Source organism: Megalobrama amblycephala, linkage group LG6 (genome assembly GCF_018812025.1).
Source record: "Megalobrama amblycephala isolate DHTTF-2021 linkage group LG6, ASM1881202v1, whole genome shotgun sequence".
Lineage (NCBI taxonomy): Eukaryota > Metazoa > Chordata > Actinopteri > Cypriniformes > Xenocyprididae > Megalobrama > Megalobrama amblycephala.
This window is the reverse complement of record NC_063049.1, coordinates 29,161,852-29,290,900: the sequence shown is the minus strand read 5'-3', so window position 1 is coordinate 29,290,900 and position 129,049 is coordinate 29,161,852. Positions and strand designations below refer to the sequence as shown.

At 36.8% G+C, this 129,049-nt stretch overlaps 7 protein-coding genes and 1 long non-coding RNA gene across 16 annotated transcripts; 2 read left to right on the top strand and 6 right to left on the bottom strand.

Moving 5' to 3' along the window:
* The first annotated feature begins 15,105 nt into the window (after nucleotides 1-15,105).
* LOC125270311 (target of Nesh-SH3) lies at nucleotides 15,106-39,236 on the top strand. Of its 3 annotated transcripts, XM_048193749.1 has the most exons (22): nucleotides 15,106-15,381; nucleotides 21,393-21,572; nucleotides 21,645-21,713; nucleotides 22,915-23,047; nucleotides 23,939-24,120; nucleotides 24,602-24,648; nucleotides 24,725-24,770; nucleotides 24,857-24,934; nucleotides 26,088-27,995; nucleotides 28,480-28,554; nucleotides 29,038-29,187; nucleotides 31,703-31,762; nucleotides 33,311-33,352; nucleotides 33,443-33,568; nucleotides 33,772-33,861; nucleotides 33,966-34,175; nucleotides 35,146-35,251; nucleotides 35,535-35,614; nucleotides 37,301-37,330; nucleotides 37,447-37,605; nucleotides 37,687-37,809; nucleotides 37,890-39,236. In XM_048193749.1, the coding sequence occupies exons 1-22, from the start codon at nucleotides 15,309-15,311 to the stop codon at nucleotides 38,003-38,005; spliced, it is 4,083 nt and encodes a 1,360-aa protein (XP_048049706.1). In that variant the 5' UTR covers nucleotides 15,106-15,308; the 3' UTR covers nucleotides 38,006-39,236. The 3 variants fall into 3 exon arrangements, with proteins under 3 accessions (XP_048049706.1, XP_048049708.1, XP_048049707.1); XM_048193751.1 differs by lacking the exon at nucleotides 28,480-28,554 and having other exon boundaries at nucleotides 15,109-15,381; nucleotides 26,088-26,603; XM_048193750.1 differs by lacking the exon at nucleotides 28,480-28,554 and having other exon boundaries at nucleotides 15,109-15,381; nucleotides 26,088-26,645.
* Nucleotides 24,028-30,011, bottom strand: LOC125270315. Of its 2 annotated transcripts, none has more exons than XR_007185323.1 (4): nucleotides 29,951-30,011; nucleotides 27,945-28,007; nucleotides 24,680-24,791; nucleotides 24,028-24,164 (listed from the first exon to the last, which is right to left on the bottom strand). It is a non-coding gene; the product is annotated as an uncharacterized LOC125270315 (long non-coding RNA). The 2 variants fall into 2 exon arrangements; XR_007185324.1 differs by lacking the exon at nucleotides 29,951-30,011 and adding an exon at nucleotides 29,657-29,854.
* tfg (trafficking from ER to golgi regulator) lies at nucleotides 39,233-51,142 on the bottom strand. Of its 4 annotated transcripts, none has more exons than XM_048193756.1 (8): nucleotides 50,985-51,142; nucleotides 49,086-49,273; nucleotides 48,362-48,445; nucleotides 45,838-45,984; nucleotides 45,197-45,346; nucleotides 43,139-43,294; nucleotides 41,606-41,689; nucleotides 39,233-40,111 (listed from the first exon to the last, which is right to left on the bottom strand). In XM_048193756.1, the coding sequence occupies exons 2-8, from the start codon at nucleotides 49,267-49,269 to the stop codon at nucleotides 39,726-39,728; spliced, it is 1,191 nt and encodes a 396-aa protein (XP_048049713.1). In that variant the 5' UTR covers nucleotides 49,270-49,273; nucleotides 50,985-51,142; the 3' UTR covers nucleotides 39,233-39,725. The 4 variants fall into 4 exon arrangements, with proteins under 4 accessions (XP_048049713.1, XP_048049714.1, XP_048049715.1 ...); XM_048193757.1 differs by having other exon boundaries at nucleotides 49,086-49,270; nucleotides 50,985-51,139; XM_048193758.1 differs by having other exon boundaries at nucleotides 49,086-49,282; nucleotides 50,985-51,123.
* col8a1a (collagen, type VIII, alpha 1a) lies at nucleotides 39,233-74,680 on the bottom strand. 3 transcript variants are annotated; one of them, XM_048193752.1, is made up of 6 exons: nucleotides 74,406-74,680; nucleotides 71,704-71,815; nucleotides 65,510-65,575; nucleotides 57,209-57,440; nucleotides 54,357-56,916; nucleotides 39,233-39,517 (listed from the first exon to the last, which is right to left on the bottom strand). In XM_048193752.1, exons 4-5 carry the CDS (start codon nucleotides 57,435-57,437, stop codon nucleotides 54,992-54,994), a joined length of 2,154 nt encoding a protein of 717 aa, XP_048049709.1. In that variant the 5' UTR covers nucleotides 57,438-57,440; nucleotides 65,510-65,575; nucleotides 71,704-71,815; nucleotides 74,406-74,680; the 3' UTR covers nucleotides 39,233-39,517; nucleotides 54,357-54,991. The 3 variants fall into 3 exon arrangements, with proteins under 3 accessions (XP_048049709.1, XP_048049711.1, XP_048049710.1); XM_048193754.1 differs by having other exon boundaries at nucleotides 54,361-56,916; XM_048193753.1 differs by lacking the exon at nucleotides 65,510-65,575.
* Nucleotides 51,446-53,464, bottom strand: jagn1a (jagunal homolog 1a). Its single transcript, XM_048193760.1, has 3 exons — nucleotides 53,047-53,464; nucleotides 52,371-52,476; nucleotides 51,446-52,275 (listed from the first exon to the last, which is right to left on the bottom strand). Exons 2-3 carry the CDS (start codon nucleotides 52,457-52,459, stop codon nucleotides 51,813-51,815), a joined length of 552 nt encoding a protein of 183 aa, XP_048049717.1. The 5' UTR covers nucleotides 52,460-52,476; nucleotides 53,047-53,464; the 3' UTR covers nucleotides 51,446-51,812.
* A 9,394-nt stretch (nucleotides 74,681-84,074) lies between the features above and the next one.
* Nucleotides 84,075-104,963, top strand: dcbld2 (discoidin, CUB and LCCL domain containing 2). Its single transcript, XM_048193745.1, is given in 16 exon segments — nucleotides 84,075-84,427; nucleotides 87,247-87,471; nucleotides 88,054-88,191; nucleotides 90,800-90,851; nucleotides 90,938-91,010; nucleotides 96,676-96,809; nucleotides 97,830-97,870; nucleotides 98,080-98,295; nucleotides 98,384-98,508; nucleotides 99,542-99,689; nucleotides 99,771-99,826; nucleotides 99,828-99,900; nucleotides 101,487-101,580; nucleotides 101,772-101,818; nucleotides 101,899-102,012; nucleotides 102,102-104,963. Coding segments are annotated over 16 exon segments (2,016 nt in total). The 5' UTR covers nucleotides 84,075-84,321; the 3' UTR covers nucleotides 102,476-104,963.
* Nucleotides 104,964-105,208: 245 nt separating this feature from the next.
* On the bottom strand, nucleotides 105,209-115,166 carry tmem30c (transmembrane protein 30C). The gene is made up of 7 exons (XM_048193747.1): nucleotides 114,655-115,166; nucleotides 113,761-113,877; nucleotides 109,919-110,026; nucleotides 109,659-109,749; nucleotides 109,438-109,587; nucleotides 109,150-109,362; nucleotides 105,209-106,626 (listed from the first exon to the last, which is right to left on the bottom strand). Exons 1-7 carry the CDS (start codon nucleotides 114,850-114,852, stop codon nucleotides 106,439-106,441), a joined length of 1,065 nt encoding a protein of 354 aa, XP_048049704.1. The 5' UTR covers nucleotides 114,853-115,166; the 3' UTR covers nucleotides 105,209-106,438.
* A 122-nt stretch (nucleotides 115,167-115,288) lies between these two features.
* On the bottom strand, nucleotides 115,289-122,627 carry cmss1 (cms1 ribosomal small subunit homolog). The gene is made up of 9 exons (XM_048193748.1): nucleotides 122,473-122,627; nucleotides 121,864-121,997; nucleotides 120,063-120,140; nucleotides 118,763-118,898; nucleotides 118,610-118,669; nucleotides 117,676-117,778; nucleotides 117,445-117,593; nucleotides 117,243-117,331; nucleotides 115,289-115,508 (listed from the first exon to the last, which is right to left on the bottom strand). The coding sequence occupies exons 1-9, from the start codon at nucleotides 122,519-122,521 to the stop codon at nucleotides 115,425-115,427; spliced, it is 882 nt and encodes a 293-aa protein (XP_048049705.1). The 5' UTR covers nucleotides 122,522-122,627; the 3' UTR covers nucleotides 115,289-115,424.
* Nucleotides 122,628-129,049: the final 6,422 nt, after the last annotated feature.

Below are 129,049 nucleotides of genomic sequence, written 5' to 3'. Positions count from 1 at the left end.
CAATAATGGCTGTCGCAATAATTGACATTTGTATGTATTTTTTATTTATTTAAATTTGTGTCAGTAGGGATAGTTCACATAATAAAAATACTGTCATCTTTTAAATACACCATTACTCATGTGAGTAAATGATTTGACAGAATTGTCATATTTGTGTGAATTATGCCTTTAAGATTTTTTGTGAGAAATAAAATGTTATACTAAAGACTTTTTTATTTACAAGTTTTATTACAGGTGCTAAGGTACTGGTGCTGTTTACAGTATATGGTTTATTGCAGTTATGTCTGTGTGTGTTAATTTAGTGTGTGTTGTGTGAATGATATGATGTCTTTTCCTGAGTTGGGCTGCTGGTCTTCCATGTATCACAGCTAATTTAGGAGTACAGAGAGCGCACTACAATTAGTCAAAGCTGAGATTACAGCCCAGATTACAGGGAATTACTGTACCTGCAGCCTATGCTGAAAGCAGGGAGATGTGACTATGTGTGTTTGTCTTTTATACCATGAAAATGCTTACATGTAAATGGCCAATATAGTAGTACTACATAGTGAGGTACAGTCTGAGACAGACTGTGTATGTGTAATAATACATCATGTGGGTTTTGACGGCATGAGGTTGAGTAAACTATGTTTTCATATTTGGGTGAATTGATCATTTAATGGCAATGAAAAGATCTCCTAAGTCACATACGTCATTTTGTTGATTTTATGAGAACCAAATGGAGACCAATGTGGAGATGTGTGTCATGAAAGACATAATTATGCATTATTTGTTTGCTAGTGTTATAACCAGAAAGGGCAACAATCAGAACCAGACTGGGTGCTTGAGCCACAAAGAAATGGGTGTTTTTCTCTCTCTACAATATCAGTAGTGAAAGAGAACTGATGGTCCAGTGATTTTGTCAACATGTCAAGTTTAATTGAATAACTTAAAGTTACACCTCACAATTTAACCTCTAGAGGGCGTTGTTTGTGTTTTTACTAGGCCTATTTCAAAGTGTGCTCAATGCATCACACAATACTTGCCCAAGTGGCTGGTGTAAAATTCCTATGCTTTTCTATTTTAGGTTCTGCATTGGCTATGAAACAGTTTACACTCTCTGTTGATGTTGCTACAGTTCTTTTAAGTAAGGATGGGATAAACAAAGCTTTTCCAATCTCCTAATTCAATTGAACCAATAGAGTGGTGCAGGGATGATGTATTTTTATTTTTGTAGGCCAACAACCTGGAAGTTAGCATCACCCTGGTTCTGGAACCCAATAGGATTTTTCCATTGGCTTTTGGATTAGTGCAGAAAATAAGTTCTGTGCCAAACAAAAGCTTATGATTCTTACACGTTTTGTTCATCCAGTTAATCTTCACAAATTAATACAACTTTTATGATTTTTGAAGTGTAAATACAATTGTCAGAAGTCAAAAGCATGACTTCAACAAGCATCAACAAGCTTCCAAACTAAGCTTTTTCAGTTTTTGTTTAAAATATTTTCCCTGAAAGATTGAGTTATAATAGTTTGCAAGAGAATAATTATAGTGACTAGATAAATTTACCTGTTCAGCTGATGATGTTTAAAGGGATAGTTCAGTCAAAAATGAAAATTATTATAGCTTCTGCCAGACGACCATACGCATACTGCGCAAGTCGACTTGTGCCAAATGAGTAACCCCCTGAAGCAGGACATAGGAGTATTGTAAACTTGGACGCCTCTCGTGGTTTAAACAAATAGGGTTGTGCAAAAAACTCAAGCTCCTCTTCTCTTATATCAAAATCCTGAGACATTTCTCTTTACAGTTTCTCATTTTAGACTTCTAATACGTGACCGGTGTTTTGTTTTGCTCTGTCCTCTGCACGTTGGCGTACATCATTGCGCATGCATCAGGTTAGAGTTCACTCTTCTTCACTGGCTGTCTGTCGGAAGCTAGTTATTTTACTTTATAAAGTTTTAAATATGGAGACCATAAAGAGACCAGTATGCTCAATGACGACCAGGAGTCAAAGTTGTAGTTAAATCAGTTGTAAGAGAGTTTTTATTGAAGACAAATTTCTCCACACATCCAGAGGCTGTAGAAAATGAGTAAGAGGATCCAGCCTCGAATTAACTTTGGATACAGAAACACTATTACTTATAGTCTTATGGATAATCAGTTGACGTCATTTCTACAGGTTCTAACAGTACAGATCATTATAGCAGCATCCAAACATATTCTGTTCTTTACGCAAATGAGGTCATTATCTTTCACAAACTTTGTCCAATATTTGTAAGAAACTTTGATGAGGGTCATAGGTTAGTCATAAATTCTGGAAAAACTCATCTGGGATGCTGTTGAACTCCCCTAGAGACTATTTCTTTTGGCATGGTCACATGCCTCTAATAATAAACAACCCCTGCAAGCACAATTAGATAAGACATAAGCGATATCTTTTATCTTCAAGGTTTGTTAGCACTTCACTGGAACAGAATTAAAACTACATCCACACTGAGCACAGAACTGATACACATTTCAACACATAATTCATATTTTAACATATAGTGACCAATGGTGCTATAAATCCTAAAAAAGAATTACATGCTAAGTATGCATATGTGTTAGTGGATACAGTGCGTTATTGACCTTCATGACCTTAGACAGTTTTCTTTACATGTCTCATACAGACATCATGAGAACAGCAGAATAAAATGAATACAAATAAAGATAAATTAATTAATTACAAAACAATATATATACTTTGGAAGCTGGGCTAAATGAGTAAACACTGTTATTTCATTTCTGACATTGGTCAGACCCTCAAAGACATTGCCTGTAACTATAATAGATACACCGGTTTTAAGAAAACTATCGCTGCATCCGAAATTGAATACTGCCCTACAATATAGTATGCAAAAAAACAGTACACCTAAAAAAAGATTAGTATGTCTGAATACATAGTATTTAAACAACAGTAGCTGAAAAGTCCCCAGATGACCTACTATTACCACCGAGATTCTGAAGTGTGCATTCTATGAACACTTTACTATCCCGTGAGGCCACTGAAGGGGATTTATGAATGGAAATTAAGCGACGCAACTGATGCTGGTAGGTCACGTGACAGTAACAAGATGGCGGATGTAGTATGTCTGAATTTCATTTATACTACCTATATTCATACTATATAGAGCTTACTTTTTTAATGGTAGCGAAGTAAATTCAAATTCAAATGAAGTACCTACTCAGTAAGCGATTTCGGATGTAGTGTATGATTTCCAATTCAATATATAATACAAGACGAGGAATTGTAAATCCTCCTCCACTACTTTAATGGATTTGTTTAATAAAATAATGGTAAAACATAATAAGAATACATTAGGTCCAGGACAGAATGTGAAAGTATAGTATGCTAGACTATAAGACAGTCTTTCATACTATATGCTTGAGAGAAGTGTCAGAGACAGGCACAGAAAAAGATGCTTCCAGTTATTGGAGTGCATCTAGTGATAAATTTGATAAACGTCCTGCTGCAGGGCATGCTTGTACAATATTTGTCAGTGTTACAGTTCTAATGATTCTGTGTGCTTTGACTTTTCTGGCATTGTTAATAATTAATCATCCTCCTGAGTAGAATTTATCAGTCCTCCAAACACATGTGCTGCCAACAGCTGCATTTAGTCAATTTTTCTTCCCCTGAAAAAACCCAAACACATGCACATAAAAATTTTCACATCATTTAACAACACTGATCAAGGTGATGTCAAGGGCCACCAATGCCCAAACTTTATAGTAAATTTCATCTCTTGTGTGGGCCGATAAGCACTTGTAATTTTAGTGTTTTATGCAAACACATTTTGTCCACACCTTTGTTTGTTGATTGGTTTGCCATGTGTGTCTGTTTATATTTGTTGTTTTGTGTCGTGACCAAAATTTGTTCTACAGGAACATGTGCATGAAGTTCATTTGGTTCAACATGGCTCTCCCTTTGAGCCAATCACAGCTGCAGAGCAAAGCACACAGAGTCATCTGCACCAAACCATCACACACGCAAGAGGCTTGATAATCCATTGTTTCCCAACCTGTTTTGTCTTTTGTACCACCATTATCCCTTCAGTAGGTCTCTTAAGCACCCCTTCATTGACACTAAACTAGAAATGTCCCTAAATAATTCATATTATACTACTTATCCTTTATCATTATTATGAATATTATTTAAACATACTGATATTCAGACCAACAGCACATTTTAGACACAAAATTGCCACTTCATCTATTTTTTGCTCTGTTAACGAAAATAGTTGCAAATGACATCAAAGTCAATGACAGACAGTTTCAGTACAGACAGTTTCGTTCTGAAATGAATTAGTGTTGGTTTCATTAAAAATTGCATACTTTCTGAGTAGGTATTTCTTTTGAATAAGTAATTATTTCAATGACTCACTCATAAAGACAGTGACTAGTTATGTTCCTGAATGAATCGTTTGAGTGAATGATTCAGTGATTCATTCATGAAAATGATGAAAACTGTAGAATGTGAAATTTAAAGGGGGTCATGACAAGAGAAATCAAATTCGCCTTGATCTTGTGACATATAAGAGGTCTTTTTTTTACCATTAAAACATGTTGTCTTCATTATAAACAAAGCATTTATTTAATCAGGCTCCAAAAACAGTTTGTTTGGATATTGGGAGACTTACGACGTCCCGCGGGCAAATGAATTTGCCTCCAGAGCAAGACATTGATGAATAGTTTTACATCATCGCACCATATAGGCCTTGCCTACTGGCGTTCAGTCTCTTAACTTGACTTGGCTACACCGGATGCAAGCATCGCATCAAAAGCAAAAAGAACCCATTATAATCACTGACGATGTCTACACTGGATACAGTATACATATGCCCGTTCACTTTACTCCAATATTGTAATTGAGAAAGTGGTGGATTAGTGGTTGGTGGTTCTTTAGAAAATAATATATTATTTTTTATTAACTTTAGTACTTATTTACTTAGAGATTCACAAAAATTATGTTTTTTAATTATACAGTTTTGGTTGATTTTTTTTTTTTTTTTTTTAATTTATGCATATTTTATGTACTTTAACACATACACACACACACACACACACACACACACACACACACACATATATATGTGTGTATTGTATATATATAACACTGATAATCTCTTCATCACGGCACTTGTTAGTGGATGGGGTATTTTAGGCAGCAGGTGAACATTTTGTCCTCAAATTCGAAGTATTAGAAGCAGGAAAAATGGGCAAGCGTAAGAATTTGAGCGACTTTGACAAGGGACAGTATCTATCAAAAGTGGCCCAAGAAATGAACAGTGGTAAACCGGCGACAGGGTCATGGGAGGCCAAGGCTCATTGATGCACGTGGGGAGGGAAGGCTGTCCCGTGTGGTCCGATCTAACAGATGAGCTGCTGTAGCTCAAATTGCTCAAGTAGTTAATGCTGGTTCTGATAGAAAGGTGTCAGAATACATAGCACATCGCAGTTTGTTGCGTATGGGGCTGCATAGCCACAGACCAGTCAGGGTTCCCATGCTGACTCCTGTCCACCACCGAAAATGCCAACAGTGGACACGTGGGCATCAGAACTGGACCACGGAGCAATGGAAGAAGGTCTGATCTGATGAATCATGTTTTCTTTTACATCACATGGATGGCTGGGTGTGTGTGCATCACTTACCTGGGGAACACACGGTACTAGGATGCACTATGGGAAGAAGGCAAGCCGGCGGAGGCAGCGTCAAAGACTATAGAATAACACAAGACGAGTCACTCGTATTGTTTTGAATGGGAGAAAGTGTAACGCGCAATATGGCGGAATAAGTCCCGCTTTCTAAATAAGAGCCAATCGCCGACTGGTAAAGTCATCGCGTCACTTCAGCGGCCGCTAGAATCACCGGTTTCTATAGAAACAGTCAGACGCGCCTCCGAAGAGACGCGCATTTAGGTCTGCGCATGTGCATTAACTTGATCCAGCCTGAAAAATACAGGGTTTTTTTGGTCAAGATTCGAGCGTTTAGAAACTAAATTTATGAGCCGGTTGTTGTTAGATTTCATTGGTGATTTCAAATATGAAATTTAATGGTAAGGTTGGCGAACAGTTTTGGAGAATTTGATGTTTCCCCATTCAAAGAGATAGGAGCTGCATGATGCCCAGGATGCCCGAGAGGCGTTTCAAAGATGGCCGCCGAGTGAAATGACTTCTTAAAGGGACTTGGCAGCGTGATGCTTTGGGCAATGTTCTGCTGGGAAACCTTGGGTCCTGCCACCTCCATCTGTTGCCCCCCTCTGTTTATCTGCCAAGTCTCCACCATGGCTTCTCCCTCTCTCGACTCTACTGTGGGCCTTCATCCTGGCTGCCGCCCTGGTCTCTTCCGCAGTTATCTCCTCCTGTTTCCTGCCCTACGCCAGACCCTTGTCCTCCTCCAGAGCCCCTCTCTCCTCAATTGGACTTCTTGTGTAGTTACTCATGGGATGGGGATGTAATGTCATGGTTATATTTAGTGTTTTAGTTTGGTTCTGTTTTGTTCCCATTTGCTTTTGTTTCCTTTGCTTGTTAGTTTCTATGGTTGCATCTATGAGTTTCTCCTTGGATTTATTATTGAATACTGTTTGTTTCTCTGAATCTCCTGCATCACATGTGTTACTGCCAAATGTTACACCTGTTTGCAATATTAAACAAAATAACAGACTATTTTTTGTATAGCTAATATAGCTAGAAGTGGATGATACCAGAAGCCTCATGGATGGAAGCTCAGCAAGTATGAAATATCACCCAAGAGAGAATACATCATATATTTTTACCAATTTGAATGTCACATTAAGACTGGTAGACAGACTTAACATTTAGCAAAAATCAAAATCTTTCCAAGAATCCCCAGGTTGGGAATCACTGGCCAAATCTATATCTCATATGATAATGCCACATCTCACCTGCTAGAGCTCTGATTTATACTGGCAGTGCAGTTTTATTGGCACAGAAATCCAACTAAGTACCTGGAAATTTATATATGACTAATCTTAATTCATCTCTTAGACACCTCTTGGCACATTGCTGTGCCCAAGGAAAAACAGGCATCTGCAGTATGATTAATTACCAGAAAGTTTTGTCCAGCTGTCAGGGGTCCCATGATTGGATCCTCTCTGCCCAAAATGGATAAATGCATTCAGTTTCCATCATGAATGCAACTTCCTCTTGATTGAAGTCTAAAATATGCAGTCCTGTACATCTGCCATAGACAATGGCACATCAAACAAACGACAGAGATCTGATAGAAAACAGACAGAGAGTAGAAGAGATGTGATCCCTGTTTCCCTGACATCTCAAAACACGACTCTTAAACATGTGACCACTGCCAACAGCAGAAACACGCCAGTCCTGAAAACAATGTGGAAAGACTGATCCGTTCATATTAGGCGATTTGTCACACATACGATTCAGCAACTGAAAAGTCTCTGGCCCCCTGTTATTGTGTATATATCAGTTTAATTCATGAATATATCATTCATGTTCATATTTAGATGACTGGTCCTCTGTTGCTGATGGCTGGGGTTTTGTGTCTGTTTGCGATGTAGTTGGCATTTTTATAATGAGACATCTGTGCTGAATTTTCAATTATTTATCCTGAAACACCTCCAAGAGTGAGAAGTGGAAAAAATCAACTTGGTCACTACAGAGAGAAATGGCAATAACTAAAATGCTGTCATGTAGTTCAAGTAGCACTGTTTATTCATACCTGATATAACATACCATACAAATCTGTTATGAAACCCATAAAAACACTTTTAATGCTGCCAAATATAGCTGTAGATTTGTTTTGAGTATTTTATTTGACAATAATTTTGATAAATGTGACCAAAATCTGTGTATGTTTGACAACATAAAAATGAAATCAGACAAGATAAATGCTGTTTTAATAATATAGCAAGTAAGCATTGAGCTGATCATTTTAACCAGAACTAAATAAAATTCATGTTGTTTGTATAAATTAATAGTGTGTCAGCACCATAACCACCATCATACACTATTACAAAAGTTTTTTTTTTTTTTTTAAAGTAATTAAAAATTATTCAGCAATGATACAGAAGACTGATCCAAAATTACAGACTTTTACATTGTTTTTTTTTTTTAAAAACCCTGAACTTTATATTGTTACGTCCTGAGACGTATTGTGTATGTGTTTTGCTGGTTCTTTCTTTCTTTCTCTCTTTCTCTCCCTTTCTCTTGTCCTTTCTTTAGGATTGCATTCTACCAAAGTGATCTCCAGATCTGGGGTGAGTTTCCCGAAAGCATCGTTGGTGAACCATGGTCGCAAGTCCCATTGAACTCTATTGGTAACGACGGAACTTGCGACCATAGTTCGCTTTGGGAAACGCACCCCTGATTGGTGCTAATGGGACCAGGGAGCAGCTATAAAAGGATCTGGAAGGCCTGAAGAGGGTGCTCTGCTCAACTTGTGATTCCCTGTTGTTTAATTGCACATGTGCTATTGTGTGTTCGCTACAGCGTGTTGTTGCTGTTAGCTTGCTTGTTGATCTGCCTGTTGTGTGCAGTGTTATTTTTGGGTTTGAGTTGATAAGTTGTTGTCAATCTCATTTCCCTTTTGTATATTTTTTGTAAAATAATACCTTTTCCACACCAGGAAGCTGTAGGGGGTGAGTGCCATTTCCTTTGTAAATACTGTTTTCTCCTGTTTTTCATTAGATATGGAGTTAGGATAATTTATTGTATTTTCTTTTCTTTTCTTTTGTTAGGGAATTTAGTTTTTTCTGTTAGGAGTTTGTGTGCTGTTTGTTTGTTGTTTTGGCCTTTGCTCACCCCTGAAATTGTGCTTTCATTTGTGGTTTTGTAAATAAGTGTACAAAGGATCTTTGATTTCAATTCCAGTTTATGTTGTGGCCTCACCCTAGACAGGGCCTAACAAGTGGGGGCTCGTCCGGGATCCTGTAAAATTAGATCAGGCCTGAGTCATTGTGTTTGATTAAATATTTTCATTTGGTGTGGATGTAGGTTAGTAAAGGAGTTTGCTCTATCTTCATTTACTCAAAATCCAACTGTGGAAATATTTAATAAGTGCAGGAAAGATGACTTGTTAAACATTGCATATTTCTTTCACGTTGTTGTGTCTCCTAATGCTTCTAAACACCTATTAAAGGCTGAGTTGTACAGTAGATTGGTGAACATGCCAGCCAAGCCAGTGGACAGTGGTGTTGAAGAGGTGGCCGTTTCATCAGTGGTGACCAATGTAAACTCTTCCTCTGACTTGAGTCCTGCTCATTGTGATCCCTTGTTGGCAATCAGGTTAAAAGAACTTGAATTGCAGATAAAAAGGCAAGAGCATGAGAACCAGCTGTTGCGTTTGCGGGAGATAGAGCTAAAGAATGCAAAATTGAATGGTCATGAAAAACCAAGCTCCTCTACTCCTGTTCAGCCCATAGTAGATCTTACTTCTACCCTCTCTGGAGTTTCCACACCAATGCATGGTACTGGGTACCAGAACGCAGGTTATGTGACATACCTGGGTATGTTTAAGAGTAAGTAAGCGGATAACCTCAACTTTCGGTTCCAAAAACAGAGGTAACTTTTAGGGTATGTAAGTAACCATAGCAACTTCCTCTCTGAACATAACCTGCTCTGGAGCAGGTTATGTTAAAGGGTTAGTTAGTTTAAGAGGAATTCAGATGCATGTTATATTATCAATATGGTTATATGAATGTATCTAAATTTGTTATATAGTTACAGTTATATACACAATGTTATATTATACAATGTATAACTGTTTATTCAATTCTAATATATGAATGTATCTTATTGTCATCTCACACATTGATCTGCTTTTTATCCTTTATAACAGGACACTTTCTATGCTATAATTTCTATAATAAAATGCATATCATATATGTGATATCTTATTTAATAATTCGCATCAAACAATATTAAGAATAAAAAATGATTGCATAACCACCCAATAGGTGGTGATGTGCACCAAGTAGGTTATGTAAATCGCCATTTAACAGAAGAAGAATGAAGTAGAATGGCGCGCTTTTTCTTAGCGTCTGTTTCCATGGTGAATCATCAATTCGTCACTCTGTTGAGAATGTCTTGTGTGTTAACCGGGAACATACTCTGGGTTGGCTGAACTTACTCCCGGACGCATTTTTGGAACCAGCATACCATGAGTAAGCAAGGTTTGGGTTAATCAACCGAGAGTTCAGGGTATATGTGACAGTAAGTTAGCCCTGCTTTCTGGAATACACCCCAGTCCTCCATCTGTATTTGATGTTTGTAAGCATATTAAGTTGGTGCCTCTTTTCAGGGAAGCTGAGGTGGATACGTTTTTCCACTGCTTTCGAGCAGGTGGCAGCTACCCTCAGATGGCCCAAAGAGATGTGGGCATTGCTACTGTGATGCAGGTTGGTAGGTAAGGCCCTGGAAGTGTGTTCCACTTTACCAATGAACAGAGTTTGGATTATGAAATTATGAAGACTGCTGTGTTAAGGGTTTATGAATTGGTACCTGAGACTTACAGACATCAATTTAGAGCTCATGTGAAATCAGCTAATCAAACCTTTGTGGAGTTTGCCCTGGGGAGGAAGCTTTGTTTCAGAAGTGGTGTGTAGCAAGCAAAGTCTCCAATTTTGCACAACTGTGAGTAGTTTTTGTTGGATGACTTTAAAAGTTGTCTGCCAGAAAAAGTTGTTTCATCTAAATGAACAAAAAGTCTCTTCTCTTACGGAAGCTGCGGCGTTAGCCGATGAGTTCTGACACCCAAGAACGATTTCCCCTTAGAGATTCAGCAAAACAACATCTATTTAGATGGAGCTTCAAAAGAAGAACATACCCATGTTTTCTCTAACAAAACCCACCCAAAGAAAAAAACATAAGCCTGTCCACAAATACAGTGGGAAAATGCGTGTTTGTTTCTAATGTTGTGAGCCAGATCATCTTATAGCTAACTGTGAGGCCTGGAAACAGAGGAATCCGTCTGCTCAATCCAGATGTGTTGGTGTTGCATCTGTTCACCCAGTCTTGGATTCCTCCTCTTTCTCAACTCTGTCTTCTGTCTACAAGCCTTTCATGTTGTCTGGATCCGTAGCATTCACTAAGAATTCAAAACCTAGGCTGATCACCATATTGAGAGACACCGGAGCAAGCCAGACCAAGACGTTTGCACGGAATAAAGTGTCTGTTCGTGGTCTTTGGTTAGGCCATTTTGAGGTTCCATTTGCATGATGTCTTTATGAAATCTAAACTGGTTACTGGACAAGTGCGAATTGGTGTATGCTCCAAACTTCCTGTTGATGGTGTTGACCTTATTTTAGGTAATGATTTGGCTGGACATAAGGTGTTTCCCCAAAAGACTGTAGCAAATCCTGGGTGAGGTGTAGATGTGCTACTGTGTCAAACCCTTGAAATCTGTAAATTGAATCTTAGGGTGTGTCTCAATCAGTTCCCTAGCTCCCGAGCTCGTGAATCAGTATATCGTGTACACGAATTCGGGCACTGGTAAGGATGCTATAAAAGATGCTGGTTCACTACACATTGGGACACTTATGACTCTATTTCCGGCGACGTGACAACGTCCTCATTGTACAACATCACTACTGGTATTTATGAACAACAACAGAGCTGATATTTTCTGACATTACTTGTAATGTTATTTAAAGTACATTATGATTAATTATTTGCTTACGTGCAACATTTCAGTCGTGAATACATTATAAGTGTTAGCTAGCTTATGTTCATTACCTGTCTAGCGATGTATGTTTATGCTGAAATATAATAAAATAATGGTTTGTATTTTCAAAAACATCTATCACGTATCGTTATGTGTAGTGAGTTGGCTCACGTGATTCAAGTTTCGCGCTTCAGAACTTCCGTTAAGGGAGCATAGTGAGCATCGACGCTCCCTGGTTTTCACGGTGCATTGTGGGACTTTTCAGGGAGCGAATGTTTCAGTGCCCTGGAAGGATTCTGCGATTGAGACAGCCCTTAAAATGGCCGACTCCCTGGTCAGTGCCCTGACTACTGAACTAGGGAGCTGATTGAGACACAGGGTTAGTGTTGCATAACTTTGTCAAAACGTGGTTTGACATTTATGGGTGGGGGTGTTGCGTCCTGAGACATATTGTGTATGTGTTTTGCTGGTTTTTTCTTTCTCTCTTTCTCTCTCCTTCTCTTGTCCTTTCTTTAGGATTGCATTCTACCAAAGTGATCTCCAGATCTGATTGGTGCTAATGGTACCAGCTATAAAAGGATCTGGAAGGCCTGAAGAGGGAGCTCTGCTCAACTTGTGATTCCCTGTTGTTTAATTGCACATGTGCTATTGTGTTCGCTACAGCGTGTTGCTGTTAGCTTGCTTGTTGATCTGCCTGTTGTGTGCAGTGTTATTTTTGGGTTTGAGATAAGTTGTTGTCAATCTCATTTCCCTTTCGTATATATTTTTTTTTTTGTAAAATATTGTAAATACCTTTTCCACACCAGGAAGTTGTGCTTTCATTTGTGGTTTTGTAAATAAAAGTGTACAAAGGATCTTTGATTTCAATTGCAGTTTATGTTGCGGCCTCACCCTAGATGGGGTCGTAACAATATTCATCAAAGAATTATTTACAGCCAGCACATTGTTTTCTGAAGGATCTTGGTACACTGAAGAATGGCTGTTAAAAAAAAAACTTTGCAATCATAAGAATAAATTACATTTTAAAATATATTAAAATACAAAAGTTATTTTAAATTGTAGTAATATTTCACAATATTATTGTTTTACTGTATGTTTTGATGATTTAAAAAAATAAATAAATAAATAAAATCTTTCCGACCCCAAACATTTGAACTGTAGTGTAGACCAATATTTATACAATTCTTAAACTATTAAATTTGGTAAATAAGCTACTGGGCTTGAAGGGCTTGAAGGGCTTGAACTTATACCCTGGTTTCACCACAACTCATATCCTTTTGCCAAACTGACCACCAAGACATCAGCAGCAAGACCCGTCGAACTGAACAAACTCCAGCAGTTTATAATAATGTGTTTGGTCAATTATTTGCCAACAGTACATTTTTAAAGATGACTTACTGTTTGTTTGACTGATAATTTATTATTAATTGGAGACAGGAGACAGTGCTGAGACAGTATGACATGTTCAAAGCCTTCTAGACACTTGACTGTAAGTACAAATATATCAAATAATTTTCCGGTAATCAACTGGAAACAATTATTGTTATATACTGTGAATCATTAGAAGCCTGGAACACTCTTACATAGATGCTATAAATAACATGATTTTGTACATTTTGAACATGTTCATTTTATTAATGAATGAATTCCACTCAGTCTTCAAACATTTCTTCATGTTTTTCTCCTTTAGCTGTGGTTAAATAGATTTAGTCTGAGAAATGGGTAACATATGGTAGGGCTTTTACATTATATTTTGAACAGCCACACTTTAAAAAAAGAAAAAATGAAAAAGGAATTGCTGGGAAAAGCAGTACTTTTTGAGAATTTGAATTTCTTAATTTTTGACTTCCAGATTTCTTTTTCAGCAAATTGCCATGATTGTATTCTTACATAGGGTTATGTATTTCTAATAAGAATTATACCCATGTGTTTTTAGTCAAAGTAATTCACATTTCTTAGTATTTGTGACTGAGGAATTTCCTATTGAGAAAACCATGTATCATTCTGTTAACAATTATGTTCAGTATCTTGGTTAAATTCTTACATCCGTATTATGTAATCTGATTTATTAGTTTGTTTTTTTGTTTGTTTGTTTTTGTTTTTTTACAATTGCTAACAAATGTTTTCCTATACCAGGGGTGGCGAACGTCAGTCCTAAAGAGCCACATGCAGGCTGCATCCGAAAACTCAGCCAGCTGACTTGTTTTCTCACTGCCCTATCAGGCAATAACTTTCCAGGCAGCGTTTGCACACAAAGGCACCTTACTAAACTGATTTTGGACAGACTTCTGAGGCAGTGTAACGGTTTAATGATCTACAGCAAAATAGCGCAAGCTTTGATGATAACTAAGCGAATAATTACTACAATAGTAATTTCTCGCTAGAAATGACATTTTAAAAAAAAAAACATCTCATGAAACAGGATGTGAAGCTAACTTTGGATTCAGACATGCATTGATACCTATACCTTGGAATGCGTCCACTGAAGGCAGCATTTTTAAGTTTTCGGATGCAGCCACAGTCCTGCAGAGTTTTGCTTCAACTCTAATCAAACCTGAACAAGCTAATCAAGGTCTGAAGGGTTACTAGGAAGCTACAGGCAGGTGAATTTATATCAGGGTTGGATCTGAACTCTGCAGGACTGTGGATCTCTAGGACCTAGTTCACCACCCCTGACCTATACCTAAAGTACATCACACAATTAGCCAAATAGTTAATTATCTTCCCCAAACTGCATTTTTCTAATTAAATACCAACTATACATTTCAAGAAAAATCCTTGATTGTGGTATTGTTTAAGCTTGTATGTAAAGAAAGAACATTTTAGAAACGTGTTAATTGACAGCATATTGTGTGAAAACAACATGAACATGAATGGATGTTGTGCTAATTGTGTTTATAGTTTTGAAAATGTGACTACAAATTGGACAAAAGGCTGTTAGCAATTGTAAAAAATAAAATAAAAAAAAAACTAATAAAACTACTACAGTTTATATAGGTTTTTGAAAACCCCTTTGTTATGTGACACTAAAAATATCAGAATGCATTTTTATTCGGTTCGGAATTTTGGAATTTAGTAGTAATACATTTATTTATCATAGACTGAGTTGCTTTATTCTGTAAGAATAAAGGTAAATAATCACACAAAAATATTTGGGAACCCCACAAATGCATTTCTTTCTAACGAGGGTCCCAAATCCTGCTTGGTAATTTCTTACAGCACTTAATGATTTTTAAATAAAGTTGATCAAACACACAACGAAGTGAAGCAGAGGAAAAGATGCAGCTTAGGAAGAAAAACTAAGGGTTATGGTGTATAGAAAGAGAGAGAGAGAGAGATAAGTTAAAGGTTTAGCAACAACAGTGTGACATCATAAGGTCCCTCCCTCTTGTTAATAATCCAGTATAGATGATGCAGTCGCACAATCACACACACCCATTTCAAAACTCACAAAATCATAGTTTCACACAGTTTCTCGCACAGAGTGTCCATTGACACCTGATCTGAGGTCCCTTTAAAAGGACAAAGAGAAAACATATGATTCAAGAAAGAACAACTGTAGAAGTTTAGAGAGAAGAGGTTTGAGTGGACTATATGAGCTCTGTTTTGTGTTTTCTCTGAGGAAAAACAGGACAACATGAAAGCCTTCCTCCTCCTCTTCCTCAGCGAGATCTTGCTGCTGAGACAGACCTCCGCAACCACACAGAGAGGTACCAAAACAAAGCAATTCAACTTTCTAGACAAGTTCATCATAAATATTCAGACAGTAATCATTTTAACAATATCAATATTCAATTAAAATAATCATGAATATTTATGAATAATTTGTTTATATCAAATGCTCAGCCATGCAACTTTTAAAATGAATTGCATGCAGAAGGAAAATACTGCATATGCCTAATGTAATTCAATATTATTGAATTCTTAAGTCATCTGGTAATTCATAAGTCATTTGCAATGCAAGCTCAGCTGTTGTCAATATAGCTGAATGTTTTCTATTTGTGTTTGGGATAATGGAATAGTTTGCTGCAATTGTGACTATTTTATAACACTGAAAGTATTCATTAATAATGTTTATGTTTGCTCAGTAAATAATTTGAATTATATTAACAATGACTTTTTCGAAAGTCTACTTGAAGGTTCATTAGAATGAATTTTTATTGGCCGCCAGTAATGGATTCTGTTGAAATCGCAAAACAAATATTGTGTGTTTATATCTTTTATTGGCAGCAAGTACAAGATCACATCAGGAGGTCTGTTTGTATGCTTTATCTGTTTCCTGTTAATCTGTGCAGTTGTTTAAAAAAATTAATGAAAGCTGAATGCATGGGCGTTGGTTGAATGTGGATTAATTTAGTTTACTTTTAGTTTCCTTTAGTGTGCAATATTAAAAATGACCTCACACACTGAGTCTGTACTTGGTGTGCCTGTGCCTGAATTTGTTTTGGCCTCATCGCTCTCCTGTCACGTGTAGGTGCGTGTAAAGCGTGCATGTAGACCCTTGACTATTGCAAGTTGTGCAGACAGACATAAAGCATAATATACTAAAATAGTAAAGCATCAACTGTAATGCCATTAAGCATTGAGCTGTTCATCATGTGGCGGGGGCATATTGTAAAGCCAAGGTCACACTAGACTTTGAGGATGCAAAAACTTCTACAAACACTGCAATGGTCAATCTTTTTACAAGACATAATTCAAATTATAATACATAAAAATGTAAAAAATGTGCAGTCTACTCCACTTAACTGCAACACTGCAATCCTACAGATTTAAAGCTTGCATTTTTTAGTTCAGCTAAAAGGTCACTGAGGTTCGCTAAACCAAAAAAATTATCTAGTTGCCATGGAAATCCCTGTTCAATTCATTGTTGTCGTGTTATACACACGTTCTGTTTCTTTTGGCGAGGATGCTTCTTCATAGCTCAGGAAATTTAGTTCTCAAGGAAGCTCAGGAAGTAGTCCTCAAATACTAGTTCAGTGCAAACTTCGCCCCGCAGACAAGATTTCATTGGTCATGTCAATCACAGTGCTGATTGCCATGCTGCAACAAGTACTAAACCCTAACCCTACCCCACCCCACACCCTAACCTTACCCAATGAAATTTCAAATGAATGTGAATTCAAACTTTGACACTATTTACTTACAACCCCAAATCAGAAAAAAGTTGGGACAGTATGGAAAACACAAATAAAAAAAGAAAGTAGTGATTTCTAAATTTACTTTGACTTTAATTTACTTTGCAGACAATACAACAGCACATTATTTAATGTGTTCCTCATGATTTTTATTGTTTTTTTTTGTTTGTTTGTTTTTTTTTTTCAAAAAAACAAAATTCCTATTTTGGTTCTTGCAACACATTTCAAAAAAAGTTGGAACAGTAAAGCATTTACCACTTTGTAATGTTGCCATTCCTTTTCACAACACTTAAAAGACGTTTAGGGACTGAAGACGCCAAGTGATGAAGTGTTTCAGGTGTAATTTTGTCCCATTCTTGCTGCAAACAAGTCTTAAAGGATTAGTCCACTTTTAAATAAACTTTTCCTGATAATTTACTCACCCCTATGTCATCCAAGATGTCCATGTCTTTCTTTCTTCAGTCGAAAAGAAATTAAAGTTTTTGATGAAAACATTCCAGGATTTTTCTCCTTATAGTAGACTTCAATGGGCACCAAACAGTTGAAAGTCAAAATTAGTTTCAGTGCAGCTTCAAATAGTTCAACACGATCCCAGATGTGAAATAAGGGTCTTATCTAGTGAAACCATCGCTCATTTTCTGAAAAAAATTGAAAATTATATAAGTTTTAACAATAAATGCTCATCTTGAACTAGCTCTCTTCTTCTTCTCCTCTATTAGAATTCCAGCAGTGTAAACACTGCTAAGTGTATTACTGCCCTCCACAGGTCAAAGTTTGAACTAATTTTTATATGCAATATGCTAGTTCAATAGTATAATTTCAAATTTTCAATTTTTTTCAGAAAATGAGTGATGGTTTCTCTAGATAAGACCCTTATTTGCTGGGATCGTGTTGAAAAATTTGAAGCTGCAGTGAAACTAATTTTGACCTTCAACCGTTTGGTGCCCATTGAAGTCTACTATAAGGAGAATAATCCTGGAATGTTTTCATCAAAAACTTTAATTTCTTTTCAACTGAAGAAAGAAAGACATGGACATCTTGGATGACATGGTGGTGAGTAAATTATCAGGAAAAGTTTATTTAAAAGTGGACTAATCCTTTAAGGTGGGCAACAGTACGGGGTCTTCGTTGTCGCATTTTGCGCTTCAAAATGCGCCACACATTCTCTATTGGAGACAGGTCGGGACTGCAGGCAGGCCAGTCAAGTACCTGTATCCTCTTCCTCCGCAGACAGGACTGTGCAGAATGTGGTTTTGCATTATCTTGTTGAAATATGCATGGACGTCCCTGGAAAAGATGTCTTCTTGAAGGCAGCATATTGTGCTCCAAAATCTCTATGTACTTTTCAGCATTAATGGTGCCATCACAGAAGTGCAAGTTACCTTTGCCAAGGGCACTGACACAACCCCATCCCATGACAGACCCTGGCTTTTGGACTTGTTGCTGGTAACAGTCTGGATGATCCTTTTCTTCTTTGGTCCGGAGCACACGGCGTCCATTTCTCCCCAAAAATACCTGAAATACTGATTCATCTGACCACAGTACACGTTTCCACTGTGTGATGGTCCATCCCAGAAGTCGATGGCGCTTCTGGACACTGTTAACATAGGGCTTCCTTTTGGCACAGTACAGTTTTAATTGGCATTTGTGGATGTAACTACGTATTGTGGTACTTGACAAAGGTTTGCCAAAGTAGTCCTGAGCCCATGTGGTGATATCGCTTAGAGATGAATGACGATTCTTGATGCAGTGCCGCCTGAGGGATCGGAGATCACGGTTGTTCAGCTTGGGCTTGCGCCCTTGTCCTTTACGCACTGAAATTCCTCCACATTCCTAGTGATGGCCGATTTCGAAACACTGCTTCATGAAGCTCCGAAGCTATCCGAAGCTGTATCAAACTGCTAAAGTCACGTGATTTTAGTAAACGAGGCTTCATTACGTCATTACTGTTTCGAAACATTTCAAAACAGTTTGAAATTTCAATGGTTCACCGGTAGAGGGCGATGATAAAGTGAACCCATGAATCATGTAGATTCACTGAGAACTATTGAACAAGCGTCTATTGGCTTTACCCTATGGTTTTACCTGATCTCCGATCAGTTGTATACATGTAGATGTTTTAATTATACATTAGAATAATTAAAATTAATAATGGTAGTTATTAATCTCTTATTGGCCTGTTTAGCTTGAGCCATGGAACAGAGAAACACGCATTGAAAATTGATAAAAGAACATATATTATACAGACACGCTATATTTAATCTTATTAGATGATTAGTTAATTCCATTTGATTGATTTTACTTTAAATAAAACTTTTGCAATACATTTGTTAAAGGGTATTTTTAATGCATGTTTGTTGTTGCATTTGCACTGTTCTGACCACTAGGGGTCACCGTGGAGACGGGTGTCAGATTGTTTCGAAGCCTCGAATCATTACGGCACATTTGATTCAACTGCTTCAGTGTTTCATGAAGCCTCGATCTGTCCATCACTACACATTCCTTGAATCTTTTAATTATGTTATGCACTGTTGAAGGTGAAATAAGCAAATGTCTTCCTATCTTTCTTTGAGGAACATTGTTTTTAAACATTTCAATAATTTTCTCACGTATTTGTTGGCAAACTGGCGATCCTCGGCCCATCTTTGCTCCTAAAGGACTAGGCCTTTCTTGGATGCTGCTTTTGTACCAAATCATAATTACAATCACCTGTTGACATCACCTGTTCCAAATCACATCATTATTTAACCAATTTACCTAATTACTAGCCCTAAATTGCTCCTGTCCCAACCTTTTTTGGAATGTGTTGCAGGTCTGAATGACAGGAAAGGATGTATATTTACAAATTAAATTAAGTTGACCAGACAAAACATGAAATATTTTGTGTTCACATTGTCTGCAATGAAATACAAGTCAAAGTAAATTTAGAAATCACTACTTTCTTTTTTTATTTGTGTTTTCCATACTGTCCCAACTTTTTCTGATTTGGGGTTGTATTAATACACGTTCCTTGACAAGTAGGCCATGTAGGCTATTGTTAAGGTTACTATTATAGGTACTATACCCTTTCTCAAATCTTATTGCTGTTATTTAATGCCATTTATTGGTAATACAATAATAATTATGACAAAAAAGCTTTAATAATTATAATATTGTGACATAGCAGGGTTCCCACTACCAACATTACCATGTCAAGGTGCTCTTGAAGGTGAACTTGAAGAAATAGGTTCAGGATTGGCTAAGTTCTCCAAATTGACCATGAACTTTGATTTATATTTGGCTCCATTGTTGTGTGGAATGCTAAAATGTTGACAGTAAGACTTTTACATTGTTACAAAAAATTATATTTCAAATAAATGCTCATCAAAGAATCGTGAAAAATGTAATTAACAAAAATATTAAGCAGCACAAGTGTTTTCAAAACTGATAATAATAAGAAATGTTTCTTAGACACCAAATCAGCATATTATAATGATCTCTGAAGGATCATGTGACACTGAAGACTGGACTAATGGTTGCTGGAAAAATTGTTATAAATAAATTACATTTTCATATATTATAATATATATATATATATATTATAATTTTCACAATATTATTATTTGTTTTATTTATTTAGTTTTGATCAAATAAATGCAGCCTTGGTAAGCATGAGAAACTTTTCAAAAACATAAAAAATATGATCAACTCCAAAATTTTGAATGGAAGTGTAGCTCTAATAAATTGGTTTTGGAAGAATTTGATGAGAAATGTTTAAGCTTATGCTGACATCTCAGACTTTTGATTGCACTTTTTTGACGTTGGGGTCTTGGCAAATCTATGACAATTATGCGATCTCTTCTGAAACTCCAAAGAAGAAATATGCAAGAAGCAAGAGGAGTCTTAATTTGTTTTCCATTTATTCTCACAGCTGTCTAGGAGAAATCAGTCTTCAGTTTCATATTCTATGGATTACTAGGTTTAACAGTAAACGAACATGCATCCAACAAGTGTTTTCTCACGTTACACCCCCACATGATTTCTGACATATCTCTGCAACATTGCAGTTTATCTGCTGATTCCTCTGGGAGTGATACAGAAACCAGCTCTGATGTAATAAATGGGCCGTTTGTGTGATCTGGAGCTCTGGAGCTCTGTGCTCAATGCCAGGGGTTTCCCTCACAGCAGTAAGCCACTTTCTCTGACATAGGACACTGTTTCATCATTCATTCTTCAAAAACGCTCCACACGTTTATGAGAAACTAACCACAGGGGTGTTGCACTGGGATTCTTTTACACGTTTGTGTTTTGTTGTCATAGTTCGCAAAACTAGGTAATTATAATGGCAGAACATGATGTTTGTGTGGGAGGCATTGCTGCTGGCAAGAGTTTGGGTGCACGACCAAAACACTTTCAGTTTGACTGTAGTGAAGCTTTCGGGAAGAGGAAAATCTGACACTGGACTAATTGTTATTCCAAATCTCTTGGCAGAAACGTTGTAGATACAGTCACATGACTTCTAATATCCCTAGCTGAAGTCATTAAGTAAATGTAAGAGAATGAACTGAATCTGACATCACTTTTCCTGTGTATTTGAATCCAAGTGCAAAGACAAAACATGAGGGTGCGTATCAGAGCTGCTGGAGACACCATTGTATTTAAGTTCATTCAGCCCCATGTGGACACCGAATTGGAGGGATATATCCTGGGCTATGGCAGTAGCATGTTCTCCAAACAATTTATTCATCTACCTGAGGATGGACAACCCTATGAGACCGAGATAGGTACCATCTTTCTCTTTAGTTCTCTTTCATAGAGTTTGTTGTTTACTTTACTGATTCTCCTTTATTTTCTAGATGCTGAGCCCAAATATCTGATTGCGGTACAGTCAAAGAAACCTGAGGAGCCTAAGAAACAATGCACAGGTAAGAAACACGGTACAACAAATGAAATTTGAGAACAATTTACAAACAACTTCTGTGCATACACTGGCCCCAAAAAGTATTTGGACACATACACCACACTTAAAAAGAATGTCATTGCATTAGATTTGCTTTTATACAACAGTTCGAGAAGTTAATATTGAGTAACTTTGTCTATTTTTTCTTCACCAATGAAAATTGTTCCAAATGAAGTCAAAGCTGTTGTGTGTCTTGTTCCTGAATGAATCAGGCATTTGAACAAATCGACAGAGTAAATGACATACTAATAAAAACATTCGCCTACTTATACTACGCCCTAAAAGTATGTACTCTTTTGTGAAGAAAAAGTACAAACTTTTGAGTGTGTAGCAGAAGAGTATACTAGCTTTGGGACATACTATCAGGTCATAAAATTGCATCTTTAACAGACAGTTAAGTGCATCCGGTCACCATAATCTGGCCTGTTAATCATGCTGTCACAGTTAACATCCTCCACATTTCATTTAATTTCATTTCCTACTGTATTAGAGAGAAAAGAATTAGCACGTTGATCTGCCAGTCGTGAGTCTTTCATGCGGAGAACTCATATTTTTTCATAATAATGCATTTAAAAGTTAATGGCCAAACAGATCTTTATAAAAGTTCACACTGTTGTTGCAGATGTAATAAAACATGGATAACATTAAATAAATATTTTTTATGCTGATTATTATCTAAACCTCCGTCGGTCGCGCACATCCACCATGTTTGTAGTTTTTAAACACTTTTTATTTGTGTTAGTAGTTCTGAACTGAAGCGCAATAGGTTGTGGGCAACATTAGCCAGTGCACGGACCCACACTTCGAAAATCTATCGGAAATAGATTCGGGGACTTTTGGCATACTCTTTTCAACATACTATGCTTTGGGACACTTTTATTCTAATCTTACATACTATTTAGGATGGATAGTATGCACATTGGGATGCAGAGTTTCACTTGAATGTTTCCTGAATGAATGAGTGTTTTCAAATGAATCAGTTGAGAAAATGATTCACTCATAAAGACTGTAGCTGGGTCTAAAAATCGCATACTGAGTAGGTACTACATTTGAATAAGAACTTACTTCACAACCATTAAAAAAACTACATTAAGTGTGACTTAAGTGTCCAAATGTTTAGGCCGTTAGTATGCAATGAATTTTAGGCGATTGCTTGTGACCTCCAGGGAAAGTGGATCTAGAGAAACCATTACATGTTGTGATTGGCTCGGTGACACAGTCGTCGGTGCTGCTGTCCTGGGGGACACTACTGACCGGCCCCTTCATGGATTCTGTTGTGGATGACTGTATTGATGAGGGGTATGTGTCCTAATGTGTCTATGTGTGTGTATCCATGAACCGTGTGGGTGTTATCTGGATTTAATCAGATTTAATGTTGTTGACCTTCTCTCAAGATGTGTAATTATTTTACTGTCAGAAGACACAGACCAGGTACAGGACCATGTGTGCAGATGCCCATATGGTCTACAATCAACCAGACACTCTGATCACAAACATCAAGGGGCAAAACAACAGACTTTATTAAACTAAACAGTACCAAAAACAGTAAAAAAATAAAACTTAAGTAAAAACACAGTAATAAAATTAACAGATGTTCGGGTGGAAAAAAAAAGAAGAATTTGGGTGTATATGCATGCACAGACAAATACAAAATTTATTATTCTACCATCGTGGAGACTCTTTTGTTTTTGTACTAAACTAATGATGTTTTCTTTATCCATTTAGTATGCTTATTAAGACATTTTGCTCATAGATACTGTTGGCTAACAGCTGCAATGCAGCTGATTTCAGTTTTACTGTCCTTGTGGGGACATATGGTGCGCACAATGTAGGCACACACACACACACACTCTCCTTGGACAAGTTAGTGGAAAGCTTGACCTCAGCTCTCTACAAAACAACCAATTTGATCTCCAACCCCATAAAAGCCTACAAGAAGGAGAGTGAGATATTCATTAAAAAAACTGAAAAAGCGTAAGCAGGGGCATTGCTTACCCTTTTTCAGTTTTTTTTTATTTTTTATGAATACCTCACTCTATACATAAATAACATCTGGGTTTTGCCAATTAGTGCCATATTATAATGCAAAGTGTAAATTATTCAAACCAGAGGCCTAGTTTTTCATAATTGGACAGTTAATGCTGCCAATTTAGTTTCTAGAGTCTGTTTTTCTTTTTTGTCACCACTCAGACAGTTCACGGTGCGCTACAGAGAGAAAGAACCCAGCGATACCTGGAACTACCAGACCTGTCCATCCACCAGCACAGTCATCGACAACCTCAAACCAGATGCTCTGTATGAGTTTGCGGTCCGAGCAGACACTGACAGCGACAGTGGAGCCTGGAGCCAACCAGTCATCCATAACACAGCTGGTATGTTCCATTACAGATCATCCATTGTATCTCACTCTATATGGCTGTAAAAAAATACAACAAAAACAAAAAAACACTTTTACAAGATTCACAATTTTATACTAAGAATACTAAAGGGAAAAAAAAACAACAACTCAATTGTTTGTTCATCAATATTAAATAGAGAGACATGGATACTTTTGCTTAAGTCTTGTGTTTCTCAATATTTTTCTCCTGAGAAAAAAGACTTTAAGAATCTCATGTGTTTCTCATGTGCCTCATGTGAGTCATGACTCTTAATAGCCTATATGATACGTTTCTCACCAGATTATGAGCTGTGCTGGCTACAACTAAATCTATCTACATTCATTTTATAGTTATAAACCCTTATTGAGTTAACAATTGTCTCATATGTTTCAATTTTAGTAGAATTATCTGGCACAAAACTGATACTTAAATGAAATGTACTGTAACTGAAAGCAATTATTTTTTCCTCTCACAGATCAAATAATTGAGCCATTTAAGGAACTGAACCAGGCAAAGCCTAAAGTAAGTGTATAGCTGTGCTGTAAGGACAAACCTTTTGTTCTCCTTTTGTTAACCTTGGATGTTTCTTTCTAAACAGACACCAGTCTTGGCAGGCCAACCATCATTCTTGCCTCCAGTGCCAGGTTAAAGACTTCTTGTACCTTCTTAAACACAGTCACTGATATGAGTAAAGAATAAATACGTAATGACTTTTACTGCCACTTTCTAGTCTTAAACAACATTACCCAGACCAGAGCAGCTCCTCTCCTCAAACACACTGGCCTTCCAAAACAATGGAAAACTTCAGGTAAATGACACTCTTTCACTTTTGAAGCCAAGCATAATGATACATTAGCAGAATGGAATACAGGCATAATCCACACACCGTACTGCACAGTATTTACTGTATACTGCCCACTGTTTTTTATTGTTTGTAATCAGTATGCAACATTTGAAAAGGTTGTATGATGCTTTGTTGCCACATCACATCACTACGTAGCATGTATAGACCTCCAGTTATAATCTCTATGAAATTAATGTGATTATTGTGCATTCTTACCCAAAAAAGGGAGATATTGACAGTATACATATAAATTGCAAAAATAGTATGCTACAATAATTTGCTATTCTGAGCATACCCATTGTCTCTTGCTGTGTAAAGTCTTTTAACTATTTACTCTCATATATTTTCAAAACTGTCCAATGTCTTGTTTTCAATAGCTAATTTTTTGCCTCCATGATAAGAAGTTATTATTTATATAACTATCCTCTTCTTGCATGTGAAAGTTACATTTACCTCTCTTCAGATACAAAAAAAGAAGTTTTTACACACCTGGTTTTCCTTATAAAACATTCATTAAAATTACAAACATTTTTTTCCTCACTTTTTCCAGCTTCAAATATTTAGATGTTTAAACGTTTAACAAATACACCTGCTTTGACTCATATTAATTATCCATCTATGTAAAACAAATGAAACTAAATACCTCTGTTTTATGTCTGTGACCTGAATTATGCTTTAATTGGACCGCTTGTACTATATACTATGTAGTGGGTCTCCATCACAGTAGTTTTCTATAAATTCCAAATAAATGTCCTTCACGTGTATCAAAGTTCCATGTGCCAGATGAGAGAGGGACAAGCTGAAGAAAATGTTTCAGCCTTGAATTGCCCTTCATTTTATTGGCATTATGCCGTAAAAAAAAAACAACAACAACAACAACCAAAAAAAAAACATGCATTTATGAAAACAAAATTCAACTAACTATAATAACTTTTCTTCTATACAAAAATTCATTGAAATGAAAATATAAAAATGTCCTTTTATCTTCTGTAATAGGAGATCTACATGTATCATTATCAAAAAATGGAAATCAGTGCCTTCTTATTTCTGTTTTTGTACCTGAACTGTGCTATTTTCTTTGAATACTTTGTCATATATATTGTTTCTGTTTCTCCAGTGTCGCCAATAGAGGCAGAAAATCCCACGACAACTCCTGATGATCAACCTGCCTTCACTGAGGCCCTTAGTTTCACCGACACACCGATCATTCTGCCCATGCCAAAAACCACAAACACAGTTCAACCTCAAAACCCCACCAGTCATCCTAGCACTACCCAACCAGATCCTCACACAGAGCAACATACTAGTTTAACCCCAAAACAACTTACGACAACTCAGCCACAACCTTCCACAACCCAACAACAAACCAGCACAACGCAACCACCACCCACTACAAACCAAAAATATACCACCAAAACACAGGTCTCAGTTAAAGTTCAACCATATACAGCCAAACAGCTGCCGAATACAGCCCAACAACAGTTTAGTGAAACAACATCTTCCCCTAGTTCATCTACAGCCAAACCACCAACCCAACAACACAACACAAGGACTGTCCAGGAACATCCCCACCCATCTAAGAAACAAGACACCATAACTCAACACAGTCTCCATACAAGAAAAATTCAGCCAGGTACCAAGCTGCATCGGTTGAGCACAACCCAGCGTTTACAAGGCACGTCCAAACACCAAACCATTCACGCTTATGATTTCTCAAAATCCACTTCCCATTACCAGTCAAGCACAATCACACATTCAACAACATTCACACAACCAAACAACAAACCAGCAGCCACACTTTCTGAACAGCCAAACTACAAACCAGCAGCCACACTTTCTGAACAGCCAAACAACAAACCAGCAGCCACACTTTCTGAACAGCCAAACAACAAACCAGCAGCCACACTTTCTGAACAGCCAAACTACAAACCAGCAGCCACACTTTCTGAACAGCCAAACTACAAACCAGCAGCCACACTTTCTGAACAGCCAAACAACAAACCAACAGCCACACTTTCTGAACAGCCAAACTACAAACCAGCAGCCACACTTTCTGAACAGCCAAACTACAAACCAGCAGCCACACTTTCTGAACAGCCAAACTACAAACCAACAGTCCCACTTTCTGAACAGCCAAACTACAAACCAGCAGCCACACATTCTGAACAGCCAAACTACACACCAATAGCCACACTTTTTGAACAGCCAAACTACACACCAATAGCCACACTTTTTGAACAGCCAAACTACACACCAATAGCCACACTTTTTGAACAGCCAAACTACACACCAATAGCCACACTTTTTGAACAGCCAAACTACACACCAATAGCCACACATTCTGAACAGCCAAACTACACACCAATAGCCACACTTTTTGAACAGCCAAACTACAAACCAGCAGCCACACTTTCTGAACAGCCAAACTACAAACCAACAGCCACACTTTCTGAACAGCTAAACTACAAACCAACAGCCACACTTTCTGAACAGCCAAACAACAAACCAACGACTACACAGAATTGGTCCACAAATGACAATTCTCCAACAAACACAGCTTTGAATTCACCCACAACTTTAGCAAACATTCGGGATGGATTAGTGTCATGGCAGACAACTGATTTCATCAACCAACCAGTATTTAGCACTAAACCATCCATTCTTGAAGAATATTCGACACCCCATATTCTCACAACTGAAGATTTGCCCCTTACCGAGAACGTACAGGAACTGACTCCACAACCAATATATCCACCCATACGTTTTTGGTACCAGCCCCAACCCAGCACCACAACACAACATTCCAGCACTACTAAACACCAAGCTAACACTGCTAAACACAACCCAAAAACATTTTCCCATGCTGAAAACCAACCACCTAACCCTGATGAACAGTTGCCAGGTACCCAAAAAACCCCACTAAACCTGACACCTAAAACTGCTTTCATCAAATCCGATGCTATTCAAAACTCACCCGTGGCGGAGAAGGTAACAGTGAGGACGCGTCAACCAGGTCAACCAGAGGGTAACTTCTCCCCTAGACATAGTGTATAGAAAAATATTAGTTTTAGTAACTGAATTGTAGCGATCTGGCAACCTAAAATGTTTTTTAAATGTCGTTTAAGACAGGGGTGTCCAGTCCTGCAACTGGAGGGTCACTGTCCTGCAGAGTTTAGTTTCAATCCAAATTAAATTACCTCGATCAACTAATTAAGGTCTTCAGGATTATAGAAACTTCAAGGCAAGCATGTTGGGGCAAGTTGGAGGTAAATTTTGCGGGACATTGGCCTTCCAGGAGCAGGATTGGACACCCATTGTTTAAGAGGTTCTTTGATGTTTTTCATTCATTGTTATTCATTGTTGTTTTTTTTAAACAATTGGTACCAGAAATTCAGCATGGATAATCTAGACAGGTTAAAAGCTATTGCTCAGGGATCTTCTGAGAACATTATTATTACAATATGTTTAACGTTGTATGAGACTTACGCAAGTCTGCCTCTGTATGTCAGCTAGTTCCCAGCCAAAGGACGAACAACTACTGTCACTGCCAACACTTACAAATGAGGTGGCCAGTAGGAACAATGGTAATGTCAGCTCCAGTTTACTCCTTCTAACTGTGCTGTTTGTCACCTGTCCGTATTAACCGCATAAATCTTCATTGTACACAGCATCGTCGTGACTGTTGACCAAACATCACCACCACTTCCAAACGCCATCCTGCTGGGCAATGCTATTACCACCTCACTAGAGCTGAAACAGCCCCACCACTTCCCCTCAATCCTTTTTAAACCATCACCTACGGCACCAACTCTCACATTATGCCATGCGTTCAACTCAAATGCCTGACTACTTCATTCACTCTTGAAAACACTGCCACTGTCATAATGCTGCGCACACCATTTCACACCATCTTTGCTTTTAGATCTGTTGGCTTCTGTTTTTTGGATAGCTGGTGCTCTTTTGTGAGCTTCCCAGACTCATCCCCATTCAGTCAGTCAACTGATCTGTTGTCATAATCTTTAATCATGTTCTCTTCCCCATCGCTGACTGTGTTTGTGTTTATTTAGGCAGAGGTATCTTCCGCAACTCTTCTTCTTTGTCCCGCCCATTGGCACGAAACGTTACGCAGAGACTGAGGCCTCATGGTCGCGTCCCTCCTACAAAGCCTTTCAGGCCACCCCCTGTGTATCGTAACTCAACTTTCAACAGGAAAAGGGGTATAAAACTTTGGCAGTCTTCGCACTGACTCAAACACAGTTTTTCTTTTAAGTGGGGCCTTTAACTATTCATTCTTTTCTTTCATGCTTCCAATCCTTACTTTCATTTATTCATTTATTTTGTCATTCATTTTGTCTAACTGTTTTATTAGACATTTAAATGTCATGTAGTGTGCAAATTCAGAAATCTGTAGCACTAGGGCTGTTTCACACCACATACATACACAGCAGCATGAAAGTGTAGCTGATGAGTACACCGCAATGTTTCTAAACAGAAAATAATGGGATTTTAGGTTACAGCACTGTGTATTTATTTTAATTATAGGCATAAATTGTCTATTATGCACGTGAAGAGTGGCCACATTTACATTTAAAGGGTAATTAAAGGCACAATGTGTACGATTTTTGCAGTAAAATACCCAAAAACCACTAGCCCAGTGTTATATATTTTGTTCAGTTGAGTACTTACAATATCCCAAATGTTTCTAACTATGTTAATCCTAAAAAAATTGCGATTTTAACCGAGGATCTGGGACGTGTCCAGGAGTCGCCTGTCAATGGCGTCACATCCGCGTTACTCTTGGTTATTTTGTAGAAACCATGGGAACACCAAAGACGCTTTAAATTACGTTTTATTCGACAAGGGAACAACTGTTTGGTTACATTTATAGACCGAAAATTAATTATTGTTATATAGATCAAAACATTTAGTCTTATTGTTTAAATCTAGTTTTCTTGATTTTCCGAGAGTACCATGTTTTACCTTGCCTGGAAAATCCAGCCTCACCACTGTACCAGCGAGTCTGGTCGGCCATTGAATCAATTCGATTTCTAGGGCGGAGCAAATCCAAGCAAACAGGAAGCGGAGTAAACAAATCAGAGAAGGGCGGATATGTTAGCAAAGCGACAAGAGAGTCAACAGCGAAAAGTAAATAATTAATGTGTTTTTGGTCATTTAAAACTGACTTCACGGCTGAATAGAACAAACTCTCGGGTCTCGCGTGCGCAATCTTTGTTGATATTGAAGGGACTTTCGCCGCACTAGAGTGACGCTGTTTGCGTCACTGAAATAAATGAATCTGATTGCACGGTACGGTTTGGAGTTGACTCGAGGCCATAGACTGTAGCTCGAGGCGCGACGGAGGGCGGACTGACCAGACTGATATAAATTGTAGATGTAGAAGATATATCATTCTGGACTTGCCAGGCAAGCTTTTACCATGCCTCAGAGAAAAACACTATTTTGTCAAGTAGCTAATACAGCATTTTCTCCATCATACAATATGTTTTAAAATTAATTGCATGCCATTTATCAACACAAGCCACCCAGCATTTATTAATATGATATTCTAAAATTAATCTAGCTTCCTGTATTGTGCAACAAGTGTATCACAGCAGCCGCCGAGCGAACGCATACAGGAACGTTATAACAATTTTCAACACAGTCAAATATATCTAATATGATAAACAGTGCTGTGTTACCTCATACGCTTGACTGGAAGAAGCGGAAGCGGCGACTGTGGCATAATAAAAGTTCCACTGCTTCGTTCAGCTCCAACAGCCCTCGGTCCTGCTCTGCTTCATACTACAGTAATGTTGATGAATAATAACATCCATGAACATGATTTCTGCTCGAGTCCCGTCCCGATTCTTTCCCACTGGCTGTGAAGCGAAGACGACATCTCCCAAGATAACTCGGCGTCACCTTCTTTGTTTTGAATAGGCGACCTCTAGCAGCGAAACGTTATATAAAGTTATATTTAAAAATTTACTTACATGGTTTTATATAAATTAATTTATTTAAATATTATTCTCTCCATTATTTTATGTTGTTTCATAAAAGTCTAAATTAAAAAAAAAGTCTGAATTCTGAATATGTCCACTTATGGACTGCTTATATATGTGAGGTGAAACAGGCCTTAGTCTTATTGTTAAGAAGGGTCAAAAATTAATACTTGCCAAGCACTGACTCCACAAGTCACCTTAAGTTTTAAGTTAGGTTTTACCTCAGTGCATACTGTATATGTATGTATGTATACAGTATATATAATTAATTATGTCTGTTAAAAATTCTCAGTTGATTGAATAGGATTATGTATATATCTGTACATTCTTCTTTGCACATGGTTTCTCTGGTGTGTTTTAAATTCATTTCTTTAAGGGACTCTTAGGACCTGTTGACAAGATTCATGTTATCTGCAGGGACAACACACTCACACACACTTTCTGCCAGAAGTCTGTTTCTCATTCTGTTCTCTTCACACTGCCATTTAATTCTGCACTACAGCTGATTACTCCTGTGACACCTGATATTACAGCTGAAACTGAACAGTTCAACATTTTAGTTTTTCTTCACATCTTAATTTTCCTTCACATCTGGTCTCTTACTATAATATCAAATATTATCAACTGTAAACACTCCCGTACTCATATTGTTGTATGCTTTTAACACTTTTCTTTATCATATCCTTGAATGAAATGGGTTTGATTATAACAGTCTTTTCTATTCTGACAGTGCCTCATGGTGAGCGCCATATAGGCCTTTGGGCGCCCAAACTTCCCGGAAAGAAACCTGGTAAACTCCTTCATAGATTTTGAATACTAATATTCAAGATTACTTTAGTATTATCTCATAAGGGCGTTGCAATATATTTCCATTCCGGTCCATGTGATGTAACTGTAGTTTCAAAGCCTGTTGTTGTGTTCTTTAGTTTTGAGTGATTTTGTAGTCCCTGTCCCAGAAAACTGTGAATCCAATTGTGCATAGTGCTAGATTGGATACAGTTTTAACATATTGTTTGAGATATTGTTTGGTAGAAAACATTTCTTGTCTAAAGAATGATTCCCTTGCAGCTGGATTTCATGACAATTCCAGGCCAAAGAAAATATTTATGTGCTGTTAATGTCATGATGGATTTTCAGAGCTTATGATTCTTTGGAAAAGCATGACAGATCAGACATTGATAAACTTAGTCGACTGCTGGTGAGAACACAGCACCCTCTCTCACTTTCTCCATCACCCTCTCCCAACCAAATATAACATTGAATAATGGAGAATCAAATCCCCGACATCTCCCAAGATAACTCTCCCAAGATAATGAACCTTCTTTGTTTTGAATAGGCGACCTCTAGCGCCGAAAAATCTACATATTGTAGCTTTAAGTTATATTTAAATATATGTGCTGTTAATGTCATGATGGATTTTCAGAGCTTATGATTCTTTGGAAAAGCATGACAGATCAGACATTGATAAACTTATCCGACTGCTGGTGAGAACACAGCACCCTCTCTCACTTTCTCCATCACCCTCTCCCAACCAAATATAACATTGAATAATGGAGAATCAAATCCCTCTGTCCTTACCAAATTCATCTCATCCCATGCTCATCCCATCCATCCAATCTGACTTTTATTCGAAGTCTACTGCCCTGAACACATTTGGCAGATATATGATTACTTGAGGAAAATATGAAACTGTGAAACTTTTCTTAAAAACCTTCTGTTCATCCTAAATTAGATTCCTGCTGAAAATGATCTCCAATGTTTTGTGAATCACATATTGGAATAATAGACCATTAAAGTTGGCTGTTGGAAAAATTATGTTTTGAGGTTGATTAATTGACAGGCTTTGGTCAATATTATCCTGAACTTCTATTTTGAGTGAATATCCAGAATTGTAGCTGTATAGTTCTGCACTCCATCATAGCATTGGTCCCGTAGAGCTGTTCTTGGAGAAGTTGCAGTCCTGAGAGTCTGGACAGCATTAAAGGATTCCATTTGGCTCTAACAATACCCCGACTGTGCGGACATTAGCCTGATGTCATGCAGTATTTTTTTCTTTATTCCAACCATGTGAATGTTATGTAGAACATTTTTTTTATTTACTTCTAAATTATAGTCAGTGCAGTGTTTTCTGACCTTGGACACTTATAATAATGTGAAATAGCTGTTGTATTTTTATGCTGAAATTATTTTTAACCAAACCCAATGAAAAAAGCCTTAGCTCTCTTTTTTGTTTAGACTAATCTCAGCCACAACATAACTTTATGGGTTTTTAATGTTTTCACTGACCCCTTGATTAACCAAAAACAATTTCCATGTATCTCCTTTTCTTCTTTTACAGATAAGACAAAGCTGAACCAGGCTTCAGACACTAATGAAAAGGGTGAGGACACTGACAGATAAAGATATCTAAGTCTTGATGTGCATATATTTCGTTGCCAATTAATGAAAAATGTTCCATGTTAACTTTTAGAAAAGATTATTGATCTGAAGCAGATGGACCCAATACCAGATCTGAAACCTCTAGCTCCACCCACTACTGAAAAAACAACCAATCAAGAGCTTTCACAGACAACAACACCACAATCTGCTTTTGAAGGTATGGTCCAATGCATGATTTGTTCAATTAAGTTATAGAAACCATCTGGTGAAGACACTGGATGCTGAAATTAGAGTGTTTTTGTGCCAATTATACTGAAAAAATGCAAGATCTACTGAGAATAGGAGGCGTAGTGTGTCTCACAGAGCTGGAGTCTTGATCTTGTGGTCTTTTGATGTTTCATGTATGTCTTTGAATCTTAGGCAGTCGTTTTGACACCGGTGACAACTCCTCTGTATTCAGTCCTCATCCCCTATCTGAGGTGGATGCAACGGGGAAGAAACGTTTTGTAGGTAGGTATATGGGTTAAAATCATTTATTGCAACTGTAGCACTGCAAGAGGTCTATTTTACAATTCACAGTGTTTTGACGAGTCGTCGTCGGTCATCTTTTTCAGCACCTCACGTGATCTATAGAACCGACAAACGTCCGGAGGAGCCCTGCTCTGTCACTCACTCTCTCAGCTTCTTTCCTGATGAGGAGGTGGGATACATAAATGTCACTGGCCCGCCCAAGACCCCTCCATCCAACCTTACTGTAGTCACAGTGGAGGGATGCCCCTCCTTCGTTATCCTTGACTGGGACAAAACAGACAATGAGACCACAGGTACACTTAAACTAAATAGAGTATAGAAATTAATAGGAAAAGTTGCAATGCCCAATATGGCAGCTGTAGGAATGAAAGTTAAAAGAGCCAGCAGCCTTTTTTGATGAATGCAATGTCTGTTTTTCAACTCTGGAATGTGCGTTAGCTGGGCAAGCCTGAAAGAAATCAGCTTTTAGCATCGGTTTGAGCTTAGGAAGTAAATTTATGATACCATTGTTGTCAGATTATATTGTTGATTTGAAATATTTCTTTGAACAGTACCCATGAAAAATCTTGACAGATTTTTACTCTTTCTCCAGTTCATCAGATAGATAGGAGCTGGAGTTTTATGCCCATTACCTATGTTTAAAAAAAAAAAAAAAACTGCCCAAGGGGTGTTGCCAAGATGGCAGTGAAGTGAACTGGCTTGCATTGAGGCTTTCCTTAAATCTATTTACTTGGATTTAACAAGATATATGAGAGATAAAAATGAAAATTTTGTTATTATATACTCATTCCAAAATAAGTAATTCCAAACCTATATTACTTCCATGAAAGAAAGGAGATACACTGCCGTTCAAAATTTTGTGGTTGGTAAGATTGTTTTGAAAGAAGTCTCTCCTTCAGAAATAATTTAAATATGCATATTTGGTGCTCAAGAAACATTTCTTATTATAATCACAGTTGAAAACAGTTTTTTTCTGGGATTCTTTGATTACCGGTAATATAAAAAATATTTGAAATAGAAATATTTTGTAATTGTCACTTTTGAATAATTAAGCACATCCTTGCGGGTTAAAAGTTACTTTCTTTAAAAAAAAAATCTTACTGACCCTAAACTTTTGAACAATGTTTTCCAAAAAGTACAAAAAAAAAAACCCACCATTAAAGTATATTGAACATAATAAAACAGCTCAGACATTCTGGAAAATATCTTCTGTGTTCCATTAATGATATGAAACAACAAATTATGTTTTTGTGGTCTCAATAGAATATGACGTAGTTTCCTCAACCAAGGGTCCACATGGAGAAGAGGTGTCCATCCAGACAACAAATCAAACACATACAGCAGTGGAGAACCTGAAACCAGAGAGCAGGTTTGAACACATACCATGTTCTGTGTCATGGACTTCTTGAATTAAGCTAATTGTAATTACTACACATTACACACTAACCCAAAGATCTAAAGATGTATTTGAAATGGCAGATTTGAAATGAGGCCATCATTTAGTCCCTTCATGAAGCTGTTTTCACCGTGAGGCCTTTAAGATCCCCATATTATTTGTTACAATAACATATATAAAAAAATAATAATAACTGGTTGTCTGATGATCAACATAGTATTGGTTCAGAATTGTTAACTCCATTTTTTTCTTGCAGTTATGAATTCAAAGTTGTACCCAAGAACGAGCTGGGTTCAGGCCCAACCAGTGATCCAGTCAGCTTCAGTACTGAGTCAGGTAATCGGAGGAGAAATGTTAAAGGCCTAAGACATGAATTCATTGAGAATATGTTGTGAGCTCTTGAGCTCAAACCACAGTCATTTCTGAGGTCATTGTGAAATCATCTGGCTCATCCATTGAATCTGAGCTCTATTTGTTCCAGAAGTGTCACTGAGCCAATTGTATCAACAAGAGAAGCTTAAATTATTTTCACCTTCAGAGTCACTCTTTTCCATAACAAAAATCAATGGCATGTCAAGTTCTAAAAAAGAAAACAAGCACCTTATATGCAGTCTGCACGACTTTTGTGCTATGTTTCAAGACATTTGAAGCCATACGAGAGAAAAACAGACCCTAATGTAAATCATTATTCACTTAAAATCTCATTTAAATCTCATTCTCACTTTACACAAACATTCGAAAGCATCGCGATGAATCAAGTTGCGTGAGAGCCGATTATGTTTGATGTCATTGAACAATTTAAAGAAACTGGCATGCATAATAGAGTCAGGCAGGCCAAGGTAACTTAAGAACAAAAGATCAATCTCACAGGTGTGTAAAATTGGCAGTGAACTATTGCTGTAATGTATATGTATAATTAGCATATAAGCATTACTGTCAGCAGTGGGAGTAATGTGCATAATAGTTCCAATGTGTTCACTCTTCTGTGTATATTGAAGTAATTTAGGTATAAATACAGTACTGGGGCTCTGATAAACTGCCAGAAAATAACAATAACCATGAGGATATCTGACACAAGCTCTGGAAAATTGTACATCATGAAGGACGACTCAGGGGAATTTCTTGGGGCTTTGGATTTTTAGTAACTTTGTTAGAAATAAGTCCAAAAACATGCTGTTTTGATATATTCAAACCTTGAGTGGAGTTATTTACCCGATGGCATATCGTCTGGCTTATGTTTAAGGAAGGTATTCTTGACAATGTGTTTGGCTCAACCTAATTCCATGTATAGTTTCATAGTAGGTATGGACCAGAAAAAAGGTTAATTTCATTAACTTTAGACATACACTTGCATTTACAGTAGGCTACACAACCAAGATGTTTGGGGTTTGAAAGAAATTAATATTTTTATTCAGCAAGGATGCATTAAATTGATCAAAAGTGACAGTAAATACATTCATATTGTTAGAAGAAATTTCTATTTAAAATAAATGTTGTTTTTTAATGTTCTGTTTATTAAAAGAAACGTGAAAAAAAAAATCCGTTCTCTCAAAAATATTAAGCAGCACAAACTTTTTTAACTTTGATAATAATAATAATAATAATAATAATAATAATAAAAAATCTTAAGCACCAAAGTCAGCATATTAGAATGATTTCTGAAGGATCATGTGACACTGAAGACTGGAGTAACAATGCTGATAATTCAGTTTTTTTCATCCAAGAATAGGCCTAAATTACATTTTGAAAAATATTCAAATAGAAAAGTTATTTTAAATTGTAATGATATTTGTTATTTTAAAATGTTATTTTAAATTGTAACAATATTACTGTTATTACTGTATTTTTGACCAAGTAAATTTAGCTTTGGTGAGCATTAGAGACTTCTTTTTTAAAAACAATCAACAACAAAAATCCTACTGACCTCATGAAGCTAATAGACATTAATGAAAACCAAGTGGGTGTTTTTTACACAGTTTATGCATTAAGTTGCAGTGACATCATGTTTCTTCTGTATTGCAGCTGATCCTCGCGTAAGTGAGATGCCCACTGGTAAGTGTTTCAATCGGAGTAGCCTATACAATATTAATATTAAAATAAAAAATAGAAAGATGCAATATGTCTATACAAAATGTACACTCTTATCTAATCTATATTGGCTCTCTTAGGTAAAAATGCCATCTGGTCATCGTTTCCATTCAGAGCAGACTCATACTCTGAATGCAACGGGCGGCAATTCATAAAGCGAACCTGGTACCGCAAGTTTGTGGGTATCCAGTTGTGCAACTCTCTCAGATACAAGATCTACCTGAGCGACTCACTTAAAGGTCAGTATCAACCATTTACAGACTCAACAGATATTTCTGCTAAAAGTCACTTACTTAGCTCTAAACGTTATATTTTTTTAGGGAAGTTCTACAGCATAGGAGATCAAACAGGGTATGGGGAGGACCACTGCCAATTTGTTGACTCGTTCCTGGATGGACGAACTGGTGGTCCTCTTCCGCCAGACCAATTACCACCTAGACAAGGTTTCTAATAAAACTTTTTTTTTTTTTAAAGCACAATAATCTCACACAAAAGGTATGATGATTTCTCCTCCCTTATCTAGGCTTTTTCCGGGCCATGCGTCAAGAGCCTGTCAAGTTTGGGGAGATTGGAGGAAATTCCATGATCAATTACGTGGCCTGGTACGAATGCGGGATACCCATTCCTGGGAAGTGGTAGGACCTCAAGGAGCAGATGGAAGACATGACGGATAAGAAACAGTAGTTCCCAAGGGAGAACTAGTGTTTTTATGTGATGACTGTGTATAGAGAATGATTTCTTTAGAGTATGTATCTCTGTTTTTGGGTTATCGGGCACATATAAAATTATTTATAAGCTCAAACAGTGCAGCAAATGTACAGAGAGCTGAATAAATGTTACCATTGAGATTAAGAAGTTAGGCCTAAACTTTTAATAATAAAGGGAAGCAGGCTCCCTTAAAGACTAAATGAAGGTGTATATTATTTATCAAAATGTTGAATATTCCACAAAAAAAGACAAGTCACATATTTAAGTGAATATTTTTAAAGATCATGTTCTATTCTTCCATACAGTTTTTGTTAGCTCAACTATTTAGCTGTGGGACTGTTTTGGGGTGAACCTCTGCTTATGAGTTTCCAAGGTAATTCCTAAAGGTGGATTTTTCTCTCAGTAAACAGTCCTTTTTTGGACCTTGCAAGTATTGTGCAAAATTTACCAGGTTTACTGGCTTTATATGGTCATGGCAGGAGTTGAAAAATTGGATATATCTGTACAGTGTTTCAGTTACACTGGTCTCATGTGAATAGTCTCATTAAGTCTTTTTTGGCTTTGCTTATAAAATACTGTGTATTTTACCATTTATCTGGGTGCAATGCTTTGTCCCATAGACTTTCAATGTAAGTGTAAGTTTTTCTCTATTATTGTTAGTGAAACATGCTGTTAATAATATACTGAATGTACTGAACCCAGAACATTCCATTAACAGCTTAAGCACCAGTTAAACAAGGAATTTAATGAGTATCCAAGTATAAAGTATCCAAGCCATGCTGCTTTTCAATTAATTGTTGTAATTATACTATGTTTGAATGTGAGGAATGCAATATCACTTTAACAAGGAAGTCTATTGTTTTGTACAGAAGTTCAATGACTCATGATTTCCAGAGAAAGATTTTAAATGCCAGATTTTATGTTAAAGTTATAGATTTTTTATGAGGTTTATCTGCTTTACTAATAAGAGCACAAGCAGTTTTTGTTTTATGATGTTTTTCGTGGCTGCCGTTTTTAAAAATAAAATAAAATGGTTTCTGAATCTGATATGAAAAAAGATATGGTGTGTTTTAATATTGTTTTATATGCAATCCTCAAAAAACTGAAAAATAAAGACCTAAAAAAAGAAAGACCATAAATGAATAAAGCTCCCATCACTTCAGTCTCAAAGTCTTTATTCGCCTTCTGAAAACAATGTTACAGTTTATACAGAAATGACAAGCTTCACTGCAGAGGCCAGTCAGGGGTTAGTAAAAACCAGGACATTTGAAAAAGTAAAGAAAACAAGTAAAGAAAACTAAACAAAATATCACTTACTTTGATTATGATCATTTTCTAGTGTTTAAACAGACTCATTGTTTATGACAAAATAACACCAATGAGGAGGCCGGTGATAAAATAAACTGCACACACACACACACACACACACACACACACACACAGCTGTCCACTCCCACACCATTTGGTCTCCCATGTGTGCAAACGCACACATACAACCTCACTAGCTCATTGTCACATGCATTCATACATACACCCAAAGCACAAACAAACACAAACACAATATTAGGATGTCAAACACAGATTTCGGGGGCTGATGTGATGGAGACAGAGAAAACTTGTAGCGATGTGCTACGGGGACATTAAAGGGCTTTTACCGATACCCAGGGCCCGGCTGGGTGTAGCCCTGGCCATAAGGGGGGCGGTTCCGGGCATAGGGGTTGGCACCCCCTGGAGGAGGGGTGGCGCCAGGTGGCGGGGTGTATCCAGGACGGGGCTGATAACCCCCTGTGGCCTGGGAGGTTGGAGGCAGGCTGTAGTTAGCTGGCTGCTGAGAGGCCTGGGATGTGTAATTCTGAGCTGGAAATGCTCCAGGTGGGTACTGGGTGGGTCCTTGGGGAGCAGGAGGCTGTGATTGGTTGGAAAACCCAGGAGCGGAGCCAGGAGCACCAGCTGCCTGAGAGGTAGGGGTGGGGTAATTCTGAAACTGTTGTTGAGGAGGCGGAGCCTGAGGAACACCGGACTGAGGAGTATAACCAGCTGAAAAGGAGTGTTAAATTAATAATTCAAACTAAACAACATTAAAGCTTGGTAATATATATGCTTTGGAGTAAACAAATGTTTTTGCTACAAGGCACTACTGAAAATTACATATACATAATATATATACATTATTTGATTATTATTATTTGTACTTAATTTAGGTTATTAGCATATTTGTTTGTCTAAAGAGACAAATTTTAAGTAGCTAGATTGATTCAAGCGCAAAAAACAAAGTGCAGTTTAAACCAATTAAAGCTACAATATGTAGTTTTTTTGCTGCTAGAGGTCACCTATTCAAAACAAAGGTGTAGCTTGATGATGCAGAGTTTGAGCGCGGAATCTTGGGAAATGTTGTCTTCACCTCACAGTCGGTGGAAAAGAATCGGGACGGGACTCGAGCAGAAATCATGTTCATGGATGTTATTATTAACATTACTGTAGTATGAAGCAGAGCAGGACCGAGGGCTGTTGGAGCGGAACGAAGCCGCTGGAGCGACTGCTAATGAGAGTCGAACACGCCTCGCAAGCAGCGGAACTTTGATTATGCCACAGTCACTGCTTCTGCTTCTTCCAGTCAAGTGTATGAGGTAACACAGTGCTGTTTATCATATTAGATACATTTGACTGTGTTGAAAATGATTTTATGACGATAGTTTGGCGGCTGCTGTGAGACACTTGTTGCACACTGCAGTAAACTAGATCGATTTTAGAATATCATATTAATAAATGCTGGGTGGCTTGTGTTGATAAATGGCAAATGGCATGCAATTTGTTTTAAAACGTATTGTATGATGGAGAAAATGTTGTATTACTTAGCTACTTGACAAAATAGTGTTTTTCCCTGAGGCTTGGTAAAAGCATGGTACTCTCAGAAAATCAAGAGAACTATAAAGATTTAAACAATAAGACTAAATGTGTTGAGCTACATCATAATTCGTTTTCTGTTTATAAATGTAACCAAACTGTTCCATCGTCTAATAAAACATGTAATATATTAAAGCGTCTTTGGTGTTTCCATGGTTTCAACAAAATAAAACCAGAAACCGAGGGTAACGCGGATATAACGCCATTGACAGGCGACTCCCAAACACGTCCCAGATCCTTGGATACAAATAGCCATTTACAAATAGTTGGAAACATCTGGGGTATTTTAAGTACTCAACTGAACAAAATATATAACACTGGCCTAGTGGTTTTTGGATATTTTACTGCAAAATTCTTACATATTGTGCCTTTAATGAAACAGATGAAACTATCTAAACTTCACATGCAAAATGTTTTTCTGGGATGATTTATACATTTTTTTTTTTTTATTTCATTTTGGAATCACAGGCGAGGCTAGTTTTTAAATTATTTACTTGTTTGCCATCCAATTTTGTCCAAACTTTTCAAAGAAAATTAAGCAAAAGACTATCAGATTTGTTATGAACAGGGCTTAAAGCTCAGCTGTAATTTAAGAAGGCATCATTGGTATGCGTTTTAAATAATTACCAGGATACTGCATTCCATACTGTTGCTGGGGTCCAGCTGGCGGAGGATATCCACCTGGAGCCTGATACTGCTGATACATCTGACCTGTTCAATCACAGAAAATTTGTTTATTGGTTTAAGACAACATAAGTTTAATTTTTTAAGGATTAAGATTCACAGTGCTAAGGGAGGGAATTCCCATAAAAAACAAGCACGCAGCTTGTGGATCCTAGCGAGGATATCCCACTGTTACTTAGTTTCATCATCAAAAGTTTGAGAAACATTTGGGACACCAGAGGGCCATAAATATTAGGAACTGATCTCTCTCACTCTGAGTTGGAATACATTTTAATGTGGGATATCTGGCATGTTACTCTGGAACATCAACTAATAAAAGCGCCAATACAGAGGAGCTTATTGGAAACATACAAATAGGAAAGCCATATAAAACTGAGCCATCAATGGATCGCCCAAATGATGGCAGTCGGTGACAGTCTGACCATCTGTGTAGGACACAGCTCCTGATCTTGACCAACACATTTTAAATCCTTTATTTGGATTCCAAATTAAAATAGACCTTAAACAGCAAGAGAATCTTGCAAAATCAACAGACCTCACATATCACGATGGGTAGAGATAAAAGCGGCTTCACTGACACAAAGCACACAGACAGATTATCCAAAGTTCATAAATGTTTGTGTGCATTGCACCAAGAAACTAATGAGAAAAGGCTGTGTGTGTGTAAGTGTCCCAGTGATGGTAACAATAAAGCAGAGAAAAGCATCACAACTCCATGCAACCATGGAAACCATCCCCCAAACCTGCCAAATCTAGAACAGTTCTGCACAATTTCTCATGTGCACTGCATTTATGTGGAAGAACTTCCATGGAAGAGGAGAGGGGTGGGATCAAATCCAATGGACGGGCGGAGAATAACATTATGCTCTTTACTTGAAGGACATTTGATTTGTGGTTTGTTTTTCTTCCGCTTGACAGCTTCCCAAGGGCCTCAGTTAGAAGACAACATCTGTAAGGTGCTTTTATGCTGCAAACAAATAAGTTTTGTGTGTGTTCTTGTATGAGTGTGAGAGAACATGTGTAAGTACAGGTGTGTGACCTTCCTGCCAAAGCAGCGTGACCTGCCAAAACCAGAATCGGCCTGCATTTCTCAAGTGGACTGGAGTGATGTGGAAGTTTTTTGCAATGGCAAAGTGGAGAATAACATCATGCTCTGAATCCACTACAAAGACTTTGTAGCCATATGATTCCTTGTTCATTTTTCTTTCGCTGGACTCTCTCCCATAAGCATCAGAAGAAAACATCTGTAATGGGGATGTGCAAAACTACATTCTCAAAATCGACTGGCCAGTCTTAAGGAAGCCCTGAACAATTAGATTGATTTCAGGTTGTATAATTAGACAGGGTCACCTGACACAGATCATACAGGCTTCTTAGAGGGCTTTTACACAAGACTAAGCTGCTGACTTTTACATGCTGACAGAGCACTTTCTACAAGTGTACTTTGGGTACAATTTGTAAAAGTGGTGCATTTACCATCCATAGTACTAGAGGGAGGTTGTTGGACCCCTGAGTAAGGTGGGGGAGCCTGGGGAGCCACAGCAGAAGGGGGCGCTGCAGAGGATGAAGAGGCAATACTGTCTGGAGTAGCAGAGCGCTCCTCTGCAGCAGCGGTGGCGGCTACAGCTGGAACTGGAACACAAGGAACAGATAAGTAAAATGTGATTCATTGTAAATCAGGTGAAGAAGAAGAAAAAGAAGTAGTTGTTTTATTTATATAGCACCTTTCCACGAGCCCAAGGTCGCTTAAAGGTAGTTGACAGTTTACAAACAACACAAAAATAATGACAAAAACAAAGAAAATTATTTGAAAATATATTTCAAACAAATTTGTTTTGAGTTGAAACTTAAAGGCAGATAGAGAGGAGTTACTGCGAAGAGAGGGGGGTAGTGAGTTCCAGAGCTTGGAGGAGTTAACACAAAGAGATCGTTCACCTAGTAGATCTAGGAACTGACAATGGGCCAAGTTCAGATGATCTAAGAGACCGGGTGGGCAGGTATGGGTGGACTAGGTCTGATAGATAGAGGTGCAAGACCATTTAGAGCCTTAAAGGTTAACAGAAGTACCTTAAAATGAATATGTGATGCAACTGGTAACCTGGTAAAGAAGATCATGGAGAAAGGGTGTTATGTGAGAACTACGTTTAGTCGAGGTGAGCATTCTCGCAGCTGCATTTTGTACATACTGTAGCCTTTTAATGTGTTTTTTTTCTGGTAAGCCAATTAATAAGGCATTACAGTAGTCCAAAAGAGAAGTTATTAGTGGATGAACGAGGGTTTCTGCATCATTCAGATTGAGGGAGGAGCAGAGACGTGCAGTATTACACAGATGATAAAGAGTTAACAACTGAAGCAATATGAGAAACAAATGAAAGAGGAATAAAATAAAACGCCAAGATTAAATACAGGGGAGGTCAAAGGACAGGTCCATTCTATTTACAGGTTTGGTGGAGCCAATCACCATCATTTCTGTTTTGCTGTCATTTCATTTAAGAAAGATCAGAGACATCCAGGCCTGGTTTCACAAGACAGGACTTTCATTAAGCCAGGATTAGGCCTTAGTTAAATTAGGAAATTTAAGTAGCTTTTTTAAATGTGCCTTAGAAAAAACATCAATGGTGTGCATCTTGAGACAAAACAAGGGCACTGACATGTCTTAAGATATGTCAGTGCAAGTTGCTTTCAGTTAAAACAGCTCAAACATACATTTCAGTCTGGAAATAGGCTTAAGCCTTGTCTGTGAAACTGGGCACCAGTGTTTGAATTCTCTAACACATGCGGTGAGTGTGTCTGGCAAAGATGAAATATCAGAAAATGTGGTAAGGTAGATTTGGACGTCATCAGAATAACATTGAAAACGAAGTCCAAACTTGCATAGTATATCACCAAGTAGCTGCATGTAGATGATAAAAAGTAAAGGACCAAGAACTGAGCCCTGTGGAACACCCTGTGTTAATGAAGTTGTGGTGGACCTATACCCTTGCATAGTGATATAGTACTTTCTATAGTGAGAGAAGAAATGAAGCAGGAAAGAGCAGAACCACTGATTCCAATATCAGAAAGACGGAAAATGAGAACATCATGACAGATAGTTATCAAACGCTGAACTTAGATCAAGGAGAATTAGGATGTTTGTAAAACCAGAATCCATAGAAAGGAGGATATCATTAACCACATGAATAAGAGTCATATCAGTACTGTGATCCAGATATACAATCTGAATGAACGAGCCACACTAGAAGCCGTAAAATCAGCAGAAAAACACACCTATGAGAGCTCACCAATTGAAACCTACATTAATTCAGCGAGTGGCTATAATAAACCACTGAAAAGTATTATCTATGAATATATATAAAGTGCTATAGCTGAAAAAATATATATACAATTACTAAGCCATCTATTCAAGAATATTAAGCTTCTTTTAAAATATTTTAGATTTTTAACTCAGGGCAAAAGTTACAACAAACAAATGACAAAATCCACAATTAATCAGCCACAAATAAGTGCTATGAAATCTGTAAATGTATAAGGTACCTGGGGCAGGGTCCTCAGACAGGCCAAATGCAGAAATGACATTCTTGTTAACCTCTTCCTGGTTCTTCAGGGGGTCAAATGCAGACATGCTAGCAGCACTAACCGGTGGGGCATGCTTCATTGTTGAATCTACTGCCTCGTTCACACATTCTGTCACACAGAGACATCAGAACAAGACACCTTTAGTACTGCCTGTCTGCACTTCTTTAGGCACATTTATGAGGTTCAATTTTAAAGAGAAATTTCAGCTAAAAAATTAAATTCTGTCATCATCCTCATTCTGTTCCTAACCCATATGATAAACTTGTTTGAATACATTCAAATGCATCATATGAAGACATAATTTGCATACTTAAAATGCCTTTACTTAAAAATCTCATTTGGTTTAAGATGACTTGGAATGAGATACACAGGCTATTTTTGAGTTGCTTTTTGGGATTTGTTCCAAGGTAGTAATAAAGTCTTATGGGTTGGGAATGACACGAGGGTGTGTAAATGTTTCAGTGAACTAACCCTTTATGTTGTCCAACTTATATAATCTAAGTTAGCTTCTAGAGTGATTTTACATGCTTCAAATGCTTTAGTTACAGTATTGGATATGAAAAACAAGAGAATCACTCCAGGAGAGTTCACGTGTATACCGGTTTCTGGGTTGGTGCTCTCTGGGACAGACTCTGAGGGGGGCTCCAGGCTGTCCAGCAGGCTGTTAACTTTATTCCTCAAATGGATCAGTTCTCTACGCAGGTGCTTCACCTGAGATGACTCCAGTGGCCGAGGCTGCCCATTCACTGTAAAAAAAAAAAAAACAAAGCATTATTTTTGACAGCACTGTCTAACACTTTGTTCTAACTATTCCCATAAAACTCTTGTTCTAATCCATGTTAGTTTGCATTTTAACCAGCTGCCAGACATTTCATCGATATTTCTATTTTTGTCATGTCTTTCCTTTATCCAAAATCCTTTCCTAAAGTATTAAACATCAAAAATGTTCTGATATGTTGTGATTTGTCATTTCATGCAGCTCTTTGCTTTCAGTGAGGACAGACAAAATTACTTCACACTGGACCCTCATCCCATTTAGTCTAGATAGCCAGACTATGTCTATACGATGAGGTAATCCAGAGTTTTGGCGTTGTGTGTGAGCCTGGAATGCTCTTTCCTGAATCCATATGTGTGAGACCGGCTGCCGCTTGAACTGTTCCAGACTCTTCAGAGATCACACGAGCTCTAGCAGAAGTCTAACCCAGCCCTGGGGCACCAGTCACACGTTTGGGATGCATACACACACGTGACATTATACAACCATGAACCAGCACATTCGAACTCTTAAAATCTTCCCAAAATTTTCTTTAACTAGTTCAACCATCCAACAATGGGCAGGGCTACATTTGCAAATAAGGTCAAGACATGACTTCATCTGGCTGGAGCACAGAGGCTTTGGATAGTGCCCAGTGCAGACTTGACTAAAGTTATTAATTTTTATTTTCATTAGGAAGAGAAGCATATATTATGAGTTGGTACTTAAATCAGTTCTTTCAGATCACATTGTCTACAATAAGAGCATAAATACTGGCTTTTGTTACACCCACGCAGACTGCAACCTTTGATTTTGGCTAGACGTGCCAAATAAATCAGTGTAAAATAGTGCATGAATCAAGCTGCCCAAATCTACAGCTTTGCTTCGGCAGCGTTTACGATGACACATTTGAGGAATAGTCGGCACATGCTGAGAACTGGCACTGAAACTGCAGTGCAGATGTACCTGTGTGAGCCAAACAATGCTAGAACAGAGAGAGAATGACGTCATTTAATTGGGCAAGTAACCGGGTCTGATTTTCCTCTCTTAAGAATATTTGTTTGTGCCACCGAACAGATAAAAAGAAGAGTTGCTTTTCAGCACAGCTCATGAAATTGAGAGCAGGTTTAGAGCCTATAAAATGGCCCTGACCCTTTACATTGATGACATGTATAGAGAAGTTTGTTAGCTTTAGGGCTCCCATTCTTTTTAACAAATCAATTTACATGACTGTTCCAGTCAATCATGATATACTAGATGTGGGTTTTTAAAATCATTTTTAACTCACAATTTCTAACTGAAAATATTTTAGAAGTTGGTATAACTAGAAAAATGTATATTCTTTATAAAAAATACTCATGATGTTTTAGGACTTTATTAATTTACATGTGTTAAACCATCTCAGTGTACAACAAGTATTTAGACACTCAAGTCACACTTAAAGTGGTTACCATCAGATTTTAAGGTTCCATTGTGTCCTTGCTAATAACATTAAATGGTCAGACATAGATTCATTATCAGTTCAAATCTTGTTCTATTGCGCCCTCTGCTGGACACAAAAAGCTCCAGCTGTGCTATCATTCAAAGAGGGAAAAAAACGACATCACCTGGTTGGATGAAATACTACCAAGTTCAGCATTTTTAAGATTAAAAGAGCTTAACTCCGCAATATTACACCATCCATGCCGATGTGGGATTATGTGCTTAACAGAGAGCCCATTTTAAACCAAAGGTTACAGCTCAGTATAAACTGTTTTCTGGGTCACAAAGACACAATGTGGAATTGAGAAGCTTTAACTTGATATGCTTCTTTTTTTGTATGAAAAACACCATCCAAAAAGCATAAAAACAACTATGGGCTGCACATGAGCTACTTGGTACTTAATAATGTTGTACACCTATTCTGTCAAGGGACACCATGGTCACTGGAGCGTTTCTGGAATATGATCTTCCTGCAGGTAAGATAAACCTACACATGCTCACTGACCTTAACTCTGTGCATGATTAGCACTGATGAGAACAGTGTTGTTGTGCCTGTATCTGTGGCCTGTTGTCGTTATAAGAATATAACTTGCCCCTCAGTTTGTAAAATGAACAAATAACACATTTACAGATATAAACTTACAATGGAAGCCTAGCAGGTGGGCTGGAAGATTGAGCAAAAATACAAGCCTCACATTTCAGCTTCTACAGCACAAAAAAAAGAAATGATTTGGTAAGCAATTCCATCACACCAGTCACCAGTCAGTTTTATACAGACACCCTAGGCTTCCACTGTAGGTGTGTAACTGTAAATGTTTTTCATTCATTCTAGAATATTCCTTAATGTCAGGTTGAGCAAAAAACCCTAAGCATTTCTGGTTTCTTACCAAAAAGAGTGAGCTTCAATATTCTACTGCACTGGATGGCAAAGGACAAATCAGAACTGTCAAAGATGGTGATAAGGTCATCATCTGGAAGAGAACAGACAAACGATACAAAAGATAACAAAAAATGAATGTAGTACTTGTAGTTAAACCTCAAATAAAACTGTACCACATGTGAAAACAATACAGAGTTTGAGATCTAGACTTAAGTCTATAGTGCAAAACTACTGAGAGATTTGATTAAGAAAATCTATAGGTTTATTTATCTTATAGTATTATACAACATGACTTAAGCAAATGGAGATATATATATATATATATATATATATATATATATATATATATATATATATATATATATATATATATATATATATATATATATATATATATATGCATGTTTTGAAGCTTAAAGTAGGCATAAAACAGAAGTCGCTGTAGTGTTTTTTTCTCCCAGTTGTGACGTATATATGAGTGAAACAGCTTATAGAATGAGAAAAATGTAGGGCGGGATTTTGATTGGATCAGAGGTAGTTGGGCATTGCTAACCACTTAAATGCTAGTTTGCAGTCAGTTTTGAAGGATATTTAGTCCCTAATTAATGTTTTTGATTAAAGATTACAAGGACATATGAATAAAAAAAAAATCAGGATTATAATAAGCACTTTAACATTCTATAAAAAATGAGACTAATCATTTTTGCTTTCATGGTGACTTTAAGACTGACCTTCATCCTTATATTTGATGGCAACTTCATCGCTGCTCTGTAGCTGCCCACGAAAGACTCGCTGCATCATCAGCAGGAGCTCGTCGTAGGTGATGTCTTCATTGTGGATGGGGATACGACGAATATCATCCCCCAACTGAGCTTTAATGATCAGCTTTCCACTCAGGTCCAGCTGGCCATTCATACTGCTGGAAAAACTTTTTTAATGTAAATACTGTATTTTATATATATATCTGTATTTATATATATATATATATATATATATATATATATATATATATATATATATATATATATATATATATATTTCATTGACCAATGCCATTAGATGATAGAGGTATTCAAATTAATACAATGGCAAACGAGGCACAGAATTACTGAAATTACATGAATCCAGTGCAGAATAAATACAAATTATTGTCCAAATATCCAATTGTCAAAATGGCCACTTATGCTAGCCATTAGAGCACTCTTACTATTACTGCACTATTACTTGTGCAGTTAAGCAGTTTATTAAAGCAGGCCATTTATCACTAATGCATCACATGCACATCAGACGTCATCTGATAGTACAACAACAGACTGCATTGAAACCAAACACACTATCAGAGCTGCAGCAGAGAGTGCTACATTAAATGTATGCATAAACAGACTTACAGAGCTAATAACCTCTGACACGATCTATGAAGACACAATGTTCTTCTATCAGAAGCACAGAATTCCACTCACAACACAACAGTTAACTATGAAATGTGATAGTTGTAACGCAATGAGTGTCTTCACACACTACTAACTTTCCTGCTTTGTTATGGATATAAAAAACGTTAGGGAATCACTTGTCTTACTCAAACCCACAATCTTATGACTCATCTATGAGGTTTTATCTGAGCAAGTGCTACTGTACGTTACTGGGACATACTATAACTTCAAAAAAGTCTAAGGGTCATGAGATATAAGATGATTTGGCACATGTAACGTTAGATGGTCTACAATCTTTCCCAGTACAGACTTTGGCCTCAGACAAAATGATAGGGAGACACATTTTGGGTTTTAGATCACAATACAAACGATTTGAGTGAATGTGATCAATCAAGGACAATCTTAACTATCTTACCCTGATTAGTTTAGCTACCATTCAGCCTAGTACTCTGGAGCATGTAGGCACACCTGTATTAAACTCGTATATAATTCAACAAAAACCATGATTGAAACACTGACATTTCTTTAAAAAAAAAAAAAAAAAAAGTGACAAAACCCAAATGGCAAACTGTCAATCAAATGCAGATTAACTTGGATGTTACATTACTTTTTGTATGAATTTGTCAGGGTTTTTCTGGCTGGTCATGTTAAATAGGCCAGATGACAGTTTCCAATAACAACAGCCCATCAGCTATCCAAGCTAACTGAAGATCGTTTAGACGAGAGGATGATGTGGTTTTAGGGCCACACCACACATCAGGCCATTTTTCTTCATCGCACTAGCATGACGTTTAAATGTCTTGCAAAAGAATGATCCATTTAAAACATCTCATCAGGCCTCATTCACCTGATGATACAGCAACTTCCTGCCAAATAAAGGTCTGAGCGTGACAATTCTCCCGGCGTAAAAAGGATAAAACACTGTAAACAAACCTCAAATGAATGATTACAACAATTATTCATGTGTTTTAAATACTACTATTTAACTACCCCATGCTGTGGTTTAAAAATACTGCTTTTTAGACAAAACGTCTGTTTTTTTAGCTTGCCCTAGTTTCACACAGGCTAAGCTATGCTAATGCTAGTTTACTTGACAACCGGCTAACTGCTAATGGTTCTTTTCCAAAAGTGCCCTAAAAACCTGTAAAGTGACCATATAAACGTATGTACATGTTTGTAAGAGAAGCCCCGCGTCTCTACCTGGTTGTTTGGACGTGTCAATCCCAGCACCAGCCTGTGTGTCCCGGACTTCAGCTGAACGACGTCTGACTGACTAATCGGAAACGCCTCACAGCGACCTGTACGTGGCAAAACCACAAACGCGCATGCGCGCTATCCGCACACTGGTCACACTACTGCTTTGTAAATTTAATTACTAGGCCTACTGATGAGGTGGCCTATATGGCGTCTGAATTTTGTTACTAAACCGAAAAATAATAAAAATATATTTTATATTAAAAGTATCTGTTCATTTAAATAGCCTAAATAAAACTGACTGGAATTGAACTGATTTATATTATTTAAAGCTGACAGAAATAGATGCCTTATTTAAGTCACATAGTTGAATTTTATGATGTTTTATGATGTGATGTGACTATATACTATGTTAGACCTTGTTAAATTAAAAAGAAAACATCAGTAATAAATACATTACAATGAAATATTTAAAGAAATATTTTATTTATAAAGTATTAAAAATGATGTGAATTGCTCTGTATTCTTGGACATAGACCAGACCTCCTGAAGAAACATTTTTTAATTAAACAGAATTCTAGATTTTAAATAACATGTTTTAACGACATTTATATTGCAAAGTAAACATAATTTAAATATATGTGAGTAAATGTAAAATGCAGATAGGCCTAATATTAAGTAAGCTTTGTTGGCTTACAAATATATATATATATATATATATATATATATATATATATATATATATATATATATAACATTAAAAATAATTGCATGCATTGTACAGTAACAACTAAGAGGAAAAGACTGTGGATAAATTAAAGTGCAATAGTGTTTTTATTTCTTCTTTTTCTCTTGTGTTGAGTTGAACCAGGCATCTAGAAGCTTCTTGCTGTAGTAGATTTGCCATGCGTGCACCTGAACAGCAATCACCATGAGTAGATACATCACAGAGACAGCGGAGAAGCCAAAGATAAACCGGTAGGCCTTCCCGTGTCGGTACAGCTGCTGGGCCAGTGGAAACATTTCCATTGCACCAAAAATCAAGGGTGCCACAGAGAACAAACCAGCACTGATCATGGAGATCACCAGGTAGCTGATGTTGTTCTTCGGCATGGCCAGGGCTCCAATAAACGAGGGCAGGAGACTCAAAAGATAGGGATACTCCCACTGATAGGGCATGGCCACCAAGTCATGTGACACCAGATTGAGGTGACTAACAGCCACCTGAGCCGCCACCAGTATCCATATGAAGAAATGCACTACGGTGAGCTTCTTTATCTCTGATTTCAATGAAGCACTGAAAGACATTTTCAAAATTCAAATACATATTCTGATATATACAACTTTATTGGTAAAGTTATATTTCTGTGACAGTTTGAGAGTTATAGTTACCTCATCTGATAGTGAGATGCCACTTTCTCTCTGTGTTTAAAATCACTCCCATCAGTCCCTGCAGCTCTTGGGCCAGCACGCGATGCCATTGTCAATTTTAAGATGTCTGTAACACCATGCAAATATGTTATTCAGGCCCCAATACATGACATAACAGTTTAGCAATTTACGATTATTATACAGACTGAGCATCTTTGAATTAAATATCCCAAAATGCTAAAATTAGGCTAAGTGTTCAGAATGTAATATATCAAGACAAATAATAGCTAACTGAAAAGGACAAAATTGCATTAACATTTAGGGGCCTGTATAAACAGCATAGCCCTGTAATATCTCAACATCTGAGCAATCTATCGGACAATTTACATTAAAGCACTCTAGCACTTAAATAAAAAAAAAAAAATAAAAAACCTACATTAACCCTATAGCATATAAGCTACGTTTATGAATTTCAGTATAGGCCACATAAGCATACAAGACGAAGCATAACAAATATACGCCTATTTGTTACAGAAATTAAATGAAGGCATCAAATAACTGATCTAGCCTATTTAAGGCACATCTTGCCGGCCGGCTTCCGGATGCAGGATAAATTGACCGTTTCAAATGACATACGGATCACTGTAAACAGAAATCGGTTATTTCATGTGATGCGCCATTTAATAAGACAACTTACCGTAAGGATTGATGAAATGCGGCCGAAAGCAACAGTGACAGGATTAGATGAGGAAATGTTAACACAAAGGATTTTTATCAATGAAGGCAATAATATGTTGCTCATGCGCACAAACAGGGCAGAAAAGAATCTCTCCGCCCCTCCGTGTGATGTGATTTGACAGCGCAGCATCACGGTCTGCGCATCCTCAGCATCACCGAGTACTGAGCAGGATGCGGTTGCTTGGCTCATGAATATTAATTAGGGGCTTTGACGTCCATTCTGATTTCCTAAAGAAAGAGGAAGCAACAGCTGGCATGCTACTATTATGCCGGACTGAGCTAATGAATATGAATTAGGTCATGTTGACTAGATATGTCCAGGGAGGATATCATGGAACATGAGCATGATAAAATGATCCAAGCTTGACATGAGCCAAGCTTTGGCCATAACCAGAATCGTTATTTATTTATTTGCACAAACATCATTTAGCCGTTTAATATGGTTTGTCATTCACGAATAGTTAAGTAAAAGAATAGCCTAATAATAATTTGGGATCTCCTTTACATCATTTAAGAATATTTTACAATCTTTGTATCTCTTGATGACACTCGTGACAAAGACCAAGTTGGAACAGTTGTATTCTATAGAATAGGCTACTGCATTAATAATTGTTAGATTGAATAGTATTATTGACAATCATTGTGTAGCCCAACTGTGCCATTTTTGTGTAAACTATAAACACATCACATTGGAACTATAATCTTTATAGTGTCTTTTCAAAATTGATACTAAATTTAATACTTTAAATTTAAGACATTTTAGTTTTAGTATCTTTTCTTATATGGGTTAGCAAATTCCCAACATGATCATAGTCAGGTGATGTTTTTTAGAAGAGATATATTATTACATCTGGTACAGTATGGATGTAAATCACCTTTATTAAAAAATTCAAAGAAAAAGTCACCAACAAAGTGAGGGGAGGGGGTCACTGGATTTGACAATTTTAGCACCATTGTTTGAAGTGACCAACATATAAAAACAAAGGTTATTACACAATCAGTAGTCAAAAAAACAAACAAAAAAAACCAGGTAAATTTCAGGTAAAAAGCCAGCAGTTGAATTCAGAGTTGAGTGAAAACAAAAGAAGTGATATGAAATATGATTCATGATAGTGAGACTTAAATTATTGTAAGAAAAACGGTCATTTTTATGACAGTTAACTATGGGAACAGAAGTGGTTTTCAGACAAGTTAGTATTTATAGTTTAAAAATAATCCTTTTTGGGTGGGGGGCATAAAATAAAATCTAGCACACATTATCTCTCGTACACACACACACACACACACACACACACACACACACAGACAACACACACATTCATACAAACAAATTTGTAATTTGGTTGCATTTCACACAGCGCATGTGTTACAATATTAGAAGTGTGCAAAAACTTTAACGTTTTTTTTTAAATCATTGATGAATAAAGACAAATATGATGTGATATTTTTGAAAAACTGAATGGCTTCTCATCTCATTTAAAGTGAATACATTACTTATCATGCAAATGTCACAATGACATAAAAATAGTGTTCTAAACATTTTAAAGCATGTATACTCATGTTGGATACCATCAATTACACAAATACATAAATACATTACAAAAAAACAATCTTTTAAAAAATCTGTTTAAATGTGGTGTTGAATTAAAGTTTCTTATTACAATCTGTGAGAGTCTTTGTGCAGGTTGTATCTTTACAGACACAGTACTCTGTAATTTAACATTGCATATACTCATACAGTCTGTAGATTGATATTGTTGGGTTGAGTTTATAAGGGCTGTTTCTGAGTCTTCTTTATTCCCTGTGAGAATGTACCTAAAAATATTGACATTTTTAAGTCAAACATTTTAATGTCAGTTCTTTCTTCCCTCTCTCCTTCAAATTCTCTCACTTATTCTTGTGATCTACATTGGGTACAGTAAAAAGCCAGAGAAGGAGGAATGGACATACTGTCCTGCATAAAATCCAGCTGCCTGGTCAGATGGTAACTGTAAATAAACTGTGTCTCCTGGTTGTAATGGAATCACAGCACTCCCAGATGCTTGATCCAGGAATCCCTTCTTGTATTCATCATATGTATACATAAGTGGCTGCCCATTCCTGTAGAGCCCAACCCATACATTGGCACCCTTGCAGTGCACATGATAGGCAAAGTAGTAGATGCCTGGGAGGTCACAGGTGAACACACCGGTCTGAGGGTTGTAATTCTGACGCCCATTATATAGTAGTTTGTCAAGCACTATTGGCGTGCCAACTGGAGGGAATGGTGTGGTAAGCTGAGCAGTGAAAGCAGGCATCTCAAGACCATTGGCACCCATCATATCACCCCCACCAGCATACTTCCCTTTCTTGTACCCACCAGTTTTCATACCATCTAGGGCAGGGCCCATCTCAGGAAGAACACCCATCAGGTCAGGGGAAGGAGGGGGGCCTGGGGGTCCAGGAGGTCCCGGTGGACCTGGGATTCCTGGCTGACCTGGATTTCCATTTGGGCCAGGTGGACCTGCAGGACCAACAGGACCAGGGATTCCGGGGCTCCCTTCACCGGGTGGGCCAGCTTGACCTGGTGGACCAACTTCTCCCTTTGGCCCGGGAAGTCCAGAAGGCCCAATTGGTCCTCCTGGCCCTGCAAGTCCTGGAATGCCTTTAGGACCCTGTGGTCCTTCTGGGCCAGGCTGGCCAAGTTCTCCTTTAAGACCAGGCAGGCCAGATGGACCTGGGGAACCAGGTAGACCATTGATTCCTGCTTCTCCTTTGGGACCTGTGGGTCCTGGTGGTCCTCTTGGCCCAGGTTCTCCATCTTCACCTTGGAGGCCCGGTTGGCCAGGAAATCCTGGAGGACCTGGTTGCCCCATAGGCCCTGGATCTCCCTTGGCTCCTTCTGCACCTCCTTCTCCTTTTAGCCCTGGGGAACCAATTCCACCTGGTGCCCCCATTGGTCCAGGAGGGCCTGGAGGACCAGTTTGACCAGGTGGACCCGTCATGCCTGGTTGACCACCATAACCTTTGTCTCCTTTTGGTCCTTGAGGACCAGGAAGCCCTCCCATCCCTTTGTCACCCTTTGGGCCAGGGTATCCAGGTTTGCCAAATCCAGGTAATCCAGGTTTCCCAGGTAACCCTGGTGGTCCTTGTAATCCTTTGTGGCCAGGTGCCCCTGGCTGGCCTGGTAATCCCCTTTCTCCTGGACTTCCAATACCAGGGGCCCCTTGTGGTCCTTGTAGGCCCTGTCCACCAGGTGGACCCTCTGGACCTGGCTCCCCAGGCTGTCCAGGTTTCCCTGGAATACCAGGTGGACCTTGTATACCAGGAAGACCAGGCTTACCCACACCAGGTAATCCTGCCTGCCCTGGGAGTCCAGGTGGCCCAGCTGGCCCTTTGGGCCCTAGTGGGCCAGGTTGTCCAATTCCTCTGTCGCCTTTAGGCCCAGGTAAACCTGGGAGACCAGGAAAACCTTTATGTCCTGGATCTCCTTTACCCCCTGGCTGTCCTGGTAATCCTTGTCCACCAGGCTTTCCTATTCCTGGCAGTCCTGGGGGTCCAGGGGGGCCGGGTGGCCCAGTCATTCCTGGTTGTCCCTCTTCACCTCTGGGTCCCTGTTCACCTTGCTGTCCAGGCTGCCCAATACCTCCTGGCTTCCCAGGCATACCTGGCATTCCTGGCTTACCAACTCCAGGAAATCCTGGAGGACCAGGAGGTCCTGGCTTTCCAGGAGGGCCTTGCATACCATTACCTTGAGGCCCAGGAGGACCTTGGGGCCCAGGTGGACCAGGGGGCCCTTGGGGTCCAGTCTCTCCCTGAACACCCTGCTCACCTCTGGGAATGGTCTCACCTTTGTAAGAGAAAAGCAGGGACAAGTTTAGATAACAGTGACCATAAGAATGTATGTAAGCACAAGTAACAAGTAAAATACAAATAAAGTAACCAAATTTAAAAAAAATAAATTAACCAGTGAATAAATGGACTTCATAAGTAATGAAAAATGTATATTATATACTTTATCAACTAATTATAACAAACCTTGTTGTCTAATTTGAAATAAGAACAAACAAACACTAAAAATGTATACCATGGATACCATATACAATGTGACCATAAGTGCTTAGAGTGCTAATTGTCCATACCTTTGTTCATAGCTTTGGTATCTTTGCCTTTGTTTAGGTGCATTGGTAAGTCTTTTCTGTAGTGTGGATATGGCATGTGTGGCATATCCTTTCCCATGCCCATGTGAGGCATCTGTGGTAAGGGTTGGTGCTGTTGAGGATGTGGCTTATGTCCATAATATGCACCCCCAAAAGCTGATGGCAGTAGAGCCAATTGCACAAAAACTATTAGGAAAGCAGCCATGGCCATGGCCTGTGGAGAAGAAAAATATAAGAATTAATCAGTCAATCAATCATTAGTAAGATAATCAATTAATAAATTCATGTTTAAATAATTAATAAATGTATCTCTATAATTAACAAATGTGTCTCTATCCATCAACAATTAATTAAAATAAGTAATGAATTAAAATGAAATAACCAGTAACAAGTAACAGGTACCTAATAATGTAAATTACATATATTGCTAACAGTATCAACTCATTTTATAATCTCTGCAGCAAACAGTTGTCTACTGTTAAAAACAAGCTAAAAACAAAAGAACCAGACCATTTAGTTTAAAATGTCAAGAGAAAATGTCTGAGAACATAAGAGGCTTCTTTCAAAATCATTAAAAATTTTACCAACACCAAACTTTTGAAAGGCAGTGAATATAATTAATAATATAATAATCAATATCAATGTTAACATCACCCTCCATAATTATACAATCTTTTCATACCTTCTTTTAACTTGATTTGAGATTGGATAACATGACTTTCTTAGGCATCTAAATTTAGTTTATACTCTTAAACGTGACCATAAAGCTGACTTTTAAACTGTAAAATCAAAGGGCAGGAAGCAAACCCTTTATTGGAATTTCTCACTTCTAAGAATCTCTAGGGAAGTTCTCAGTAACTACAAAGAAATTTCCAGCAATTCACCTTTCACACTGCAGGAATCCCAAACTGTAAACAGTGGATGTTCATGTATGTGCTTGACATTTCCACATTTTTCTTTAAGTTTTTGCTTGTCTCTTGTTAAATGACCAAATAATTTTTCATACCACGTTACTTTGATGCTTTCATTTTTATGTTTTAAATTTTTTTATGCTTTAATTTTAAAAACAGTACCAGCTTAGATGTGAATGAAAAAAAGATTGTATCAAGATGATGGGAGAGACAGAGTTGACCTTTGGCTTTTTCTCAGGCTGCTGAGAATCACACAGATATGCCACAGGCCCTCTAGGTTTTCTGCTCTTTGGGAGAGATATAGTTTTTGGCCAAAGACCTAAAGACCAATTAGAATGCGCCATACACTATCATTTTTCAGTTGTTTTAGCATCATGTAATGCTGATAATAACATCCAGTACAAAAGTAGTTAGAAAACCATTAATATTTATATGTGCAATTAAATAATTAATTAAAGGTAATGTATGATATCAGAAGATTTGACAGTGTTTATCAAATGGTTTGGAATAAGACATATAGTTTCATCCAACCAAGCAAATTTATTTTTGGCTACAACGTGGTTTAGAGCATAATAATCAAATCACACTCTAAAATGTGTATTTGCACATGTAACATTAAGTGAAATTATGAATGTCAGGTCTGCAGGGATGCCATTTTGTGTTGAGGAATGTTAATTCTAGTGATCATGCCAATTGCATAAGAATTATCTGAAACACTAATGTACCTAACATCCTTTTCCATGTCCAAGTGAAAGAGAGATAAGGTGCAGAAGAGAACAAAAAATAAACATAGGAATGTAAGCTCAGCTGATGAAAAACAATAGAGCAAAGTCTATAGCTGCAGACACTGAATCACTGATGTAGACCTTTTAAAGGGTTAGTTCACCCAAAAATGAAAATTCTGTCATTTATTACTTACCCTCATGCCGTTCCACACCCGTAAGACCTTCGTTGATCTTTGGAACACAAATTAAGATATTTTAGTTGAAATCCGATCGCTCCATGAGGCCTCCATAGGGAGCAATGACACTTCCTCTCTCAAGATCCATAAAGGTACTAAAAACACATCTAAATCAGTTCATGTTCGTTCATTGGTTCAATATTAATATTATAAAGCGACAAGAATATTTTTGGTGCGCCAAAAAAACTAAATAATGACGTATTTATTATTTATTTATTTAGTGATGGCCAATTTCAAATGCTGTTTCAGGAAGCATCGGATCATAAATGAATCAGTGTGTCGAATCTGCTGATCAGAGCGCCAAAGTCACGTGATTTCAGCCGTTGGCAGTTTGACACACAATCCGAATCATGATTCAACACACGGATTCATTTATGATCCGATGCTTTCTGAAGCAATGTTTTGAAATCGGCCATCACTAAATAAGTCATTATTTTGTTTTTTGGCGCACCAAAAATATTCTCGTCGCTTTTTAATATTAATATTGAACCACTGAACGAACATGAACTGATTTAGATGTGTTTTAGTACCTTTATGGATCTTGAGAGAGGAAGTGTCATTGCTCCCTATGGAGGCCTCACGAAGCCATTGGATTTCAACAAAAATATCCTAATTTGTGTTCCGAAGATCAACGAAGGTCTTACAGGGGTATAACGGCATGAGGGTAAGTAATAAATGACAGAATTTTCATTTTGAACTAACCCTTTTCCCTCCTTCTTTCCATGAACTATTTTTACCAAGGTCAGAAACAGAGTCCCATTCACCCACTAAAAAGCAGAGCAATTAAGTAAACAAGTACAATGTTACAAGGAGGAAAGGCACTTATTAACATAAGCACTAACATTAGCAATGTGATTAGTTGGGTATCACTGCAATGACTATAACAATATACACTCTACCAGTGATCATTATAACAACATATTGTCATGATTATATTGGAAAACAAAATTACAAAGAAATAAACACTCTCTGTTTACACTATGGCCCCAATCCTGCCAATAAGTTAAAAGATAAGAGAGTGCCAGTGTCCTGAAACCACTTTGACACATAATAAAAAATTCACAGGAATTTTAGAGATGTGTATGTCAATGTCCATATATATATTAAATTATCAGCAAAAGGTAATATTAGATATTTCTGTGATAATTTAAAGTCAGCATGAAACCAAATTAGACTATTGGAATATTGCAGTAAATGATTTATCCATGCACATCAATAATTTTAATTAGAATTTTAAAATTCATGCCCTCCTAAACTTTAATCAAAATCACTTCCCCTTTCTCTTGCAACAACATCTCTTCTCTTCTATGATGACGTGTTTACTGGCACAAGAACAACCTGTCACTCACATGGATATCACAGCAAAACACAACCATCTATTCAATTCCCAATGGATAAAATCAAGCTCCGCCCTACATTTTTCTTGTTCAAGAAAACAATGCTTCACAATAGGAAAGAAATTATAGCAACTTCCATTTCAGGCTAATTAATTCACTTATGGCATATAATCTGTGAATATCATTACTCTTGCTTTTGCCATGTACTGCCCTTTTTTAGGGTTTAGTATGATTTTTGGGGGGGGATGATATTTTATTCAGCCAGGGCACATTAAATTGATAAAAAGTGACAGTTTATAAAGACATTTAAGGGTGAGGTGGATCACAACCTAACATGGGGCTAGTTGTAACACACATGGTTTAAAAGTTTCCACACATGCCAGCATGACAAAAACTTGTATTTACTAGCTGCCATATCAACACTATATAGTGAAAAAATTGGAAAAAATCTTTAGAAGATATCACTGAACATTTATTTAACCATAGCAAAAGTAAAGTTAATTTTAAAGAATAAAGTTAATTTTTCATCTCAGTTTTTAGTGTTTATATAAAATTAGACAAATATGCTATTATTTTAATCTCCAATCATTTAGATAGTTCTTTAATGCTTATCTAACCAGCAGAAATGGAAGTGCCACGCAATTTGAACTGTGCTAGTCTATGATGTTAGTGATATAATTCACATTATGAATTCAAAAGATGAATAAAGACTGAGAGTCAATGTTCAGAAATTATTAATTATTATTATGTTTTGAGCTATGCTGTATTTTGCTGAGTGTTCGTTGTCAAACTCATTTTTTATTTTTAATAATTAAAAAATGCCATTATTTATATGAAAAAGTTAATAATTGTATTTTATTGACAAAATATTTTAATTTGTCTTGTATATTTTTTTGATTAGATCAGATGACATTTTAAGCTGTCATATGGTCGTTACATTGTGCCCCTTACATGTTACATCGTGCCCCACCTATGGGGTATGTTGTCACATTTCACATCCATTCTTTCAGGGTAAATTAAAAAAAAATGAATTAATGAAACAAAACCACATAATTGTACAAGACGTGTGTGAAATTAACGTAGAAAGAAAATACTCTGAACCCCAAGTGCATTTACACAAACAGAGAAAGTCAAAAAGTGTTAGGTTGTGCCCCACTCGCCTCTATTATGTTAGTGCGGCAAGCAGGGCGGGGCCGAGAGCCATGGGAACGGAGTGAGGCTAGTGGAGCAAGTGTTGATGAACGTCACCTGCGCGCCACACCGTGCTCAAGTCTCACGGAGGAGCTAGAGAAGGATAAAAGGAGGAGTGACGACAGTGAAGGAGGAGAGAGGACCAGGCCTGGACTTTATGTTGTGTTTTATTTTAGTTAAAGTGGCAGCCCCTTAACAGACGAATGTCAATGAAGAAAGCACCCGCGCCACTGGCCTCACTCCGTTCCTATGGCCCTTGGCCCCGCCCTGCTTGCCACAGTTACAAAAGATTTTCTTAAGGTTTTCTCAAAAATATTAAGCAGCTGTTCTTTTGAACTTTCCATTCATCAAAGAATAAAGGAAAAAAATGTATCAACACTTTCCTGATCAACACTGCAAATCAGCAGATTAGAATGATTTCAGAGGGATCATGTGACACTGAAGAAAATTCAGCTTTGCCATCACAGGAATAAATTACATTTTAAAATATTTTAAAATAGAAAACAGTTATTTTAAATTGTAATATTTTACAATATTACTGTTTTTACTGTATTTTTGATCAGATAAAATGCAGCTTTTGTGAGTGTAAGAGACTTTGTATAAAAACATTCAAAAATCGTTTTTATTTTTAACAACAGTGTATATTAAAGCAGAACTCAGTAAGATTTGCTAAGCTCCCCCTACAGTTTCCTTCAGTGAATCACACTGTCGTAAATACTCCAAGCGCAGCTCTGGACGACAACGACTACAACGCTCACCATCACAGTAGTTTTGCAACTACAGTACAAGAAAGAGGAGGTGGGTATACAGTACACTCGATGGAGGTGGGTAATTTTCAAAATTGTCTTATAAAGTCATAATATATACATTGTTTTTGAATTACCGTAAAGCATTTTGTCACTCTCGCGTGAACATGAGGCGAGATTGTTTCGGGTCGGTGCAGCTCAACTTGCAAGTGCTGTATTGTGGCGTAGACGTGTCAGATGGGGTTAGTGCTCGCCTCAAACACACCACTACAAGTCAATTAACCATCGTAAGGACTTAGAAAACTATGTATGAAGGTAAAAAAAGTTACTTAGTTCTGCTTTAAATTTTAATGTAAACATCGCAAACATTTTCATACTATTTTCAAACTTTAGATCTCAGGTGCCTAAATTTAGCCTAGACATTAAAACATGACCTCTGACCCTAGTAAAACAGAGTTCTCCATGCTATTTGTGAAATGTTCTTCAAGAATCCCATTGCTTTAGTAAATGAACGCATGAACACCTCAGCAAATAAGTCTAGTTAAATACATTCGGCCTCTTACTGAGACACAGATGGCCAACAGTGTTTACAGAAATCCCTTCCTTGCTCTTGTCCGCCTAGTCCCTCATTCTTCACTTCTGTTTTTTATTTCATTCAGTCTCTCACACCCTTTCCCCCATCTTTACAGAGCAGTGCATTCACAAAGAAACACATAAATCATCAGTGACAACACTTTTATTCTGGCTCTCTATGGTAGAGAAGGGGGTGGGAGGGGGTGATTCTTACTGCAAAGCAAGGGAGGACTTTAAGAGGATGTGATCCAGTAAGACATTATATTCCTGACGAGTTTGTTAACATCTACTATATTTAGATTTTTCTTCAATAGAAATGTTCAAACATGAAATATTGATTTAAGTTTATTTTAATATCTGAGAATAGGACTGTGGAATAAGTACTTTAGCTAAACTGTATATTTGCGTTAATTGTCAGTGGGTGCTCAAAGAATTCATATGCCAGTCAACCTACAGAATATGACCTTCTGATGTAACACTCAATGTCTTCTTTTATCTACTGTATGATGCAGCAGACGGACTATATTGTGCATTGGGATTCACAGCTCCTAGCCCAGCTGTTGAACAAAAACAGGCCTTTTTGAGGTACAACAAGGTCCTCATTCTCTCTGAGCATCTGTTGGGTTACTTAGAAGCATTTTAACAGCTGAGCGTTAATAAGAGTGAGAAACACGGCAAGGTTCTGCTAGCCTCAAAGTGCATGTGTGGGGAGAGAGAAGAAAGTCTGTAGGAAAGAATCAATCTATCTATCAGTCTATCTATCTATGTAGCCTATATTTAGTTCTGAATTATCTATTTACTGATAATAAAAATACTCTCCAGACACATTAAAATTTTCAATATAATTAATGAGGTGTTATAATCTCTCTAATCACCAAAGCAACTGTCAATATAGTAAACGGAACAAATCACTCAGTTCCATATTACACATACATATACAATGATTGTTATAAACATTTAGGATTGAATGGAGAGCTACACTGCATCTGTCATCCAAATAATTAATTTATGTCTCTGTCTTTCAGTTTGGCTTGTTATGAGATCCTTCATTAATCTGGATTGTATCGATATCGTAGATATATTTGAAAGTTTCTTTTTACCTGTTGTCCCACGAGCAGGTTTGATGGCGCGCTAAAGTGATACTGATGCTTACCTCTGACAATGATTGGTTATAAAACAGCAAAAGATGGAGAGTGCTACACGGATGTCTTTATAGCCACTGCATGGTGCTCATTGGATAAACTGGAGGTAAAAAATCAAATTATAGAGATGAAATACTACAAGGCATACTTAAATACTTAAAGGCTTTTTACTTTCACCACATGGATGCCTTGGTGTATTTCGTCTTTATAAAATGATTGGTAATATTTGCAGAAAGAGGCAAATTTAGAAGTGGCAGGATTTAAAAAAATATATATTGGAGAATATTTTTGAAGTGATGTTAATAGTGAACATAAATCCAAGCAAGTACTTTGCAATTAGTTTGTAAGGAGGCAAATTTAATTTCAGCCACATTTGGTTGGAATAAAGCGACGTTTCGTTATTTGAATATAGGCCTACATTTTGATTGGTCAGTTTACTAATGAGAAGAGACTTTATGCTGCCAATTCGTGTAGCGATTAAATCAGAAAGATTTCTAACACTAAAAAATAGACCAAGTAGGCTACTTATGGCCATATATCAGATTAATCTGCCTATTGAACCTCAAAAGTTTCACTAATAGAACTTTATAGAAGTGGCATTAGTTACTAACAGCACATGTATGCTGAAACAGTTATGCAAATGTATTATTTCAGGCTGAGGCTGGCCTTCACAAGTCACATCCCATTGTGCCTCTAATGGATGTCTGCTTTGTATTCCTCTCCCAGCTGAGAGTTAAACTAACAGTCCACTATCAGGAACACACTATCACAATCACACATGCATGCAAACTTGCAAAGACACCACATGGCTGCCACCAGGAGGGGGAGCTAACACATTATCCTACCTAGAAACTGTCCACTGAACTTGTTAAAGCAACATGATGTTTCTGATGTTTCTATTTCTGTAATAAAATTGAACAGAAAATAAAATATGGCTATCAAGTCGACTGTACAGTACAAGTGTACACTGTATACACATTTATGAGTGGTTTATACACTTTATAAACCACCCATACATGATTAAACAAGCCTAAAGTGAGTTTGCTTTACATTCATCATATTCATCAGCTTCATTTGTCAGACAGATAAGAGATGAGATAATAGCCCAAAGATAAACAGTGTTTTACATCCTAATATGAAACACAAATTCACATCTTTGCCTGTTACAATCAATGCAGTAGGGCAGCTTTATAATAAGGTTTCATTTTGGTTTTCAACACACACTACCTCAAAACACTGATACAGAATTGTGCTAAATATGGGGAAAACTATTTACCTGTGTTATCTATACTCATTAAACAACCATTTCCATTACTTGTCTATCATTTTTTTTTTTTATCAGGTTTTCACATTAGTTTTCACAGGGCACAGCAATAAGAATCAAGACAAGCAGTTACAAACAAATGAAATGTATTTTCTTACCTTTCCTTTGAACGGCCGTAGAAGGAGATAATCTCAAGGATTCTCAGGCTCACACTCAGAAAGTCCCTGAAACACACACCTTGACCAAATGACCAATGCAAACTGGACTTAAACAAGAAACAGTCTGCAGACGACCACCTTTTATTCACAGCAGGGTGGAGTCAGAGAGCAGGGGAGGGAGAAGAGAGGCAGAGACAGATTGCTACAGTATGGATGAACATGTGACAGTATAAAGGTGCAGTGTTTTCAGGATAGACACTGAGATTTGTTTGATTTTCCAAAATCACTGTCTAGTGATGGCAGCTACACCCTTACTGTGGTGCAAAATGTCTATAGCCTTTCCCGTTCACTGATTAGTCACCACATTCTCAATTGAGGTAGGCCTGCACTGTTAGGGTTATAATTGGAAACTTATAAGATTCCTCTTTTGATAAATTAGGATGAGTTAAATATTGAGTTTGGTGTAGTAATCCATATATTTAAGTAATAATTAAACTTGAATATTTTAATTTAATATAATATAATATAATATAATGCATTTATCAAAAATACAGTAAAAGCAGCAATATTGTGATATTATTACAATTTATTTATTGGATGGAAAAACTCGCCAGTCTTCAGTGTCACATGATCCTTCAGAAATCATTCTAATATGCTGATTTTTTAAAAAAAAAAATTTTTATTATTATTATTTGATGAATGGAAAGAACAACATTCAAATAAACAGCATTTAACTGAAATAGAAATATACTGACCCACAACTTTTAAACAGTTTTGTGTGTGTATATATAAAAACGTTGCTGCTTTTTAAATCATTTCAACTAAAACTACATCGACCTGAATTAAAAAAAAAATTAGTTGAATCTTGTATAACAAAAAAAGAGTTGAAAACTGTTAGAGTTAAGGTAATGTAAAAACATATGTTGTCATAACTTATTGATCATATTTTTTTCCAGTGTATGTATGTACAGTGCTCAGCATAAATGAGTACACCCCCTTTGAAAAGTAACATTTTAAACAATATCTCAATGAACACAAAAACTATTTCCAAAATGTTGACAAGATCTGTTTAACTTATAACATGAAAGTAAGGTTAATAATATAACTTAGAGAACAAAATTTTCAGTTTTACTCAAATTAGGGTGATGCAAAAATGAGTACACCCCACTGAAAGTCTCTGGAGCAAAGCTAAATTTTAGACTACAAATGTCTAATTTAACAAGTATTCAACCACAGGTGAGTCTAATTATTCATTACACATGTGTCCAGCAGACAGTTAACTATAAAAGGGTGTTAAAACCCCTTCCCATTTCATGCTGTCAGCAATGGCACCACATGGAAGAGAAATGTCACAAGACCTGAGAAAGAAAATATATTTTTTTTTACTCCAGAAAGGTGAAGGCTACAAGAAGATCAGCAAAGCTTTACTTATCAGTCAGAATACTGTAGCAAAAGTGGTACAAAAATTAAAAAAAGATGGAACTGCATCCATCTCACAGAGATGTCCAGGTCGTCCACGGAAGTTAACACCTTGACAGGAGCCAAAGTGGGGTGACTGTTTCCCGTGACACAATACGGCATACACTGCAGAGGAATGGCATGCATGGGTGCCGTCCACGAAAGAAGCCTCTCCTAAAGCCCAGGCACAAAAAAACCTGCCAAGAGTTTGCCAGGGCCCATGCTGACAAAGATGAAGACTATTGGGACTCTATACTCTGGAGTGATGAGACCAAGATAAATGTTTTTGGAACTGATGGCTTCAAAACTGTATGGCGTTGCAAAGGGGAGGAATACAAAGAAAGACATGGTGGTGGCAGTGTCCTTATGTGGGGCATGAGTGCTGCTGGTATCGGGGAGCTGCATTTCATTGATGGCATCATGAATTCACAGATGTACTGCTCTATACTGAAAGAGAAGATACTACCATCACTCCGTGTCCTTGGTCGTTGTGCACTTTTCCAACATCCTAATCACACATCTAAGGCCACTGTTGGATTTTTGAAGAACAGGATGAAAGTGATTCAGTGGCCAAGTATGTCTCCTGATCTGAACCCAATCGAACACCTATGGGGAAGAGACAAGTTGAGCATCACTCTCCATCCAGCATCCAGTCTCTAAAAGAGGTCGTTCTTGAAGAATGCAAAAAGATAGATGTTGCAAAATTTCGACAACTTGTTCATTCAATGTCTAGAAGACTTGGTGCTGTCATTAAAAATCATGGAGGCCATACAAAGTACTAGATGTAGTAGTTTTTGTTGTGGGGTGTACTCATTTTTGCATCACCCTAATTTGAGTGAAACTGAAAAATGTGTAATCTAAGTTATATTATTAACCTTACTTTCATGTTATAAGTTAAACAGATGTTATATAAAACTTATTCTTGTCAACATTTTGGAAATTGTTTTTGTGTTCATTGAGATATTGTTTAAAATGTATGTATTTATTATTCTTATTATTCTTACATATTATTATGTGTAAATGGCTACACAGCATTTGATTTTATTGTATTGTGCTGTAATAGAGAAGATAAGGAAAGTGGTTTCACATTATTGCGATTCATTATTAAAAATTAATATTGGACCTAAGCCATATGCAAGCTCAACTGAACAAAGCTCATTAGTGGAGATATGAGATCTGAAAGTTTGGGACATTGGAACATAACACCCCAAGCATATTAGTTGGAGAAGAGGCATAGGGTCGCCATGGGGACAGGTACACTCAGTGTACTTAGCCTTTGGTAATCATTGTGGGAAACAGGCTGATATTGCCCTCAGCCCTGTGTTAATGAACAGTCAATTACAGTGCAGTGTGGATTGAAGTGGGGGTGGAGTGTGTCCACTGTGACGCCACCATGTGAACCTAAATGGTTTTCTAAGCCTTCGCTTATTGTACCAAATCGACTGTAATTACTTAGTATTTCATTCATGCCTGCTTTCCCATTCATTCAGTGCCGAGAATGTGTTTGACCAACACATCATTAACCTTTGCAATGACAGCTGCATGAAGCAAACCCACGGGAAAATGTGTTACGAAGTGCTGAATTTGTGCACGTGCAGTAGATCAGAAATATCATACTGAGCATTTAGAACCCTTGCAGATATGGCGCATTCTGTTCAAGTGGATAACTTTGAAATTTGTTACAAATTCGTTAACCCTAGCTAATGATCTGGTTTCACAGATAGGGAAGGCCTTAGTTAAGCTAGGACATTTTAGTAGCTGTTGCCTTAGAAAACATCATTACTGTTGTGCATCTAGAGACAAAACGACAGCACTGACATATTTTAAGATATTAAGCAAGTTGCTTTAAGTTAAGACAGCTCAAGCATGCACTGTAATCTAGGACTATAGGCTTAAGCCTTTTCTGTGAAACCGGGAATAAAAGTTTTATCACAATCACTTATATAAAATAGCACCCTAAGGATAGGACTCTCCCCAGTACTGTGCACATTCGCACACTTTTTCACAAAGGAACAAACTCAATTAGCTGTGAGCATGTTTGCTAATCACACACACTGTCCTGGCATCTGTTTCACGGTTTGCCCACAGGAAAGAAAAAGATTTGAGAAATAGAAGCAAGGTAATGAATATTGACATGAACAAGATTAAAAGTCTCTGAGATGTGAAGTCTTTAAATGTGCTTGTTAGCACTATCCCTTATTGCTATCGCTGTAGCCTTTAATGCATCATAATTGAATTAAGTACATAGTTTTCTGGCAAGAGTACAGGTTATCTGTCACATCTCTCATGTAATGTCCCAAGTCAAGTCAGATGCCTGTAATATACCCATTGTATTGTTTTGCATCATGTTTTGTTTATGCTGTATTCTGCATCATGTACTGTATCTCTGCAGCAGCACTAAAACTATTGAAAACCATTTTTTGTTAAATTAAGCTAAAATAAAATATTATATGAAAAACTAACTAAATGAAATTAGTTTAAGGTGAAGCACTAAAATTAATAAGTAAATTAAAACTAAAACTGAAATAAAATTTAATCTAAATAGTAATATTAAAACTATAATAGTATAGCACTGCTCTGAAGTGACAAATAATTAAATGAGATATATTTATGAATAGATTAGGAAAAGTATTCCTTCTAACAGCATCCAATAAGCATATTGTTCAAACTTTAAAATGTCTTTAGCTAATTCATGTGAAATAATCTTTGACTTTCCTAAAAAGTGTAGCTTGCCAATGCAGCTGGTTAGCATCATACATATCTGTAAATATTTGTACTGTTTACTGTTTATTAGCTATGTTAAATGTGTTGTAAGCCTGGTTGCTAGGTGACAGGGTCTTCGAAGATTGTATAGTCAACAATGGCAGTAAAATTGCTACATTCCCACAGCGGCCTCGGAATGCAGAAAGCATGCAATGATTACCACGGAAACCTATAATGGGACGCCAACCCACAGAGGGCAAATCAAAAGTTGCTCAAATCATTCTTGTAAAATGTACCCGACACCACACACATCATCAAAATCACTCCAGCACAGGTGGTTCAGGCCCTTTTTTTACTGGACAAAAATATAATGAACTACTAATCATGCATTGGCACATTTTCAGTGTGTACATGGAAGTGTGTGTGAATGAGTGTGTGTGAGGTCTGAACCCCCCTTGGTTCAAAGATGCTGACCTGACCGGAATCTGTTCTTGCTGTGAAAACCTGCGGCTGATTGGCTGCTCCTTCTGGGACTTGTAAAGCCATCGCCATAGAGACCTAAACCTGTCACCGGTAAGATTTAGGGGTCCCAGTGCTTGTTTTAAAAGTTTCAGTCTGACAGCAGGCAGCAAAAGTTTGTTTCTCTGAAACAACACACTACTGTATGTCCTCATTAGACTACATTGAGAAGAAGGTACTATTGTTTATGGGTACAGCTACAAAAACAATACATTTTATGCTTCTGAAGATCCACTTACAGACTTTGAATGCTGTTCAATAGAACACTTCTTACCAAAATGATTTTACTTTATTGTTTATTGCAAAGTGCATGTCCTAAATCTAGAATCACAGCAACTTCAGATGCAGACTTTCATAAAAATGAAAATAGCAAGTGTAAAATGGGTGAAAGTTGAAAATGGCAAAATATTTATTCTGTCATCCAAAAAAACAAACAAAAAACAATTCCCTTTCCAATAAAGATATATTATACACTATTGTTCAAAAGAAATTAAAGTGTTTAAAGTGACATATTTTGTACATTGTTACAAAATATATATATATTTTAAATAAATGCTGTTCTTTTGAACTTTTCTATCCATCAAAGAATCCTGAAAAAACATCACAGTTTCAACAAAAGATTTAAGCATAAACTGTTAAGTATAAACTGTTTTCAACACTGATAATAATAAGAAATGTTTCTTGTGTATGAAATCAGCCTATTACAACTCTTTCAGAAGGATCATAAAATATGTTACAATAATAAAAAAAATGTTTCACGATATTAATGTTTTTAACTCTATTTTGGATAAAAAACTACAGCATTGGTGAGCTTTAGAAACTTCTTTCAGAAGAAAAAAACAAGCAAAAGAAGAAGAAAAGGGGAAAACACAATTAGTTCAAATTCTGCACTGGTGTATGGAAGCCAATATTAAATAAAATATGGACAAAATGTATCTGTTATCTCCTTAGATTATACATAATTTATACTTTAAATTATCACCACAGAGAATATTTTGTAAATGTTTCAAATCCAAACAAATTGTTTCAATTTTTCCAACACCAATAGTTTATTGGATTAAAATGTTTATCATTTGTTACTCTATATGAACCCAAGAATTTGAAATTTTATTTACAATACTAAAACTAAGGAGCTGTGTGTGTGTTGTGTCTGATAAGAGAGGGTCGCTGTAGAGGATTAATGTTATAATAATGTGTCTGTGTGACTGTGTGTATTTTTGCATGTGTGCTGTGTACTTCACATTACTGTGTTACTGTCTTCCACCACATACACACTCACTGTCAGTCCATCTCGCAGTGGACATACAGTTAGGTTAGTAACAGCATACCTCCTTGTCAGTAAGTTACCGCACAACTATCTGACTCGGTGTGTGAACTTGTCTAAATGTCATGCTTACATTATTGCTGGTGCCATCATGTTTGACCTACAGATTGTGAGTGTGTGTGCAGTGGGTGGGTGGGTTGTGTGTTTAGCTGTAGGAGTTTACTGTGAGTGTGTGAGGCAGATGGCTCACCCCTTACACCTCCATGTTCCTCCGTACACACTACCCAGAATCCTTTGTCTCAGTCAACAGCCTGTAACATTCCAGCACCGTGAACGGTCGTGGGGAAGGTGACATCATCATTCTGCAAAAGTCAGATTGCATTGTGACTGAAAAAAAACTAAAAAAAAAAAGCAAACATAGTGCCCTAAAGTGGTCCAAAAATAAACCACCCATAGCGGTCAGTTAGCTGACATGTCTCTCATTGTAGTCTGTCACCTTTGCCTCTGTGAGACATCACTGTCTATGTGTCTGTGCTCACACATGTGTGAAAACCTATTACTAATAGTGCTGGAGCCATATTGCTCGACACGTGATAAATGACAAAGTCATCAGAATATATTTTGACAAATTCAGAAAGGCAAATAACATGTTCATGTTTAAAGCAACACACACTTCCTAAGCTTGTGACTTTGTGTTTGCATGCGCGTGTGTGTGGCCTGCCGGTTCTCAGGGAACCGTGGAAATGGCTGCCAAGCTTCATTTAGGGTGGACAGGCAAAGCCCTCTCCCTAAAGGCCCCGACCCCACATGCCTGCCTGAGTGCTTTTACACATACGGACAAAAATTGGGACATGTCAAGTTGCAATACTGCCAGATGTTGTGTAACGAAGTCACAACCTCAGTATCAACATGTGAATATAGAATAACAACAAGAAAGATTACAAATATCACTATTTTAAAAGACCGAATGGAAATCATTTAAATATTATGTTGTAGGGATTATATAAGTGTGGGGTCAGTTTTGTTTTGAAAGATATTAATAATTTTATTCAGCAAGGATGCATTAAACTGATCAAAAGTAATAGTAAAGACATTTATAACATTACAAAATATTTCTATTCCAAATAATGTTCTTTTGAACTTTTTATTCATCAAAAATGCCTGAAAAAAAATATCATGGTTTTCTCAAAAATATTAAGCAGCACAACTGTTTTCAACATTGCTAATAATAATAATTGTTTATCGAGCACCAAATCAGCATTAGAATGATTTCTGAAGGATCATGTGACACTGAAGACTGGAATAATGATGCTGAAAATTCAGCTTTGCCTTCAGAGGAATAAATTATATTTTAAAAATATTAAAATAAAAAGCTATATTTAAAATTGTAATAGTATTTCATAATACTAATACTTAATTAAAAAACGTTTAAAAAAACTTAGTGACCCTAAACTTTTGAACAGTATATATAACTTTAGTATCAAAATTTATATGTTAATTATAATCTATAGTATATGGTATATTTATATTATACAACATTAAAATAATAAGTATTAAACTATATTCCCTGCTGAAAAAGGAAAACAGCTTAAAAATCATTAAAAAAAACATATACTGCAAAAAAAGAATTTAAGTTAAAAAAAAAAGTAAGTTACCTGGTTGACTTAAAATTTTGAGTTCATTGAAATTAAAAATTTGAGTTAATACAATAAAGGTGATTGGTTTAATCAACAGAAACTCAAAATAGTATGTTATCTGAACCACATTAATTATTGAAGTTGATTTGACAAAAGAAAAAATGTTGCAATAACAAATCATGAAAAATATTTTCTACAGTGTAGATCTCATTATTTTACAGGATAGATCCAAGAATATATAATTTAGCTGCTCCCGATGTTCATTGACTTTGCAAAACATTGGTATTGATGCCTTTTCACTTATGTGAAGAATAAGTTAAAAAACTAGTGTTACCTTTTGGCCTTCTCACCTCAGATTGGGCTTGAGTCAATGTTAAATATCACTCAGAGTCAGAACTACAGCTAGCACACCCTGCTGTAGTTTCACACCCTACAGTCAATTGTGATAACATGAATGACCTCTCCCACACAGAACTATACCTGTACACTTTGGGCTTCTTGTCGTCTGTCTAGTCGTACATGTGTATATTATGTCTGTACAGGAGAGTGTTATGCTATGGCTCTGAGTACATGGTTGATGTCAGATTTAGAATGATGTTTGCTCAGCTCTTCTGATTCAGTGTTTTAGTAAACATGTGACAGATCTGGCATTTTGACGTGATGTGGGAGTTTTACCTTCACGAAGTCTTGCACTTCATTCTTCATTTTCATGTTTTTCTTTTTCTTGGGGCAAGTGAAACTCACATAATGTGTTTCACACTATACATTCCCATTACATGCTTAAAAATAAATGTTCCAAAATGGGGTTTTAAAACCTTTTAAAGTTTAAGGCATTTACTTCAGCATTTAAACAGTTGTTCATCCCAAATCTTTGCATTATGCATGGGCTATGCTTTAAAGAACACACAACCAAAACACTAAATGTAACACTCCGTAAATGTAACATCAAGAATCTCGAACCCTATACAGTGAAAAGTGGTTCTTAAGGAACCCAAGATACTACAAAGTACATTTATTTTTATAATAAACAAAGGTTTGGCATATACTGTTAGTAAGTTAAATGCAGCTTTGTTGATTATAATGAGAGCATTCTCAGTGTTTTATTGTGCAACTCACTATATAATATATAGAGGGAGTAAGACTGAATATGCAGAAACACCCAGTTCAAGACTTGTGGGTCAGAAAGTCGCATAAAGCAAATTCCTGGAGAGGAGTGGTTATGGACCTAATATTTATTAACAGGTTTACAAAGTGATTGGAAGTACTGATAGATAAATAAATAAATTAAATAATAAATATAGTTAGAAATACATACCGTTCAAAAGTTTTGAGTTGGTTATCGGTTATTTTTCTTGACCGTTGCGTGAGCCCGTCCTGCTGCGACTGAAGGAGGGAAAATGGCGCCGGCGCGGTTTTTGTTGCCTAAGAAACGCACTTGGATAATAGCCTACTTTGACATGAATAAATGTAATTACTTTAAAAAAGGCTTAATGTAGGTGTGTAGGCTTAATATGAAATAGATCAATGTATTTATTATTGTTTGTGTGTTTAGCCTATTTGATAGCTTTTAGTTATTTATTTATAGACGACGTAAGCTATTAGATTAAATGAATTTCTGTAACTTAAACCATTAAAGTTAAAATAACATAGTGACTTATTTAGTTTGCGTTCTACTTAATATAATACGTTTTTGAGTTCACATCACAAAATTTGTTAAGCTGAATTAACTTTTTTAAAGTTTTAAGTAAAATGAACTTATTTCATTTAGTGAATTCCACAGTTGGGTTTTACAGTGTATGTTTTTGAAAGAAGCAGCCATTATCTGACTTTTCAGTGTCACGTGATCCTTCATAAATCATTCTAATATCCTGATTTGGTGCTGAAAAAAACATTTCTTATTATTATCAGTTGTGCTGCTTAATATTTTTGTGGAAACTGTGATACATTTTTTTCCTCTTTACTGTCACTTTTGATCAGTTTAATGCATTAGTGCTTAATAAAAGTATGTTTTAAAAAAATACATAGCCTACTGACCCAAAACTTCTAAATGGCACTTTATTAATATATCATCATATTCATTTGTTCGACTTGTGTTATGTCTTGAATCTGTTCATTTAATCTGACTTTTCTTATTCTTCACTACAGAAAGTAGGAAATTAAACAGCATAACCGTTGACCCAATAACATGATGTGATCTAGGAGAGGGGTCCTAAAACAAAGTATGATTACAATTATGTAAATAAATAAATAAATAAATATATGATCTAATTAAACCATTATATGTAGTTTCTAAAATATAGTACTTGTATAAATGACTGGTTTAGTAAACGCTACTGTTTCTGTAAGTAACTGTATTTTTAATGACACGCGTCTTAATCATTTTAATTTACAAATACACACAATCCCCCACCCACGTGCCTATAACACACAATGTGTATAATAAACGTGGTCACTTGGAAGAGAAGGAAGATTGTGAGTAACACTGAGGTGCAGAAATGTGGAGAATGTCTAGCATGTTTACCTGGAACAAACATGAACACACACATTCACAATTGCTCTATCTGCGGGATTTATTATTCAGTCCAAGATTAGTGATAGTGATTGACAGAACATTTCACCAAAATACTGGACAGCAATAACAATATAAGCAAAAACTGAAATATAGATCCTGTGTGATAAGCACTGTGATCCGTGACTGGTTTACAAGTGTGTGTAAAGAATATAAAGGACAGAAGACGACGGTGGCATGTGTTTGGTCTTATCAGTCCTTTTCTTTGTTAGTGTGTTTATATGACTGGGGTAAGTGTTATCATTGTCACTTGTTCTTGAGAATGTTGCCCAGAAAAAAAATATTTGCTCAGATGTTGCTCTTTCAAAGCTGGAATTCTCAGTTTCAACACTGTTTTGTACTAAGACAGTGATATTAAAAGTCCAAATTCATTACCTTATTGATGATGCATACTAAATACAGGCAAGCAGATGAGCCCAGAATATGAATGCAACATGCTAAGTTGCATGTTATGCGTTTTTTCCATAGAAAACCATTAAATAAAATAAATAAAATGCTTAGTAAACTTTATTGCATTAAGACAGTGCTTTATACTCTGGGCTCATCTGTTTGGTCTTTGTCTTGGTACATTAGTACTTAGTACAAAATTGTATATATTACTTTACTAGTTACTTGAAAAAAGTAATCTTGCCAACCCTGTTTACAGTATCATAGTTTAGATCATTTAGTCTCCAAAGAATTTTGATGCAAACACAGCAGGAAAATTTGCCAATCTAAATGAAACAATATATATTTAAAAGATTTAGTTTTGTTGTATCATCTGTTTCATATAATTCCACCCTTACACTGTGTGTGTCTACACTGGATGCGAGCATGCAGACATGATGCTTATAACATAAAACCAAAATGAACTCTGGTTGGTCATTTCACATGTCAGTCAAAACCCCGCTTTATGCTGATGGTCACAAGTCTGAGACTAAAGAGGCACAAAGACAGAAGTGATATACTGTGCCACACAGAAACCTCTGGGACAACCTTTAACCTTTTTGTACAGTTTACATATTTTTTCAGCCTTTAATTTAATCATCCTGAAAATGGCTGTTAACAGTACACATACTTTTATACATATACATCCCCATAACCAGTCAGACCTAACCTGTAACTTCTGTGACCTCTATAAACCAAAGACCACCAGACAAGTGCTTTTCCTCAATCATAATTCATGAGTTACACACACATACACATTTAAGCCAAAAAATTTCAGCAAAAAAAGATAACTTGAAAATAATCGTACATTTTAAATGATACATGATGGACACATTGTGGATGTTAAACATTAATGGAAAATTTGTTTGCAGACATAACTTGGTTTGTTATTTTGTTTATAAATAATATAATATAATATAATATAATATAATATAATATAATATAATATAATATAATTGTTTTGAGTTTCTCTCTGTGGTCAGCTTAGACTTCAGCTGTGAAGGAAATGTTACAGCACAGCGGTCAATCTCTTCTCTTCTGCAACCCACCAAGTCTGAATCCAACCAAATCTCCCCACAACTTAAACAAATGCTTCCATAGTGAAAGTGACTGACAGGTGGAGAAACTCTGACCTCAAGGTTAAATAGGCATACTGTTTATTGGAATGAAGGGATGTGTGTGTATAGATGTGTATATGTGAGGTGGGGTTGAGGAAGTCAAGGAAGACATGTGTCTTCGAAGGGCAGCGTTTACAGTGGGAATCCATGCATGCTGGAAAGGAAAATACACATGATGTAGGAATGAGAGAGTACTGATGGAGATCACACAGTGAAAAAGAGAGAGGGAGAAACCAGATGGACTGAGAGACTTCAATATGATTTCCAATCGGGAATTTCTGCATAGATGTTCAAGCAGGACTGGCGTTCAGAGAAAATGGCTTTATCTTGTCTCAACATGCAGTATTCATGCATTTCAATTACTTAAAATCGACAGATACACGTACAGAGCCTTGCAAATGTTCTCAGATTTGTCAGCACAGTTTAGATTTTTTGTGCCAAGTTTTGTTATCCACCAGATACGCATAAATGAATAAATAAAATGACTTTAATAATTCTTAGAGGGGAAAAGCTCTTAGATTTGCTGTGTATAAATGGTTTTTGAAGGTTTGTCCCATTATCTGAGCAGATCCTCTGTATTTCATGATTCATTTGACATTTCTCCATCTATCCTGCATGTTGATTGGTGGGGGGGGGGGGGTCACAACACACAATTACACAAAGACAACTAATTTTACACTTCCATTCATATCATATTAAAATTGGCATCTAAACTGATTAAGGTATTTTCTTCTCAAATCAAACAACATAAGTATTCTTGCTTGGACCCTTTATAAATAGAGAGAAAAAAAGGGTTTCAGATATCATCTGAACTCATGCTGTAGTGTATCTTCCAGAACAGACTGAATCAATAAATATTCTCCTGAAGAGCACAGGAAGATATACTGTGACACATGAACTTATGAGATGGACCACACTCTGTGTGTGAGTGACAGTTGGAGAGTCATTTTTAGCAATGATGGACAGGCACGCATACAGGTGGGACACACACACACACAAACACAACTGTGCCGCGACCAGAGTCTAAATTCTTTTTCATACAAACCTCACACATAAAATGTAAGAAAAACATCATCATATAATGCTTATTATTAATTGCTTTTTTTTTTTTGTAAGCCCCCATGTCCATTGTGATCTTCAAGGAGCTGCATGTGTGAATGTGCATTTTCATGTATTTATATGAGTTTCCTGTATTCTGCATGTGTATGTTCTCCTAATGTGCAGTTTCAGTGAAAAGGTCTTTTGTCCCTTGCCCTCTCCAGACTTGGCCTACATTACATGCATTTTTAATCAAAGTATACTGTACATGTGTCTTTATCCCTTGTTCAACTTTATGGACCTTTTTGTCATTTTCATTTTTTTAAAATCATTTTGTCTGTGTTAATGCCAACTGCATACATTTTGGCACAGGTGTGTATTTTTAGTGGCATTTTACTATTTCACCACCATTTCCTTTAAAAATCTGTTTTGCACTATAACACAAAATAGTTTCTCTCAGGACCTTAAACGACAAAAATGTCCCCATTGCAATTTTTTATTCCCAGGGCCATTTAACTATAAAATAATGCAATTTTTGTTAATAGGCTTTTATTCTGTTGGCAAGGCTTCAAAAATGTAAATTTGTACGATTTTTTTACCAGATGGTGCCATTTTCTCAGGTTTGGCCTATAAAGCAAATACTCATTTTATTCCTGTTTTCTGCCTCTGCATGTTATGAAGCCAGTTGGATAAATTATGCAGCTATAATTGTGTGGGTGTGTTGGTATGGATGTCAGAGTTTGGTTTATATGTGTGTAATAAATAATTTGTGTGTGTGTGCTTGTAATATTTGAGAGAGAAAACTCTCTGTAAATCACAAATCCAACCACTGTGTACCTGCTGGCATCTAATGGGGACAATTTGGTACTGCGCCCAAAAGCTCATTTTTTGAGATATCAACCTCAAATTTGGAACACAGCTTGTTTAGATTTTTGGCTTTGATTTTCAAGCAGATTTCGAGTTTCATTAAATATTAATTTTATATAAAATAATGTTCATAAATCATATTCATTTTAAACCTCTATAATTTTTTACTTCAACAATAATCTGCCAAGGGTCTTCTTTAAAATGAGGCCAAACTTAAGTCTGTGCTCCCAAGCTTCAAATTTTTCTTAAAGTTTTTTGACATGGACATTTTTGTCCTCTATGGACCTATGTGTAACTTTTTTTAATTGACATACAAGGGTTAAAGGACAAAATAGCAACATAAAACATTACAACCATAAATATTTAAAGGTGCTAAAGAGGATCTTTTCGTCGACTGAGAAACCAAGACTGTTAGTGAGTTTTTGAAATGAGCGCATGCGTAAGAACAACCCCCCTCCTTTCACAGCTCATTTCGAGGGAACGCCTCCCAAAACTCGTGCACGAGTATTGGAACACGAGTGTTTACCACCGACATTCGCTGTGTCGTGTTAGTGGATTCATTATGTCGGACTCACCGCAGGTAACTCATAATCTGCAGTTGTTACTCCTGTCTCCTGACAAAAACATTGCATGCGGCGTCTGTATAGTGTGGAAAGTTACTGGAGCGCGCAGCCGTGCACAAGGAACGTCATGGCAGTGATTGACAAGCCAGAGGGCCAATCGTTTACGCGATGATCGCATAAACGATTGGCTGATGTTTTTAAGGCCCTACCTCGTGCACAGATGATGTATATTAATATTATTCCTTTCAGTGCACCTAATAAATAGTCTTTTATCAGTTAGTAAAGACAGTTTCAAGTAATATTGCAAAAATGTATAAAACAAAACATCCTCTGTAGCACCTTTAATATTAATCAACACAACATGACAAGAACAAATATATGATTAACATTTCATTGACACTTAAAAGACTATACATTGAAACAATGACAAAAGTATTAAAAATTGTCCTAAAACCATTAAAAGAAGAAATGGTTCTTTCCTTTCAAAATCAATCCTTACATGATGCCCATATTAAATCAGCTCGTTGTAATTTACACCGCAAATGAACTTATATTATTAAATATGAAGCCAACAAACCAATTAGTGCTTTAAAGATGCAGAAATGAAACAGCCTATGCACAATTGACCTTTGCATAGTTTATAATGATGAGTTAAACCTGTAGTCTATCCAGAAACAAATCATAACACAGCTAATAAGCAGTATCAAGCATCTGTAATGAAGAAGCAGTATAAAATATCTTAAAATTCCTTGTTGCTGGGGCTTATTTCTAAAACTTAAACCTCACTTAAGTTTCTTTACTAAATTATCAATATGGAGTTTAAACGGCAAAATGTCATCTAGAATATGACCTATTAAATGTGGGCAAAAAAAGAGAACCATATCAAACCCAGCAGGGGTTTATTAGATATTCTGGGTCGCTCTGTACTTTTTGATGAAACACTCAAAGCTCTGAGTATTGTGACTGATGTGCTCATGTCTCCCAACTGCAAAGCGGTGCTGAAACACAGACTGTGTGATCTAGGTGTTCTGCGCTGCTCTGCTGAGCTCTTTGTTTTGATAGACTGTCTGAGTCGGCCACCGTGGTGCTGATGATCAATGTTGACTCTCAGAGGTCAGACAGGCAAAGGAAATTCACTCTGTCTCTTCTTAGCTAATGAGGTGGAGTGCCTTAAACAGATCCAAGAGCAGTTTATCAAGTCTTGTGCTTAAAGGCTTAGAACAAAAAAACTAACAAACATAACATGGTATTCTTTGAGGTCCCTTTGAGTAACATGTATAATATTTATACACTCTTAAAAATAAAGGGGGCTTTCGCTGTGATGCAACAGATTTTTACTAAACTAAAGATCTACTATAACAAACCTTTTATGGATGTTAAAGGTTCTTAATGGAACCATCAATGCCAATAAAGAACCTTTATTTTTAAGAGTGTATGGTATACCATATATATATATATATATATATATATATATATATATATATATATATATATATATACACACACAATATTATACATGAAATACCATGATGAATATCGTAAACATTCGGTAGTTAGAAATCCAGCCCGAGGCCGAGACCATCTAAGACCCATCAAAAATAGACCCTTCAGGGTTCAAATCCAAACCAAGACTTGTTTGTCAATTTTAACAGATGAAGAAATAAATAGAACAACTGAATTCATTGCAGTGTTAATTTTCAGACACAGCAATAAATATTTACATTATCAATACTGTGGTAATAAAACAGCACCATGACCAGAACTTTATGTAAAAGTGCCATGGTATTTTTTTGGAGCTACTAAAGTGTGGGAGATCTTAGAGAAAGACAGAAATATTTAGTAAGCTAGACATAGAGATTGATGGAAAGATGTGAAGTTTGTTCATCTGTGTTTGACATACACGGCAAGACAGAATTGTGTGACATGTCTGTACTCTTGTCAGCTCAGTACTTCATAGCAGACATTTCTGACCCACATCAACCCAAAATCAGACTTAAAAGAACAAGGGAGACTCAAAAACAAGCAGACTGTTGCACAACAAAAAGTTCATAGAAAAAAATATCAGTGTATATGATTGGTGCTGTTGAAGATTTATCTTTGATATAGTGCCACAAAAACTATTTGGACACTTAAGCCACACTCAAAAATAATATTGCATCTGTTTAACTATGGACACACTAACATTTTGCAGTGTCTAAATAAACTGGTCAATTGTAATTTTTTGTTTTGTTTTGTAAAAAGTCTATTAAGCTCACCAAGGCTGCATTTATTTGATCAAAATACAGTAAAACAGTAATATTGTGAATCATTGTTACAATTTATAAGAACTGTACATTTTTATTTTAATAATATAATTAAATATATTATATTTCAAAAAACAAAGCTAATGGTGATTTGGTACTCGAGACACATTTCTATTTATTATCAGTGTTGAAAACATTTTTTTTGTAGAAACAGTGCATCATTTTATTTAGGATTCTTTGATAAACAGAAAATTCAAAAGCATTTATTTGAAATAGAATTTTAATGTAAACTTGCTTCTTTCTCTCTTTCTTTTAAAAAAATCTAACTTGTTTTTTTATATTTCTTAATTAATACAATGATATTTATTTCGAAGTCTGACTTAATTGGCAAAACATCATTAATTTCGGGCCCACTGTTATGTCCATGGCGTATCATATATTGCAATACCTCGTATTTCCACGGTGGGACAGTAGTGTTCTTCTAGTAATTCAACTAGATGACAATGAGTCTTGCACCGCTAGGTGGCGTCATTGCGTTAGAATTTATGATTCTCTGCTATTTCCGATGTGCTGCACACAGAGAATGTGGACGTGCAGAGCAGACTTCGTTGTATAGATAAAAGATAACAGCCCTGGCTGAAGGACTCTGATTCACCACTGAGCTATCCCAAGGACAGAAAGAAAGGAAATTAGATATAAGCGAGAAAGACTGAGTAAGAAAGAGAGAGTGTTTTTGTGGTCCAGTGGAGAAAAACATACAGAAGCTGAATCCCACCCAGATATTTTGACTAAAGTGAACAAACTCAGTTAGTGTGAGGCATTTAGAAGAGAACAAATACTATTTAGATAAAAAAAACAGAAGTCCTTTACTGTCTGCTTCTATTAAAGATTAAACAATTAATCGTACCAGAAGAGCTTATGACACTTTTTGTGTTATTTTAAACTCCTTTTTTTGTAGAAAGACCTTTATGGTGTCTGTGCTGTGGTTGACAGTTTTCATATTAAAGTAATTTGGAATATGTACTAAAATTAAGCCCATGTAGATGTATTAAAGCCTCTTTGATTCTTAACAACTGAGAGCTTGAAATGTAGTAAAATATGCTTTTCTCCTCAGTTACACTCTATAACATCACATTTTCTGCAAGGGAATGTGACATGAAACCTCCAAACCACTGATCTCATATATAATTGATCTTATAATTATTTTAGTAAAATTCAGATGTGAGCTTCCAGTCAAAAAAGTTTCTTCATTCTGTGGTTCTTTGAGAAATTGGACATTTATAAAGCCACCAGCCAAGTGACTTTGTCTCAGTACTTCAAATAGATTCAATAATAGACCTGCATTAAACAGAAATATAAACATGTATCATTAAAAAAAAACATTTCCACATTTCCAAAAGATAATACCAGAGTTGTGACCCGTTGTTGGCCTTTATATTGTAGGTTCTCTTTCTATATTTCACCAGCTATGAGTTCAAAAATGTTTTTTAGTTTTATGTAAATTGCTTATATATCATATGAACCAGAAAAACAAAATGACTACTGTTTAATATAGACATGTGATATTCATAATATAATTATTTTGTCAAAATCATAAATTTTATGTCTGATTGAGGTGACAAATCAATAGATTGAGCAACAGTTAAAATAAAAATAAATTCAACCAATTCAATTCTTTAAAGTAATTTCAATTTGTTTGCATATTGTCAGTATTTATCATAATCATCATCATCATCATGATAAAAGTAATTATTGTTGTCATTATTATTATTAGTAGTAGTAGTAGTAAAAAAATTAAGTAGCCTAACAATATAAATGTTCATTTATGACATTTAAAAGTCTTTATATAAAATGTCTGATATCTTATTATTAAACACATAATAATAATAACAATTTGTTACAAGTTATAATTATTATGATCATTATTATTATTATTTAAACAATTTTAAAAATTAAAATATCAATTTACACACAGCTTTTAAAGTCTTCATATAAAATGTCAGCTATCATATTATTAATAATAAAAATATTAATAATTTACTTTTACTTGTGTTTTTTTCCCGAATAACTTTGACATTTTGTTCCGAGTGTATATTTCAGTAAAACAAAAACAAACCACTGATCACTCCTTATATCCACAACAATGTATGGAATACCACAGAATTCCCATCTAGGGGCCGCTGTGTGGTGGGAGGAGCGGAAGTTGAGGAAGTCGTGTATTAGATCGGGGGATGAAGAGCCCGTGTTTGTTCTAACTGTGCGCCGCTCAAGAGTTCAGGAAGCGTCTATAAAACCATCCTGATACAAAACACACACAGTCACCCGCGCGCACTTATCAGGACTGTGACGCGCGCGCGGCTGGATCAGGACACTTTTGCATTATGCATTCGGACTGCAGGCTGCTGGGATGGACGCGTCGGTAATGGTGGGCAGAGGGACCGGAGGGGCTGCGGTCTTCATCCTGATCGTCTTCATCGTACTCCTCGGTGCCAGAAGCTCGCGGGCGCAGAAGGGTACGTGATCTTCCGAGGGGGTTAAAGTTTTTTATGAGTTGGTAAACTTCTCGTAAACGGCTTCACCACCTCTGGGTTTGGGACTGATTGCGGTTTCAAAACAAACTCTCGGTGTGGTGTGGTGCAGTGGTAACTGAAACTAGTGGTATCTGAAAGAGTGTAGGTTCAAACCCAGGCTCGGTTCTTGAACAGTCACAGTTGTATGTTCGATCAAGACACTTATCCACACCAGTAACTAACCAAGACATTTAACTAGCAGGGCTGAACCTGTAATAAATTCAGTTGGTAAACACCTCAGCAGCTAAATAAGTATAAGTGCGCGTGCATTCTTGCATTCTCACATTGTTGCTGTGCTACAGCTGGAGCAACAGAAGAGCGTGATGACGCAACGCCTGACATGGGCCGCGCGCTGCCCCCACTGCTTTCCCAAATATGTAGTGAGTTCATGTGCTGTCCAGTGTCAAGATGCTGCATTTAATCAGACTAACTAGCAGCTTTTAAAGGGATAGTTCACCTAAAAATGAAAATTATCCCATGATTTACTCACCCTCAAGCCATCCTAGGTGAATATGACTCTCTTCTTTCCGACAAACACAATCGGAGATATATTTCAAAATATCCTTAGTCCTCCAAGCTTTATAATGGTTGTGAATGGCAGCCCAAATTTTGAGGACAAAATGCATCCATCCATAAAAAATGAACCCATATGACTCCAGGGGGTTAATAAAGGCCTTCTGAAGTGAATCGATGCGTTTGTGTAAGACGTATATCCTTATTTAAAATTTTATAAAGTAAAATAATGAGCTTCCGGCGCATCAGCCGTACGCATTCGACGTACGTCCAAAAGCATTAACTTGCATAACATATTACGCATTATATGTTATATTGTAGAGCTTTATATGGCATATAAAGTTTTAAATAAGGATATACGTCTTACACAAATGCATCGATTCACTTCAGAAGGCCTTTATTAACCCCCTGGAGTTATATGGGTTCATTTTTTTTATGGATGGATGCATTTTGTCCTCAAAATTTGGGCTGCCATTCACAACCATTATAAAGCTTGGAGGACTAAGGATATTTTTAAATAAATCTCTGATTGTTTTCGTCTGAAAGAAGAGAGTCATATTCACCTAGGATGGCTTAAGGGTGAGTAAATCATTGCATAATTTTCATTTTTGGCTGAACTATCCCTTTAATGCTGCCTTCACATGCTCTCGGAATTCTCGTAAATACGAGTTTCCTAGGTAAAAATTGCACATGAACGCCCTCCCATTTCGAAACTTGAATGCGATGAGCTCATAATCACGACTTCAGAAGTGGGAATTATCAAATTTCCGGTAGCATGTGAAGGCAGCATTACTCCTTCTCAGGTAATCTGATGTTAACCCGGTAAGTTTTTCCAAGAAGTGTTACACATACAAGAACAGCACTTTTACGCAATATCATAAAAATATGCACGCTCACACAAGTTGAAGACTACAGATATATCAGTCCTCTAGAAAAAGATGTTTGATTCTACATGGAGCGAATTGCCCCCTCATGGATGCCACCATCTTGATATCACATGATCTGTCATGGCTGTTCCTAGTTCTAAACCATTTTTTATTCTTCAAACAAATAAAAAAAAAGCCATTAATATTGTTATATGTTGTCACAAAAGGTCAAAGATTGTTAAATGAACCGTCAGTTTTCCTTGTCAATAACGGCGGTAATGTTCAATGCCTTTTTCATTGTGAAGACTTTCAGATATGTTTCTGCAGAAACTGTGTTTCAATTATAAACCTACTCTAATGTTCAGTGAAACTTGTGACAACAAGCCCAATACAGACTGTTTTCTGAAAGAGCTGACAGTATAGTCTTCAGTGTCACTTGATCCTTCAGAAATCATTCTAATATGCTGATTTGTTGCTCAAGAAGCATTTTTTTTATTGCTATCAATAACAAAACAGTTCTGCTGCTTAATATTTTTGAGGAAACTGTGATATGTTATTTTCAGGATTCTACGATGAATAGGTCTTTTAAAAGAAATAGATATTTTTCTTTACATTTTAAATGTATTTAATGTCACTTTGATCAATTTAATGCATTCTTGCTGAATAAAAGTATTAATAAGAAATTTTCAGTGAAACATGTGACAGCTAGCCCCAGTTTCTCATACCGACTGTTATCTGAAATAGCTGACAGTACGTTCTGTGCATAAAACTTTGGAAATGTAAGGTTTGTGTGGGTGGAGTGAAGCTAAGGGAGACACTGAGACTAGAGGTGTAGGTGTGTGTGTGTGTGTGTGTGGAGGGGCCTGTTGTTTTTGCTCCGGGGGTCTGAATATTGTCCAGCAAGGATTACGTAACAACAGCGCAAGCTGAGTTTCATTCGGTGTGTAAACGCGTGACAGGCAGCGCAAGCAGCTGCAGTGCAATGCGATCTCATCTCTCTGTCTCTCTCTTTCTCTCCTATAAAGATTCAACAAGGAGTTCTTTTGCACAATTTCCAAGCAAAACATTTCACCGAATGAAGTTTAAGTGAAAAAAATCTGTTCTTAATTAAGACCAAATTATGGTACTTTCTTTTTGTCAAACATTAATGGAGCATGCAAATATCATCAAATTATGTTGATTTTACCTCATCCAGATTAGATAATTCCCAAAACACTAATGAAGAGTTTCATGCTATGTATACTGTATGTACCATTGATATACCATGGTATTTTTGGAATTACCTTGGAATACCATTTTAAGATCTAATGCATGATGTATATATCAAAGTACCTTTGAATCTGAGCTCTGCAGAGTGCTTGACCGTTTCTGGATGTTTTTCAGGGGACGGCTGTGGACACACAGTGTTGGGTGTGGGCAGTGGGAGCCTGGCGTCATTGGGGTACCCTCAGTCCTATCCCTCACACTCTGTGTGTGAGTGGGAAATAAGCGTGACCGCCGGATACACAGTCCTTGTGCGCATTGCGGATCTTGATATCGATACAAACAACTGCCAGGTGTCTTACCTGCGACTTTATAATGGCATCGGACCAGGACGAACAGAAATTGGTGAGAAACACTTATGGACTTGATGTGCATTTGTTGTTTTTTTTGTTTTTTTTTACAGGTCCTCAGTCCCATTTTGGAAAGAGAAAGTAACTTGGTCTTTTCAAAACTTTTGTGATCCATGGTCCTGTTTACACCTGTTAATTATAACATTTGTTGCCAGAAAATTGCCAGAAACTGATGTTAAAGTCAGTATGAAATCAAAATTGATGACTATTATCTTTTTAATGGAATACTGCATTGTTTGTTAATAATGATTTATCCGTGCAGATCCTTATATTTCGAAATTTATGTGCCCTCATAAACTCTCACTAACGAGATCGCATCAATTATCAAACAACAACAATCCAGTCGATTCCCAACTGACAAAATCAAGTCCTGCCCTACATATTTTCTTGTTCAAGGAGCCGTTTCTTTCTAATATACATCAGAATATGGAAGAAAAGATGTTTGCAATATTCATTTCCTGTTGACTTTAAAAACAGGTGTAAACAGGGTCTTGGTAATGGAAACAAAACTGCCCACTAATGTACAGAATATTAAGTAAATGGAAATTGAGAATTATTCTCATTTCTCTCTCTGCAGTGAAGTTTTGTGGAGGGAGAGAATGGAGAGACGCTGTTATAAAGTCAAAAGGGCATCAGGTCACCGTGCAGTTCATGAGTGGACCACAGAACAACGGCCATGGCCTCTTCCTCTCATACACCAGTAGTCAGCACACAGGTAACTAATCTGGATACATTTATTGATAGTCTTCACCTCTTTTAAAGCTTGTGCATATGCAGACCATGTACTGGGGTAGAAAGGTACACAAAAATGATGGTTCGGTACATATCTCGGTTTGGTATGTTTTCAGTACAGCAGGGCAACTGTTTTTTATTAAACAGTGGTTTACTGAATAAACTACATCTGTCTTTCAATAAAAAAGTCAGTCAATATTGCTTGCAACTGACAGCAACATACACTGCAGTTTATGGTGCTGTTGTAATTGGGGGAAGATATTTGGAGTGCTTACTCTTTTAGGTGCAAAATGTGTTGGCAAAATATTTTAGAATAAGATTAGAATTATTGCCTTTCTATTCTGGTACTTGTCTTTAGTGTCACATGATCCTTCAGAAATAATTCTGATATGCTGGTTTGATGTTCGAGAAGCATTTCTTATTATCATCAATGTTGAAAAATGGTTGTGCTGCTTAATATTTTTGCGGAAACAGTGTCACATTTTTTCAGGATTCTTTGATGAATAGGAAGTTCAAAAGAACAGCATTTTTTTTTTTTTTTGTAACATCATAAATGTCTTTTCTGTCAATTTAATGCATCCTTGCTGAATACAAATTAAATTCTTTTTAAAAAAGCAACTTTTATACAGTAGTGTATTTATTGTCCTGTATGTGTGAAAGCTTATTGTATGAATTAGTGTTGAAGTAGGCTTGGATGTCACAAAGGAGCTGCTATGGAAACTGTGTGTGTGTTTGTCCAGATGAGAGTGAGGGACATCATGCGAAACTGATTATTTCAGGAATATGTTTCTGACTCTCAGGGTGTTAGGGTTTTTCCTGGTTCCAGGGTGCGTCCTGAGAGCTTATGAATGGCAGGCAGTTAATTTAACAGATGAGGCAATAATTTAAAGTCATTCAAAATGAGAGGAAATGATGTAATGGCCATTGGTTCTTATGTCATACTGTACAAAGATGTCTCAGAGTTAGAAATGCATCCAAGAAACTAGATTTTTTTTTTTTTTTTCCACTTTCTTACAAATGTGAACACTTTCTTGTGCAAAATGGCCAACTCCTGAGTTTCTATCATACTCTTGTCCCTAGTTTTGGCTCGGGTTCCTCCTTTAATGTCTTTAGGATTTTTCCTCTTTACATCAGGTGAAAACATAAGTTAGAAAGTCAAGTTAAGGGTATTTATGTAGTATTTTATACAAAACAAATTGCTTCGAAGCAGCTTTAAAGTAAAAACCATGTGTGATTGTCTCAAAATTCAATTTCTGGAATCATTAATAGCAGTTATAATAAATAGAAGAAGAATAGCATCCATGTCTGTAGCATAAACAGTGTGTATGTTCAATATTGATGTCGAAGTTTAGTACTTAGAGAAGCCCAAAGATATACAGCTTTGATGCGAATGCTTAGCGTAAGCATACAGCATATATAAAGGTGCGATCACACCATGTCGAAATTACCACAATTACTGTATGTGATTCCGACTTGAGATTGTAAGAAGCGTTCGCGTCCTTGTGGAACTCTTCCTTGTTGTGTTGTGGTTTTGTCTATTGATTACTCAAATTACATCGATTCATTTTGGTGTTAATAATGTTGTCATCGAAATGCATAATTCATAGTCTGAGCAATAGTTTTCTGAGTCCATTTCCAATTGTTTTTTGTTGTTCTGTCTCCTCTGTTTCTTTTTTGATGGTGAAACAGTATGCCAGGTCTATTGTAAAAATTCAAGGCATATATGTGAGAAAAATCTAACATGCTAACAATAATTTGTCACATGCACTGTACACATACCCTAACATATACATAAAAACAGTAGTAGGCCTATACTTTGATCTTTAAAAGATTATAGCTGTTTACGTCACGCATACCTTTATGCTAGTTATTTTTGTAATAATGTCCAATGCTTCAGGAAAGTTTCAGTTTGTGATTGTTGAAACTGCAGCGTAAGCGCATTTGTGAAGGTGCTCTTTATAGCATGGTACATCCTCAGCCTTCAAATCTTTAGAATCACAGCTGTGCACTTTTGTGTTTGATGTGTTTTAACAATGACATTTGCACTTTGACCTCTCGGGCTGTCTGAGGTCAGGGATTCACGCTGCCATGTGGGAGCTACACCTGTTTACCCCAGTACTGAGTCACTGTGTGTGTGTGTGTGTGTGTGTGCACGTGCACAAGAGAGAGAGATCATATTTCCCATGAGTCAGGAAAGAGACAGATGAATCTATGCTGTGGGTATGAGTAATGGGTACAATAACACCACAAAATACCTTGAACCTTAGATGCGCACACACAGTCATACACACTCTAACAATTGTGGCTGGGCGTTTTGCACCACTCATATTTTCTTCGGAAAAAGTAACGGATGTAAATCTAGTTGATATTGATCTGTTCATTCAGATAGAGGCTTTCATCCACAAGTATGAAACCCAATACACCAATCTGTTACACCACTTACTGAATGGCCAGTGCGCACATAACAAGCACACACATAAATGGCTGCGTATTTTCTTTGTGTGGAAGGATGACATTAATCAATCGTGCCACCATGGCAACCATCTAATATGCTGCTTTATAAAATGCGTCTCTCTTCTCTCATCCTTCAGACCTCATCACCTGTCTGGAGAAAGGAGAGCACTTCAGTGAAGCGGAGTTCAGGTACCCACGTTTATAGCTGTCTGTGTGTGCGTGTGTGTGCGCGTTCTTGCGAATGTGTGTCTCATTTTCCCGCCCTGCATTTGCAGTAAATTCTGTCCTGCTGGATGCCTGACTGATTTTGGAGAGGTTTCGGGAACCATACCACACGGATACAGAGATGTGAGTATGCCACTATTGAGTGGATGTTAGATTAAAGGATTAGTTCAGGCACAAATTAAAATTTTGTCATTATTCACTCATGTTATTCAAAACTTGTATGACTTTAAAAAAAAGTCATACTAGTCTAAAAGGAGACATTTTTACTAATGCGTTAAGCACAAAGTATACTTCAGTTTTAACATGACCATTAGCATATGCATACACCTGAATGCGCAGCCTTTTAATGTATACTCCATTTGAAAGTGTGCGCGAACACATGTGGTCAACACATGCGCACAAGTAGAAGGATTCATCCTCGTCCAGTGTTTGCGCTATTTCTCTCCAGAAGTTATAAGTGATAAAAATATATATTTTTTGTACTCTTTTAAACTAGAGTTGTGTCTTATCCCCTTACTTTACTGTTTAATATATTGTTGTTGTAATCCTGGCTGAGTGGTTGTTCTGTTGTTGTTGTTTTTTCTTTGTTTTTTTTTGACTGTGAAAATAATATTGAGCGTACTATGGAAGCTTGTTTCCGCCACTGAATAAAAAATAAAAAAGGTCATTGCTTTTTGCAACTTTTGCAACTTTTTATATCAGAATTCTGACATTTGTTTCTTTTTTTTTTAAGAATTGTGTGATATAAAGTTTTAAAGGTGCCATCGAACTTTTTTTACAAGATGTAATATAAGTCTAAGGTGTCCCCTGAATGTGTCTGTGAAGTTTCAGCTCAAAATACCCCATAGATTTTTTTTTAAATAAATTTTTTTAACTGCCTGTTTTGGGGCATCATTAAATATGAGCCGATTTATGCTGTGCGGCCCCTTTAAATGCTGACACTCCCCGCCCACGGAGCTCGCGCTTGCCTTAAACAGTGCCTAAATAAAGTTTACACAGCTAATATAACCCTCAAATGGATCTTTACAAAGTGTTCGTCATGCATGCGGCATGTATGCGTCAGATTATGTGAGTATTGTATACTGTTATATTGTTTACATTTGATTCTGAATGAGTTTGAGGCTGTGCTCCATGGCTAACAGCTAATGCTACACTGTTGGAGAGATTTATAAAGAATGAAGTTGTGTTTGAATTATACAGACTGCAAGTGTTTAATAATGAAAATAGCGACGGCTCTCTTGTCTCCGTGAATGCAGTAATAACCGATGGTAACTTTAACCACATTTAACAGTACATTAGCAACGTGCTAACGAAACATTTAGAAACACAATTTACAAATATCACTAAAAATATCATGTTATCATGGGTCATGTCAGTTATTATTGCTCCATCTGCCATTTTTCGCTATTGTTCTTGTTTGCTTACCTAGTCTGATGATTTGGCTGTGCAGATCCAGACGTTAATACTGGCTGCCCTTGTCTAATGCCTTTCATAATGTTGGGAACATCGGCTGGCATATGCAAATATTGGGGGCGTACACCCCGACTGTTACGTAACAGTCGGTGTTATGTTGAGATTCGCCTGTTCTTCGGAGGTCTTTTAAACAAATGAGATTTATATAAGAAGGAGGAAACAATGGAGTTTAAGACTCACTGTATGTCATTTCCATGTACTGAACTCTTGTTATTTAACTATGCCAAGATAAATTCAATTTTTCATTCGAGGGCACCTTTAAAGTGTACTGCATTTGATAGCGGGCACAAACACAGACGCTTGACACATGCACGCTAGAAAGTTTTATCTTAACTAGTGTCTGTGCTATTTCTCTCCAGAATGCCAGATGCAAATGTCCTTTTTTAAACGGGAGTTCTGTGTATCTCTTAATTCCCCTCACACATGCTTTGTCAAAGCGGCTGTCAATTGTTGTTGCGGTCATGTGTAGTTTGTTATTGTTGTTCTGTCTCCTTTATTCTTTCTGATTGTGAAACCACAGCCAGGTCACTGTTGGCACCTTGTGGACAAACTAATTTGTACAAAATTAAGGCAAACATTCGAAAGTGTCTGTGTACTATGCTACGTTGAATGGGCGTCGAAGATTTCAACGTTGAATGGGGGTCAAAGCTTTCAAACTTCAAAAGTGAAGTAAAAGCACTCTAAAGGCATCTTAAAAGTGCTCCATTTGACTTGTGCACTTTATTCCAAGTCCAGAAAACAACTAACAATTTGAGAACCACTGCGACCAGACTGAGTCATTGAGTTCACCGAAAATATCTGACTCAGACAAACCAGACATCTCTTAGGGTTCTCTAGCTTCTGCAATATATGATTTGTTTATCCTCTTTAACTGTGGTGATTCAGCTATTGCTCTTCAAAGTAAAATATTCTCTTTGGATCCATGTTTGAAATGTGCCATCCGAGTTCTTTACATTCTTCAGCAATGTTAATAAAAATTCATTCCATAAGTAATGTGTAGTAAAATTATTTAAAAATTCTTTCTTCAGTGAATTGCATCATTTTAGAAAAGGTCGGTCATTGAAAACATTGGTAGCTACAGAAAATTGTCTTTCAGGCTCTTGAGGTTGCACAATTGCACAGATAAGCGATTCTATCGTGTAATGTTTAACTATTTGTTTGTACTTCAAAGCAAACTAATATTTTAAATGCTTATTTACAATGCTTCCATTGTAAGTGCACCGCCTGTTAATGTTTTTACAAATTAAGTCAAAATTATTGTTGGTGGTAAGCAAAAGCTAAGGGTGACCACACACTGTCTTAGCTGTATATTAGGTCATTTCTGATGACCTCATCACTGCTTTAATGCTTTCTGCTTGCTTTAAACTGGATGATTTCACATGTGAATTTACACAATAGGCAGTTGTCTTCTGAGAGCATGTTTCAAGCTTGAACATGGTTGAGATTGAGGGAAAGACAGAGTGAGAAGCAGGCGTTCTTTTGAAGTTTCGTCATTGTAAATGATTCTGTGTGTCACTTTCAGAGCTCTTGGTCTCTTAGGGGCGTGTTGGTATGCACGTCTGTGTGTTTGGATGTATGTGCGCATGTTTTTATGTGTGTATGACAGCGTGTTTCCCGGGGAGATGTTAGATCAGGTTTGGCTGAATGGTTTTCTAATGCAGACCAGCTGACAACAGTCTTGTTTCTCAGTTCAGATACACCCTCAGAATTAGTGTGGGGCCCATATGACGCTTTGTGAACTTGTGTGTGTGCTGTGTTTTTTGTGGCAAGAGCAGTGTTTTATTTTGCCCAGAGGAAGTGGTGTATGTTTGCGGTGTCGTTGTGTGTGGGTGTTGAGAGTTTGCCTAGTGTGTGTGGGTGTTGAGAGTTTGTCTAGTGTTTGTGGTCTCTTATTGGTTTGGAATCCCAACTGTGTGTGTGTGTGTGTATAATCAGAACTGTCATTTTTTTTTCTCTTTTTAAACTAGCAATTTTACTATTATTCCAGTGCCTGGCAGCAAGTGGCTCTGGCCATGTACACACTGCAAAGAGATGCAGTTGTCATTTCTCTTCTGAGAGCTTTAAGTCCTCCTGCTTATGAGTTGTCGTGATTTCACTATAATGTGCATTCGAGTGTCACTGTGAATATAAGTGAAACGTAAAACACGCATCTGTGGATCAGATTGTTTAAAAGTGTTTATTAGGAGTGTTTTTCTTTCTGACAGGACTGATTCTATTGCTTTCACATGCATTACAGTGTGCAGTCTTGATTATTTATTTGATTAATTTGTACATTCTTTAGACACATAGGCAGCTAATTAAGAAACACATGAAGCTTTTAAAGCTCTAATTCAACAAAATTGAGGGAAGGATGCACATTAGGTGTGTAAATGATACTTGCATTTTATCCTTTTTGTGCTGCCACAGCAGATGGTTAATGTGGTACATTTCCTGTCAACTCATAAGCTGCTAAATGAGTTGTATTTTCTGGCAAGCTTTAATGCTATTCTTCTTCAATAGTCTCCATAATGCATGTAGAATAACACTGTATAGTCAACATTCACAATTGAAACCTAACCCCGATACCAACTTGCATCTGACATGATTCTTTAATGGACACAAAACATATTTGGTTTCAGAATTCACTAAAAATTCATGTTGACAACCAAATTTTCAATAAATCTACAAAGTAGCAGAACTGAACTGAGTGATGAGAGTAGAAGGAAAAAAAACAGAAGAAATTAAAATTCTGTCATTCACCCTCATGTCATTCCAAACTTGTTTGACTAACTTTCTTCTGTGTAAAAAAGATGTTTTGAAAAAGTCTAGACCCCACTGATTTTTATTGTATATAATCTTGTTTTTGGACCGAATTGACATTCGTTGTGGACAAAACAGTTGAAACATTCTTTAGAACATTTGTGTTCCGTGAAGTCATAAACATTTAGAACAACATGAGGATGAGTAAATAATGTCCGAATTTTTAGTTTTGGGTTGACTATTCCTTTATTGAGCAAAAACTAAGTGGTACATGTCTGTCAGCTGTAGTTTACTAAGAACAGGATAATAATATGTTTCTGGTCACTAATGTTAGGTTGTTGAATAACACCTCATATGTTGCTATGGTTTTCACTATGTCAGCAACCCCGAGTTTAAGGTTATATTCTGTACACACAGAAAGATAATTTAAAGGACCTATTATGCAAAATTCACTTTTATAAGGTGTTTGAACACAGATGTGTGTCCACAGTGTGTGTAAACAACCAGCTTATAATGGTAAAATTTTTTTTATTTTTATAATCCCATTAATCATAAAAGGTCTCTCCAAACACATGGTTCCAGATTTCCCCCTACTCTTACGAAAAAGTAGGGGGAAACCCCGCCCATGACTGGTGACTATCTGCTCTATTAGCATAGATAGCCTGAGATAGCCACACCTGTAACCTTTTAGCCCTGACTAAGGCCTGTGTGCCGAAACGCGTTAGCAAATTAAAGTCTTGATCTTTTAGCTCCAGTTTTTTGTTTATTTCTGATTGTTTATTACATGCTACAAGTGTTGCTGGTCTTGTTCAAAAATAACGAGTCACTGAGGACACCATGCTTGAATTTAATTTATGAAGGAATTATGCTGAAAAGTTTGTAAAGTGTTATGTATTTGCGCAAATCATTTTAAGCCGAACTGCTTCACAAATGAGGGTCAGTTCAAGGCTGGATTTTCATGATGGGATGGGAAAAAAACAGATTTTTTATATAATCCATTACCCCAGTCTTTAGTGTCACGTGATCCTTCAGAAATCATTCTAATTTTAAATCACTTCAAATTTTACCGCCCAAGAAACATTATTATTGTCGACGTTGAAAACAGTTGTGCTGCTTGATATTTTTGTGGAAACTGTGATGCATTTCTTTCAGAATTCTTTGATGAATGAAAATGTCAAAAATACACATTTATTTGAAATGGGAAATCTTATGTAACATTATAAATGTCTTTACTGTCACTTTTGATGACTTTAATGCATTCTTGCTGAATAAAAGCATGAATTTCTTTCAAAAAATAATCATACTGACCCCAAACCTTTGAACAGTATTGTATACGCATTTGTCACTCCCAAAACTTTGCTATGTGTCTTGTGAGAACTCTGTGTGTAACTCAGTCTAAACTCTGGAAGAAGTTCCTCTAATGAATCATCCATCATTCTTTATCACAGTGGCATAAATGATACCACTGCAGTTCTGCTTCAAGGATGTGACCTCATCATGCCAAATCGCAGCTTGTGGGTTTTAGGTGAGTGAGTCAGTGTCAGCTGTCTTAATGTTTCACCGTCTCTTTCTGCAGTCTTCTCCACTCTGTCTGGCCGGTATTCATGCGGGTGTGGTCTCCAACACTCTGGGGGGGCAAATCAGTGTGGTCAGCAGCAAAGGCATCCCACACTACGAAAGCTCACTGGCTAACAATGTGACATCTGTGCCGTGAGTAACCCATTTGCATTCTTGCTTGCTTTCTTCATGGGAAAATCTATTTCATTTGATTACCGGGCTTGCAAGGCATTGCAGTTTTGAAATTTTTCTAAACTTTGTTTTTTTTCTTCTTTCTGCAAATCAATTCTGTTGAACTGCTTAATGCAGGGGTTTTCAAACTTTTTGATACCAAGGACCACCAAATATGCTGATCCACTTGCAAGTGACCGTCTTCTTAGAACATAAATAGACAACATATGCAATTATATGAAAATATTAAGTTTTAAGATTTTATGTAGATATTTAATTTTTCATCATATATTTTCATATATCCATTGTTTTTTTTTTATTTACAATTATAGAATTTGTCTGATTGCAAGCATTTTATGATTTTACAAGATTATATGAAAGCTATAGTCATATTGCACTTTTTTTGTTTTTCAATATTTTGAAAGAGCATATAGGCCTAGAGGTAAATTAATGTAGTGATGAAGTACTGTCATAAACATCAAAGGAGCACATGGATCCATCTTGGCATTATGAATCGTTTGTTGCCATAGAAACAAATACTTTCTGAGTCAGAGGACCCGAACTGCTTTAAATTGTCATCTGGTAATTATGGTAATTCCAACATGACGTGAACACAGCATAAGTGACAGCTTAACATTTGCATACTGGATGCATTTATTTGCAACTCTCTATAGCCGTCTACACTGCAAAAATCTAGCATTGTGTGTTTATTCTCATGTACAAATCTAGATGCATGCTGTGTGCAAAACATCTCTGATGTAGCATTTCATTTAAACCGAATCGAAGCCCACAACCTGAACTTACTAAAGCATTTTGCTGCCTTGCAAGCACTGGTATTTCCTTCTGGAAATGCAAACTTAGTTTTATCCCTCTCTTTGGTTAAGTTTTTTTTTTTTTTTCTCTCCGTGTAATAAATTGATTGATAGCTCTGTGTCAATCTGTGTAATAAATTGATTGATTGGTAGACAGAATGATAGCTCTGTGTCTTTCTCCCTCTTACAGTGGAAATCTATCCCCCAGCCTTTTTACTTTCACGACTAGCGGTGAGTGAATCAGTAATGTATCAAACCTTTTCCCTTCTCTATTTATTGGATTTGCAGTACCCTCCAGAAACCAAAATAGTTTTAAAAAAATGTTTATATAACTTAGAGATTTGATAAAGGAGTTTGTTCTTTATTCCTGTCACTTCTATAGAAATTACCTATACCTTGAATATCTAATAATAGAAACTTTCATTTTCTCTCTCTGTAAGGTTGCTATGGCACTTTGGGTTTGGAGTCGGGGGTGGTCAGCGACTCTCAGATCACAGCCTCGTCGGAGTGGGAATGGGGCGGTCACGGAAAGGAGCCCACTGTCTGGGGCCCCACAGGGGCCCGCCTCAAAACACTGGGACGTCCGTGGGCAGCAGCCAACAGTGACACAAAAGAATGGATTCAAGTGGACCTGAAGAAAGAGAAAAGAATAACAGGTAGAGTTTGTGTATGAGAGAGAAAAGATCAGTGTGTTTTCATCTACTGCATGTCTTGATTGATCAATCAGTCGAATCTACTTCTCAGGTATTATGACCACTGGCTCCACCCTCCCAGAATATCAGTTTTACGTTTCGTCCTATGAGGTGTTATATAGCCATGATGGACAGCAGTGGAAACCCTATCAGGAAGTGGGATCAGATAAAAACAAGGTATGGAGGATTACCTTAGTACTCTAGAGGATGTAGTTCTCAAATAAACCTAAAAATACAAATTTCGGGTAAAATGAAACATTTTTAATTGCACTTACTTTTAAGTATTAAAGGGTTAGTTCACCCAAAAATGAAAATTCTGTCATTAATTACTCGCCCTCATGTCATTCCAAACCCATAAGACCATTCATCTTCGGAACACAAATGAAGATATTTTTAATGAAATCCGAGAGTTTTCTGTTCCTTCATAGAGATCCAACACAGCTTCCACTTTCAGGGTCCAGAAAGGTAGGAAAGACATCAGTAAAGTACGCCATGTGACTCCAGTGGTTTAACCTCAATTTTATGAAGCGACTTCATGTCTTTCCTACCTTTCTGGGCCCTGTAAGTGGGAGTTGCATTGTATCTCTCCAACTGTCCAACCAGAAACCTCTCAGATTTCCTTAAACATATCTTTATTTGTGTTCCAAATATGAATGAAGGTCTTATGGATGTGGAACGACACAAAGGTGAGTAATTAATGACATAATTTTCATTTTTGGGTGAACTAACCCTTTAAATTAACTGTAGGTTTATTTTTTATATATATATATATATATATATATATATATAAAATAAATTATATTTTATATTTGTTTATAATATTTTATATAAATTTTTTTTGCAATTGAATTTGGCCCAAAAAAAGCTATCTTAAAAGGCAGCATAAGTTGCATATTCAGCTCAGTAGGTTTTGAAAGAGAGCATGTGTTTTGTTGTCCATTCTTCTTTGTGTTTGGGGTATTAGGAGGTCGTATTGTAACTGCTGCAGAATGACATCACTGTTTGTATATTTCCAGGAAAAAGGGTTTTACATTCCTGTGGTTTAAGGAGCCTGAAATTAAAGTGCACTCTGTGGTCATTAATAATGAATGTCCATCGACTGTCAGGGACCTTAACGAGAAGCGCATTGATTAGGCGTAAATAAGATGGACCTTGGTCTGAGGCCAAATGTTCTTTGTTGCCAAGACGTGTCCTTGTGTCTCTGAAACAGATTTTCCAAGGCAACACCAACTATTTCCAGGAAGTGCGGAACAACTTTATTCCTCCAATTGAAGCACGGTTTATCAGAATATGCCCCTTCCAGTGGCACCAGAGGATTGCCCTTAAAATGGAGCTGCTGGGCTGCCAACCGCATGCAGGTGAGACTAATCTGAGAAATCTGTCTCCGATTTGGCCAATTAACCATGCTAAACATGATTGGATCTCTTTCTGTTGGTCAGCGAGGCCAAGAACCTTCCATCCAGCCCCTCCTCCTCCTCGCAGAAAAAGCACAGTGCCCCCCCCTGCAGGAGAGGACGACACACACGCCCAACATCCGAAACACCACCATGCCTCCACACTCTCATGATGGTATAAAACATTCTTCATTCCCCTAAAACAGCCTTTCTCTCTCTCTCTCTTTCTCTCTCTCTCTCTCTCTCTCTCTCTCTCTCTTTCTCTCTCTCTCTCTATATATATATATATATATCTATATATCTATACAACTTGTAACACCATATTTGGAGAGTAGAGATAGTGACATTTCAGGGGACGAGAGGAGATGAGTAGTTCATTTCCAGTGAATTTAGAAAAACCATGTCAAATTTAATAGCCATTTAAATACCTTTACTCAATTATCTGGACTACGAAACTTTGGGAGATTATTTTTGAAAGTCTGTTCTTTGAAATTAGCTTAAAAAAAAACACAACGACGATTTTTTCATTGTTTTTCCAATATCTTAATCGGCCCATATCTTAAAATAGAACGTTGCGACTTCCGACTCATTTCGCCAGAGTGGGTCATATATATATATATATATATATATATATATATATATATATATATATATATATATATATATATATATATATATATATATATATATATATATATATATATATAATAGGCAATGGCATCTACTTTCTATAAGGGGCCATTCATTTAAAAATGCAAGATTCAGGGCTGTGAAATGAAAAAAGTTCACATTTTTTAAACGTTGAACTACTTTTAACTTGAGCACCATAGAACGCTGTTAAACATGTCCGTCTAGTGCATGTTTACATGGAAAAACAATGGAAAAGCAGCACAGTGGAATGCAAAATGCGTTCTATGTGAACTGCCCCTCAGGCAGCATTCTTAGTGAAATGGAACCTCAGAAATTACTAATTTGAAGATGCAAACAAACTTTTCACACAAAAAGAGCTTCTCATATGAAGTGCACTCATTACAGTGGATTCCAATAGTCTCATTTTAGCATGTTGCTAAGTTAACAAATAGAAACCACATGCAAAAATTGGGTGAAATGGTACATTTTTAATTAGTTAAATCAATCTGTCAATATGGTTTAATACTGAATACAATATTTACATACATATCAATCCTTAAATCGATGTCATCTTGCATGAAAATTTATGAATTGCTTTCTGGTATTGCCTTATTCACAAAGTGCACAAGCAGTGCTACCCTAGATAGTGGTAGGTTTATAGTATTAAAATATGGTTTATAGGCCAATATTAGTGATTTTTTTTTTTTTTTTTTTTTTTTTTACTTTCATTTTTCAGTATCAGTTTTGTGCATGCTTATTTCCCAATTTAACATTAACATGAAGTTAATATTTTAAACACTAATAACTTAATAACACTGTTAAATGTGATCTTTAACAAATCTCCATTTGTACCCAATTTGTATAAATATATTTTTCATGCTGTACATTATAATGTTGTGATGCCAAAATTCACTTGCAGCATTTAAAACATTTGATTTTGTTGTTTTATTTTTTATTTATTCAGACACAGTAGTATACATTTTAATATTTAAATATTGGTTATCAGCTTTAACATTTACATTTGAATAGCCTTTATGTCAGGAGCATGCGTAGCATTGTGTAGGTAGGCAGCTCACTAAGGTTTGAACTGTTCTAATACTATGTAATTAATGTGCTGTGTAAATGTTACAGAGGTGGCGCTGGTGGCAGTGTTGGTCCCTGTGTTAGTGGTGGTTCTGACAACCCCAGTGTTAGTGATGGTGTGTTCGTGGCTATGGAAGAACAGGTCAGTAAAAAAAAGAAAAAAAAAAGTTTAGGTATCTCAAATTATTGAATAGTAAAAAAAAATCACCAGCCAAAATATTTCAGCCTCATTTTAAAAATTTGTTGTTCATGAAAATTTTAACTTGATGCGGGTAGGCCTAAAAAATGACTGGTTTCAGATAATATGTTCACCATCTGCATTCAAACCTACAGAAAAAGCCCCGAGGTGACTTATGACCTTCCACACTGGGAACGCACAGGTGCGTCTGTACTGTACTTGTTTCCTCTTATGCGTTTTCACCTACATGAATTATTAAATGTGTGTGAATGTGTGTTTTAGTGTGGTGGAAGAGTATGAAACAGTTGTTGCCCTCTAAGCTGGATGGAGACGACTGTGTTCGTTACAGTTCCACGGCACGAGTGGACCACCAGAGACCTCGAGTGGAGCCTGCAGGTACACATACAAACAAACTGTTAAACTTAGATTTATGTTCTCCAACAAACCCTTTACCAGTCTATTTTCTGCCTTTCCCATCTGTGTAGAATATGCCCAACCGCTTGTCACCGGTACCATGGCCTCTCTCGGACAAAGGTCAACGTTTAAACCTGAAGAGGCTGATGCCCCTGAGTATGATGCACCCATTCCCCCGGAACACTACCATGCTTACGCTGAGCCCCTTCCTGCTTCTGGCACTGAATACGCCACGCCAATCATGATTGACAGGGCTAACCACCTATCAGGAGGCACTCTACCATTCAGGGGCCGTGGTTTAGTGGCTCGGACAGACAGCAGCCAATCAGCAAGCTCAGCCTATGACACACCCAAGAGCACATCTGACCAAGCCACACCCACTGAGGGAGAGTTGTACCAAGTACCACAGAATACCCACAATGCACCATGTCAGAAAATAGACTGACCAATCACAGAAGAGTGGACCCTTTTGGAAACCCTCGGCTGAACACTACCTTTCCTAAAAATCTGCAGATCAGATCAGAATGTGCGCAAACGTGCCGCTCCTAGCCATCTCAAATTGTACGCCGCGCAAGTCCTATCACTGAAATAACACAAAGGAATGTCAGGAGAGAGAGAACAGCAGAGATCTCGTTACACTACTGTGTTTGGTGGGTGTTTTGTTTGTTCATGCGTCTAAATGTGTGTGTACGAATGCATATATGTGACTATGCTCTGCTATCAAACTGTGAGTCTTTAGATATCTGTGCGTTTTTCTGAGAGCGGAGATGTATTCATCTCGGTCGCTCATTGTAAGGCACATGTTTCCCCCTTAGGCAAAGATATTTTCAACAAAACCACCCTCATGCACAATAACAAATGATCGAATTTCAGATTAATAGACAAACACTCTCATAATAACACTGTGATTCACTGTCATTTTGCACTGTTGTATTGTATTCTGCTGTTACATAGGTGCCTTCTTTGTGACATAGCAACACACGTCTGTGCTGGTTTCTCTACTTCTGTTCCAAAACCTAGTGAGTTAACTTGCTTTTGTACTGCTTTAATAGTCAGCTTCCTTAATACTGCAGTATACCAACCTATAGGGGTGTAAATTAGACGTTTCATCATGATTCAGACTGACATCGATTCTCTTAGCTAGCGTTATGATATTTACAGATACCTCAAAACATGCTGCGATACATTTACAATTTGATTAGATCAAGGGGCTTGCGACCGATTTTGATATTATATGCCCATTTTAGACATTTTATTAACTTCCTAAAGCAACCAAAGTATAACATGAACATTTTAACTCCAAAATAAATCATGAAAATCATCAGTTGCAAATGCAATGAGATAACCATTGACATCAGTCAAGAACCTATTTAGAATCACATATTGTTTTCATTTGTAATGCAATTCCTAGCAACAAGGCAACTGTTTCTGCTTTCTGAGTTTGTTCTGTTCAGAATGACTGTTTACAAAGTCAATACGTTTATGATGCCTTGACTTTTGAAACCTTTTCAGATTAGAAAAGAGTGTAGTGTATTCCAGCTTTTAGATGTCGTGCTTTAGATAGGAAGCAACTCCCTGCTCACAATTAATAGTTTGATGTTAGCATGTTGCTAAGCTAACACCTCAGTACTCTAATAATTGCAAAAAATACTTTGTCCACACAAATATTGGTCAAAATAGTCAGTTTTTCTTATATTTAACTAGTTTTTACTAATAAATTTTAGTATTGAATGATATATGTGGTTATTTAAAATCATCAGAACATTTGTATCCACTCGTCCGCCATTTTGGATTCATTTTTTCATTTGTCATTGCAGTAAGCCTACCTTTTGGAGAAAAAAACATGACTGTGATGCCTTAAGACTCTGTCTTGGTAGGCAGCTTACAAGGTTTTGGAACAGATTTTGTTGTAGATTTTGCATCATTTAGTTAAATCTGAAGTAATTAAAAGTAGGACAGATTGACAGACATTTATTCAGCACAGGAACTAGCAAGGCCTGTATTCAAAAAGAAAAAAAAAAATGGTACAGCAATGGTGCTGGTGCTGCATTTTCAAATTCCATGGAAAAGTCCTCTGTGCACGACTGCGCATACACATTTTTGCCAAATATATCTTTAGTCATGCACATGAAAACTTGTGCCATGCAAAGATCCATTTTTTCCTGCTGATGTTTCCTGCTTGTATTAATACTCCCAAACCACTAACAGGTCACGTTTAAGCTACCGAGCATGCACTGCTTCCATGGTTACACTGTCCTAATGGATACTTTATGAAAGTTGACCCTATAGTGGTCAAAGGTTAAAAAGCAAAATACAGGATGCCAACAGTCTTGCCTTTAATAGGATTCATTCTGTGCCAAGTTGTCTTTATATCTTGTTTTTTTTGTTTGTTTTTTTTTTTTTTGGATTATTGACTTGAAGACCAAACAACCTGATGGATAATTAGTCCAAAAATATCCATTTGATTTAATGTTATCAGACCAAACGTTGCCTCACGCTATGGATTTTGGATACCAGGATGTTGCATGTTCAAAGTCAGATTTGTACACTGTTACATTTGTCATTTACTACAATATCTGACAAGTCATATTTCGGTACTTGCGTTAGTTTACTGGCTTAAAGCAATGAAATGTCCACAGTGGTGGCACTATGGACATGTATGTGTGTTTCAATGTCTTTGTGAGTTTAAAAGTATACCAGATTCAGTCGTGTTTGTGCATGTCTGCTTATAGTTTTTGAAATCTTATCAGAGTTGTATGTAATGTGTTTCTGTGCACTGTATCCACAAGCCTGTGTGTGTTCATGTGTGTCTGCCGTTCACTGTACATCTGTCTCTAAATTATGATTGGTACTGTAGATTGATTGTATAGGAAAAACAATTTTAAAATTTTAAATTGAAGTTTTATTAAAAAATAAAATGTAATTACAAGAAATTCACTTTTATTCCACTGAATTCATGAATGGTTACACATCCTGGCCTTTTAATTTATGCAGCAGTGCTATTTCTCACTTTTACATATTTACTATTCATATTAGTATGATAAAATGTTAACACACATTTACCAACATAACCTAAGCAGTTGAAATCCTTCAGAAATAATTTCAAAATTTCAATGGGTAGATGACATAAGTTTTTTTTCCCCCAAGATCAATATTTCAGTTTTTCAATATTTCTGTGTGTGTGTGTGTGTGTGTGTGTGTGTGTGTGTGTGTGTGTGTGCGTATTTATATAGTTAAAAGGTGCTATCACAATAACTCAATATTTTAATTACCAACTATTTTGTAGTTCCTTCTCAACATTCCATGTTGTTCCTCAAATAATATGAAGTCGTAATACATGTGTAATAATTATAAAAGAATTTAAAAAATAATAAATTTCCCGCAAATATTAGCGTCTGACTGAATGACGAATGCGTTATACCCAACTGTCAAACTGACAAAAGAGTCACTTTGTAAACTATGTGGAGTGTTGAAAGCGCATAAATACATAAGCCAAGTGTGTAAAACTGATACATTCTTATACAACTCTTAAATGAAAAAATTAACACACATTCTACGCTGTATAATAAGTAAATGCAGCGTTCAGTAAATACAGGTGGTTTGTAATCGCGTTCAATATATTTCGTATATTGTCACAGACGCCCCCTGCTGGTAGTTTACTGGTATACTGCGTACTTATGCAGTACGTACCTGTTTTTTTTGTTTGTTTTTTAATAGAATGTTAAACATTATGCAATTTCTTCGGGTTCATTCATCACACTGAACATGGAAGATCAAGTCAGGTGTCCCCTTTTTTATACAGCACTTTTATAAATATTGTGAGTCAACTGAGTATACACTGTAGAAAGTAAACTTGCATACTACACACAATATATGCCCTACACACAGCATAAATAAGTTAGTAGTATGCTATTCCAAACTTAGATCATATCAGATGTGAGAAGAGACCCCAGTGCAATGATTTCAAAACAGCTGGAAATTATACTTATCCATTATCATTTCCTGTCTGGAAATATGGCCAGTTTTTACATTTCATAACAGTGGGGTTCAAAAGTTCACTTGTGAAAATGTTTCTATTTTGCATTTTTTTCTACTTTAATACAGATTTGTTTGTTTCCATTACAAATTATAAGCATAACAATTTGCGTGAAAAGCTGAATTGAAAAATGAACACTCTCTATTTTTAATCCCAGACTTTCGATGTGAACTCATATTTTTGAATGCCACTGTATATAAGGATATTAATATTATTGTAGAACCATATGAAATGAGTTTTGGTCAACAATTTTTTTCTCATAATTAGGCTGATATGTACAATGTATATGTACAATTCAATTCCTTCCAATGTGCCTTGAAGTGCAGTGTTTATGTCATTCTTTTCTGATTTACATTTCCTTCCTACTATGGTTTATTCCTCCATGTTCTTGCCCTTTTTGCCCACTTTCACATACACCACTGTGAGTACGATAGCTGCCACCAAGATCAGTCCACTGGTCACCAGGTACGCTATGGGCAGAAAGTAATTCTGCCCACCAAACCAGGTCACCATGGAGATCACCAGCTCCTTCTGACCTCTAAAGGGCTCGACAGGAAAATCTGAAGTTATTGGTCAAGGCTAAATCTGCATCTGGAAATATATATACACAGTACTGTGCAAAAGTGTTAGGCACGTCAGTATTTTCACCCCCCAAAAAAGGTTTTAAGCCAGTTATTTATATCTTTTGCTGTAGTGCGTCAATAGGAAATATCCGTTCACATTTCCAAACATTCATTTTGCCATTAATTGTAATAATCCAGTGAGATTTTTGAATACACAATAAGACTGATAACAGCCGGTGCTCCACATGGAGATCAGAGCTCACCATCATCAAATCCGTCTGTGATTACATGAAGAAACATATGAAACTGAGACAAACTAAATCCAGGAGAACTGTGGCTGTGTCTCCAAGAGATTTTAAGAAACCTGCCTCCAAAGCTACCTGAAAAATGATGCCCAAGTGTACCTGGACAAGAGCTGTTTTAAATGCAAAGGGTGGTCACACAAAATATTGTGATTTAGTTAATATACTGATTTAGTTAATATAAGTTAATTGATAAATAAAATCTATTTATAACAGTACTTTTTAAAAACATCCTCACTTTACAGCATTTTTACACAAGTGCCTAAAACTCTTCACAGTACTGTATCTTTGCAGGCAGGTTTCTTCAAGCATCTTAGAGACACAGCCACAGTTCTCCTGGATTTAGTTTGTCTCAGTTTCATCCGTTTCTTCATGTAATCACAGACGGATTTGATGATGGTGAGATCAGATCACTGTGTGGAGCACCGGCTGTTGTCAGACTCATTGTGTATTCAAAAATCTCACTGGATCATTACAATTAATGGCAAAATGAATGTTTGGAAATGTGAACAGATATTTCCTATTGACACACTACAGCAAAAGATATAAATAACTGGCTTAAAACCTTTTTTGGGGGGTGAAAATACTGACGTGCCTAAGACTTTTGCACAGTACTGTATATATAAAAAAACTAGAAATTAAACAGGTAAATATAATGTCTTAAAGGTATAGTTGACACAAAATTGAAAATTCTGTCATGATTTAATCATCCTTATGTTCTAAGCCTGTATGACTTACTTTGGTAACACTTTACTGAAGGGGTGTGCATAAGACTGACATGACACATGTCATGAATATGAAGGAGGTTTTATGAATGTTTATGACAACTGTCATTAAGTGTCATTCGCTCAATTATGTCATTTTAAATGCAAAGATGACATTGTTTGAGATGTCCGAGTTATGACAACTTGACATAAACCAATACATCATAACCTGTCAGTGTCTTTGTCATGACAACTTGACATCGTTTAGCTTTATGGGTTAACATTACATTAAACTGTCATGTGGTTGGTTTTGACATTGGCTGTCATGAGGCCATTATAATAGTGTCATAAATATGTATCTTGAGCTCAAGTACAGTGGTACAAATTGAACTTGTCATTAAAATGTCATTAAGTGACAATACTCTGACAAATAATTTTATAACAGTGTCATGACTATTTTTCATTTCATGTTTTTAAGTTTCCTCCAACAGAAGGTCAGATAATAGACAATTTCAAATTTCGTAAAAAAGATGACACTGTTATAAAATAATGGTAACACTTTATTTTAGGGTCTTTTAACTAGTTGCTTATTACTATTAGCATTCATATGGCTAAAATATTGGCTATTTATTAGTACTTATAAAGCACATATTAATGCCTTATTCTGCATGACCTTATTCTACATTCTTAATCCTACCCAATACCTAAACCTAACAATTAACTATAATAAGCAGTAAATTAAGAGTTTATTGAGGGAAAAGTCATAGTTAATCGTTTATATATGTGTTCCCTATACTGAAATGTTACCAAAATAATGTAATGTAATGTTAACCCATAAAGCTAAGTAGTTTTTTTAAGTTTGATAATTAATCTGCTATGTCATGTTTATGACAGGTTATGATGTTTTGCTAATGTCAAGTTGTCATGACAAAGACACTGACAGGTTATGATGTATTGGTTTATGTCAAGTTGTCGTAACAAAGACATCTCAAACAATGTCATCTTTGCATTAAAAATGACATAATTGAGCGAATGACATTTAATGACAGTTGTCATAAACATGCATAAAACCTCCTTCATATTCATGACACGTGTCATGTCAAGATTATGAAGGTGTCATGTCAGTCTTATGCACACACCTTCAAGTAAAGTGTTACCCTTACTTTCTTCTGTGGAACAAAGAAGATATTTTTAGAAATGTCTCAGTGGTTTTTTGTTGTTGTTATGTTGTTGTTTTTGTCCAACCAATGGAAGTCAATGGTCACCAAAACTGTTTGGTTACCAACACGCTTTTTGTGTTCCGCAGAAGAAAGAAAGTCATGGAGGTTTGGAACGACATGAGAGTGAGTAAATGATGACAGAATTTAAAACCCTTTAAAAATGAACTAAGGATAAAACATCCGATTTTGTCAGTGGTTTAATAAGTTTTGCCACCAAACCAAAAGCCTGGCTTTCAGGCCTGAACCATTTCCTTCCATTTACAACCAGTTCTGTCCTCCATGAGCAAAGGATACTGTAAATTATAGAGACGCTGTAGTTGCCAGCAGGCAGGCCTTGAGTGAAAGGCCCTTGAGCACGATTGAGAACCCCATAAAGCTTTTTAAAATTAGGGAAGGCCGCCTCTCTCATCCAAACAATCAGGTCGTCATTTATGAAGCCATTGTTGTTGTGGTCTGTGTCATCCAGCTCATAAACCGGACGCTGCCAGTATAAGGGCCGAATCGTGCCTGAGAACAAACAGAGAGACAACAATGAGAAAAAAAGACACATACTCATAAACGCATGAGGCATATGGTGTGTACCTTCAAAGGCTTGTGAGAGTGTGAATGTGTTGTTGGTCGGAGGGTTACGGAACTTGACGTTTTTGTCCGTGTACCAAGCGATGCCCTTCCTGTAGAGTGGAACTTGCACTTCTGGCCCATTTGTTGGATAATACATCACTGTAAATGAGTCTGAAAGAAAAATAAAATAGCATAAACAACCTCAAACAGACATTAGCATAGCATACTAAAATGTGTCTCACCGTTGAACATGCTGTTGGCCACAGCACCACATGGGGCAATGGGTACTCCGTTTGCATCGTAATCGAACGGAGCGCAGTATGAACTCGGTGCCTACATGAGCAATAACAACATCTTGAATGTGATAACAGCGCTACTAATGTGAAGCATAGTGAGAGATCAAATAAAGACAGACGTTATTTTAATCAGTGAGTGGGAGGGATGAGGAAAGAGCGTGAAAAAGGAGTGCAAACAGAAGGAGAATGAAAGAGACGTCGAGCACCTTCAGGTTGTTCTTCTTCCCCACCATCTGTGTGTCATCGCGGGAGTCCATGTACCTCCGCAGGTTCTGATGAAAGTTTCTCAGACCGTAGTAAAAAAATACATCGCCCTGAGGGAGACAGCGTGCTATCAGACATAGTACTACATCATGTTGAAAGAAAACATGCTTATGATGACAAATTATGAGGTTCACATAATGTCTCGTTTAAATTAGGAATCAGACTTTTGTGAAATTATTTTAATTTTGGATGTCTTCTCTTTAAAAATAATAATAATAATAATAATGGTTTAAATCTTAAGTACAGAAACTTTACTACAGAAAATAATTAGACAATAAAATATGTTATTTGAGTTTATGTAAATCTTTGTTCTAGACAGAAAATTATTTCATTCTTCTGGAATTTACTCTATGTAAACAGTGCATATGAAACCAAGTTAGGTTTGGTGGCTTTAAATAGTCATGGCAGGAGTTGAAAAATTGTACATTCTAAAATTGTATATAACTTAGGGCTGGACAATAATTCAATATCAATATATACCGCTCTTATCATTAAAGTCCCTGTAAAGTCATTTTAAAGTATGTGTTTTGAGCTTTGCACGCCACAGAAAAATGTGTTATTAACCACCCAGCCAAATCTGAATCATTAAAAAAATCTGCAAGTAAATGAAATAAGTTATCAAATCTCGAAAAAATAGGCAGCGCTCTCTGCTCTCAAACGCTGGGGGCGTGTCCGCGGTCGGCGCTGAAACCACACCCACTCGCGAGAGCTGCAGCCTCAACTTCTGCTCAACTTACTTGTCTAATGAGTCAAACATACTGATGCATATAAACAAAAGAATCACGTTAGAGGGTTGCACATTTTAGTAGAGTTACTGTGGACTACCTACTAATTATAATATAAGCACACACGACAACTTACACTCATTGGGCACGTACTGCCGGACTGTTGTCGAGTCGACAAATGACGGCGCCGCGAGACGGGAGGATGAAGGCCGGGACGGGAGAGACTCTGTCCGGCCCCATATATCATCGGTTATGGTCGGGACGGTAAGACGGCCGAGGCGGGAGGGGGGGACGAGGTCTGTTCAGTCACATTCACCAAAAACAGCGGATTATCTGTGAATCCCAGCTGTCTGATGAAAGTTTGTAAAATTATCCGGTGTAGAACGATCACTTTAGAATCCTTCATATCATCGTTTTAGGAAATTTAAATAAGGAGACCGAGCATATTGTATATTTTAACAACCATGTAATATGCATTTGCGTGACGAAGGCATTACTAGCTAAATGTACAAAGGGCTGTATAACTGTAATGACACTCGAGATTGAGCGAGTGAACCGCTGTAGAGTTAGAGGCGGCGCCACGCTCGGTGCGTCATCGACAGTTATATAGTGTTAGGGGAGGGGCTATGCTCGGGGGACGATGTGCGTCATTAGACCCCCGTTTTAGCTCCGCCCAAAAAATCCTGAGCAGAGACTTGGTGAAAAACTGTTTAACGCTCTAACTTCATAATTAAGCATTACTCAATTCACAGACTTTGTAATGTGTTTCAGCAATACATTTGTAACATTTATAAAGTGTTTAGAAAGAATTCTCAGAATTGACTTTACAGGGACTTTAAACTCATCGCGGAGCTCCGCGCTGAAACCGAGTATATGCGCGCTCCGCCTGTATATCATAAAAACAATCGTATTTTTCATGTGTTCGTATTCAAACTGGAAGAAAATTATCGTACCTTTTTAGTATAGGTAAAGAACTAAATTAATAACTAATGATTTTTATAACGGAAAGAATCAATCTGACTTAAGCTGGACAATCACACTATTTTAGCTGCTGTACAACCAAAATGATGTTCCCTTTATCTCTGTAAAGCATCGCGAGCAAAATACAAACAACACACTTGCTGTGCTGAGGTAAACAGCCTATGGCTTGCGTGTTTGAAAGCAGCTAGAGCAGTCAAAATTATCGTACAAATACGATAATTATCGTACGTCTGGCAACACTGAATGAGCCGCACTTTTGTGTTATTTGAATTCTCTGCTGTAATGCGATCTCATGCGAACATATTTTCCATTTGTGCTGGTAGATTACAGCAAAACAATCCACTTCCGAGAGAAGTGATGCTTCCTCGTGCATAATACTGCAATTATAATCTTATGCATACTACAGCGCAGTGATTGGATAATGAAACGGTCTACGTCAGCATTTTCGACCATGCCCATACTTGGGCTGAAAGTACACGATTATGTCAGATTGTGTGTCGTTGCTCCGACTCAGCTTTTTAAACAGGAAGACAGAAATCGCTCTGAAAAATGCAAAAATAACAATTTTTCACTTATGAATAACATTGAGTACCTTTAGTGTTTTCAATGATGTGCAGCCTATACATATGTTTACATCTCAAAAAAAAGTGTTTTGGGGTTTCATGACCCTTTAAGAATAATAAAATCAGCCTACGGTATAGTTTAATGTTAAAGATATTAATATTACTAAAGTGAGTGAGTCTTATGTTTATTTTTATGTTTGTATGAAGGCTAAATACAAATAAAAGCTGAACATAAATTTATTTGTACTGTTTTTATTTCTAAAATATTATATAGTTTTATAGGAAGAGATTTCATAGATTTGACAAATTCATTTTTCAGACGTTTGTAGGTACAGACATCCGTTGTGGCCGTTCTTGCCAGTTTTTCTGAGGCTATTATATAGTTCATATCGATATCGGAATTATATCGTATCGGCCGAAATTAAGAATTAAATCGTGATATAAATTTTGGCCATATCGTCCAGCCCTAATATAACTTTGTGCAGACAAGGCTAGAGAGTGATTTTTTCACACTTTGATCATGTTTACATGTATAAAAAAAAATAATGTATTTGCACACAATTGTCTTTTCAAAAAATCAGTGTTGAAAACAGTTGTGCTTCTTAAAGGGATAGTTGAACCAAAAGTGAAAAAATTGTCATTTACTCACCCACACGTTCCAAACCCATAAGACTTTCGTTTATCTTTGTAACACAAATGAAGATATTTTAATGAAATTAAAGGATTTCTGTCCCTCCATTGACAGTCCACGCAACTACCACTTTAAAGGGTACATAAAGAGATAAACTTAAAACTAATCCATATGAATTGAGCAGTTTAGTCCAAATTTTTTGAAGAGACACAATTGCTTTATATGATGAACAGACTGAATTTAGGTTTTTATTCACATATAAACATAAAATCACACATGCGAATGAACCTCGTTGGTTCTCGCATGTCAAGCAAGCATGCATGAACTTCCGCTTAACACAACTGATGTGCGAGTGGATGAATGTGTGAATATAAGCCTAAATTCAATCTGTTCATCCTATAAAGTGATTTTGTCTCTTCAGAAAATTTGGACTAAACCAATAAATCCTTATGGATTAGTTTTACGATCTCTTTATGAACTTTTTTAAGTGTCAAAGTGGTAGTTGCATGGACTGTCAATGGAGGGACAGAAATCACCCAGATTTCATCAAAAATATCTTAATTTGTGTTCCAAAGGTGAACGAAGGTCTTACAGGTTTGGAACGACATGAGAGTGAGTAATTAATGATGTAATTTTCATTTTTGGGTGAACTAACCCTTTAATATTTTTGTGAAAGCCATATTACTTTTTTTTTTTTTTTCAGATTTGTTTGATGAATAAAAAGTTCAGAATAACAGCATTTACTTGAAATAGATTTTTTTTAACATTATACATTATCTTTACTGTCACTTTTGATCAATTTAATGCATCCTTGCTAAATAAAATGATCAAGCTCCTTTAAAAATCTTAAAAACTTGGTCATATCACTTCTTGATCTGACCCACCGAAAAGGTTTTTGGAACGTAGAAGTTGACTAAGCATGTGCAGGTTGTTCTGGTGTGGATGGCATGCTTCCGCATCTCGAAGCATCGTTCACATGTTCCAGCATTAGTGTAGTCCACCTATGCAGCAGAAAGAACAACATATAACATGACTGTAAAATGTGACTGCGGTTGGAGTTATGGCAGCACATGCTCCAACATGTGATGTGGTGCATGTGTGGGTGTCACAAGTTTGAATCCCATTCACCCATTTTCTTTCCATCATTTATCAATGTGACCATAATGAGCAATTTTCTCTATAGAGGTAGAATAATGTAGAAAACCAGATTTTTATACTTAATAAAAACATCAGAGTGATGTCCATGCAAATGATGCTGTCGTGTTGCTATATGGTTGCTGAGATGTTCTGGGTGGTTGTTTACTGGCCCAGTTTAAAATAGCGCACCCCCAAGGCTATGATATTCTGGTCTGTAGATATGGCTGCCTTAGCAAGCAGTGCTAATAACAAACAAGATCACAATCACAGTCATATGTAGTTAGTTAGCTACTTTAATTGAACAACTAATTTAAATGGTTTAATAAGTGATAATGTAATGACTTTGAATAAAATATCTAACAATTTGGTTTTTGACCACCGACCTTGAGGAAAAGTTTAATGATAGAGAAACCAATATTTTGAATTTATCAAATTACAAATGTTAGGTCTATTACAAGTAAAAATAGCTAAAGAACTTGACTAATATATAATATTGCACTATAAAAACCCACTAAATTCACACTCTGATGGATTTGTAGGTTGCGTTGAGGTTGTTTTCACATCTTCCTGGTCTGTTTCTCCACTTCCTGCTGTTTTGCAAATTGGCACTTGATAAAAAACAAAACAAAAAAACTTCTAACCTTCAGTTCATATGTGTTCTCAACAGTGATGAGGAGCCAGATGCCCAGAAACAAGCACACGAGAGAGAGGATGTAGAAGGTTGGCAGCACGGTCTGTGCCGTGAGAGATGGAGACCAGGCGGGTAACCTCTGCTGTTTAAATGCGGAGTTATCCGGACGCCTCGACAGTGGCCCTGTATCTGCCTGCTTCTTTCCCATCTCAGATTCTCTATAACTTCACAAATATATTAATAACACAAATTTAAATAAGAAAGTGTTTTCTTTAACTGCCACCGAAGGAAGTTTTCCCAGTTCCCAGTGTGACTGAACCTTTGAACCTTAAGTGACTGTTACTTATTAACTACAACCACTCCACCTTATACACACAGAGCAGTTCTCCCTGTCTTTAGCTCGAACTGTAAAACCTCCCCAGCGCTCTACACATTCTTTTCCATCAGAACTGAGTCTCTCCTCATTCCTGGACTCTGCCGTAATGTGTGGGAGCAGCATCTGAGTAAATGTGTGTGCGCTTGGTGCCTGAGCATGTGTTGTAACAGGATATTGCATTAAGCAGAATATTTTGAATAAAGTATAAACAGTCTAAAATGGGAGGGGCTCCTGATGTACAAGACAAAAAAAAAAAAAAGAACAGATCTTTTTGTCCAATCAGAATTTTTTTAATTGTAAAAAAAACATTCACACATTTTTTTCTCTTGCAGCAGACATGTCACAAATACATTACAATAGCTCTACAATAGCAAAGTTAATCATGTAAATAACAGAACAGATGCTCAAAAGAGACCTATTTTAAATGTTCCTTCCCTGCAGCTCTTAATTAGACCATGGTCCATCATTTTCAGTAAGTCTCCTTTCACCTGAAACAAAATAAAAATATTTTCAGCTATTTTACCCCCCAGTTATCAGAATCGAGTTGAAGTTTAAATGGATAGTTCACCCAAAAATGGAAATTCTGTCATCATTTGCTCACCCTCAAGCTGATCCAAACCTGTATACATTTATTTGTTCTGCTGAACACAAAGGAAGATATTTGGAAGAATGTTTGTAACCTAGCAGATCTCTCCCCCCATTGACTACCATGGTATTTTTTTCCCCCTACTATGGCAGTCAATGGAGGGCGAGATCTGTTTGGTTACTGACATTCTTCCAAATATCTTCTTTTGTGATTAGCAGAACAATGAAATGTTCACAGGTAACTATCCCTTTAAAGTCAGTTAAACAAAATTAAATCCAAATGAGCAAAGTTTACTTTATCAGATATGCACATTTAAAATTTTGTCTTTCTCTTCCTGGAAAATGGAACAAAAATTATTGATGTTCTTGTTCACACAACTAACAACAGGAAGTAGCCAAACATATTTTTTAATGGTTGTGATATAAAAGAATGCCTTTTGTCAGTTTAAAAAAAATGTGTTTCCTGTTTTTACAGAAAATATGGTGACACAGGAAATCATCTGTATTAAAGGTGCAATATGTAATATTTTTGCAGTAAAATATCCAAAAACCACTAGGCCAGCGTTATATATTTTGTTCACTTGAGTACTTACAACATCCCAAATGTTTCCAACTATTTGTAAATCGTGAGAAAATTGCAATTTTAACCAAGGCTCCGGGACGTGTGAGGAGTCGCCTGTCAATTGCATCATACCCGCGTTACCCTCGGTTTCTGGTTTTATTTTGTACAAACCATGGAAACACCAAAGACGCTTTCATATATTACACGTTTTAATAGACAAGGAAACAACTGTTTTGATATATTTATAGACAGAAAACGAATTGTTGTTATATACCTCAACACGTTTAGTCTTATTGTTTAAATAAATTCCATGCTTTACCATGCCTCAGAGAAAAAACACTATTTTGTAATCAGATGCAGCTTTATTTTTAGTAACAGTAATATATAATGTTCTCCATCATATAATACGTTTAAAATGAATTGCATGCCATTTATCAACACAAGCCATGCAGCATTTAATATGATATTCTAAAATCGATCTATCTTACTACAGTGTGTCTCAAACAAGTGTCTCATAGCAGCCACCGAGCGAATGCACAGAGTAAAGTTATAACATTTTCAACACACTCAAATGTATCTAATATGATAAACAGAGCTGTGTTACCTCATACTCATGACCGGAAAAGCGGAAGTGGCGCTCGTGAGGCGTGTGTTGCGCAATCGCTCCAGCGGCCTCGTTCAGCTCCCACAACACTCGGTCCTGCTCTGCTTCATACTATAGTAACGTTAGTAATCGCATCCATGAACATGATTTCTTCCCGAGTCCTATCCCTATTCTTTTGCACCGGCCGTTGAGGTGAAGACCACGTCCCAAGATTCCGCGCTCAAACTTGGCGTCATCAAGCTATGCCTTTGTTTTGAATAGGCTTCTAGCGACCTCTAGTGGACAAAATTATTGCATACTGCACCTTTAAGTGTGTATCTTAATTTTGGCTAAATCTACATTAAATATCAACATGTTAGATATTTCATCATTATATCGGCATTACATTTTTTTTTTAAAAGTATCTTTGTAATGTTATAATAAACATGCCTGTCCTATCTGAAAACAGCATATACAGTATGTCAGTGCTACCTCTGGCATATCCACCATTCTCCTGAGCTTCTGGTCTCTGTAGTTCCAGTCCAGTACCAGATACTTCAGTCCTTGCACAGTCAAACCCTCTAGAGCACAAAGATCACAAGTCAAGCAGCAAAAAAAAGACATTTCACAAAACTGAAAACAATGCAAGATGGTTAAAATAACACATTTACAAGAAATGTGCATCAAAACAAACCTTTCTCTAACAAGGCACAAATTCTCCCAGGAGTTCCAACAGCAATATGGGTCACACCTTTACTCAACGACTTGATCTGGTCATCCACTTTGATGTGTTTCGCGAACAGCTTTAGCACTTTAGCTTGACCTTTAAATGCCATCAGCTGCCTTAAATACAAAGAGAGAAAAAATGTCTAACACTTTGGAAGACAAACTCTGTATTATTCAAAACAGAACAACTGAAACTCACTTAATGACATCAATGGCTCTGAGAGCGGATCCGCAAACGATGAGCAACACCACTGACCGGGTCTGGGTGTGCTGCTTCAGGATTTTAGCCCACTTTGGACAAACTGAAATAAAATGTGTTAATATGAAATGTGTTGATAAAAAAATATTTACAATTAATAATTTAGCAATTAACACAATACACACTTTTAAAAAAGCCCCGTGACTCGCCGTTCAAAAATTTGGTGTCAGTAAGAATTTCTTTTGCAAGAAATTAATACTTTTATTCAAGAAGGATGCATTACATTTATTAAATGTGACAATAAACACAATATAATGTTACAAGAGATTTCTATATCAAATAAATTATGTTCTTTTAAACTTTATATAAATCCTGAAAAAAAAAAAAAGATCATGGTTGTCAACATATTGATAATAATAAGAAATGTTTTATGAGCAGCAAATCAGCATATTAATCACAAGAATAAATTACACTTAAAATATATAAAAATTATTATTTTTTCACAGTATTACTGATTTGACTGTATTTTTGATCATATAAATGCACCCTAGGGGAACACAAGAGACTTTTTTTTTTTAAAATCATTAAAAATCATTAAATCACCACTTACCCTCATGTTGTTCTAAACACGTATGAGTTTCTTTCTTCTGTTGAACACAGAATATGATATTTTAAACAATGTTGATAATCAAACAGTTGACGGTAGCCATTGATTTCCATAGTATTTTTTTCCTTACTATGGAAATCAATGGCTGCAGTCAACCAACATTCTTTAAAATATCATCTTTTGTGTTCAGCAGAAGAAAGAAACTCATGAAGAACAACTTGAGGGTGAGTAAATGATGACAAAATTTAAATTTTTGGCTGAACTATCCATTCAAGAAACTGAAAGACTGCATAAAAAGAGAAACAGTGTATATATACAGTGTTTTACCTTCTTTGAGGTAAGAAGACAAGCTATGTGTAAGGTCATTACTGCTGAGGAAACAAGAGTCTGAAACAGAAAAGACAACAAACAAAATCAACCTACTCATCCAATATCCAGATTCAAGCGAAACCACACATAAATGCGCATTAATCGACTCACCCTTCAGCGTCAGCTCCTCCTGCTCAATAACAGAGCGTGTCTGGCTGTAGTGATTCTTCAGAAGGCTCATAAGGTCAGCTGGAGTGCCCGGCACAGGCTCGGAGCTCGTCAGGACATCTGTGATAGTTTTCTTCTTCTAAAGACGAAGGAGAATTATGCAACAATAATATGTTTCAAAGGATTAGTTCACTTTCAAATAAAATTTTCCTGATAATTTACTCACCCCCATGTCATCCAAGATGTTCATGTCTTTCTTTCTTCAGTCGAAAAGAAATTAAGGTTTTTGATGAAAACATTCCAGGATTATTCTCTTTATAGTGGACTTCAATGGCCTCCAGACGGTTGAAGGTCAAAATTACAGTTTCAGTGCAGCTTCAAAGGGCTTTAAACGATACCAGACGAGGAATAAGGGTCTTATCTAGTGAAATGATCTGTCATTTTCTTAAAAAAATACAACTGTATATGCTTTATAAACACAAATGATAGCCTTGCAAGTGCTTTCGCCATTCCACTTTCCGTATTCTTCAAAAAGCTTACGCCGTATGTCCTACACCTTCCCTATTCTACTTACGGAACGAACGCAGTGCCAGTTCCGTTTTTTCTGTAAGTAGAATAGGGAAGGTGTAGGACATACGGCGTAAGCTTTTTTAAGAATACGAAAGTGCAGTTTTGGCGGAACCACTTGGAAGGCGATCATTTGTTTATATAAAGCATATACATTTAAAAAAATTTCGAAAATGACCAATCATTTCGCTAGATAAGACCCTTATTCCTCGTCTGGTATTGTTTAAATCCCTTTGAAGCTGCACTGAAACTGTAATTTTGACCTTCAACCATTTGGAGGCCATTGTAGTCCACTATAAGGAGAAAAATCCTGGAATGTATTCATCAAAAACCTTCATTTCTTTTTGACTGAAGAAAGAAAGACATGAACATCTTGGATTGGGGGTGAGTAAATTATCAGGAAAATTTTATTTGAAAGTGAACTAATTCTTTAAAGCAGTTACATCAGTGGCAGAGACAGTAACAAGAGATGGAATGAATTAATTCAGATAAGCTAAATGTACTAAATGTATACTAAATGTTAATCAAGACCTATGAAAACTGAGAAATGAGCTGTCAAATTCTGTTCAGTAAAATCAAAGCATCTCTGTAGAAAGTTTGCTCTTTTTGTCATGTCTTTTTTTTCTCTTTTCTATCGAGCATGAAGAAAAAAATATTCTGAAGCAGCATATTGAACTGGGCAAAAGAGTTTGACATATACAGTAACATTAACCGACATGTGAATCACAATTCTTACCTTTCTTCTCTTCTTGTTTTTGTTGGACTCCTTATCACCCTTTTCCTCTGATCTCTCCTGTGTGATGAAACATTCTTTCTGCAGGGAAAGACAGTCTTTACTTAAAGATGCCCTGGTTCTGTTTTTGCTCATAAGACCTTTTGTCTTAAAGACATCTCTTTGATGAAAGACTTAAATGCCTGAACCCAGGAAAAAAAATGACTCACAAAGTCGAGGTTTCTACATCTTTTAAAGTGTCCATATTATGCTCATGTACAAGTTCATAATTGTATTTTTGGGGTCTGTTAGAATACATTTACATGATTTAATGTTTTCTCATATTTTAAATTACTGTAACATCTCTTTTCAAACTGAAAAGCTCTGTTTTAGTTCCTTTGTCTTTAAAGTCTGCCTTTCCGAAAAGCCCAATCTGCTCTGATTGGGCAGCTGGTCCAGTCTGTTGTGATTGATCAACTGATTAGAGCATGGGTGGGCAAACTCGGCCCTGGTCCACTGTCCTGCAGAGTTTAGCTCCAACCCTAATCAAACACACCCAAACCAGCTAATCAATTTCTTCAGGATTACTAGAAGGCTACAGACAGGTGGGTTTTATCAGGATTGGAGCTAAACTCTGCAGGACAGTGGCCCTCCAGGACCAAGTTTGCCCATCCCTGGATTAGAGTGTGTGTCGGAACACCCCTTAACATAATCACGTTTAAGCTCCTGTGGTTTCATGAGCAGCTATAAACTATAATATCTAGGATAACTCGGTATTGGAAGCGCATACAATGTTTTTTGCCCTTGCAGCGGAAAAAAAAAAAAGTGTCTCCTTGCAAAATCACTTATCCAACTGAACTGTTCTTTGAGGGTGGGTCAAATCTGCCTGTAGGTGGGCTTTATGTAAATTAAACTCCTTTTGGTGTGGACTCTGAAGATCACTTACATGCACAAACAGCTATATTACACACTGTAGGTAAGGTAAAGTAATAAGAGCCCTTTAAATAGAAGAATTTTTTAACAGGTTTCTAAAGGAACCCCAACACTAAAGCCTCACCACAAACCCACTGCATTGTTTGAGCCACACTTGAGCTTTAACAGAGTGCAACAGCAGCCATACTTTTTTTTTTTTTAAATGTGACAATATAACATATCTTTTCTTTTGAGAGCATAGGGAAATTACATCTTTAGCAGTGCTTCATGGATGTGGGCGGTCGCTGCAGAGCTCTTTTGACATGATTTGCTTCTCTGATTGTAGTTTTCTTTGCAAAATCATGACTAATGTTTTTCACCAGGAATTCTGCTTGAACATGAATATTGAACACAGATATAAAGATATGTTGAAATTATGTTTTCAACAAAAGCATATACCATTGATTAATTACCTTGAAGCTCTCAGTCGATCTGACTTTAGTTATTTTTTAAATGAACTGAAAGGCATTTTTACTTCCAGGACCTGATTGTTACTTGGGTAAAGTTGGTTTTATATTCGCACTTTCGGACATCCGTATTCAATAGCCTTGTTAATCACACTCCATTGGACATTCAGTGGACATTCACAAGTAAATATGCCATTAAAACAATACTTGCCTATTATGATCGACTGTGAAAAATGTTGTAAGTTGACAATCGTTGGTTGTCAATATGTCGCTGCTTAAAATTTGCAAACATTAATTTATTGCACATTTATTGGAAAGTCTGAATTTATCAGAAGTCCGAATGTGTGAATATAAAACAAATAAGACTTTACCCAAGTCTGATTGTTGCACACTATTCGGTCAGATTTTTAATGGCCTCACAATCATCACGTTTGTGTGTGTATTACCTTAACTGTTTTCTTCCTCTTCTTTTTCTTAGTGCTGTCTTGAATCTGTTTTTCACCCTTCCTTTTCTTTGATGTAGATTTATTCGGTTGTTCTTCTGCAATTGGCTGTGTGTCCTCCTCTACCTCTGACACACCTTCATGAGACAAAGTTTGCAAATAAACTTTCCAATAGAAAAACTGATTGAACAAGGCAACAAAAAATGTCATGATGTACATTAATAATCAAATTTAAAAAAGCTAAAAAAAAATATTACTACTACAGTTGTTTACATGGGAGAAAACTACATATCCCAAGATGCTCCGCAGACAGTGCAAACACGTGTTGTGTGTAGTCTGAATCTAGTAAGAAATGTTTAGCAATAGATCCGACAATATGAGGCTAACCAAGTTCCAATTGGTGCTCGTTTATAGACAAGTATTTCATGTAAGTAACAAAGGATTTTTTAACGACCTAACAGAACCTTGTTAGGCAGAAGTTTCTAGAGGACTACATAGTGTGGCATGGCACAGCAGGCTGTTTAAATCCGACACGCACAGAGCATAAATACATGACACAAACATTACAGCACGAAGTATAGTTCAAATAACAAAAAAATATATGTTTGTTACCTGAATTGTCTTCCTGGGTCCACCACTCGTCTCCTAAATCATCAGCCATGTCTCAAACCGCAACCGCATGTCTGGAGTTTGCGCACGGCAGATTCGCATAGTACAAAAACTGCGCGAATCTACCGGTAAGAATAATGTGACGCTATTATTGAAATAATAAACGAACCATCAAATATACTTATTTTAGAATAAGGCTTATATAATTGTAAGCAGAAAAAAAAGCATTCGAGTGTTACTAAAATTTTACGTTATTTTTTTTTTTTTAGTTTTGATTATTGAGGTTTATTTGTAACCTGAAAATAAGTCTAAACCTAACTGAGCTGAGGCACTGTTATATTTCGGGTTTAATGTGGTTTCATTATGCGGTTTTCAGATTAACTAAGTCTGAACCACTAGGAGGCGCTGAGTCCTATAAAATTATAATTATCACTCTGCAGGGTGTTTACCATCTCTGTGTATATGTATGTGTGTGTGAATGTTGGACCGGGATGGAGAATTTGAGATGTGTGTGTGCTCGTTTGTTCCACTTTCCACCACACTTGTTTGACTGGTCATTACTCTATAATTTCTCCTTTCTCCTTCCAAGCCCTCGCGCCCCTACCCCTCCATGCGCGCTCGCATATATACACACACAAGAACGCGCACGCAATTATTTATTCATCACAAACATGAATTAAAAATCTGTTTCCCTTCAGCGTACAGCACTGAAAGCAACTTCACAGGCTGTTCATCTAACACAGAGATCACTTGTGGTTAACCAAAGATGGAAAATATTTTATAGAGAAATTCTCTAAAGCCATATCTAATTATTCAAGAGCAGTTGGCAACTGAGAGAAGGGTGCCTAGTTTGTTTTAATGCTGTTGTCCCAAATACTGGTGAATATTCTCAGAATTTTACAGTCAGCAAGTTCGTCTTATGAACTGTTTTTCAGCCTTTTTTTTTTTTTTTTTTTAAATGTGATTAAAGTAAGATTGCAATTCCAACTTGAAACGAGGGTGAATATTTTAGTCTTACACTTTCAAGCGCAACCTTTAAACACAAATTTACAAGCTCGCGCACACACACACACAAAGGAAGAGAGAAATATACCCTCAACGTTGTAATTTTCCCCTAATTACAACCACTCTGTTTCATTGTCTTTCTTTCTTTCTTTCTTTCTTTCTTTCTTTCTTTCTTTCTTTCTTTCTTTCTTTCTTTCTTTCTTTCTTTCTTTCTTTCTCCCTGAGTGATCCTTAGTAACAAGTAGGTTCTCGTCATGGCAACATGCTCTGAAATAGACTGTGAAGCTGTGTTGGATTCAAGCCGCAGTGGTCAAAAGACTGATGGAGTGTGGAATGTGTTCTCTGCATTATGGGATTCATTGTTTCAGTAGATTTTCTGTGTTATTAAGAGCTATCCTTTGGGTAACAACACTTTAGGCCCACGGGAGTAATGCAGCAATCAAATAAATTCTTAAAACAGAGTGCGGATTGTAGTGTCTGGCATGTTACATTTTGTAATTTAGCTGATGCTTTGATCCAAACTGACTTGCAGTACCTAACCTTATTACAGGGTCAGTCCCTCTGGAGTTACCTGAGGTTGAGTGCTTTGATCAAGAGCACAATGGTTATAGTTCATAAATCACCACACTGTGGATTTTGAAAGTGCATGATTCATTTAAACTCTGTTTTTCAGTACAACACTGCTCTTGCTTGTGTGATATTGCAGTTTTATAACCAACATGTTAATATTGACTAACTGACAATTCAGACATAACATGGTCAGTTATATGTTTTTATTTTTGCTCCGCAAGAGTCTGAAAAGAAGCCAAAGCAAGATCAAGTGTTGGAATACTATGTAGCAGCATTCTATGCAGTGAAACTATTCCAGTGGTGTACAAAATATTAGCCTTTTTGGAATGCTGTTTTTCAGTGTCACATGATCCTTCAGGAATCATTTTAATATTCTGATAGAGTTCAAGAAACATTTCTTATTGTTGAAAACAGTTGAGCTGTTTAATATTGTGTAAACCGTGATACTTTTTTTTCAGAATTCTTTCATAAATAGAAAGCTTAAAAGAACAGCATTTTTTTTTTTAAATGGAAATCTTTTGTAATATCTTTACTGTCACTTTTGATTAATTTAATGCCCCCAATCAATCCATTTTTTGGGCTTCAAAATCTAGGATACCATTCACTCCCATTATAAAGCCTGGAACAGCAAAGATTTCATATTTTTTAATATAATTCCAATTGTGTTTTTCTGAAGGAATTAAAGTAATATACACCTAGGATGGTTTGAGGGTGAGTAAATTATGGGATAATTTTTTCCATAAAGTTTTTATACAGACTTCCTTGATTATAACTTAATACAAAACTTAATATGATAAATTAGTTGGCCTTTATATTGATTGTTGCCTTCATGAAACTAAACCTCGGTTAGCAGTTAAAACAATATTTACATAAATAAACAGTTTTTTTACAGTGTTTGTTTTTTTTCCCAAACAATGAAAGTGAGTCAGTGGGCTCCAAATGTTGTTTGGTTCCAACGTTCCACAGAATATCTTCATTTTTGTGTTCCATAGAAGAAAGAAGGCCAGGTTTGGAATGGAATACAGTAAAGATGAGAAAATGGTTACAGAATTTTTATTTTTGGGTGAACTATCCCTTTAATGGGCTGTTTACACGACACCATTTTCAACTAAAAACGGAAAACCTTTTATGCATTTTGGCCATTAATTTACATGACAACTGTGTTTTGGCGGCCTTCAAAAACAGGTTTCAAAGTGCAAGTTTTTGAAAGCGATAATGTTATTGTCTCAGTGTAAACGTCAAAAACATGAATTTGTGAAAAAAGGTGAGGTCATGCGCATGCATATTATGTGTTCAGTATATAGGTGCGTAGTTTTTCTTTTCAAAGTGACCTCGCCAACTACTGGCCTGGCATGCGTAATACAGCATTTTTAATCATTTTCGCAGATCCGAGTGAACAGGGATCGTCTTGACAACACTGTCCTCTGTACGTGAAAAACGCAAAGGAAAAACTTTCAATTTTTAGTACATCGTTGTCGTGTAAACATACCCCAAGAATGCAATGAATTGGCTGGCTCCATTCTATTATATCATTAATATTGACTATTCTGTGCCCCAAACAGGCCTTTCCCTCAATCAAGGCATATCATTCAGTACACCCCATGGTACTGCACCACTCTGAGTATGGATTAAGTATGCATAACAAACAAGACTCCCAATGTGGATGTGAACTTTACATTGCAGTGGCCTATTTAATATCAGCACGGCATATGATGTATCTCTCATATATGTGCACCATATGTAACGTAACGAGAGACAGGGCTGTTAAGTTGCCTGGAAGTTGCAAGAGGTTGAGAAATAACAGGAATAGGTCATGCCAGAGTATCTAACAGAGCTTTGAGAGCCCCAATTTAAGCAGCACAAAAGAATGCAGTTTATGTTCAGAGCTGAGAGTCCTTACTCAAACGCAGTGCTGACAAATCCAGGTCAGAGCTTCTCACTTGGAAATGATAAGAGTTTATTGTGGCTGGAGATTCGAGTGCTGCAGAAAAGTAGGAAACAACTGCCGCAATTCATTTCAAGAGGTGCAGAATCTTTTGCATTTTTTGAATTGTCATTGTCATCATTTGTCCTCCTCCCTATGATGATGATTTGAAGATTAGAGGGCAATTTGCCAGGTCCCCAACTGAAAGAAGAAAGGTGATTTAACACGGCTTTGAAAGGCAACAATCTAATCTCTCTCTTTCTAATCATTCTCGCTTATTTTGCTCTTCCTTTTTTCAGAGAATTTGACCTCTCTATTGTGTTGAGGCAGTGTGCACTGATACACACACAAACACACACTTAAACACATCTGTAATATAGACTGTGTGGGAGCTCAAATGGTGGCAATTTGTGCGGCTATAAGCGATTGGTTGACACGGAGGTGCTGATTATGGGGTATAAGTGTTAGGTTCCGATGGACCCATCCACACTGATGCCCTGATTATGGATAATTTACCCCTACTGTGGCAGCATGGGACTCTACCCACGCTCCCATTCTCTCTCTCTTTCCTTTGCTTACGTCTCGTCTGATATCAGAGAGAGATGGAAAGAAAGGTTGTCACTGATTCTTTCGATGCCGCTACCATGCCAGTCATTTCTACGGTAATGCAGAAACTCATAAAGTCACTATTGAATTGAATATCTGCAGTCTAATATTCCTTGACAGACCCATGAGGTTTTTCTCTATCCTACCAACCCTGTGACTCAGAATAGCGAATAACCATAAATGACGATAGTCAAATCTCTCTGGTATGCTAGATGGCTTTTTTTCTTTTGCCTTTTCTGCATCTAATATTGCGCCCAAAGTACCGTCTATAAATTACAGTGTGTGTAATATATAATCTAGTGCAAGTGTGTAAGAAACGGCCTGCGGATCAAGCACAGAGTGTAGCGCTCCACATTAAATCATTTATGGATCCTGCATTCAAGCAGGCCGTGTGCATACAACGCATACATCATTTTTAGCGAAGCTTCGCACACATGGCCTTCATATGTGCATTTGAACACATCTTGAACTCAATTCAAATATAACGTATAGTATTTTGCCGGGAAAGGCCAATGAATACGCCCACGTCGTCTTGCTTGTTACTCGCACGGGAACGATCCACCCACAGTGACACATGCTGCCGTAAGTGTGTGGTCGAATTCAAGGACACAGATTTCTGCCATATGGATTGTGAGGCTTGAGTTACAACTGGGTTAAAGATGATTCTTGATGTCCTGGAAGAAATGACTGGCAAAACAATAACATTCGTACGATGAAAAGACCAGCTTAAACCGGAATTAATTCCCAAGGCTGGTTTGGTGCTGGTTTGGCTGGTGGACATCAGCCCAGCAGCATCAAAAATGACAGCAATGCTGGGGTCTTTCTTTTCTCTCCATTCCGCTTCTCCCTTTATCTTTTTATCTCTCCCTCGAGCGCTCCCAGCGTCATTCAATAAAATTTGTCAGTCCTGCATTCTCCCAGATGCAATAAGTCTTTGATACTGCAACCATTCCTTTCCATTAGAGTGAATTCCTCTTTATCAATACTGCATTTAAATGCTGCAATCAATAAACAAATTATTCACTGAGTGTGGCATCTCTTCCCTGCTGTCTCACACCGAGTAGTTCATTAGCCCATGCCAATGCACTCTGTGGTGTGGAAATATTCATACGCGCACATGCATACAAGGTATTGACTAAATATGAGGCCAAAAGTGCACAGCTAGTTTTGACGTTAGTATAATGATTGCACACCTAGTTAAATAGTATTTCATCACTCTAAAATTCAATACTACCAGAGTTTACAAAACAGCATATGGCAGCCATGCAAGAGTGATGGCAGGATCTGTCTTATTTAAATTATAACACTGAATATACCAGCCATGATTGTTTTATTTTTAAATAATCAGTAGGCTATAATATGTATGTGTGTATAATATTATTCCGCTTATACTACAGTTATCAAACTTCAAGGCACTGTTCTGATGTTTCAAGACATTTGTCAGGTTTTTGTCTTTAAAACACTTGTGTGTGGGACTAATTTCTTATGCATCTCATCCCAAGCCTCCATTGCTAACTCTAAAACGTCATTTCAGAACTAATAACGGAGGCTTGAGCCTTGATAGCAGACTAAAGGACCCGTTTACACTAATGCAAGTTTTGCTACAGTTACGCCTGTTGTTTACACTATGCCAGCGTTTTCAAACCTCGAAAATAGAGACTTTCGAAAACACTGCAGACCCCTTTTTAGTTTGAAAATGCGTTTTAGTGTAACGTACCAAAACGGAGACTTTTAAAAACGATGGCGTGGCTGCCCGAGTTCGCTCTGCATATCCTTTACGACCGTGTAATGCCTGTCCACGTTTGCTAAAGTCCCTTTTAAGACAAGTCATTTCACTCGGCGGCCATCTCTGAAACACCTCTCGGGCATGCAAGTGCAGCTCCTATCTCTTTAAATGGGGAAACATCAAATTCCCCAAAGCTGTTTGCCAAGCTTTCGATTAAATTTCATATTTTAAATTTTGTTTCTAAACGCTGGAATCATGACAAAAAAACGGCGTTTTTCCAGGCTGGGTCAAGCTAATGCTAATGCGCATGCGCAGTCCTAAATGTGCGTCTCTTGCGACGTCACTTTCCCGCCGAAAGCGCGCTCCCTCAGCTGGACTGAGTGGCAAAAGAACCTGCTGCGTGACTGGATTTAATAGGGGAAACTGTGAAAACGCGAGTAAAACAAACGATTACACTAAAGGTTGGGCTCGAAAATGTTCCTTATGAGAAACCTAATCCATGATATTGGCATGCAGCCAGGAGTTGTGTTTCCTGACCAGGGGCGCAGGAGACATTTTCAAAGTGAGGGGAGGGGGGGGGGGGGGGATATTGTAATTGTATTATTACAATAATAATAATATGATATTAAAATTAATATGATAGTTTCTTCCTTACATCTGCTATAATACAATATGTCTCGAGAGTATGTATAGTTAATAAATACGTGGATACGCTGTTAAAAATAGATTGTTCTAATGGACTGGAGGTA

Coding starts and splice junctions, on each gene's coding strand:
- LOC125270311 (XM_048193749.1), top strand. CDS start 15,309: ATGAAAGCCTTCCTCCTCCTCTTCCTCAGCGAGATCTTGCTGCTGAGA. Junction 15,382..21,392: donor CTCCGCAACCACACAGAGAG/GTACCAAAACAA, acceptor TTTGAATCCAAG/TGCAAAGACAAAACATGAGG. Junction 24,649..24,724: donor TGAACCAGGCAAAGCCTAAA/GTAAGTGTATAG, acceptor CTTTCTAAACAG/ACACCAGTCTTGGCAGGCCA.
- jagn1a (XM_048193760.1), bottom strand. CDS start 52,459: ATGGCATCGCGTGCTGGCCCAAGAGCTGCAGGGACTGATGGGAGTGAT. Junction 52,276..52,370: donor GCATCTCACTATCAGATGAG/GTAACTATAACT, acceptor AATGTCTTTCAG/TGCTTCATTGAAATCAGAGA.
- col8a1a (XM_048193752.1), bottom strand. CDS start 57,437: ATGGCCATGGCTGCTTTCCTAATAGTTTTTGTGCAATTGGCTCTACTG. Junction 56,917..57,208: donor TACCAAAGCTATGAACAAAG/GTATGGACAATT, acceptor TCTCTTACAAAG/GTGAGACCATTCCCAGAGGT.
- tfg (XM_048193756.1), bottom strand. CDS start 49,269: ATGAATGGCCAGCTGGACCTGAGTGGAAAGCTGATCATTAAAGCTCAG. Junction 48,446..49,085: donor CATCAAATATAAGGATGAAG/GTCAGTCTTAAA, acceptor GTTCTCTTCCAG/ATGATGACCTTATCACCATC. Junction 45,985..48,361: donor ATTGAAGCTCACTCTTTTTG/GTAAGAAACCAG, acceptor TTTTTTTTACAG/TGAATGGGCAGCCTCGGCCA.
- cmss1 (XM_048193748.1), bottom strand. CDS start 122,521: ATGGCTGATGATTTAGGAGACGAGTGGTGGACCCAGGAAGACAATTCA. Junction 121,998..122,472: donor GACCCAGGAAGACAATTCAG/GTAACAAACATA, acceptor TGTCTCATGAAG/GTGTGTCAGAGGTAGAGGAG. Junction 117,594..117,675: donor AGAGCCATTGATGTCATTAA/GTGAGTTTCAGT, acceptor TTTGTATTTAAG/GCAGCTGATGGCATTTAAAG.
- tmem30c (XM_048193747.1), bottom strand. CDS start 114,852: ATGGGAAAGAAGCAGGCAGATACAGGGCCACTGTCGAGGCGTCCGGAT. Junction 113,878..114,654: donor AGAACACATATGAACTGAAG/GTTAGAAGTTTT, acceptor TCTGCTGCATAG/GTGGACTACACTAATGCTGG. Junction 109,750..109,918: donor GGAAGAAGAACAACCTGAAG/GTGCTCGACGTC, acceptor TTGCTCATGTAG/GCACCGAGTTCATACTGCGC.